General features: G+C 39.2%; 1 pseudogene; it reads left to right on the top strand.

Annotated features, from left to right (window-relative positions):
- The first annotated feature begins 2972 nt into the window (after positions 1 to 2972).
- LOC149212096 (uncharacterized) lies at positions 2973 to 61861 on the top strand (annotated as a pseudogene).
- The last annotated feature ends 60035 nt before the right edge of the window (positions 61862 to 121896 follow it).

Here is a 121896-nt window from a genome sequence, read left to right as displayed (position 1 = left end):
TGCACTTGAATATCAGCAAGAGTTGTTTTGCCGATGTTCACCATGTCGCCAGTTAATGATAAAATCAAATTGTTAAGAATTTGGTACAATTGAATGTGTGTCACCATGTTAGCTCGCTCACTTTGAATTCAAGCTCGCTTGTACTGTTGCTTATTGTTGATGCTTTAAACACTTGTTAGAGTTTTATAACTTGGTTGCTTGAACTTTTGATTTCATGCTTGTTTGATGACGATCACTTTCCTTGAATGCTTCACTCACACTTTGGGAATGCTTCAATCAACTTCACATTGACTCGTTTGTTGTAGATGTCGTGCTTTGAACTTTCACACTTGACTTTGACATGCTCACTTGCTTGGTTATTTGAATGACACGCTCGCTTGCTTTGTTGATTGAATTACACGCTCACTTGCTTTGTTGTTTGAATGACACACTCCCTTTATTTATTTCTTATTACACTTGCGTTAAACACTGGCTTGATTTGATGCTCACTTGAAGAATAGAATACTAGAATTCACAATCGTTTGATGATGATTGCTTGCTAGATGGCTTGCTTTAACTTGCTTGATTGATTACTGACGCTTTGTGCTTTCTTGAATGTACTCATTGAATGTGATGATTTTTAAAAAGGAAGGGTGTCGAACACTGTCGAAAATGCACCCAAGAGACAAATGACAAGTTCAATCTTGATGAATCAATTGAAGACTTACTTGACTTAATGTATTCACCTTAACAAATCAAATTAGGGTGTCGGTTACAACCGAGAATGCACCCATACAATTCAGTTAAAAAATGTTTATCCATAAGTGATACAAAAAGTGTTGATGATGTTGATGTCGCTTGACTTGAAATGCTTGATTTTGTAGCGTCCTTAACTTGATTGATTTGATTACATGATGTGAAATGTGCTTGCTTTGAAGATCATTTTATCAAGTTGATGATGTGACGCTTTGTGCTTGTCTAGTTAAGCTTGTTTACAAGAGCTTGATTAAGCGTTCTTATACTTAAGTTTGCTCATGTGCATGTAGTTGTTTAAGCATAATACAAAGAGAGCGTTTTGATAATCTGAATACAAGTCATGCACACGCATTCATTACAGATGATGTACCGAAGATCCCCTTATTCAATTTCAGGCAGTTCTAGGACACAAGCACCACAAAAAATTATGATTTTATTAATTACTGGAGTAATCATTCTTCAATGTCACGACTTTGTCATGGAAACTTTTCAATGAGAATGTCACACTTGCAAACTTTGGAAGCAAATTGCCTTCAAAAACTGTTTGCACTGACTCAATCGCTCTCAAAGTAAAATTTTACTTTGAATTACAATAATGACTTTCACTTATCACTCCAAATACAAAAATTCACTTATGACTTCAAATATGACGAAATGAAGTTCACCTTACCACTCCACATTTACAAAATACAACTTATCACTACAAAAATGTTGTACAAATTAGAAAGCATACCCTTATTATTCCATTAGCTTTATCATGATTACAAATATTTAAAATAATTCTTTCATAACCTTATCTCTCCAAAAACTCCATACTTTAACTAACTTATGCCCACTTAAAAACTCAAACATATTAAAATCTATAGGAGAAATTGGAATTCTGAAAATTACCTGTTTGAGTGCACAATTTTCCACTTGCAGAGTGCAGTGGGTGACCGATTTCTCTGTCCAAGATCTATGTACCAGAGAGATCTATGTATCAAAGAAGATTCCCAAGAAATCGAAATACAACCACAAAAGTCAAAGTATAAAACCAAGGCTTATGCCACCAAATGAAACATCATATGTTTCAATCTCTTGTGATGAGAAAAATAAACCCATGAATTTTTCTTGCATTACCGAGGAATCGATCAGTGGTCGACCCAATCATCCCACGCAAGATGACCAACTGCAATAACAATTCTGCGTAAATCTCATTCAGCTCACAACGTTATCGGAACCTTGGAATTCACTTGAAAAGCACTTGGAGAATCATCATGACTTTCAAAGTATGTCTATGGAAAGGAAACATCATTTTCTAGATTCTACATTTGAAGTAGGAGAAAAGTGTAATTGTTTTGAATGTGAAGTTTGTTCTGTCGTTTTCAAGAACGCATTTTCTCTGATAGTCCACAAAGCCCTTCGGCAATATCATATTCAACAAGCCCTTTTGTCAAATGATGGCATCTTATGTCATTGTTTCGATTATGGAATGCGAGGAAGTAGAGCCTCAGAGAAAACTAAATTGCCAAAAAATTGACTGTGCAAGTAGTGATTTAGAGGAGAATATGGGAACTTTTACACGCTTAGTTCCAAGAATACTATGCGAGACCAACATCTTAAAAGAATAACAAACAAGTAATTAACATAACCACCTTATAAACATAAGATATGTTTCAACTTCCGCTAGATTTGTTTTCAAATCCTTAAAGCAAACCCTTGTCGATTGAGCTTTCAGAAGACATCAGGGTGAAAGTGCCCTGGAATGGACCTACTCTCTTGAGCTTGTCATAGGTGTAGTGTTAGAGCGTAATTATTTACCTGCAATGTCCTTAGCTGTTCTTGATATTGTGATAAAAAATGCTTAAGATACCGGAAGATCAAAAACTGATGTTGTGAATGAATAGAGGATGCTTTCGTCGAGGACAACATATCCATCTGAGAATACATTAACTCTTGAATTTATCAAAACACAATATTGTCTTAGAAAAGGTATTTTAGAATTGAATTCACGGGTTGAGAATCCATTGCCTGATGCATTGCAAGTTGCTGAAGGTCAGGTGTCCATGAAACAAAGTGTTCCTTCTGCTACTCCAGTAGATGGAAATGAACAATTAGAAAATTTAACCAATGAAGTTGACATAAAATTATTACACAAGACTCACAATGATAAGGATAATCAAGCCTAATGTTTGGAGGCAAGAGGGCTTGGACATCAAAATGGAAAATGTCATAGTGAACGATTAAAATGTAGCTTAATGGATAGAAATCCAACTGCTCGGACATATGAGTGGGATGGAGATGATTCAATTCACAGTCAAGAGGAAATATCTCCATCAGCTTCAAGGAAAGGTCGTTTGCCTACTCCCACTACAAGGCGCCTTTCACCACTGAAGCGTCCACGGGTTGCAGCTGATATTGCTTGTAGGAGAAAGCATGGAGTGTCATTGAAGAAGAAAATTTGAGAAAGGAAGTCGGCAAGTATGGTAAAGGGCATTGAAAATTCATTCTTGAGAAAAGTCGTGATATTTTTTAAGAGATAACTGAGGTGGATCTGAAGGACAAGTGGCGAATGCGGTGTGGAAGAAGGCTAGGAGAATTCACTGCCACTGTTCCATCTGCATACGCTCTAGAAAATACCGCACATCTGTGGCCAAGAAGATCTCGAAATTTTCATCCTGTAGCAACTTGATGCGCCTTCTCTTGTGGGCGATAATGCTTTTTCTTGTATACTATGTTAAGCATATTACGCGCGAGGTTCAACCTTTTGATCCATTTGGACTGGATCCTGCAGCTTATGAAGCAGAGATCAAGAAGGCTTATCGAAGACTTTCCATCCAATACCATCCAGATAAAAATCTAGATCCAGAGGCCATTCACACACAAAACTATCTATTCTCACATGTTAACTATAAAGAATAGAACTTAATATTTTTTCCATGTCCTGGACTGTTTTTTTAGGGAGTCAAGCCCAACCTGGCTCTAATACCACAATGTAGGAAATTCACTCAACTAATAAACCACTCATAAAATAAATAGCATAAATATACCCAAACGAGACATGGTGGAAAAGGAATGAGAGACTTTCTTGTAGTCTCTCATTCTCATGATTTATTTATTTATTTTTTAAATAATGTTTATGATACGTATAAATACATGAGCAAGTTATCTCAAGATAATGCATCTATCTTAAACAAACTTGGTTGAGATACATTTTCAACAAAACACTAATCTAGGAGAACTAGTTGGAGAGAATCGCTCATCCTAACTAAACTCCCTAGTTTGGGGAACTAACTCCTAATTCTCAAGATTTGATTTATTTAATTATAATTTTGGATTTATAATTGTTTTATTATGAGAGTGAGGCTAACATTTATCTAATTTATTAATATTTATATAAAACTTATATTTTTTTACTTTATATGAACCAAAAAAAATGATTTTCCATATTTAATATGAGTTATGAGTTGTGGTGATTGTATTAATGTAGAATGTTTAGAAATGTGTCCCTCCATTTATTATTATTTATTATATTTGGAAATGATTATATTATGGTTTGAATTAAGATTTTAATTTAGTTTAAAAACATTTTATATTAGCTAATTTGACTTCTAAAGTAAAACGTTTAATAATATTGTGTTGCAAAATTCAACTTAGTTAAGAATTTTTTATTTTTATTTTTTTAATATATATTTTATATTAATTAGTTTTATTATTATTTTAATTTTTAAATTAAAATATTTGAAAATACCAAATTTCATAAAATACCATAAAGAAATCGAGAATAATCAAACACGTGTTTCCTTCCATTTTATATCAATTAAAAAACTTATTAAATTATAATTTTTTGAAACATCACACGCCATGGTCAAATATAATCCATCTTTTAACATCTGTTTTAGGATGTTTCCCATGATTTAAACTAAATAAAAATAAACTTTGTATTTTTAATTCGAATGTCTAAAAATATAAATTTTTGTTTATAGTGATTAAGATTACTCATAAAATACTTTGATAGGGTGTATCAATATTTGGCAAGTTTACCTCGGAGTACATCTCATGAGGCATGTGGTAAGCGTAACACGCTGAACTATAAAGTGATGGGACGAGTTGGCGGTCAATTGAACCCCCTGGATCTACCTCTGGTTGTTATATTCGGTGATCGTGATATCATAACTATTGTTGTTTTTAGGTGATGTACTTTCCCTGTAGGGTGGAAAATTAGAGAGTCAAAGGCCGAGCGAGCTTTCCAGGGCCATGGGGTCGCTAGACCTTTGTGGAGTGTTCGGACTCTGGCATTGTGGCTTCTTTGTTGATCTGGTTTGCATTCATATGGGACCTTGGTTCATTTGGATGTCTTACTCGTCCCTAATGTATTAAGGTTGGGTATGAAGCGTGGAACCCCGGGAGCCACCGCAAGAGGGTTGTCCTACTCTAGTGGGTTCTCGTTTAAGGTGGTTTGGAATTTGATGTTACCCATTTCCTTGTGGGAGGATTGGCTCTATTGGTAGACACATTTGTCTTATGAAGATAACTCTCTCATCGTCGATCAGGGTCTATGGTGGCACTTTTTTACGCTGAGGCTCTTGGGAAAATTCTGCAAAAGAGGGTACGTTTCTAGTCATAGAGCATCGTATAATTCCCTAGTTACTTGTCTCCTACTAGTGTGTACTGAAGAATTAAGTCAGCCATTGAGTGTGTGGTTGCATGGTTTTGGGTTGAGACTTGTGGTCAACCCTCCCGTGTTTTTCCTGTGGACTGATAGAGGCATAACATCATTCAGGAGATTCAATGGCTTGGTCAGTGCTATAAGGCCACAATGGGTCGTGTGTGGTATTTTTCGTGGGAGATAGGGTGTGTGTAGTTGGTTCTCTCCTCCTCAGAGTTTGTTCCCTCTCCGGTCATTCTAAGCGGCGGTTTTCAAGAGCAACCAATCATGCCTTAACAGTATGGGTGACCTTGTAGTGGAGGTGGGCATCAAGAACATGCTCAACGACAACAAAGTGGTTCGAGATTTTTCACAGAGGATAAGGTCAACTATGAATTGGAGGATGCAGTTCCTAAACCTTGTGAGCGTTTTCCAGGCAAAGTGGAGGCTCCAGCCTCATTGGAAACTATTGAAAATTAGTTAAGAGACATCCAAGACAACCTGGACATCATGATAGATCACTAGTATGAAGACAAGAATGAATTAGTGGCATATTTTAATGACATCCAATTTTGTCTCAATGAAACTCTAGAGATGCTTTAGAGAATCTATCACAATCAGAGGCACCTCAATGATCGCTTGCATGATCTGAACGCCCAAGTGGAGCACATTTATTTCCATATGCATGAGCGGGTCGACTTCTATGTAGGCTCTCTTATACTTATACCTCACCACCCTTCATAACATGTTATCTCAGGCTCTTGGTCATTTTTGTCATATTTTTGTAATGTGAGGCTAGTAAGCCTATCAGAAATAATGGTCATCTGGTTACATCCTCTGTTATCTCTAGCGCCTCTAGCTCTACCCTTTGTCTACAATGAAGCTAAGGGGGCCATGCAACCTCTTTTTTTTTACTTTGGATTCCACTGATGATAATATAATGATGCTCTTTTGAACAACAATAAAAAAGTACTCAAAAAATAAAATATTTGGAAATAATAATTAATATTCTAATTTTTAATATTATAATTTAAAAATATTACATAAAATTTTAAAAAGAGATTCTCTATCACAATGTTAAATATTTCAATGAGTACTTAATTAATTCACACAATTCTTTTCACTTATTCTTCACACTTCCAAAAAATAGTTGTTCAGTCTTGGATTATCTATGCAAGATTTTTCAGTTGACGTACTACAATAAAACCAATACTTCAATGTTTTATGTCTTCATGCATGTGACACCATGTCTCTTTTGCATGATGCACACATAAACCATAGAAGCACAATGTGAACATGTAGTTCCATTACTCTTAGATATGTCAAAAAGTAACAACCCAGTTATTAAATGAGGAAATGAGGAACTTTGTCAATAGATGAAAAAAGTCACTAATGTTATTCTCAGATTGCATATAAAAAGGTCTCTAACAACCATCTCAGATTGTTCATAATGCATGTTCCAAGAACATAACCAATAATCAACCATGTAGAATAATTTGTGCCCCTGTTAGGTTCCTATACTAATAGGTATCATAATTTTGAATTGACTATGTTAAAGTCTTATAATATTGTACATACCTTTGTTTTTCTGCAAATGTTTTCCATATTAAAAATTAAAAAATGTAAAGAGGGTATGTCCTAAAAGAAATATCAAAGGACAAAAAGAATAAAAAATGTGAAAACATATGAACCCGAAACAAAAACAGATCATGAAAGTATGCAAGTACAAGTGCCACTATGTTAACGGGAAAAGTGTCTATTCAGAACGACCCTATCCCACTGAGGTGTGACAGTGACCTCAGAAACAAACAGGGAAAACTACTCTTGTATTCTCCTTTATGAACTATAAACGAAGAGGAATAGGATGAACCAACCTGTGTCTTGCGCTGGTCCTTTGATCCAATCTCTCTCCTCTTTGACAGCTTCCAGCTACCTGCTTCCTTACTTGCCCAGCTTCACCAAGTTCCTGTAAGATCACAGAAGAAAGAAACTACATAAAGACATGGATTTATGTTCATAAATAGCTTAGGATCAAATTTAAGCTAAACATACAAATATAACAAACATCAATGATATACAAGCATGTAGGAGAAACTCAAATAGTTTTATTGATAAAACAAGAAGATCCAGGAGGAGTTACAACCGATGATTCCTGATCCAGCATCAACTTCCCAGCATAGAATCCCCTCTTCACCTCCAACAAAGCATAAATCACCCAATACTCTGATATCTATCCCAAAACCAACAACAATTCTCTGCAATGTACAAAATTCCAGCCTCTGGATCTCTTGGTGAGGGATCCATATATAGATGTATGCAAAGAGGATGAGTCAGCTCATGAATTGATTAGTGGCCTCTCTCTGTCAGTTCTTGCTTCCACTTGGAGACTGAGAGCCTCTTACTCATCACTGGTCGAATTCAATGAGGCAAGTGTCATTGGAGAAGATTCTGGAAGCTTCCATTGTCTCTCCACCTCGTGGAATGACTCTGCCACTTGTCATTTCCCACTCAACGCACCCTGGTAGTGCATTCAAGTGCGTTGCAACGCACCTAGCCAGTGTATTTGGGTGCTTTGCAACGCCACTAGCTAGTGCAGCAGCTGAAATGATCCCGATTTGACTAGTTATGAGCAGTTTCTGGTGGAGAACTTCTGGGAGAAGCTGTAATTTGTTGACCTTGTTTCTTTAGGAGCTGGAACAACACTTTTAGGGACTTAGGATCCCTTGGTTTATGGACATTTCATGCTTAGAGCTGTAAGGCACAAAAATGTCTATAACAGTTGCCCCCTAAAGTATGAGGCCGTTTATCGGGTGAAATGCTTTATTAGGAGGATCCGAAGTTCTTTCAATGCTGGGAGGAGACCTGTAATAAGATACAATACAATACATTATCTTCATACTGTTTTCATGATCTAGCTGAGGCGGGCATCCCCATGCTCAGCTTTATAAATTCATTTTCATGTACATAGGACAGACAATCGTCTGACGGTAGACTGATGATTCTGATGAAGTCATCATCCTTTTGGTAGGATGATTATCTGTGCTGCAATGCTGTACATTTCAATGTCTTTATTTTTCTTGAATATATATCGCAGCCCGGATGGATGAAACTAGATCCGGGGTCTTCAATCTCGTCCGATCTTCACTCGAAGTACAAGTCGATCCATGTGAGAAATGTTTTGAATTCGAACATGGAAAGACATCGCTTGATTACCAGTCAATGATGTAAACTGTTAACAAGCGCGAGAGGAATCACCGATAATGATAATGACCCTCAAGGTACTGCAGTACAATTCACGTGGTGTGAAAAAGGACTTCGCGTCGAACACCATGGAAAATCTTTCGGTCGAAGGTCATTGATGTATACCTGTCGCCGGAAGTAAGAAACTTGCCATTGAGGCATGTAAGCTTCAAAGTACTGAAGGGGTGTTCCTAGATCAACTTCTCGGATAATGAGCTGATGTCGACAAGAAGCGATCCGTCAAAGGAGGGCCTTAATGAATCCCACATCAATGACATGGAACAGAGCAAATGATTTTGATGGAGGTGAAAACGATCTGGTGATATATGGTTCAGGGTGGCGGTCATGAAAGAATGAAGTATAATGTATGGTAGTGGATGGGACACGGGTGACTTTTCTGGATGACTTCTCTTGAACATGTCGGCGAAACTTATGTGATGGATTGGTAGCATTTACCCCAAATGTGGATGGTATGGCGTGACCATGGTGATGTCACCGGTGAATGAAACAACCCAACCCGACTCAGGCACGGAGTGGAAGTGTCATGTTCAAGAGCGACTTGCTACCAATAAAGTTTCTTTGAGTTTTCTTCCCAATTTTTCCCCAGTCATTGCTGACCAGTACCTCTTTATTTTTGTCAAGCTTGAGGAGGATAACATATGCTTGTTCTATAATTTGCCCTTCGGGCAAACCCATCGCTATGTTTTAACGAGCCTAGCGATAGTGAAACTCGTTCTCGCCTAAAGACAAGTTTGTCGCTATTAATCTTTTTAACGAGTTTAACGACAAAGATAACTCAGTCCTTTTCATTTTTAGAGAGTCTGAAAAGGTACGTAAAGGTAACTCCGAAGTTCCTTTTTCGTCATCTAATCCCTTAAGTCCGAAAAAGTATAAAACAATACAGAAGGGATGAATTTTCGATAGTTTTAACGAGCCGAACAAAACAAGCGCTCGACCTTTTTGTGCAATAATCCCTCAGGTCCAAAAAGATTAAAATCTAGAGGAGGGATAGCACTTCCTGTCGCTTTAACGAGCTGGAAGGCCAAAACTCGGCAATCTTTTCATATTTTACGAGTCAGTTGAAAAGAGCTTAAAGAAGACTTGTCTTTTGAGGAACGAGTGATAAAATGGGTAGCAGCTGATTCCAGGTAAGGCTTGGAATTTTCCAATCACGGCAGTGTCACAAGGATGGCTAGTGAAATCACTCTTCGCAGCTGTTCCTCAAAATGGGTAAACAATCAAATGGAGGTGAATGATCGGCCAATGGAAAAGTGGAGGTGACGGTGCAAACACGACCAAGGCTTTAATGGCTGAAAATGCTTCATTCACGGTGGTTATTTACCGGGGGATAGTTCATTTTTTAACGAGCTTAAACGCGGGTGGAAACATTTGCTCGGTCTTATGTTTATTTTTTAACGAGCTTGAACTATGCGCTAAAACTGCTCGATTAATCCAGTCATATGATAAGAATGTCTCATATAAAAACGGCAACTTTTAGATTTTTTCCCCACATCCTTTCTTTATGCAAGTTTGGTGACGACTAGTCCTACGAGTTTAAAGGGTTAGAGGTCCTAAAAATTTAAAAAATAAATAGCTGCCCCTCGCTTGCATGCCAGAAGGTTTGCATGCCACCAGGTATAAAACAGAGTTTCAAAGTTACCCCTACTTTAGTCTGCCAAAACATTTGTTTTGCCGAGAGAGGCCTACCTCTTACAGGTCACCCAAAGATTGTTCTATTCACACAGCAAACATAACACTTCTTTGGCGATGTCTACCGAGATAAACAAAGGTGAGTAACTCAGTTCTGTCAACTCACATAACTTTGACAAGAGAATCTTATTCTAGAATAACCCCTCTTCCACCGACGGACGGGGTACAGACTAGTCATATTCTCCCGCGGAAACCTACCCTATACCTGGAGTTTTCCTGCCGAAGCAGACCAGGACGCATGCCCCCTGGGTTTCAGTCATATCCCTCCGAATTACTCGCGCTCATCGGGAGGACGGACTGGCGATTGAGACATTTCTTGTGTGAAGAGACCATTTATGGATGGTATATAACTATTTGCTATGCGTGATCCGGGAAATGAAAGCTGGTCCACGAGCTTGACCACTCTTCCTTCGTGCGGAAAACACATTACTCTAAAGAGTGAGGAGACGATGGCTCCCATGCAATAAATATAGTCTCGTCCAAGGAGTAGGTTATAATCCAAGGGTCCTTGAACGACCATGACGTTCATGCGAATTGTCTTCCCTCTCAATGTTATGGGCACATCGGGAAGGATCCCTAAAGGTCGACTGGTTCCTTTATCAAAGCCTGTCAGATTTCTCATTTCAGGCAACAGCGATGGCGAACCAAGCGCTTTCCAAGCAATAGAGGAAAGGATACTCACAGAAGCCCCCTCATCTATGATGGTACCAACCATGACCATTCTATATATTTGAACGATAATTCGAAATGGTATGCTTGCTGGCAAACGGGGTCTGCCTAGTTGATTCCAGTCGAAGGATACAACTAGGTTGCTTGGAGGTGGGACCGAGTAGACGGCCGGGTATGGCTCTGACGAACTTCCTTCCTGCGGTAAAGGAATGGGTGGATTGCCCCCATGTTCGTCGGAGTCTGTGTTGATGAAGAGAATTTGGACGGTGTCATCCTTGTTCTCTTCAGTGACTGTATCATCCGAAGATAAAACCTCTGAAGGCAAGACCGGTCAACTGCCGCCTTGACCTTTTGAGTTTCGTCTGGTATGGATTCAGTTGGTTTATCTTCAATGACAGGCGCTTCAGCCGACCACCTGAGTCGGCCAGCTGGGTTCTCAACTAGTGACGGACTCGGTAAGAGTTTTTTATATCCAGGAGGAAGGCGTAACGGTGAAACCAGACGATCATCCAAAACTCTTTTAGCCTCGTCTAAGAAGGGACAACGGTGGAGGGCATGGTCGCCTTCGCACAGTTTACAAGGAAATCTGGCTTTCCCTTTTTGTCCTGGGGCTTCACTTTCACTAGTCGACGGTGTGCTTTCAACATGATCTCCAGAGGTTGATGACACCGGATTGTGCAAACGAGGAGACCAGTCCCTTAGTATCCGGGGGATGCAAGGACAATCTCTGTGAAAGTGGTCTCCTCTGCAAATGACACATGGCGATTTAGGCCTGGTCGGTGTTGTGTGTGGATTTTCGTTAGACGACACTCGTTTTCCCCCATTCACCTTTGGCTCCTTCTTCTTTTTCTCTTTCTTCTTCTTTTCCTTCTTCTCCTTAGGAATTTGGCTTTTAGCTTTACCAGTCCCGTCAAGCGAAGAGGAAGGAGGAGAGGAAGAATTAGAGGAAGTAGAAGGCTGGTGGGTAACTCTGGACTCGTTTAAATGCTGATTCAATTGTTCAGGAATAGTGGTGTTCTGAACGACATTGGTTGAGAAGAGCCATACTGGCAAGCCAATTGTCAGTCCTGGAAGCGACAATGTGGTCATATGGGGCGCACCAACATCTCCCCAAGAGGAGAAAGGACTAGGATTTCCACCAAGGGGAATTCCTTGGTTGGTAGGCTCGATTTTCTCAACCCAAAGATCAACGTAGGAAAAGGGGATGAATATTCCGTTTAAAATAAATTTTAACACGCTTTGACACAACTTGTTTTTTCAGTTTTTAAGAGTCGAGAAAAAACAAAAGATGACTCTAGTCTCCTTCGATTTTTAATGAGCCTGAAGTGACAAGTGCTCAGATGGACCTTTTCCGTTAAGGAGTCTGAAAAGGAACGAAAGGGACTGCTTTGGAGGTCTAGGTAGAGGGAGTACCAAACCAATCGCAAAACTACAGAATACTTTTTACGGTACGACAGTCAATCTTCCCGAATGTTGTGTTCGGTGCATTGCGATCAGTAAGGCGGCCGACACGGCTTCCTATGGATAAAGGTTTTATGCCTATAGGGGTCTCCCAATATATACTCGACGGTACGTGGGAGCACAAGTCCATACTGGCACTTATCGTCTCAAAGTGGAGGAATCACCCAACCATCAGTGAGGACAACAGTTACCAGGCTTTACGACGTCGGAATACGTCTCTAGCCTAGACCTCTAAATGTTGTGCGTTAAGTTACAAAGCGTTGTTAAGTTCATTGAATTTATTTTAGGTTGATCTTTCTTATGAAGTTTGCCTTTTGGGTTCACCACGAGATGTAGATGTAATTCCTAAAATGCAATCTAAAGATGATAAGCAAGCTTTTATCTCTTTTCAACAATGAAAATCCTAGCTACAAGAGGAAAAGAAAGACACAATCTTTTCTCAAAGAGCAAAGAGCACACTGTAAATGCACTTTTCCTAAATCAAGCCAAACAGACTGTCAATATGCAAATGCACATCTGCATGTATTTGTTTTTCACTTTCTTAATATTGATGCCTAAAAAGAAAGTTGTTGTACAAATTTGAATTCGATTTCAAGTGAAAAACACAAACAAGCTTCTTTTTCGAAATCAAAAGGTAGAGACGATTACGACACTTTATGATTTTGAAATAAACACTTGTTTCAACACTAGAAATTCACAAATTCAAGCCAAAGGAAAAAGTAAAAGCATAATCAACTGTCAACAGCAAATAAACTTTCTCCTAAGATCAAAATCGACACTTACGACAGATCTAAATCAAAGGATGACAGTATGACTATTCTACTTTTGCAATGGGAAACTGTAAATGACGTAACAAACACACAAAAACATATACAGTTTATTTTATACAACTGAGGCGGAATTAAGGCAAAGAAAAGGGGCTTTTAAACAGACACTCACACTGATCATAGGCTGCAAAAATCAGAGGCAAAACTGGAAAAAATGAGCAAAGAACCTCAGCTGCACAGGGCTAAGCTGATCAATGCACCTGGTACACAGAGAAACTGGATTGCAACGCAGGTTGCCCTCTCGAGAACTGCGCTGAAATGCAGGAACTCTTCACAGCACCTGCGCTGGGGCAGAAAGGAGAATTCTATCCGGGTTCTGGGTCACGGTTTGCAGTTTAATCTATGGTTTTTGGCCGAGTAAAAGCAATCAGTGATGCACAATCAGAGGGTTGATTTAAAGGAGGTTTAAGAGCTATCACAAAGGGTAATCAGATCATTTGTGAATCAGCTCTTCAGATCATAAACAGATCCAGTGAATGGATTGAAGCAGCAGATGTCTACTTTGCATTTGTTAATGGCAAATGTAGTTTGATTCGCTACTTCTAAGTTTATGAAACAAACAACAAGAGAAACACAAACAAACTAACTAGACACGATCCCCAGCGGAGTCGCCATTTTGTTAACAGGAAAAGTATCTATTCAGAACGACCCTATCCCACTGAGGTGTGACAGTGACCTCAGAAACAAACAGGGAAAACTACTCTTGTATTCTCCTTTATGAACTATAAACGAAGAGGAATAGGATGAACCAACCTGTGTCTTGCGCTGGTCCTTTGATCCAATCTCTCTCCTCTTTGACAGCTTCCAGCTACCTGCTTCCTTACTTGCCCAGCTTCACCAAGTTCCTGTAAGATCACAGAAGAAAGAAACTACACAAAGACATGGATTTATGTTCATAAATAGCTTAGGATCAGATTTAAGCTAAACATACAAATATAACAAACATCAATGATATACAAGCATGTAGGATAAACTCAAATAGTTTTATTGATAAAACAAGAAGATCCAGGAGGAGTTACAACCGATGATTCCTCATCCAGCATCAACCTCCCAGAATAGAATCCCCTCTTCACCTCCAACAAAGCATAAATCACCCAATACTATGATATCTATCCCAAAACCAACAGCAATTCTCTGCAATGTACAAAATTCCAGCCTCTGGATCTCTTGGTGAGGGATCCATATATAGATGTATGCAAAGAGGATGAGTCAGCTCATGAATTGATTAGTGGCCTCTCTTTGTCAGTTCTTGCTTCCACTTGGAGACTGAGAGCCTCTTACTCATCATTGGTCGAATTCAGTGAGGCAAGTGTCATTGGAGAAGATTCTGGAAGCTTCCATTGTCTCTCCACCTCGTGGAATGACTCTGCCACTTGTCATTTCCCGCTCAACGCACCCTGGTAGTGCATTCAAGTGCGTTGCAATGCACCTAGCCAGTGTATTTGGGTGTTTTGCAACGCAGCTAGCTAGTGGAGCAGTTGAAATGATCCCGATTTGACTAGTTATGAGCAGTTTCTGGTGGAGAACTTCTGGGAGAAGCTGTAATTTGTTGACCTTGTTTCTTTAGGAGCTAGAACAACACTTTTAGGGACTTAGGATCCCTTTGTTTATGGACATTTCATGCTTAGAGCTGTAAGGCACAAAAATGTCTATAACACACTATTTTTACTTTACTATGCAAAGTAATGGTTGTGTGCAGCTTGTCATAAATGCCACAACCAATGATAGTCAGATTGTTTAATATTGATTAGTTCATGCTTTAAAATTCATGTTTATAGATAGAGAATAAAAGATCTAGCCAAACTGTTTAATCTTGGCACATCAGTAGTTAGGTAGAGAAATAAAATGTGCTCACAAGCTTAATCTAAACCATTGGAAGATATAAGGTTAGAATTAGATAGTTTGTTTGACAAAAGAAAAAGGAAAGAAAGGGCCTGCTAGTTTAAATGCACCCAAATAAGTGAAGAAAAAAGGTTAGGGTAAGTAAAGGGTAAGTAGAAGTAAGGTTGCAAAAGTACAAGCTAGCTGAAGCATAAGCACTTTATCATGCTTAACTATATGTTTAATTGTGCAGGAGCAGTTGTCGAAGTGAAAAGGTATTCACAAACTAATTTGGTTAACTTCTCATCATTTTTTCTCATCCCCCACTACATATTTGCTAATTTACCCATTACCCCATCATTCCCCTTCGAAAAATACCTTTTCCCCTCATTTAAACCTTTTTTCATTAATTTCAACCCTTTTCCCTAGACATTTCCCTTTAAAAATCATCCCCCCTTGTTAATTTTCCTTTTCCCTTGTAAACCCACTAAAACCCTCCATTGTCCTAAGTTTAAATCCCCCCCTACATTACTTTATTACCTCCGCTATATTCACTTTTTTCCCGATATAACTCTTTTTAACCCTCCCCTTGGTGCGGTTAAACAAACCCCCACCGCATGCAACCCCAGTCACATTTTATTAACCCATCGCATTATGTTTAACCCTGCCTTATTAAGTATTCTATTATAGTTAAGTGTAATTATCCCCCGGGCCCCGCTAATTTCCGCCCCTGTTCCCACCGTGCAATTTCACCACGTGACAGCCGTTAAGTCTGTCACCTCCAAATCTGACGACACACATCCATATCGCGTTCATTCACTTTCTGAAGTTTACCTGCCTGAGAGCACGCGATATGAGCGGTTTTTCTCGAGCCCCTTTTGGCTATGTGGTAGCACTAGGTGAATTCACGTGCTTTTGGGAAAATACCGCCCGACTGCCAAAAGTGGTGAGATGGTCCCCGAAACCGCCTCCCTGCCAAAAGTTGAAACCACTCACTATTCATTTATGAAACTCCGCACCAAATTCTAACTGTTGTCGGTTAAAAGGCCGAAGACGCTCATTTTCACCCTTTTTGCTCATTCGCTCTGTGAAAGCTTCCTAAGACTTCATACGCCACCTTGAGCCTCTACAACCATATTTAACTACAAATTACCATCTGGACGCCCAATTCAGCCATTCAGTGCATAGCTGAAGCTACAATACCTTCTACAACCCCCATTGAAAACAATTTGCAGCCTATACCACCATTTCCAGGTATTTTGACAAAAAACTAGAACGACCATCTCAATTTGAAAGCGTATAATCAATTCAAGCATTAATTAATTAAATTTAATTAATCTTTCCCCTAATCTGAGAGTATTTCCCCCTGAATACCCAAAAACCCTATCTTGCAAACTTCCATTGCCCTATCTTTGTCCCAGACCTATTCATATTTCACTTTTATAGTTTGTACAAGCCTAATTCACACCTTTCCCCATAAGATGGCTTCCCAGACCTCTTTGGATGTCAGATCTGTGTCAACCCCTCACCTGGACATTGACCATTTGGCCCTAGCAAACAGGGATTTCCAAATAAGAGACACTGCAACTCCATCACACCTTCTAAAACTCCACTATTGGAGTAAGGACGCGTTTCTAAACCATGCAGATGTCATTCACCTTTGGGAATCCAATTTACCGAAATACATATTCCCAAAAGTTCACCGATTCCTAGATATTGTACATTTTTCTCATGCCTGTTATCTCCCTAGCCAAAGGGCTATTGTTACCCCAAACCAGGAGTTGTTATTCACCATTACACTTGAGTCAATCAACCAAATGCTACAAATACAACCTAGCCCTACTCAGACTCCTCTATCCATTGGAGACTTGTTGGACTTATATGTCACATTAGACCAGGTGAAAATCAAGCAAAACTTCTAGAATTTCATCATTGAAGACTGCCATACTCCTATAGATACACCACCCTATGCTGCCACCATTTTCTCAGAGACTCGGAGGCACATAATCACCATGCTCTCATGCATCCTGGGATACACATCAGATGAGCATGTGGATGAGGTCATCCTGGAATTCCTGTCCATTTTTGCTCCAGGAAAGCCTCCTTCCATCATGTATGATTATTCTCAGTTCATTGCAGACAAAATACATGAACAATTCACCAGAATGCCCATTGAAAGAGTTTTCAAATACTCTTTAGTGTTGTTTTATATGTTTTTATATTACCAGACAGACAAGTTCCCAGTAAGCATTCAGAAGCTTGATACCAAGGGAAATGAGAGATCAGTGGTCTACTGGACACCCTTGGTCCAGAATTTTTCTAGAGCATTCACCTACTAAGACTTCATAGACTCCTTTGTATACCCAGTCATGAACATGTTGACTTCTAATACTCAGCCTAGAATCAGCCAAGACATCCAAAGGATGTTGCAATTAGCTAAGAACAACAAGGTGGGAGATTGGTACCTTTACTAGAACCACACTAAGATCAGAGTTTATGGCTGCCAGCTAGCCCCTATAAGTTGCCCAAATACCTCCCTATGAGGATATTTTCTCTTGAATACTTCAGACAAGTCATCAACTCTGATGAGGTCCACTTCCTATTTGGTAAGAAGAAAACCCAGTTCAAGATGAAAAACCAATTGGGCCCATTCATTTGCAACAATAGAGAGGCTGGACCAGAGGCCGACAGGTTACTACAACAGATGAAATTCAGCAACAGCTTCACCTGGCAGTATGACCCTCATGGGGTCATAAACAAGCTAAGACTCAGGGTCAATTTGGCACCATACATCCACCACCCAAGACCTGATTGAACAATTTGCTAACCAATCTGAGTGGGTGGAGAACACATTGATTGATATGGACAACACAATTGTGGATGTAGAGAACACACTAACATACTGATTGACGTTGAAAAACAATTTGACCATAGCTCTTTCTTGCAAGTTCAAGAGTTAGGAGAACCAATGAATTTTCATCCTGTGTTACAGACCCTGGCCAATGAAGAAAAGAATCCAAAGACGAGCAGGGAGGATGCATCCAGCCCTGCCATGGAGACTATAGATGAGTTGTTTAAGCTAAGGAAAAGGCCCAAGTTGAATCTTGTGTCTAAACAGTAGGAGAATATTGAACCAGTGGAAATAATTGACATTGAGACAATGGGGCAGAGAAGTAAAGAACCAACTACATCAGGTGAAACACAACAACCATCAACCTCCAACACACAAATGATAGAGAGACAACAGAGTGTGGAGGTTCCTTCCTTTGTCAGGCCAGCTAAACGGATATCAAAGACAGGTTCAAAGAGATAAAGACGAGGACTGAGAAGTTGAAGGCAGAGACATATGCCTAATACTTCATGAATACACCGCCAAACCAGAGCAGATTGATGTCAGCCTTTGACATCAAAGTAGGAAAGATGCAGGTGTCATTTTTGCAGCTCACTATACAACAAGCAAAGATCTCTGTTGGCTATAAGAAAAATAATTTGAGGTGTTGGCCAGGGATCTTCATCCCATTGATTAAATAAAGTTCCATAAGCAGGCTGGAGAAATGATTTACTCCACCCTCATAGGAAAGGCTATGGCTGTCCATGAGGTGTAGGATAAATTGGATAATGTGATAGCCTAATACAAATTGGAGAAGGCCTCCTCACAGGCCAAAGGCAACAGGATAAAGTCCTCTGAGGACTTGGTCATTGAACTAGGCCATAACCCAAGTGATATTAAGGCCACAGAGAAATTAATCAAGAAGAAGAATGAGGACATAACAATCCTCAAGAAACAGCTTAAGCTGCCTCATTTACAACACCCATAGACAAAGGAGGTCCTAGAAAGTCGGAACAATCATGAAGAGATGATGGACCTAGTGTTGCAACTGAATGGTCAGTTGAAGGATATGGAGAAAGAATTAGATAGCTTGATTCAGCTTAAACAAACTAGTCTTGATGATGCTCCTGCAACTGTCATTCCAACAGTTACCACAGTTGTACCTTCTACATTGGCAGCTTCCTTAGCCCCCACTGCTCCAATGGCCACAACATTACTTGCATATACACCAATTACATCAGCAAGAGGATATACAATAATAGGCTCAACAAGTGATGAAGCAAACAGGTTGGTCAAAGCAATGGAAGAAATGTCCATTTAGACCACTGAGATGAATAGACTTAAGGAGAAAGTCACCAGCCTGGAAATAGATTACAAATTGGCCCAAATCATGCACAAAGAAGAACAGAAGAAGGCCACAAGGATGACAGAAAGAATCAAAATCCTAGAGAAAGAACTGACACTGAGTGAACCTCTAGGTAAGGCTAAGGAGCAACTATGGGCCAATATCATTGACTCTGTCAATGATATTTGGCCATCCATCTAGGTTATTTTTGAACAAGTTGAGTTGATAAAGTAGGCCACAGAAACCATTCAGAGAGTCAAAGAAGAACTTGGAGACATGCCGGAGGAAGTTGCAAGAATCATCCACTTCCTCAACTCCAAGAATAAGTATGAACTGCAGGAGTTAGAGATACCTAACAAGACAAGAACAATTTTGGAAGTTAAAAGAGTCATCACCAAGACGACATTGATGTTGAACTTGGAAGATAAGTGTCAAACCATGCAACTAACCATTGATAGGTTCATGGTTAAGTTCGAAGTTTTGAGGCAAAATGGATTACCAAATCCCTTAGTTATAAATGATAAGCTAATAACACATGAGGATTACAATAAGAAGATCAGGGAAGTGGCAAAAGATCAGGTAAATACTTCATCCATGAACGACATACCAACAGGCAAAGTATTGTATCAAACTTTTAAAAATTTGTTTTACCTCTAGCATGAGGTAAAACACCTTTTTGTCAATAAGCCTACTTTTACCAAATATACGAAGGCTAATGAAATATATGGAAATATGCTCAATATCCAATTACCAGATGATGGGACATGGGATAAAGTGAATGATTTACTATAGGAAATACACAATAAAAATATAAATGTACAGTGAAAAGTAAAAGAGCACAGTAAAAGGATATTGACAGGTCAGCAAGGTTAAAGTGTATCAGATGAAAGGGCATATTAGAGGCCAAAAGATAAAAGATCAAGCGAGAAGAACCTAAGTAACAGGGAAAGACCAAACAACCAAGCATATTAGAGGCCAAAAGATAAAAGATCAAAGCGACTAGAACCTAAGTAACAGGGACAACAAGCAGCAATTCAAAAGCTGTCTCTTCTTCTTGCATGAAGATATTTCTTTTTCCTAGATTAGTTCTCAATACAGTTTGAGATATTTTGTAAATTCATTTTGGATAAATACTTCATAGTTCAAAGTATTGTGTGTGGATTACATTACACTTGTAGAGTTATTTTGATCTTGAACCTAAGGGTGATTGTACCAATTTCAAGTCAACAGAATAGAGCAAGTAATAAAAGCATTGAATTACAGGATTCATGAGATGAGTTATTTGCAGTGAAGTTTCTTCTTTGTGTGATTTTTTTACCTTCTTATGTTTTCATAAACTTAATTGTAATTCCAAATTCGAATGTATTAACTAGAAATATAACTCAGAACTTGTTTAAGTACACTTTGTTTTCCACAATTAGTCATTTTTATGTTTTCCTCTGATATCCAGATTTGAGAACCCTTAATTGCTCTCCCATATTGGTTGACCTCTTTCATTCCTTCCATAATCTGGCCTAAGGAACCCTTAATTGCTCCCTGGATCCGATTAGAAACCACTTCACCCTCCAACCTTTGAGATCTGTAATGACTCAACTATCTTTCCTTGTATACACTGTTTTTTAAAAGCTTGATCTAGTCTAGTTTATCTGATTTTGACTCCATATCCCAATGGTAAAAGAAAACATTTGTTCATATATGTAAGTGATCCCACCACCCAAATTCAAAGCAAAACCCAAGTGCAACCATAACTAGCCTAAAATTAATTAACTAAAACAAAGTTTAATCATAAAAAGAGAGCCCTCTCTGAGATTATGAAAGGTAGGTCATGATCTCCAAAAGTGTTTTGTGGTTAACTCGGTGACTTCTTTCTTTAACCTTTGGAAAATTACTGAGCCCTAACAGCCCCTATACTCACAATATGGCAAGATGGTCGATGAACACTAAGTACTCCCAGAACTTGACACAAGTTGGTGCAGCACTTCCAAACTTAAACAAACAAATTCTAGTAACTAAAATCACTCTCCAAAGCTTTAATTAAATCAAAACTCTCAAACTTGATTTCCCCAAAAGATTACATGACTATTTATTTAGAGGAGAAAAGTCTTGAATCTCTTCTATAGAAACTTCCTCCTAGATATTTGGAGGAAGTTGAGAGCTATCCTCTCAATTTTAGGCTTCTATCCTAATTTCCCTATCTCCTAATTAATTCTAAATTGACTCACTGATTCTAGAAAATCCTAGATTCTCTAATTAAATAATTACATAAAATTAAACATGAGATGTTCCTTCATCATACTACCCAAGTAGAAAAATTCCATGGCCTTCTGACCATGAGTCTTGTTGTTGTGTCTTCCTGGATCCCATATATAATTTTGTTCATGTTGTTGTCATTTTTACATCTGCTTCTCGAAATTTACAGTAACTCCACTTCTACTTTTCTCACTGCAAAAAAATTGTCTTCACTATGCTTCTCCTCACCATTTCAAGAGGAGTTTTCCTAACCACGAAAATCATCAAAAGAAGAGTATATGACCACACCAATATACCTTCACTCTTATCCCATGCTTGTAAACTTATTTCCTAAACTCTTTGCTCTTCTTGATTGAAATTTGTCTCGATGTTGCCAACAAATTCTTCAATCTTCAGATTTACAACAACTTTTAGAAGTTGTCCATCCTCACATTCTATCTTTGGTTCATCATCCCTGACAAGCATTCCATTCAAGTATTATTCTTCATCTCTGATAAGAAAAAAATTTGGATTTTGTTCTCTTTCTTCATCTTTCTCAATCTTCATGACAGTTTCAAAAGATTGTTCATCACCTGTATAAAAACCTTTGTGAGTTGCTTCCTCATACTCAGCTGCTCTGAGTTCTTCCTTCAACTTGTATCTCACCTTCTATCTCTATTTCTTTAAAGTTTGTATGATGACATAGAATTATTTATCATAAGAAGAGTATTTTTGCTTGGCTTGATTAAGTTTTTCACTGTAGTAGGCAAGTGGTTTTCCTTTTTGACTTAGAACATCTCCTATTGCAGTTCCACTGGCATCAATCTCAACCTCTGAAATTCTTTTTGGAGTTGGCCAATTGATTATGGCCTTCACTTTCTCCTGGTCCATCTTTAGTCCTTCCCTTGAAATTAAAGCCTAAGTATAATAGTTATGTCTTCATGAAACTACACTTCTTTAGATTGATTAACAATTTCTCTTGTTGTAGCTTCATTAAAACCTTCTTAAGATGTCTTAGGCGCTCTTCTTTTGATTGACTGTAGATTAAGATATCATCAAGGTAAACTATAACAATTTTTTCAATGAATTCTTTTAAAACTTCATTCATTAACTTCATAAAAGTATTGGGAGCATTGGTAAGTCTGAAGGGCATTACCAACCATTCATATAAACCATTATTAGTTTTAAATGTTGTTTTCCATTCATCACCTTCTCTGATTTTGATTTGATGATATCCACTTTTTAAATCTATTTTAGAAAAATATGCAACACCACTTAGACAATCTATAAGATCATCAATACGGGGTAATGGAAACCTGTACCTAATTGTAATTTTGTTGATTGCTCGAGAATCTGTGCACATTCTCCATCCACCATCCTTCTTTGGAGTTAATACTGTTGGAACAACACACGGACTTAAGATTTCTTGAACAAGACCTTTATCCAACAAGTCCTGCACTTGATTTTTAATCTCTTTGTTCTCTTTTGGAGTCATTCTATAAGCTGCTTTATTTGGAAGAATAGCACTTAGAATGAGATCAATATGATGGCTAATGCTTCTAATGGAAGTAAATTCATCAGGAAAGTCATCCACTACAATATCAATAAATTCATTCAAAATGTTTTTAATTTCTTCTGGAAGATCATTCAAATTTGTATTTGTGAGGATTAACTTTGACTTACCAATCAAGGAAAAAATTATCTCATCATGCTTGATTTCTTGAAGAAATTATTTCCCACTAAGTAACATTACCTTGGATTGGTCTTCTTCTCATGCTTTTTCATTTTTCAAAGGAAAAAGTACATGCTTTTCACCATCCTTTTCAAAAGTGTAGGTATTGCTCCTTCCATCGTGCATTTCTTTCTTGTCATATTGCCATGGCCTTCCAAGCAAGATATGACATACATCCATAGGCATAACATCACAAAGAACTTTATCCATATAACTTCCTATTTGAAACTCCACTTCACATTGTTCATTAACTAGTATATGATGTAATTTTTGCAACCATGAAATTTTGTAAGGAGTAGGATGTTTAGTTTTTCTTAAATTTAAATTTTCTACCATTTCAGTAGATACTAGTACTCCCACTATCAACAATGACTTTACATCATTTTCCTCTCGATTTACAAACAATTTTGAATAATGTTTTTCTTTGTGCGGGTTCCTTTACTTCAACATACTTTAATAAAGTTCTTTTCATCATCAAATATTCACAAGTCTCAGGTGCATTTTCAAGTGTACAAGATTGTACACTTTCTATATTAGTTTGTGTTATATGTGTGCTTCCTTGATTAGAAAATCTTTCTGGACATTCATTAGATTTATGACCAATTTTGTTATAGGTATAACATCTTACCACAAAAGATCGACCTTTGCCTCCTTCATATGGTCTTTCTCCTCTAAAGTCTCATCTTGATGATTTTGCCTGTTATGAACTGCTGCCTTCTTCTCTCTTAGATCCTCCACTAAAACTTACTTTGCTTGATTATCCTCAACTTGATGATCCTCTACTTCGTCCTCTTTCTCTTTGACTTTGCTTTCTTGCCAATTTTTCTTCAACCTTAAGAGCTATTTGGTAAGCTTCTTCAACCGTTTTTAGAGACAAAATTTTCAACTCATCTTGTATTTCGAATTTCAACCCATTAATGTATCTAGCTAATATTTCTTCATCATTTTCGAGATGACCAGATCTTATAATAAATCTATAAAACTCCTCTGCATATTCTTTTACAAACATAAATTTATGCTTAGTATTTTTCATCTGGCAAAAGAGATTTAACAGATAATCTCAAGGAAGAAATTTACCTTTGAGTTTAGCCACTATCCGATCCCAACTGGTGATATTTCCTTTGTTTCAATTTCTCCTTCCATCTTGCACGTTGCCCCATTATAATGCAACATGTCCCTTTAATTTGGTCACTGTGAACTTAACCTTCTTCTCGTCTACTACACCTTCATAATCAAAATATTTGTCCATGGCACTGATTCAATCGATCAATTCTTCAGGATTTAAATTGCCTTCATACATAGTCATGTCCAATCGTGGCTTGGAACTTATTCCCGCGATCATCTTGACCATTTTCTTTTCTGGAGTTTCTTCTTCAACTTCTTCTTTTGAGCTTTCTTCCAATTCACTAGTATCACCGATGTCAACATATCTTTAACGTGTTGTCCCCAATGCATCCAATATGGTTCTAATATGTCATATTTCATCAAGCAGAACTTGATTTGCAGTTGGTCTTCCTCGACCAATTCCATCTCTCGTCGCTCCTCTAGCTCTTTGGGCCATCTTAATTGAAATAAAATATAATAATCCAAAACAAAATAAAATTATTCTTTCATAAAATCCTTTATTTTAAAATGCCCCTTTCAAATATCAATGCCTTATGGTGCATATATTTTATTAATATGGAACATATGAATACATCCCTTCTATTATAGTATTTAATAACTTATTGATTTCAAAATAAAATCACTTCCTCCAACATGCATCATAATCCCTTAATATTACACCAACCACACCATATATATTCAACGCATGGCAAAATGATATTACCATCAACAGAATTATGGAAATGTAATTCTTATGTTATTCACAACCAGATCTATATTTGATGGTTAATCGAACGCTTCCTAGATTCCCTTATCCTACTCCTGTGTGAATACATAAGCTAGGACATCTTTCCTCATGGTTCCATAGACAAATTCATCAACGTAGCAACTCTTTCTACAACATTTGGTTCTGTAGTACATGCCCGGTAATGAGGTTGAAATTTCAGAGACATGTACCAATCAAGAGAATGAAGCAGATCCTCAATGCAAGTACGAACTTCTGCACTCAACTTGTCGACGTGTTCCAGGCTATTATGGATGAAAGAAAAACTCAACTGGCTTACGAGCTCAAATCTCACTCCAAAAATCCATTCAAAAGCTTCCAACACATCAATTAAAAAGAATAGTGACTCTGCTCTTTCTCTGCAACGTAGAGCAAAAATGTACTCGTTCTTTATGCATTGGGAGAAACAACAATTCTTCCTCTTTCACACAGATCTTGACAGCGTCAACGTAGGATTCATGATTTCATGCACTTGTTCTTCTTAAACCTTTCCAACGGCTCCATGCTATCAACAACTGATTTGGACTTCTAAGAAATCAATCTTTTCTCTGAAGCCCACCAACATTGTTCTAGTGATATCTTCTTCACAATTACAGTGATTTTCAACACATATTGAGAATAACACAAGACAAAACTACCTCTCCTTGCTTCCAAGCTTGCTCCTTTAAGCACGTCACAACACGACTCGCAACCGCAAAACATAAACACAATGATTCTAGTATGGCCTCACGTCCCAACATAAAGTGACTTCTCTCACGTCCAACTCGTTTGATGGCACATTCAATTCCTCATCATTTCACTAATCTCATAATCAATTTATTCTAATAATAGGCAAGAATTTTCCAGCTCTGATAACAAAAAGGTGCAGTGCTTCCAAACTTAAATAAAAAAAATCCTAGTAACTAAAATCACACTCCAAAGCATTACTTAGATAAAAAATCTCAAACTTGATTTTCCCAAAAGATTACATGACTATTTATTTAGAGGAGAGAAGTCTCTCGAATCTCTTCTAGAGAATCTTCCTCCTAGATATTTGGAGGAAGTTGAGGGCTATCCTCTCAATTTTAGGATTCTATCCTAACTTCCCTATCTCCTAATTAATTCTAGAATGAATGACTATTTCTAGAAAATCCTAGATTCTTTAATTAAATATTTACATAAAATTAAATACGAGATGCTCCTACATCACAAGTCTAAATAAATTAATCAGAGACATTGTACAAATTGGAGTACTTCTCTTTGATCCACTGTTATAGAAACATAGATAGCTACATTGTAAAGTAAATCTTCCATTGAACTACAATTGATGTTAAGCTCAATATCAACCCCTTGTTAACCCTAGCCCTTTGTTATCCATGCATATTGAGTTATTACATTTCCATTTATATATCATTTCGTAAACTATAACTTTTCATTATATTATTTCATTATAATTGTACCCTTTGTCTCCTATTTATAAACTAAGGAAACCTAATATTAGGATCATCAAATAAGATATTATACATTGTACTCAATGTAAAAAGATGTTTTCCACTCAAAGTGGACTATACTTATTGGTTTCTTATCACTTTTAAGGTGTGTGGTTCATAACATTTCATATCAAAGCATACAAACCTATGGTACAGATTCTTCAAACAAGAAATTTTAACATTTTAGCTATAAAAATTTTATAGGGCATTTCATATGGTGAAATTTTGAGTATATTCAGGGGAAATCTCAAGGAACATTTGGTTAAATTTTAAGATTTTGGTTCACCATATTTTTGGTGATATAAGCTATGGAAGTTAGGGTTTTTTATTGGTCTTGAAATCTGTTTCAAATGATTCATCTCATAATTTCCACTACACATTTATTTTTAGGTTGTTTCAATCATTGGAATTTTGAGTAATTTGACAAGACATCTAAAGGTACATCTAGTAAAAAATCGACTCTATACATTTAGGGATATACCCTATGGAACTTAGAGTTTGTGAATGACCCTAAAATTAGTTTTAAACAAGTAATATTGGAAATTTTACTATAATTTACTTTTTTGTGAAGATTTAGACTGCGAAATTTTGAGCATATTGAGAAAACTATTTCAATGTTCGTATAGTAAAATTTTCATATTTTGGACCACTATAATTTTAGAAATATAACATTTTGGAAGTGAACATTTGTGAATTGTCATAAAATAAATTTTAAAAGTGTTAACATGGCATTTTAGTCATAACCTTTTTATGGGACACTTTCACTAGTACAAAATGAGATATTAATGACCTCGCAACTAAAAAAGATAGTCACCATAATTATTTCAAGTGAATTACTACTATTTAAGCAATTTTAAGCTACCCAAATAAAAACAATTAACTCAAATGACTAATTTAGCCTGTGGATAAAATATGCGACTAGATAATAAGTGACCAAATTAAAAGAAACCAACTTAAATGTCAAAGTTACTCGAAGACTAAAATATATGACTAGATAATAAGTGACAAAATGAAAATTGATTATTGTAAACGACTACTATAGTCCAAGAATAAAAATATGACCAACTAACAGGTACAAAATGTATTTGAATTAGTCATTTTTAATTGTGTCACTTCGGAAATGGAAAATTGCAATTTTGATATTGAATTGTTACATTTCACTAAATTTGCACTAATAGATTTAGAGATCCTTTAAAAGATTCTATATATATATGTATATATATAACTAAAAAAGACATAAACCTAAACCATACCAAAGACATTATAAAATCAACCTAAAAAATAAAAATAAAAAATATATATTTAATATTTAATTTAAAATGAAAAGAAAATATAAAATTAATAAAAATAAAAGAAATAATAAAAAGAAACATATATACAAATAAATATAAGTAAGTATATAACTATATATATTCTTAGAATCTAAAAATAAACAACACAAAATTTTATAATGAATAAAAAAACTTGAAATTAAATCAATAACAAGAGGGAATATAATCAATAACCACTTTTATGTTAGATTAGGGTCTAAAATATTTTAAAATGTAAGTATTACTTTTTATTAAATAAAATGTATTAATTGAAAAAATATATAAATGAATATATATTAGATAACCTTATATATAATAAATAAAATATAATTATGTATATAAAAAGTCAATTAACTTACTACATGGTTTTATTATTTAAAAGATATAAAAAATGAGATGGAAAAACAAGGGCATGATAATAGATATTATAAAGAGAGGGCGAGAATCTAATTGTTGCTTATCTTCCACCAGTTGTCCCTATTTAGATTGTTAACATGTTTTTCAATTTCTATAGCCTCCCTTAACTTCTTAGGATGAAAGTGATCGATCTTTGCAATGAATTGGGGCTCCTAGATGAATATGTGGTGTTCAAAGTTTACACCGTGCTCAATTAAGGCAGAATAGCTAAGCGAGAAGTTTTGTTTAGGGACTAAGAATCTTGTTTTCCTTCCATATCCATCGTACAGGCCATAAAATCCATTCCTATTATGAAAAAAATACTAATTGTGTCCATATTCACATTATAGTATCTTGTTCATGAAAATTAACACATGAGAAGGACTTGTTTTAGGCCTAAGGCCCTTTTTCATTCCTTAGCAAAGATATATGCCCTAACTCCCATATATGATGTGAAAAACCTCATAATGGAACCCTTATCTTAGATGGAGACTTAAAATCCCTCAAAGAGGATTATATTGTTTTTTATGGTCTTTTCGATGCAGTGTAAGCCAAAGAAGTTTCATTTTAGGATTGGTCGTTGTTTTCATCCCTTTTCCATAGTGCAAGCCTAAGACCCATTCTTACTATGTAAAACATACTAATCAAACTAAAGATCCCCCATAGAGGCCTAAGATCCCCTGTATAGGTCATCTATGGTTCTTTTGAGAACTACTTCACAAAGTTTGAGAGCCTCTATTCCCCCACTTTCACACCTTCACACACATTCCCCTTCCGCACGCTTCTTTCGCACATTACACCATTCCGTAAAAACATTTTGGCGAAATGTCACATAAAATCAATCAATTACCCGTTTTGGGGAATCAACGTGTAATAAATACATCGTTCAAGTGCTTAATAACATTTATTTCGGAAGTACAAAAATGCAATACCAATAACTATCAAAATAGGGAGGGACTATGCTACTATCACTCTTGTTTTTTATACAATATACTTGATCATATTATATTTAATTATTCATTATATGTCTCCAAACTTCTAAATAAATATTTTTTCTAAACTTTTGTTTTGATTAGTTCTAAGAATAAAATGAGCATTGTGAATATAAGAACTAACGCTCATGCACTTGGAAGTGAAATCATACATTGATCTATATTCCCAAAATGCCTTGGGATGAAAGAATCTGTCACCTTTGTGATACTAATAGGGTTGAAGATTAAAACCACTTTTTCTTGGATTTCGTGACTCTTACTCACATTCGTTCTCATTTCCAAAGCATTTTCCACACTACCAAACTTCTTAACTTGTTTAGTAAAACTATAGTGATCTAGGAATGTTTCTTTCCCTTCTTCTTGATCATAGAAATAAAATATTAAAGATTGACAATTAATCTCTTATTTTAAAGTATGATAGACCACATTAATCTTAGTAGACTTAATCATTATCATCATCATTAAACTATATAACATAATAACTCTTATTAATATAAACAATTTATTAAATATCCTATTTTAATATTTTATAAAAAAGATATAAACGTAAATGATTATTTAAATTTCGCTATTTTATTTTAATTATAAAAAATTTATTAGCGTCTAATATTCTTAAAGAAACTAAATTTTCACAATTAAATTTAATTAATTAAATTTAAATATCTAATAATTCCAAAATTAAAGATAAAATTAACTCTAAGCTAATTAATAACATCTACAAGCATATTTGCAGTGTTGTCAAATCCTCATTATAAACTCCGGACACGATAAGCTAATGATGGCATCTCCTACCATGTGACCTTCCTCTCCATAGGGCCTTCAACCTGGAGTGAAGCCCTCTTAGTCTGCTTCCACATAAATGGAAATTGAACTAGTAGGTCACAGGCTGTAACATCTGTAGTGTAGACTAAGGTTCATTTACTGACTGATGATGGCCATATTTGATGCTTGTTATTGCCATTTTAAGCGGTTTCTTTTGTTATCAAATGACTTATTAAATACATTTCACTCATTTTTTCTTCATCTAGTCCTGGCATGTAACGTTTTAGCACCATTCCCCAATTTTTTCGAAAATGCATAGTTTGTTCTAGTTTTCTTAATCTGTGAGATGGAAATGAAATCAAATAGCTCCATTATGTTTAATTTAAAGGAGGTGTATTATTTTTGGCTTCAAACTATTATGGCTAATTAAATGGTTCCCCTGGCGCCCCACTTAAGGGTTTCAATCGATTACATCAATTCGATTATTAAAGGATGATGATTTAAATAGTTCTGAGATTCATTGGGATCAGGGTTATGCGAAAATTAGATTACTACGTTCAATGAATGAACTCCTTTTGCAGGACTCAATTTCTTTATATGTGTGATGTAGAGGATGTTTTGATCATTTCTATTTGCTTGTTTTTAAATTATTTTTTGTTCCCTTACATCCACAAAAATTCATGTAATGGAGTATGAAAATGCTTAATTCTCTCTTTTTTCTCTCTGCGAAGGGACCATTTTGTTCTAATGATTTTATTATTATTCAAATAAGATAGGAAATATGGCCATCTTGATTTTTTTAAGCGTGTGAATGGAGGTATGAAACATACAGTCTCTTGTTTAAATTATGTTAAGTTGTTCTGTTTGCTAACTTTATAACCCAAGTTCCATTCGTTGCCCATGTAACTAGAGGGAAATAGTTGAAATTAGGCCCACTATAGTCACAATTCAGTCAAAATGATCTTCCACATCCCCTTCTCTCTCTGCTATGATACAATCACAGTTGCATGGGGTACTTCTATCCTTTATGTTGTACTCGAACCTACATAGTCATAGTCTTCTTTCCAAGGGAATATTGTTGTAAGTCTGAAATATTTAGCTCATAATTTTGATAAGCATTTAGCTCAAATTTGGACATCATTGCACCTATAAACCTAGGCACTTGTACCCATATGTACCCAAACAAATGCAACATCGGCTAAAATGTGCCATCCAAGATAATACATGAATTTGTGCCAAAATAGTGAAAATAATATTATCATCATAAATTATTACATTATCTGTGAGAAATAGCTAATGTAATAACTAATTTAGAAGTTTCGTGTTTTTGAAAGGGGTTTTGCATTGATCACTTGCTATAGTAACTTCCTAGGCGCTTTTACTTCACCCTGCATGTATCGTGTTGTTTGACCATGTAAGACTTAAACTTATATGGGTTTATGTTCCTTTTTGTCAAGAATTCATGAAGGAAAATTAAGAAATCTTAATGTGCTCCTTTTTCTCTCTATTAGGGGAGTAATTTTATTTATTGATTTTTTTTTCAAAATAAGATAGGAAAGATGTTTGTCTTGAATTTTTTTAATGGTGTAAAGGGAGGCCTAAAAATACACTGTCTTCTATCTGAAGTATATAGCTTTACATCCCAAGTTCCAATCTTCCCCCCCATGCAGTTGGGGGAAGTAGTTGAAAATTTAAGCTTTTCCCACTATTGTCACTATTTGGTCTACTTGACCCTTCTCTTCCCATCCATCTTCGATTATCATAGTTGCATGAGGCAATTCATCCGCTAGGCTATATCAAAACCTACATTGTGATGGCCTTCTTTACAGAGGAAAATAATTGTATACTTGGGTAGCTCAAAAACATTTGTATATACACTCACACCAATACCCAGGTGTACCCATGGACCCATACCCTTATTGACCCATACCCAGATGTACCCATTGAACATTAGCTAAAATGTATCGTTCATGATGTAACTACATGAAGCTGTGCCAAGCAGTGAAAATAATATTATTGTTGGAAATTATTATGTTATATACTGAGAAACAAAGAATGCAATTGCTAATTTCAAAAGCATCCCTTTTTATAGGGGTTTTCTGTTAATCACTTGATGAAGTCATTGTTTAGTGGGTTTTTCCTTCACTGTGCAAGTAGCATGTTATTTGACCTTGTAAGATTTGAAATTTTTTCAACCTCAACAAAGTAGTTACCTGTAATCTTGGTGGTTAACATGCTTTTAAAGATTTACCTTTCATTAAATTTTGATTCCCTTTCCTAGAGGCCCTTCCTTGTTATGAAACCGGCTCAAGAAAAGATAGAAAAGATAGATCAACGCCTTAGAATTTAGCCTCTTAGAGGGGGCAACCTCCTTTACATTACATAAATGAACAATTCTTGGATGATACAAATGACAAAACCTCCTTTCTATATATAGGAGTCTAAGGAGTCACAATATAACCCAGCCGACCTAACAATAATAATATAAAGCCACAAAAATAAAAATAGAGGGATTCTATGGGGCACAGTAATAACAATATAGGGGCAATAGGGGCACAACAATATTAATAAGGGGTATAACTACAATAGTAATGGGGTAATCACTAGTATTATAGGGACCCAACATGCCCCTCTCCTTCAAAAAAGTGTTGTCCTCAACGCTTGAGTAGTTCTGGATACTTCTGTATAAAATTCTCATCCTCCCATGTGGAATCTTCAGCAGATAAGTTCTTCCACTTGATAAGATACTCCGAAATTGATCGATTTCGTAGCTGTCGAGTTCTTGTTTCTGTGACTGCTTCCGGTTCCAATATAATTTTTCCTTCCTCGTCAAGTTCTTAAAATATTGTTTGAACTGGGATCTTGTCGCCTATAACCTTCTTTAAACATGAAACATGGAAAACTGGGTGCAATCGAGAAGCTGCAGGAAGTTCCAATTTGTATGCCATAGTACCAATCTTTTGCAACACTTTGTACGAACCATAATACTTTGGTGATAATTTATTATCCTTCTTAGCTTGCTTGAGGGACATTTGCTTATATGGTTGGAGCCGTAGGAATACCCAATCACCTACATCAAAACTTCTTTCACTGCGATGTTGATCTGCCTGTTGTTTCATTCTATTCTATGTGCCAACACGAGGTTATCCTTTAAGAGTTGGAGGACTTGTTGTTGATGTTAGATGTGATGTTCCACTGCCTGAAACCTTAGAATTTTCTCTTAAATATGATGTGATGGATGGTGGTTGATACCCATAAAGTGCCATAAATGGGGTCATTTTTGTTGCTGTATGGAAGGAAGTGTTATACCACCATTCAGCCAGAGGCAACCATTTGACCCATTGTGTCTGTTTATCAGATACAAAGCAACGAAGATATCCTTCCAAACATTTGTTTACTATCTCAGTTTTCCCATCAGATTGAGGATGATAAGATGAGCTATGAGCTAACTAGGTACCAAGACAAGAAAATAATTTTGTCCAAAAATTTCCAGTGAAAATGGGATCTCTGTCACTTACAATAATCTTTGGGTTTCCATGTAGCTTTTGAATTGTTTCCATAAATGGAGTAGAAACTGTACTGGCCTTAAATGGATGTGATAATGCACAAAAGTGTGCATACTTGGTAAGTCTGTCAACTACCACCATGATGACACTCTTTCCCTCAGACTTGGGTAAACCTGTGATGAAATCCATTGAAACCTCCTCCCAACGTTGGCTTGGAATGGATAAAGGTTGTAATAGACTCGGTGTCTTAATTGTTTCAACTTTATTTTGTTGGCAAACCAAACATCCCGCCACAAACTTTTGAATATCTGATTTAAGGCCATCCCATAAAATTCCTTCTTAACCCTGTGGTAAGTTTTTAAAAATCCTAAGTGCCCTCCTAAGGGAGAAGTGTGCAATTCCATAAGAATCTTTTGTTTTAGCTGGGAATTCTTACATAGGTATAAGCGATCTTTGTACCATAACGAATCATTTTGCCAGCTAAATGTATCAGACGTACTGGAATCTTGTTGTAACTTTCGAATAAGTGCCCACACTTCTTCGTCATTCTTCCATTCCTCCCTTGCTTCGTTTATCCAAACTGGTTGGATAATAGAAATGGCGCACAACAATGCTTCCACATCCTCATCCTTTCTTGAGAGTGCATCTACCACCACATTTTGCTTCCCTTTTTCGTAGATGATTTCAAAGTCATAACCCAACACCTTTGTGAACCACTTTTGTTGCTCTTCAGAGGATAATCTTTGTTCTAAAAAGTATTTAAGGCTATCATGATCCGTTTTTACCTTGAAGTGTCTTCCCATTAGGTAGGGTTGCCATTTCTTAAGTGCATGGAGTATTGCCAACATTTCCTTCTCATAAATAGCTTTGCTTAAAAACTTTCCCTTGATTGGACGACTTTCAAAAGCAATGGGTCTTTCATCTTGCATTAGAACAACACCAATTCCATTTCCTGAAGCATCACATTCCACAATAAAGGTTTTTGTGAAGTCCGGTGTAGCTAAGATCGGTGCTTGGCACATTGCCTCTTTAAGATGTTCAAAGGCCTTTGTTGCTTCCGGAGTCCATGAAAATGCATCTTTCTTCAATAATGTTGTTAGAGGTGCTGCTATTCTCCCATAATTCTTAACAAACTTGCGATAATACCCTGTCAACCCGAGAAATCCTCGCAGATGCTTTATGGATGTGGGAATTTTCCATTCCTTAATGGCTTTAATTTTGCTAAGGTCTACCTTAACTCCTTCATGAGATACAATATGACCCAGATATTCCACCTCCTGGACTCCAAAGAAACATTTGGATCTTTTTGCATATAATTGTTTCTCCTCCAATAGTTGTAGCACCCTGTCAACATGTTCAACATGATCCTTCCACGACTTGCTGTAGATTAGTATATCATCAAAAAATACTAACACAAATTTTCTAAGGAATGGTTTGAAAATTGAATTCATCAAACCTTGAAATGTTGAAGGTGCATTGGTAAGGCCAAAAGGCATGACCAAAAATTCATAATGACCCTCATGATTTCTAAATGCTGTTTTTGGAATGTCTTCAGTCTTCATTCTGATTTGATGATATCCTGAATGAAGATCCAACTTGGTGAAGTAAATTGATCCATGCAATTCATCCAGTAATTCATCAATGATAGGAATGGGGAACTTATCTTTAATAGTGAGCTTGTTGAGCTCCCTATAATCCGGACACATGCGCCATGATCCATCCTTCTTGTGAACCAATACTACTAGGGCAGAGAAAGAACTTTGACTCAGTTGAATTATACCAGCCTCTAGCATTTCTGCAACCATACGTTCAATTTCACTCTTTTGGACATAGGGATATCTGTATGGCCTGATGTTTGGAGGAACACTTCCTGGAATCAGATGAATAGCATGATCATGATCACGCATAGGTGGGAGACCTTTGGGAGTCTCAAATACCTTGGAATGATTGTCCAGGACTTTTTGGAGATCTGGAGAAATAGATGATTCCAATGTGGAAACATCTAGCGAACATAATTGTGCAATTACACCTCTTTGTTCCTTTTTTAGAAGCTTTGTCATACCATTAGAGCTTATTATCTTTCTTGGTTTCCCTGCAATACCCCTTAATTCAACTTCCTTTCCTTCCATAGAAAATTTGATGAAAAGTTCTTGAAAATTAAAAGCTATTGTACCCAAGGATTGTAGCCATTGGATTCCTAGTACAACATCAACACCTCCCATTGGAATGGAAATCATTAGGCTAGTCAATACATATTCTCCCATGGATAGCTTGATATTATGGCACTTTCCAGAGAAATTTATTGTTCCTCCATTTGCAATCATCACTTGACACTCTGGTGCTGGATATAGGAAGCAATTCAATTCTTTTGCTACCTTACAATGAATAAAATTGTGGGTGCTTCCTGAATCAATCAACACTATTACCTTTTTCTTCTTGATTTGTCCTTCTATCTTGATGGTTTGAGGAGTGGTAATTCCCGCCAATGCATTACAATGTATGGTCGGATTTATTTGTTCTTCATCTAGGCTTTGTTCCTGGAGTATATCCTCTTCTTTTGACCTTTCTTGCTCCTTTTCTTCGTCCTCTTCACAATCTATGTAGAATAATTTCTTCTCAGCACACTTATGACCTTTAGTGTATTTGCTATCACAATTGTAAAAAAGCCCTTTTGCTCTTTTTTCTTCCAATTGTTGAGGTGTCAACCTTATAGGTTGTGGAAAACTAGGGGCAACAACACTTCCGTCTTTATAGTTGTGAGTGGTATGCTTCCTGGTTGCCATAATTTTGCTTTCCATTTTTCTTGCTAACCTGAATGCCTTCTCTAATGAATCAGGTTCCCAAAGGCGAACATCATGTTGGATATTATCCTTTAAAGACCCTATGAACACATCAATCCTATGCTCCTCTGGAATATCTTTTACCCTTATGTTCAATTTTTGGAACTACTCAATGTGCTCCATTATTGAACCCTTCTGTTTGAGACTTATCAATTGGCTAAAAAAAGTGTTGCTTTTTGTATCCTCATAATGTGCTATCAATTCTTCCGTAAAAATTGCCCAAGTGATAAATTTATTAAGAGAGAAAAGCCATTGATACCATACAAGCTGATTTGGTTCCAAATATAAAGTTGCCATACGTACCTTTTGTGTGTTTTTCACATTATTGAGATCGAAAAATTGCTCCATCTGTAATATCCATGTTGCGGGATCCTTGCCATCAAACTTCCTCATATCGATTTTTGGAATATGGTTGGTCTTCGATCCAAAATTAGAGTCTATGGACTCATGATTAACATTTTTTTTGTTTGCATCATGAGTTTCCTTTACAACCTTTTCACCATTAGTAAGTATTTCTTGTAGAAAATTTGTCAAATCTGTCTTCAAATCTGCCATGTCTGTCTTCAAATCTGTCTTCAAATATGCCATGTCTCTCTTCAAATCTGTCTTCGAATCATCCATCTTAGCTTCCGTGCCCTTTATCTTAGATTCCACGCCATGTATCTTAGATTCCACGCCATTTATCTTAGCTTCTGTTAGCTTTTGTGAGCGTGACATTTGTTGCACTTGCTCTTGTAATTTTGATATATCATGTAGCATTTCTTCCTCTTCTTCATGAGTCATGCTAGAGCTTTCACGTTCCTTACTAGGTGTTTGCATTTTCTTTCCTCGGGGCATCAGTTACCGATAATAATGCTTTACTATGCCCTTTGATTTCCTTCAAACCAAGCTTACGCAAAAATTTAAAAAAAACTACACACCTTTTTTCACTTCGTAGAAGCATGATATTGAATCTAATGTATCTCTGTAATTTTGGATCATCCAATTCTAAAATTGTGACCTGTAGTATCATTCTACGCCCTCTTTTCAATGCCACTAGTCTGATCCAAATTGGATTCTCCAAGGAAGAGTTATGCAAAATCTCCCACAGTGACCTGCTTATAGACTAGTTCAATAGAGCCAACTTGTACGACGTGCCACGAATCACTGTTTTAACCTTTGGCTCTAAAAAAATATATAAAAGAAACTACAGTCCGTCCTCTTTCTGTAACTTCTTACAAAATTTCAATCCGATGCTGAGAAAGAAAGTTATGACGATTTTCCCCAGGTCACATGTTTGGAATGTAATTCAGGAGTCTGTAAGAAGACCAACTTCCTCAGATCATATCTCAGCAAATATAGCGTGAAAAGTTCTGAAATTTGGACGCGAGATTCAGCACGACGTCTTCTCAAATGGGTTTTGTTTTTAGCTTCTGAAATGTCGTAGAAAAAAAGTTATAGTGAAAATTCCACGATGACCTCTTGGGAGCAGTGAAACCCTAGAATCCAAGGCTCCGATACTAAATGTTATGAAACCAGCTCAAGAAAAGATAGAAAAGATAGATCAACGCCTTAGAATTTAGCCTCTTCGAGGGGGAAACCTCCTTTACATTAAATAAATGAACAATTCTTGGATGATACAAATGAGAAAACCTCCTTTCTATATATAGGAGTCTAAGGAGTCACAATATAACCCAGCCAACCTAACAATAATAATATAAAGCCACAAAAATAACAATAGAGGGATTCTATGGGGCACAGTAATAACAATATGGGGGCAATAGGGGCACAACAATATTAATAAGAGGTATAGCTACAATAGTAATGGGGTAATTACTAGTATTATAGGGACCCAACATTCCCACTATGCAAATAACATGTCACTTGGCCCCCCAAAAGATTTACAATTTTGTGGACTTTGTGGAAGCACCCATTCTTAATTTTTTATTATCCAGACTCAGGTGGCTGACGTTAAGAAATTTTCCTCTCTGTCACTTATCAAACCGATGGTCCACTTTCCATTTCAACTTTTCAAGGGGCTTGTAGCCTGCCTCGTAAAACATGTAAACTTTTGTTGAATTTATGCAAGTAACCATAATTTTGATTTGGATTAGACATTGGGGACAATGTCAGTTTTGTATATTTGTATTTGAACATTTTTGGTAGGAACAAGGGAAATTACCTTGATCCTGTATTTACCATAGGGATTTTGATAACAGTTGTTTATAATAGGAAATGGAACTCCTTGATATGTGATGTTGCATGGAAATGAAGTGCATGCTTTCAGTAATGTACAATGGCCAATATTTTTGGATTTTATGTTTTTGAGTAGCATTTAAAAAAATGGATGGTGAACTCTAATTTCAGCAATGGGAAAGGTAGTCTCCTAATCTTTGAAATTTAAAGTAACCAAACTTCACATTTTGCAGTTGTCATTAAGCAAATTGATTTTGTTCGTCCCCTCCATTTTTTTCTTATTCATGGAAGTTTATTTGCAACAACAAAAAATTCAGTTAAGATATCTTACATTCACATATTCTTGTTTAATATAGAAATTGCATTCTAAAAGGACAATTTTTTCTTATCATTTGTTAATGTTGCTTGTTCGAAGCTTTTGGTTGATGCAAAAAAACTAGCTTTCTGATCTTTTACTTGTCTGCACTGTTGTAATGGACTGGAGCAGGAAGTGGCAAAATAATTTCCAACAAGGTTTGAAATCCATTTAGCTCTCCCCGAGTTGAGACTCTAGTTCCATTATACCTAAGAAAATATTAAACATAAATATATAGTTCTCGCCTTTGTGGAAACCTATGGTGGTAAATCATTCATATTCGAGTTAGCACAGGACATAGAATGGCATGCTCAAATGATCAGAGAAGAGGCTTGGGATTCAAGAACAATTATGTGATTACAAGTTCTATGTTCAACGTGTTAGAGTAACGATGTGAATGGGTGTTTTTTTTAAATCAAATGTGATTACAAGGTTATAAGTTAAATGTTTTGAGGCGACATTATTCACCTATAATAACAGATGTCAAAATTAGATCAACGTGATTCACCTATAATAGTAGCTGTCAAAATAAATCCCCGAAGAAGGAGAAAAAAGAGTTGATTCAAAATCTGAGTCCATCAAGGGTGATTGAAAGTTGGTAAATTAAAAAGTTTGTGATCCTAATTGATCTAACGTCTTTGTCTTGAGGTTTGATTAATGTGGGACAAAAATTTCCTTGACCCACAGTTTAAAGTGACGTGATTACTTTTCTCAGATGGTGAAATACTAGGATGAAAAATGGTCGATTATGACTCCTACACCCATATGTAATCAGGTTCAATTAAGAATTCTAGTTCAAACATATAATGCAAAATTAGATTTCCTTTTCAACCTCGATGCACATTTCCCACCACCCATTTAGCTAAATAACCCAAGTCTCACTAGCATTTTTCAGTTATTGGCCATACACGTGGACATCGAACTGTTCATCCTAGTTTGGCATGGAAAGCCTCTAATCCCATTAAAATAACTCATACAACCTCAACAATGTTCATTTCAAGAACCACGTTAGGAAACCCTATGTAATTCTTGTTGCAATATGTTGCTCCTCCGCGCCTCTTAGGTTGAAGGAACAACTGTTATCTACAATTGTAACCTCTAATGGAATCATATGTGAGGACTCCATGGTTCTCATATCCTCTCTGGGGAACTCAAAAAAAATCCCAATATCAGGCTTGCTCTTCATCTCTACAATGGTTGCTTCCAATTAATCAATGGGTCATTCAAAGCACTGGCAAGCATGGAGAAGCTCACAAAATAGTTGAGAATACAATTACTATGGGCACGGTTGCTTTTAGTTCCTTCACGCCAATCAACATTGAAATTAAGTTGAAAGATACATATAACCATGTGGGTATAGAGGCCAAAGATGCTTACTATGTCCCAATCTGTTACACAAAAATATCGTCACTATGATTATTTACAGTCAGTATGGGTCTATCATCACTTGTACTGTCCTCCTAAGCAAGTCTAAGACCTCAGCTCTTCAAATCAAGCTTTGGAAGTGGGAGAAAGACATTAAAAATCAATGTAACTCTGGTTCCGCACTTTCTCTCATGGTCACCTGCGGTCCCGCACCTTCTGTGTACAAAAGCTGCGTACCTACCCGCTCTGTCCCTAACGGTGTAGGTGCGGACCCCTGTGAAAGTCAAAAGGCGCAAGTTTTATCTTAAAAAACTCACTTTGGGTTAATTCTAGAGTTTTCTAGAAGGAATTTTGACGTGGATTGTTCGCTCTGAGGTGGTTCATGCATCCCAAAAGAGAAGGAGCTAATCCCTTGACTAAAGGAGCTATCCCTTTAAATGAGGGCTTTATCCCTTTGAAGGAGGACCTAGTAACTTCCCTCCATTGCACTATAAATACAGGCATTGGGGTGAGGACTAGAGAGGTTAGAAGCTGAACATTTTGAGGGTAAATGCTGGTGAAATTAAGACTCTTTGGTTGAGCTTGAGAGGAGAGATCACATACCTCTTGGTTCCATTGGAGAGTGAGTGAAACTTGTCAAAGTAGAGGAGACATATTGTTGGACCCTGGGAGGAGCTTGTACAACGTCAAGGCAAAGGTTGTAAAGTTCTTCTTCTTTCAAATTAATACAATCAAACTCATTTTTCTCAACAAGTATCTTATGTTATTTGTTTCATGGACTCCTTGACTTTCATGTTAAATATGTTTTATGCAATTGGTTTTTTAGGTGCTATTTAATTTGTTTGCCTTGTTTGTGTTTGCAAATTCGCGATAAGGAGCTCATTTGGATCAAAGGAGCGAGGGCATCCACAAGCTTGCGTTGGACCAAAGGTAGGCCCTAAAAACACTTGTTTTCTATTGTTTATCAAAGCATATTTAGAGAAAGATAGTGTCTGGTTGGTTTGCTTGTCATTAGGTCTTCTTTAGATTCTAGGAAGGTCTATCTTGTCCGCAAGATCGACTCATTCCGTGCGACAAAATGGCGACTCCGCTGGGGACTTGATTGTTTTCCTTGTCTATACTTTGACCTGAGAAATTGTATTTTCTGTTTCTGTTTTTGACTTGATGATTGTGGGATTGGGTGAATTTAGTTAATTTTGAGTTAGTTTTTATTTTTCATAGTTTTGGGAGAGGTACGCACCCTCTGAGTTAAGCACAGTGCGTACCTGTACGCACTTTTCCTTTGTACACAAAGCGTGGACGCACCTGTGTAAACAGGTTGCTTGCGTACCCTGTCAAAAATTTGAAAAATTTTAAATTTTTCTCTTTTTTATCAGTTTAGAATTTGTTTATAGGTTTTAGCCATTGCCCAGACCTGCTTGTTCCCTGTCAAAAACTTTCCTTGGTTTAATTTCATTAGTGTTAGGGTTTTAGGTGGAATTCCTAGGAATTTTGCTTGTTGGGTTTGTTTTTCATTTTTGGTTGTGTAGTGGCTCTAAGCTTAGAAGCCGTAGGGACCTCAGATTACCTTGGTGTCTACCAGTCTTCTTATGAGTCTGACCATTTATGAAATCTCCCCTTGTTGAGGAATCCACTTTGTGTTTTCTCATTTCAAAATTTCGAAAAACTTGTATTTGAAAGTTGGAATTTTCATTTTTAAAAAAGAAAAACGAAAGATTGGTTGTTTTTTGACTAATTGTGATTCTGCATAAATTAGTCCTTAGCTCACATTTAGCTAAGTAAAACATCCTCAAAAAGACTTTTAGTAGGCTTTGACTTCAAGTAGCTTTTTATAGTTTGTAGCTCTCAAAGTTAGTCATTTTCATTAGTTTTGAGTGTTTTATTTACAAAATATATAAAAAAATCTCTTTTGGAAAAAGTTTGTTTTTGTAGTGATTGGGTGCTTTGAAAAGAAAAGGGAAATTTTTGTGAAATAACTAGATGTCTCGTTTTGAGTGCTTTGGAAAGGAAAAAGCTCTTCTTTAAATTTGTTTAATTGAGAAAGATTTGTCTTTACAAAGTATTTGCATTCTCAAACTCTTTCTTAGTGTAGAAGTTCATCGAAGAGAAAAGATTGTTTAAATCATCTTAAGTGCATCTTTTTAGTGATTTCGAGTCGAGTCTTTACACCACGAGTTCATCTCCGCAACCTCTTGACTTAAACAACAACCACTAAAATTAACGCTTAAAGTAAAATTCACCTAGTAACATTTTATTTCTAGGGCTCTGATACACCAACTTAGCTTAGGCTAGTGTCTTGGAGTAGGAGAGTAATTAACTCTCCAAGACAGTAAAAACAAACAAGTAGCTGTATCTTGTGGTAGGAAGAAATCCAATTATTGCATTTATGCTCTGGGAAAGCTCCTCTTAAAGGAGAAGCACGAGATCGTGTCCGAACCAGTGTGGGAATGAATCCTTCCTCATTGGGAACGACGCCAGATATTCACGTATTAAAAACGGTAAACCTCGGATTAACCATTGTCGAGGAGCCTGGGGTCACTTGTTGGTAAACCTTGGATTATGTCAAGGAGCCTTCAAGGGGATTGAGCTTGCTACTCTGCCCTTGCGTCCGTATCGGATCGTAGACTGTTCCCCCAGGTGTATTTGTCTCAGTTGGTAACCTTAGTGGCCATATTCTTTAGGATTCTTCCTAAGGTGACAGTGGTGGGAAGATCCCGCTGTACCTGGAGCAGATGTTGGGTAGACTCACTTGGATTTTCTGGGGGGTTCACTTCACTCGAGACGGTTAAGTGGAGGAACTTGGTCCAGTCTATTCATTAAGCAGGTTGCCGGGGTAACTGTTCCAACCGCCATTTCTGTACTGAATTCTGCGACGTTGGATTTCATCACCAACTAGTGTTTTCGGTCCGGAAAGTTACTGTTTGTATGTGTTTGATCTCTAGATTCTTTAGGCGTGTGATTCAAATTTGTTTAGTTCTTTAGAGGCTTTAGGTGTTTTTCATTGAGATTTTACTTTGTTTGCGTGTGAAGTAGTTAAAAGTTTTTAACTGTGGCTGAATTACCAAGACAGTCCTGTAGACTTCGGGGCCAGTCTCCTAAGTTTGTAACCGTGGCTGATTTATTGAGGAAGTCCCGTAGACTTCGGGGCCAACCTCCTGAAGAAGTCCCGAGCCAGCTTGAAGGCTTGAAAATCCTCGTAACTCCTAGTGGTAGTAAGGTTGGGTCACCTGAAGAAGGAGAGTCTTCATTGGTTGTACATCCTGATTACCAAACTCTAGTAACAGGTTACGATCCGCAATCAATTTCAGTTTCCGAACTTGCTGGTAGCTTTTCATCTACTAGTGATATAGGTGAAGAACCTGAGATATCTGAACCTGTTACTCCAACATCAGGGTTTGTCTCTCCAACTTCTAGTGGTCCTGATTCACCTAGGGTAGAAAGAGTAATTACCGAAGATCTTCCTTCTGGACTTATTGCTATTGAAGAACTTGCTCCGGAAGAGGAAGTAGGCATCCCTATCCCTGAAAATCAACCTGTTCTCGATCTAAGGGAGCGTGAATCAATTTTTTACAGTCCGCCTAGGAGTACTACTTGGTATCTTTCTTTGACTAATTATTTGGAAAACCCAGGGTTAAGTTTTTCACCACCTCATGCTCCTTATCATCCTAGAGGTTTTTATACTCCCGTAAATATGTCAGGTCAGTCGTCCATGTTTACTCAATCGCCTGAATCTTTTTTGTACGGCGGTCCTTCTGTTCCCTCTAGGTATCAGTCACTTTCTTGTACTTTTTCGGGAGCATCTCCTCAACCCATTGAGCAAGGGTTATTAACTGGAAACAATAGTACAAAGCCGTTGGGCGTAGAAGACATTCATATGATGTCAGGTTCTATTCCCAATTCTCAACCTCAAGGTGGCCAGTTATCGCCTGGGGGGCAGCCTCAATTAACGCCTTGGGGGCAACCTCAAGGACAGTACGTACCTATGATACAGTACGTTCCTCAAGGTCAACCCCAGACTCGATATGTACCCCAAGGTCAACCCCAATATCAATTTATACCTCAAGGTCAACCCCAGTATCAGTACGAGCCTCAAGGGTATCTACCCCAAGGTCAGTACTCGAACCAAGGTTTCCAACCACCCCAAGGTCAATCTTATGTTCAAGGAACGGGAAACGTACCTTTCAATTATCAATCCTACCCTCAACCCGGTTATGGTCCTCAATATTCTCAACCTGTTACGGGTCAGTACCCCGGAATGAACATAGTGTGGGACCCATCGCAAACCCAACAAGTGTTGCATCCAAGTGTACAGTTGTCATCTCAAACTGGACAACCCTTAGTTTCTGGTACACCCCAGCAACTAGTCCAGTCTAATTTTCAAACTTCTGTACCTTCGGTAGTTTCTCAGTCTCGGCCTACTGCGACTCGTACTCCATCTCAAACGACTGCTGCAACTGCCGCAACATCTGTTCAATCTACCCCACCTACTTTTGGAGTATCGACAGCTCCAGTTTCTACTGTTCCTATATCTACTCCTTAGACATCTTTACCACCGTCTGGATCCACGATTCAAACTACGGTTCAGATGCCTGTAGGACAACCTGGTTTAAGTACAATTGTCACAAGTCAACCACAATTCACCTATCAACCGTACCAGGGACAGTACCAATTCGGTCCTGCTGTCCAGCAGCCAGTTTATCAGTATCAACCGTATCCTGGGTACACTTATCAACAACCTCAACAACCCCAGTATGGTCTGGTTAATCCCGGTTTTCCGGGAGGATACAATATCCCGAACGCGATTCATATTCCTAGTTATCCCGGATATCCTCCTCTTGGGGCTGGTCTCATGACCCAGAGTTTTAGGGATCCTAATCGGCAATTATCGTTTATCGCAACTTTGGACTTACCAGACTTGTCGCGCCTAACGAACGATCCGATTAATTATCTTCCATTTTGGCCACCAATGCCGAATAAGTTTCCCAGTGACATTCCCAAGTTCGAAGGTAAATCAGGAGAGGACCCGTCGAACCATGTGATGACTTACCACCTCTGGTGTGCGTCTAACTCCATCACAGATGATTCGATCCGTCTTAGGCTTTTCTAGCGCACTCTAATTGGTCTCGCGGCCAAGTGGTACATTGAGTTACCGCGAGGCACTTTTTATAATTTTAGTCAGTTAGCTACCTCGTTTTTAACTCATTTCCAGTTGCCAATCTGATATGACAATGGCACGGAATTGTTAACTTCGCTAAAGCAGTCAACATCCACGTACATTTCAGATCATATTCATGAGTGGAGACGTCGACGTTGTTTAGTGAAGGTATTTATTCCAGATCAAATCTTGGCCGAGTGGTTTGTAAAATCTTTGTTGCCAAAGATCACTGAAGATGTTGCTAAAGCCAGAGTGGTTACTGAGGAGCAAGTCATTTCTCAAGCACAGTACCTTGACTTGGTCTATACTCAGTCAGGTACGTTACACGAAAAGATCCCCGATCTTCCCAAGTCAAATCAAATCGCTGCAGCTCCTTCGGGATCTCATGCCGCTGACGGTATGATTGGCACGATTAACACTAAAGGTAAGAAGAAATTCTCCAAGAATTCTTCTCTTATTATAACCTTGCCTGATTCCCCAACAGGAGATTCTTCTGCAGAGATTTTCGCCGATATTCACATTGTAGAGTCATCTACAGCTAAATCAAAATCCGGTGGGAAGAAGAAAGGAAAGAAGAAGAATAAAACGGACAAAAGTTCAAAGGAGAAACCTGAAAAGGCAGAATCCAATGATGAAAAGCGCAAACCTCGTTATCCATGTCTCATTTGTGATGAAGAACATTTTACAAGAGACTGCCCTCATTGAGCAGAGGTTGCGAAGATCGTCAAAGGTTCCCAAACTCCTGTTGCTTTGAAGGATCCATTTCCAAGTCAAGACAGCAAGATGATAGGTTCTTCCTCGAGTGCCAATGAAGAACCCATATTGATGATGTCCCATGTAAAGATTGCGACTCGATCGCAAGATTATGGCAGTAAAAGTCCTGTTGATGGTAAAGAAGCAGAATCTTCTCATTCTAATCCATCAACCTCAACTCCCGGTTTTGATCCACTACAGATCGAGAAACCTAATCTAGACTTGGCAATCAAACCACCCGCTAAGGGTATACTTCGAAAGTCAGCTTTCAATCCACATGCGAGAGCGGCTTAGAACTATAACATTGTTGAGGATTTGGCTGTTTCACCCTCAGCAATGTTGGCTTTGGAAGTGCTGCAATCATGTCCAGCACAACGTAAATTACTTTTGTTGGCTATAGGAGCTGTTGACGTTTAGGACCTGAACCTTATAATTTTCGATCTAGAAAATAGTACACCATGTCTCCCTCATCAAATGGCTTTCCAGATCCCAGTGATAGTAAAAAACAGGCCTATTCATCGGACTGTAATTGATGAGGGAGCCTCAACGTGCATTATGTCGATACAATGTTGGAGATCGCTTGGTTCTCCTTCACTAAATCAATCCCCGACAATTATTAAGGCCTTTGATGGCCGTGGGTTTCATCCTTTTGGCATTCTATAGGATTTGCCTATAGGGGTTGAAGGAAAAACCGTTAGTCTAGATGTGGAGGTGGTTGATGCCCCTCTAGACTACAACCTTCTCTTGGGTAGAAGTTGGTCTTACGCTATGATAGCGGTCGTTTCATCGGTCTTTCGAGTAATAAAGTTTCCACATAATGGAAGGATCGTAACAATAGACCGGCTGGCTTACTTTTCATCCGACCCAGCCTCTTCGGAGAGTATTTAGCATGTTGGTAAAACAACTATCCCATATAAGGATGTTGGAGTAGGATTAGTTAAAGATGTCGGTTTACTGGGAAATTTTCCTTTTCCTCCAATCAACGCATCATCTTCATTTGCAACTATTCATATGATTACATCAGACACCATTATTTATGATAATCCTTGGATCATCCCTTCTGAATCTGAGATAGACTCATTTGGTAATTCCATGCCTTTGAGTCCATATGAAATTACCTATGAAGTCGTGCAGTCTTTTGCCGACCTGTTTTCAACCGAAATTGACTTAATGAATGTGGTCCGTGAGGAATCGCTTTTCACATCAACCTCGGATTTAACTACGTTTTCTGAACTTGTTCACTCTGATGAGCAAATTCGTAAAATCCTATGTGTAGATGATTTACCATGGGAAGATCTCCATCACAGATCTTCGTTTTTACCCGAGAATGATCGTTTTGAAAATGATTTCTCATCAATTTTTACAACTGAATATGTCAAGGAACCTCAGAATCCAATGAAACATCCCGATTCAGAGTTAAATTTGGGAAACATTTCTCGAACTATTCCTATTGACATTTCGGTTAAGCCCGGAATTGCTGAAAACATTCATATAGGCGCCTCGTGTACAGATGACGAAATTCAATTATATAAGGCCCTATTTCAAGAATTCCGCGACGTGTTTGCCTGGTCCTATGAGGAAATGCCAGGAATTGATCCCGCGATTGTTGTTCATGAGATCAAGACTTACCCGGACGCTAAACCCGTCCGGCAACGTTTGCGTCAGATTCACCCACGAAAAGCTGCTGCAATTAAAGCGAAAGTTGAAAAACTATTGAAAGCAGGTTTCATTTATCTGATCCCGTTAACGGATTGGGTATCGAATATTGTTCCGGTTAACAAAAAACAGGGAACAATAAGAATATGCATCGATTATAGGGACATTAATCGAGCCTATTCAAAGGACAATTACCCAACTCCCTATATCGATCAAATCATTGATGATTGTGCCGGCAGCGGAATATTTTCCTTTATGGACGGTTTTTCCGGATACAATCAAATCAACATTCTACTTGCCGATCAACCAAAAACGGCTTTCATTTGTCCATGGGGGACATTTGCATATTGCAAATTGCCTTTTGGGCTTAAGAATGCTGGAGCAACTTTTCAACGGGCGATGTCTTATGCGTTTCATGACATCAAAAACATTGTGCAACCGTATCTCGATGATTTGCTTGCTCATTCATTACATCGAGCTGATCACCTCGTCCATTTACGAGCAATCTTTATGAGGTGTAGGCATTATCGTATTCGATTTAACCCACACAAATGTGTCTTCTGTATAGAAACGGGTCGATTGCTGGGATTTGCAGTTTCGAAAACCGACATTCGCATTGATCCCTCAAAGGTCGAAGCTATCATTAAATTGCCTCCTCCTTCGAGTCTTCGCCAACTCCAAAGTTTGCAGGGGAAAGCAAACTTTTTACGATGATTCATTCCTAACTACGCCGAGGTTATAAAGGGTTTTACCTGGTTGTTGAAACAAAACACTCAATTCTCTTGGGATGAGATAGCTCAAAAATCTTTTGATGCACTCAAACACGCGTTGACCCATGCACCGTTGTTGCATCCTCCCAACTACAACTAAGATTACTTCTTGTATCTCGCCGCCTTCCATTCCACCATTGGAATGGTCTTTGTTCAGGAAGATGAATTCGGAACGGAACATGTGATATATTACCTTAGTCGGACGTTAAATCCAACTGAGCTAAAATACTCACATGTGGTGAAGTTGGCATTGGCAGCCGTTCAAGCTGTCCAACGTTTTCGTCACTACATTTTACTACGTAAAACTACGGTAATTTCATATTGCAACCCTATGATCTACATTTTGACCAAACAATTGCTAGGGGGCAAGCACTCTAAATGGATCATTATCCTGCAGGAGTTCGACTTGGAGTTTGAGAAATCTAAGTCTAAGAAATCTTTAGTTTTTGCAGAGTTAATGTGTGACTTCCCGCGTGCTGACACGGAAACTGTGGCAGAGGAGCCCATTGCGGATGAATCTTTGTTTCTAATCAGCATTTTAGATCCGTGGTATGGGGATATCATCGTCTATCTCCAGACCCAATCCTTTTGGCCAAAAATTTCAAGGTCGGAACGTCGGAAAATTCGATTCCAGTCCCAACAATTCAAAATTATTGGAGATACTCTTTATCACCGTGGGGCGGACTCTATTTTTCGACGTTTCTTAACTCACGAAGAGGCTGAAAGGGTTCTAAATGACTGTCACTTTGGAGCATGTGGCGGTCATATGTCTGGGTATGCCACAGCCCAAAAGATATTGCGCGCTGGCTATTTCTGGCCGTCCTTGTTTAAAGATTGTATTACGGCGGTCCGAAAATGCCACAACTGCCAGATTTTTGATCGTAAGATGCGCGCTCCACTTGCTCCTCTCCACCCTATAATTGTCGTTGGTCCTTTTGCCAAATGGGGTATCGATTTTATTACATGTAACCCTCACTCGGCCGGGGGGCATGCATATATCATATTTGTGGTAGATTATTTTACTAAGTGGGCTGAGGCGATGCCTACATTCGAGGCAGACGGCAAAACAACTGCAATTTTTGTGTTCAATCATATAATTGCTAGGTTTGGTGTCCCACAAGCGATAATCACTGATCATGGGCGTCATTTTCGAAACGTTATGATGACCGAACTTACAGGCCAGCTTGGTTTACGTCACGATAGTTCAACCCCTTATTATCCACAAGCGAATGGTCTGGTTGAATCCATCAACAAAGTTTTAGTTATCATGATCCGACGAATCATTGGGATTCATCGGTCGAATTGGCACAACATGCTATTTTCAGCGCTTTGGGCGTACCGAACCTCAGTAAAAACATCAACAGGGTTCACTCCTTTCCAACTAGTTTATGGTTTGGAAGCCGTGTTACCCATTGAATGCGAAATCCCGTCACTGCAAATGGCCATCGAGTTACTTCCAGCCACTTCCGAAGAGGAAAAGCGTTTGTTATACTTGGATCAATTAGATGAGAATCGACGTGATGCTGCATTGGCAATCGAGACTCATGCAAAACGAATGAAAGCTCAGTATGATCGAAATGTGACCCCTCGAAATTTTTCGGAAAGGGATCTAGTCTTAGTTTGTGATCAAGCTAATGATAAATTAGGCACTGGAAAATTCGTTCCTATGTGGCATGGTCCCTATGTTGTCAAGCGAAAGCTAGCCAAAGGGGCTTATGAATTGGTAGACTTTGATGGGGACTCTTTGGGTAAACCTAGAAATGGCCTTTACTTGAAGAGGTATTATGCTCAAAAGAATGGGGTATGGATATTTTTAGTTAGGATAGTTTTTCTTTCTAGCTTGTGTGTTTTAGTTTAAAAAGTGTGCTTAGATTAGAGAGTGTTTTTCCCTTCATTATTCCTTCTTATCTTGGTTTTACTCTTGATATTGCAGATTTCGATGCCTCTCCAAACATACATTGGATTTGCTGATGGTGCTTGTCGTAATACACGGAACATCTCTTCCGCAGCTTGGGTTATCTATTCGCCCTCTGACGAGTTAGTTTCTATGCATGGGGTAAGCCTCGATCAAACAACAAACAACATTGCAGAGTATAGTGTAGTGATTAAGTTATTGTCTGAATCTATTTCATTTGGGATTCGGAGTTTGATAGTGAGGTTAGATTCTGAACTCGTTGTATTACAGCTTAATAGAGTGTATGCCATTAGAAATCCAATGTTATTAAGATTATTTTTGAGAGTGCGTCTCTTGGAAAGTGAGTTTGATTACATTTAATATCAGCATATTCCAAGGTCTTTAAATACATTAGTAGATGCAATTGCTTCTCGAATGTTAAATAGACATTTGCAATAATCATACATGTAAATTTAAAACCATTCCATAACATGATTTACAAGATAAGCCGGTAATAGTGATATATATAGGAGTGTGTCAAAAAATACATCGTCTTCGATCATAGGTTGAAAAACACCTTATGATCGGCAAAAATGATAAGTACAAAAAACAAAAAGTTCACATGTGCCCACAATAGGCGATCATCCTATCACTGGTGATGATCTCTATAAGAAACCACTACCCAGGCCACCTTGCAAAGGAACCTCCTAAAAGGTCCCGGGACTCCAATCACATAGCACTGAATTCGACGAGGAATGTCGTCTATAGTGGTCTCAGGAATATCTCTTGTCAAGCGCTCGAGATGACCCTCCAACTCGGCCAAAACCTTTGCCGATTCGTCCTGTGGGGCTGGCGTGGGTGCAACTGGTTGCCTCCTTTCAAAAAGCCGGAGAGCGGCTGGTCGCTGTGGACCCACATCTGCATTTGAAATTTTTACTATCAGTTTTGAGACGATGGAAAAATAAAAAAAAATTAAAATAGGAAAAAGTTGGAAAGGATTTTACCTGACTCGTCCCACTGCTCTCCTAGTGGAAGAGCAATGTCTGGGTCACCACGAAATCTATCCCAGCGTAAGGGAAGTCCTGAATGGAAAAGACCTGGTTTTCCAACCATTGGAAATACTCAGGTTTGAACCGAGCAACCTCTGTCCTCTCGTCCGGGTGACGGGCCATGACTGCGACCCATCGCATCAGTTTGGGCTCTCGAGGAAGCCCAGCTCCAACAGTAAGGTGCTGTGGGATCAGCATAGGAACCCTCTCCAGGCCAAAACTCACGAACAAAGCCCCATAACCAAAGGTCTTTAGTCGTCCGCTCTTGATCCAGGTGGATATTGGTGGCCACCTGCCAAGTCCACCTGGACCCCCACCATTGTTTTTCTTAGCATTTTCAGTTTCCTTAATTGTAGCACAACTTACTATTTTTAGCAGTTTTTCGGGTCCTGAACTTCCGGAGCCGTTTTGAGGCCCTAAACGACGTTTTTTTGGGAATCCGGGGGCAACATGGGTCCATGGAATGGACCGATATGTTGCCCGTTCCAACAATGGTAGTGCTCGGATAGATCTTTCTAACGAGCTATTGTATGTGTCAAACGGAGATCATATGCCAAAGTTACGACCCCGGGAAGTTGATGTACCAATTTACCCCAAACGGGGCCCACAGTTTGGCGTTTCATCTCCTAGGGTTAGGTTTTGGAATGTGAAGGGTTTTCCATTGTTTCTCAACAATAAATAGGCCTTCGAGCCTCATTGTAAGACAGTTCAGAGGCATGTAGCCATCACATCTCTTCTCAGAGATAAACTACCATCGCCCTAGCTGGTTTATTTCCATTTCTGGTTGTAAGCATATTTCAGTATTTTCCATTAATGAAATGAAGTATTATTTCCGCTGCATCTTTGTGTATATGGTTATCTCTGTAATTTGTTGCGTTCCTGTTTAAATCAGGATCAGTGGTATCAGAGCGGTCTGCTTTTTCTCTGTTTTTCTTTGCATGTCCCCAACAAGGTCAGGATATAAGGAGTTAGGGCTTGAACTGGTTGAACCTTTGCAAGACCAGCCTCGCAAATCCCGACGGCCTCCCATGGCGGATGAGAAGAAAGACGAGGGGGCAGGAGATCCCATCAAAATCTTGCTCGAAGAAGCCCTCGAGCGACAACAGAACGCGATGATGGACAACTTTGCCCAGATCCTTCAGCGGCTACCCAGAAGCAACGCATCGGCTTCCAGCAGCTACTCTGGAAACGCCACACCCTTTAAGGTACAAGTTAATTTTGAAATCCCCATATTCGAGGGTCAGATAGACGCAAATGCCGTAGATAAATGGTTAAATCTACTAGAGGGTTATTTTTCTGTTCATGAATTTTCGAGTCGGGAAAAGATTGTTTTCGCTCTTCTCAAAGCAGCCCCCCACGTCAAGGACTGGTGGGAAACCTACTGCGAGCAGAAGGATGAAAGTACTGGCTCACTATTTTCAGCCGCACCCACCTGGGATTCATTCCGGGATGCCATTAAGGAGCAGTACTACCTTGTTGGAAGCTATGAGGATGAATACATAAAGTGGACCACGCTGCGGCAGGGAAGGGACCAAGACGTGCCGGAGTTCACCAATCTTTTCCATACCCTTCGCACAAAGTTGGGTATCAAGGATTCGGAGCAACATTTGATACTCAAATACCGTGGCTGCCTGCACAAGTACATCCAGGAAGAAATACAATTCCTAAACATCTCCTCGCTTGGCGCAGCATACCGATATGCCGACAAGGTCGAGCAGAAGTTTAAACAAAAGAAGCGAGACTTTGGATCTGCGAATCCAAAGCAGGGGAAAGGTGCCCCTAAACCACAGAACAAAGGACAAAGCCAAGGCGGGACAGCCCAAGACAACCAGCTGAAGCTGCAAGCAAAGAACAGCACCGCGAAGCCGAGAAAGGACACTGGAAAATGGTGCGAGTTCCATAAGAGCTCCACTCACAACACAAGTGAGTGTCGGGCCAAGCAGTCACTGGTGGCTGAGCTAAAGGCTTCAGAATCAGATGCATGTTCCGACTCTGAGTCAGAACCCGATAAGGGGAATGAAAAAGGGAAGCAGATCATTGATGCGGATCCCAACGCCACTGTTGCTACCGCAAAGATCCAGAAAAATGAACCCGAAGATCCAGAGGAGGAGGAGCGTCTCTTCCTCTCCTAGATGTGGGTAAAGGGCTCCCCGATATAGTTCATTGTTGATAGCGGGAGTCAAAAGAACCTCATTTCGGCAGAGGTCGTGAAGCGGTTGGGCTTACCGACCACAGCACATCCACAACCATACACCATTGGATGGCTTCACCAAGGATGAGATCTTCACGTGAGCCAGCAGTGTCGCCTTCCATACAACATCAAGCCCTTCACGGATGAGGTATTGTGTGACATTGCTCCCCTTGAAGTTTGTGATGTATTACTAGGACAACCATACTTGTGGAAGCGACATGCTGTGTATGAATCAAGGCCCCGTGCTGTGATTATTACATTGGGAAATAAGTTGTACAGGATACCAGAGGTAGCACCACCTACCGCCATCTCTTTGATTACTGCAAAACAATGCAGTAAGATCATTTCCAAAACCAGGAAATTTGTTTTCCTGATGATACGCCCTCAAGGAAAGAAGAAGACAGTGGCCGTGGCCTCTAGACGGGGTCCCTCTGCACGACAACTACAGATGGACAAGGTTGTGGAGGAGTATGAGGATATCTTCATCTCCCCGGCAGGGGTTCCTCTGCACTGTCAAGTCAAGCACTCCATCGATTTTACCCCAGGTGCACCGCTACCCAATGGACCAATTTATCGGCGCTCCGTTCTGGAGAACAATGAAATCAAGAGGCAGATTCAGGAGCTCCTGCAGAAAGGTCACATCCGTCCGAGTTCATCGCCTTATGGGAGCCCGATCGTGTTGGTACAGAAGAATGATGGGACGTGGAGACTCTGTATTGACTATCGGGCGCTGAACAAGATCACTGTCCGTAATAGGTACCCGATCCCGCGGATTGATGACCTCCTAGACCAACTAAAGGGGGCGAAATATTTCAGCAAGATCGATCTGAAGTCACGATATCACCAGGTACCAATCGAACCCTCTGATGTGTGGAAGATTGCCTTCAAATCCAAGGAGGGCCTCTTCGAATGGATGGTTATGCCTTTCGGATTGACGAATGCTCCTGCAACCTTCATGAGGCTAATGGATGACATCTTGCGGCCATTCACCAACTCCTTTGTAGTAGTATACTTGGATGACATTCTGATCTTCAGCCAGAGTTGGGAAGAGCACCTCCACCACATCTGACAGGTTCTCCAAACACTGCGGCAACACAAGCTATGTGCCAATTTGGAGAAATGCACTTTTGGCATGACCCAGGTTCAGTATCTGGGATACATCATTAATGAAGAAGGGGTGCATGTCGATCCAGCCAAGATCCAAGTCATTCGGGATTGGCCCTCTCCAACCACCCTAATAGAGCTCCGCAGCTTTCTAAGTCTTGCCAACTTCTACCGCAGGTTTGTGTTGGGGTTTTCTCATATTTCTTGGCCCTTGAGTCAAGTCACCAAGGGAGGGGCGAAAGCAAAATTCTTTTGGTCTGAATCTCAACAGAAGGCATTCATGGAGTTGAAGGATCGCCTCTACACGGCACCAGTGCTCGCGTTACTAGATTTACAACAACCATTTGAGGTCGAGACAGATGCCTCTGACTATGCTATTGGGGCAGTCCTTACTCAACATGGACATCCAGTGGCATATCACAGTGAAACACTTTCAGACACAGTCCGGAAGTACCCCACTTATGATAAAGAGATGTATTCCATTGTACAGGCCTGCCGACAATGGAAGCATTACATTTTGGGGAAGGAAACGGTTATCCACACAGACCACCGACCCCTGCAGTTCATACAGACCCAAGGGAAATTGCAGAATGATCGCCATCAGAAGTGGTCTACATACCTGCAACAGTTCCACTTGAATATCAAGTATAAGAAGGGCAACACCAATAATGTTGCAGATTGCCTCAGTCGACCACCGATCATGGCGTTAACCACCGTGCTCAACTCTTGTGGGCACGAGACTTCTGATTGGCCACTTCTCTACAAAAGTGACCCAGAATTCGGCCACACATACCGACACTCTTGGAGGGTCGGCATGTTCCAGATTTTCACCTCCAGGATGCCCTATTATGCCACCTCGGTCACCTTTGTGTTCCTTCAAGTGAGCGTGCCAAGATGATTTGGGAAGCACACTACAGTCGGGCTGCTGGGCATTTCGGGGTTGAGAAAACAGTGGCAGTACTGCAAAATTATTTCTATTGGCCGAATCTTCGACAGGATGTTGGGAAGTACATAAGATCATGTACTGCCTGTGCCATTGCCAAACCGACCATTAAGAAGCACGGACTCTATACCCCGTTGCCTACCCCTAGTCGACCTTGGGAATCCATCTCCATGGATTAGATGTCAGGCCTTCCTTCCACTAAGCATGGAAATGACTGTGTTTTTGTGGTCGTCGACAAGTTCTCGAAGATGGCCATTATGGTGGCCTGCAAGAAGAATATCACAACAGAAGCCACTGCTAAACTCTTCTTTGAATGAGTGTGGGTGCACTTTGGGATCCCACAGTCTATCATCTCAGATCGGGACAGTCGGTTTCTTAGCACATTTTGGTCCAGTCTCTGGTCAATGCTGGACAACAAACTCACGAAGTCCACAGCCTTCCATCCTCAAACTGATGGCCAGACAGAGGTTGTCAATAGGATGATTGTGCACCTTCTGCGCATGTATAACTCAAAGCATCTACGCACATGGGACGAGAGCCTCCCCTATGTTCAGCACAGCTACAACCGAGCTCTTCACAGCTCCATTGGCCATAGCCCTTTTCAGGTGGGTTTGGGATTCCAGCCACTATGCCCCATTGATGTGGCCATGCCACTTGCAGCTACTCACATAAATTCAGCTCATGTCCAGTCCGAAACAGATAAGGCCACCAGCTTCATTGAGCGCATCCAACATATTCGCCAGCAGGTCCATGACATTCTTGAGAAATCAAATGCCAAGTACAAGCAGCGACATGATCAACATCCGGTGCCACACAAGTTTCAGGTGGGCGACAAAGTCTGGTTTCATTTGCAAAAGGAACGCCTTACTGGAGCCTATCGGAAATTGAGACCACTCCGATATGGTCCTTGCACCATTACTAAGGCTATGGGAGACAATGCATTTGAGCTCAGCATTCCCCCATTCCTTGGCCTGCACCCAGTGTTCAATGTGGACCGCCTTCGGCCATACTTTCCACCATTGCTAGACACATCTGACATTGCAGAACATCTCAAACCCACAGAATTAAATCCAGATTGCATGGAACAAGCTGCAACTGATCGGATCATGGACACACAAATCAAGAACACTCGCCAACAGAATAACCAACTGTATCGAATTATCAAAGCAGGCCAACTCCTTCAGCAGGGCAAGTGGCTCACCAGGGAACAAGTTCATCAAAAGTTTCCTCATCTCATGGAGGAGCTCAACGCAATGGGGACCATTGCTTCCTAAGGGGGGAGGAATGATCCAGGTGGATATTGGTGGCCACCTGCCAAGTCCACCTGGACCCCCACCATTGTTTTTCTCAGCATTTTTAGTTTCCTTAATTGTAGCACAACTTACTATTTTTAGTAGTTTTTCGGGTCCTGAACTTCCGGAGCCGTTTTGAGGCCCTAAACGACGTTTTTTGGGGAATCCGGGGGCAACATGCGTCCATGGAATGTAGTGCTCGGATAGATCTTTCTAACGAGCTATTGTATGCGTCAAACGGAGATCATATGCCAAAGTTACGACCCCGGGAAGTTGATGTACCAATTTACCCCAAACGGGGCCCACAGTTTGGCGTTTCATCTCCTAGGGTTAGGTTTTGGAATGTGAAGGGTTTTCCATTGTTTCTCAACAATAAATAGGCCTTCGAGCCTCATTGTAAGACAGTTCAGAGGCATGTAGCCATCACATCTCTTCTCAGAGATAAGCTACCATCGCCCTAGCTGGTTTATTTCCATTTCTGGTTGTAAGCATATTTCAGTATTTTCCATTAATGAAATGAAGTATTATTTCCGCTGCATCTTTGTGTATATGGTTATCTCTGTAATTTGTTGCGTTCCTGTTTAAATCTGGATCAGCTCTTGGCCCTGGTCAGTTGGCCTTTCACATTGGCCAGCACAGCATTGCACCAGTTGAAGATGGTGCCTCGAAAGCAATCAACTGCCATACGCATCCGGGATCCGGTGGCAATATGTAATGCGGCAGCTCCGCAAAGTCTGGTGACAGTAAACGCAATCACCATGAGCTCAGGACGGGATATGGTCTTTATGTCTATCCCTTTGTCTCTAACCTAGCTGTTGCAGTACTCTAGCCGAAGGCTATCGACAGACTGGCCACCTGGCCTAGTCCCGTGCAGAGTCAAGTCTTCGCCTCTCTTAGGCAAACCAGTCAAGAAATAAATGTCCGCCGGCTCGATTTCGAGCTGGTGGCCGCCAATGAGAAAGCACTGGTCCTGTATGCTCCATCTGTCAAACAGCCACTGTAAGAAATCCACCTGAGCCCTCATGCCAGGAATGGTCCAGAATTTGTACAGTCCGCACGCTCTCAAAGCATCAAGTGAAGGCTAATGATTCCATGCGGTAGTATCCACATCCTCATGCTCTCGTTCACGCCAATCTAGCATGATATACTCTCTGCATCAAGTATAAAGATTAATTAAATTGCTAGAAAACATTTTGATTGGTCCATTTTTGAGAATTTTTGGGTTCAAAACCCTTGCGGTGGGGTACGCACCCTCCAAGTTAGACACAGTGCATGGCTCCGCACTTTGTCCACACAGAAGGTGCGGACCCCGAGCTTTTTCCCAATGGAGAAAAATTCGGGGTCCGTGGGTCCGCAATGGTAAACCTGCGGACCCCCGCGCGCGGGTTTTGCGCCTAAAAACCCTCCCAAAAAATGAAATGAAAGACTAAATCAAAAAACTAAACAGTTGAAAATGAAGAGTAGGATGATGTGGATTGCCTGGAGAAGACGGCGCTCGATTCCGACGGTTGGAGTTTCCACAATCTTCACGGGAAGTTTTCTAAGCAAAAGCACTATTTTCTCACCCAAACTCAAATGATAAAAATGAATCGACAAAGGCCCTTTTTATAAGTTTTTTAAGAAAATAAATCGCAAATTTGTTTATGTTTCACTTTGAAAAGTTATTTTGCAATGCTTTTATCCATTTCAAACAGGTATGAGTAATGTTTGTGTTTTTGTGCAGAATAAAGGATTATTCAGGCGAAATCTATCATTTTTGACAAAAAAAAAACATGTCGAGTCATCTTTAAGCTCTTTTCTGACTCCTAAAACATGAAAAGATTGCCGAGTGTTTCTTTTAAACTAGTTAAAACGGAATTAAAAGACGGTCCACTTACAACTCTTTTCCGACCGTAAAAACATGAAAAGATTGCCGGATTTTTGTCGTTTCGAATTCGATATTGGTTATAAAACGACGTGTCATTGATCACTTTTTTACTTTTTCGGGTCAAGGGCACTAATAACGAAAAGTACTCCTTGGTCGTAAAAGATCAAGTGGTTCTCTCAAGTATTACTTTATACTTTTTCGGGCTTGGGAGACACAAATTACGAAAAAGGTCAACCCTGGAGTCTTCTTAAGTTTTTTCAGACTCTCTAAAATTGAAAAACGCCGAGTTTCTCCTATACTGGACTCGTTAAATTTTCACAGTAAAGGACCTGTTCAAATACAAACAGGAATGAACCACTCCTTCTTAGGGTTCGAATTTAAACTAAGTTGGAGTCATCCGAAGGATGAGCTTATAATCAAGCAAATGTTATCCTCTTCAAGCTTGTCAAAAATAAATAGGTACTTGCCAGAAATGGTGGGGGAAAAGAGAGAAAAATGAGTCTGTTTGTCATACTTTGTAACCACTCTTGAACGCGACACTTTTATTCACCTGGGTTGGGAAATCCTTTGCCCAACAGTTGATCAAACCACATTGAAAGTCTTCAGCCGGTTTCTGGGTATTAACTTTGGGTCAATTGTCACCAAGCCATCTGTCGTGTCGTTATGTGTTCAAGAGGTCACTGCCAATAAGCCATTCATATGTGAAATATCTGTCATCCATCTTGACCATCCCTGAGTCAGTCCTTGCAACTAAATTTCTTCAACTTGATCTATGATTTCGTGTTGTGGGCTTGCCTACGACGGATCGCTTTCTATCGACATCAGCTCATTATCTAGAAAGATGATCTAGGAATCGTCAGTACCTTGAGATCTGCATGCCTCAATGGCAGGTTTCTCGCCTTTGACGACAGTTTACATCATTGACTTTTGATCGAAGCATTCCGTGATATGTTCGACATCAACACATTTATTCACATCTCATGGATTGTACTGGGTACTTTGAGAGCCATTGACATCACTGGTGGTTTCTCTCACACTTGTTAACAGTTTACATCATTGACTGGTAATCAAGTGGTTTCTACCATTTTCGACATCAACACATTTATTCGCATGGATAGAATCATACTATTTCGGGAAGTAGAAATGAAGACCCTGGATCTAGTTTCCACCATCCAGCCTGCAAGGAATTTTGTATTCATTATATTGTGGACTATTCATAAACAGATGGCTGCGTCCATACTGTGTTCACATGAGTCTATACTTGTGATGTTTTACAAGATCATTCCTATATCAGAGCAGTAGATAGTTTTCTAGTTAGTTTTGATCTGAGTATGGGAATGCCTACCTCAGCGATGATATGATCTCATATATATATCTTGCATTGAATGTTTTTACAGGTTCCGACCGGGCTCTCCACAAGATGATCCTCGAAATGATAAAGTACTTCACTCTTCCTATATGATAAATAAAATCCTCATCTACTACAGACTTCGCACTTTAGGGGGCAATCTGTTACACAAAAATATCGTCACTATGATTATTTACAGTCAGTATGGGTCTATCATCACTTGTACTGTCCTCCTAAGCAAGTCTAAGACCTCAGCTCTTCAAATCAAGCTTTGGAAGTGGGAGAAAGACATTAAAAATCAATGTAACTCTGGTTCCGCACTTTCTCTCATGGTCACCTGCGGTCCCGCACCTTCTGTGTACAAAAGCTGTGTACCTACCCGCTCTGTCCCTAATGGTGTAGGTGCAGCCCCTTGTGAAAGTCAAAAGGTGCAAGTTTTATCTTAAAAAACTCACTTTGGGTTAATTCTAGAGTTTTCTAGAAGGAATTTTGACGTGGATTGTTCGCTCTGAGGTGGTTCATGCATCCCAAAAGAGAAGGAACTAATCCCTTGACTAAAGGAGCTATCCCTTTGAAGGAGGGCTTTATCCCTTTGAAGGAGGACCTAGTAACTTCCCTCCATTGCACTATAAATACAGGCATTGGGGTGAGGACTAGAGAGGTTAGAAGCTAAACATTTTGAGGGTAAATGCTGGTGAAATTAAGACTCTTTGGTTGAGCTTGAGAGGAGAGATCACATACCTCTTGGTTCCATTGGAGAGTGAGTGAAACTTGTCAAAGTAGAGGAGACATCTTATTGGACCCTGGGAGGAGCTTGTACAACGTCAAGGCAAAGGTTGTAAAGTTCTTCTTCTTTTGAATTAATACAATCAAACTCATTTTTCTCAAGAAGTATCTTATGTTATTTGTTTCATGGACTCCTTGAATTTTATGTTAAATATGTTTTATGCAATTGGTTTTTTAGGTGCTATTTAATTTGTTTGCCTTGTTTGTGTTTGCAGATTCGCGATAAGGAACTCATTTGGATCAAAGGAGCGAGGGCATCCACAAGCTTGCATTGGACCAAAGGTAGGCCCTAAAAACACTTGTTTTCTATTGTTTATCAAAGCATATTTAGAGAAAGATAGTGTCTGGTTGGTTTGCTTGTCATTAGGTCTTCTTTAGATTCTAGGAAGGTCTATCTTGTCCGCAAGATCGACTCATTCCGTGCGACACAATCCAATTCTTAGTTAGTTCAGATGGTATCTCACCCATTGAAGGCATGTTAATAAACAAGGGTGTGTTTAGCATACCTGCTTCAACCATGATGGATATCAAATTTGAATCCTTTGCTAAGAATCCTCTTAACCCTATGAGGGATTTGGATGTATGGTTTGAGATATTCACACACGTCGCATTCGATTATGGATAAAGAAGGAACTGCCATGGTGGCTTTTCCCCTACCAAAGGCATTCTTGACTACAATTATTTTGATGATGATCTGAGAATTACAAAGGGACATATACGAGAAGTTGTTGTCATTAAGATATTACAACACAAATTCATCGATCTATGAGATGGTATTTTAGTTTTGTAAGTATTGATGGGTTCAAAACTTCTCATATAGTAAATTAACAATGGTGAAGTTGGCATAAATTGTGAATTGAGCATAATTCTTAACTCTTAAGTGTGTTACACTTTGGAATCGATAACATTAGCATTGGATGAGTAGTTTTTGGATAATAGGTTCTTTTACTCTTCAATCAATTTGTTTAGTCCATTGATCCGAGTTGACTCAACTCCTATATTTAACCAAGATCTTTTACTTCCATTAGGTTGGTAGATTTTCATTTAAAAGAGAAAAAAGAAAAATATATGCATGTTGTAAAGAAGAGGGAACATGACAAGAATCAATAACATAATACAGAAGACGTTCATAATGGAGTTCATCTAGTGTGGACTACGTCTCCAGGCCCGGTGTCAAGATGGTGTAGGCTGCTGCATTAAGTGTTGGAAAGAGTGATGATGTACGTGCATGTGTTTTCTCTATCATGCAAGGAATATGCTCTCACATAGGAGTGGCTCCACAAGATGTTCCGCTGCAGGAACTCCCATTCACAAAAGGACTCCTGTCAGCATGACATAGTTTCACGTATGATAATAATTAGCATCCCGCCAAAATGGCATCAAAGGGATCTCAATTCAAACATACATGACGACACATGAATATCCCATCAACATGGAGACAAAGGGTTCTCAATCAAAACATGACAATAAGTACATTTCACATCAAGAACAAAACAAGATCCCACATCACACATCAAACATCAAACAGGGATCTATACAACACAATGCATCTCAAGCAAAGAAAATAAGAAGTACATGATCACACTGCATATACCTCACATCAAGGAGTTATCTGAAGAAGAGAATGATAAACTTCTATATCTAGTTTTAGCATAAATCTCGTGGCTTCAAATATCATGGAAATGATTGCTTGCACATTGAATGCTGACACCTACACTCCACTTTGAAAAGTGGCTGAAAAATGGAATGATCAAATGGAAAATCTGATTACACCATTAGATGCGTGGTGTTGAATAGTGTAACATCGACTGTCAAATTCCTGAATTCTGACAAAGTGAACATCTGGGGCTACATGAATCTTTTAGATTCCCCCTAGATTCCTCAAAGATTCCCTCCTCTGGGTCATATGAAGATCTGCTGCTTAGATCAAAATTATGTCTACGCCATCAGGTTCGTGTCACTGAGAGGTGTAGGATCGACATAAAGTTTTTCCAATTTGGACGGTAGAAAAATTTCGCCCTCCTGAAAGTTGGGCTCAATCGTGGTTCTGCCTACCTCTACTCCACTCTCATGGTTCCACCTGCAATTATTTAAAAAATCTCCGCGAAATTTGTTCTCTGCCTTCACCTCTAGGCACACTGTGTAAGAGGGTTTAAGTACAAAATGGGCGAGTGGATTAACTAGCAGGAACAATTGGTGTCTTGGTTGGGGCAGAGTGTTGGAGGCGAAGAGGTCGGGGGATCAAATCCCGCCTCTGCCAAAAATACACATCGTTTGTTTTTTGGTGGCAGTTGAATTATATATGGAATGGATGTTAAATGGTGTGGCACATTAAATGGCAAATAGTTTAAACATCACATTGTTTTTTTGGATGGCGGTTTGTCATTGTTACATTTGTGTTAAATGGGGTCACTGCATGGTGGTGGGCTGACCCACTTGGCAGGTGCAGGTTCGATACCCGCCGACCTCTGGATGCTCATTGTCAAGTGGTGAGGGCGTAGGCCGAGTCCACCGGAGGTGGCCCGCCCACTGCTTATTTGTAATGTTTTTATATATAGACCTTTTGGTGGGTGGTTGGAGGGTTTGGTGGGGTCATGGTCGCCGACCCTTTTTTTAACTATTAAATTTGTTTAATATGGTTTGGGTCCCGATGGAGGTGTGGGGTTCATGGCCCACCACCTAATTTAATATATTATTATTATTGTTATTTTATTCAATAATAGCCATATTTTTTATTTTGTCTAATGTAAGGGATATTAGACAAATTAAGTATCCAACAAATTCACTCGCTCCTCAAGAGCCAGATTCCATGTCTGAGACTCAGTCAATTTGTAGGACCATTAAACCTGGCCTACATGGCAACTTTGACCAAAAATTTGACTATCTTTTTCTCCCTCATACAAGCTTGAATTTGAGTGTCGTTCACACCTTTGGAATCAGGGTGATGAGCACTTCGACTTGGTGCTGGTTTGGGAGCAATCTGACCACCCTGTATTTTGACCCTTTCTAAGTCCTTTGGGACTTCTGCTTGTGTCTAGAGCCACCTGGATCAATCCTCCCCACTAAGGAGCTTTTGGTCTTCCAAAAGCATGAAAAATAATCTACCACTTCTTTGTACCCCGTCTGCACTTGGAAGTGTCTCATAAGTCACCCTTCCTTCTCCTTCACCTTTGTCCTTCGGAGCCATAAATGATGAGCCGACACCTGCAACCTTTGCAAACATGTAGTACAATTTTGCAAATTACATGCTTGATTTACAAGACCAACTAATGGCCCAAGCATCCCATACTTTCCACGAGTTTATAACACATACTCGGTGGTGAAGTTTACATAAACATGGAAACAATACTCCATCTATCAAAACAGGGCCAAAATATCATTGTTGGTTCAACAAGTGATGGAAAACACATCAACATTGCAACACATGATTGACAAAAATAAGAACAAACCTATTGTTGCTTTAACAAGTGATGGAAACACAACATCACTTTCACAGTTTAACATGCAACACAATATAAGACTAGACATCATTGTTGCTTAACAGGTGATGTAAAACACATCATCACTTTTACATTTTAAAATGCAACAAATGATTTGCAATATCACGACCATGACAAGCTAACATACCTAGAAACCATTTTTCACTTATCGATGTGAATGGGTCATTCCCCTATGGTGGTTTTGCTTGTCGACGACTTTTTCAACTGGTTCATGCACCGATGTTTTGTCTTTAAGGCGATGCTCTAGATGGAGCCTCCAACATGTTTCTCTTTGATGACCACTTCTGTTGCAATGATTGTAATAGGTATTCTTCCTCCAGCTCTACTTTACCTTCTTCTTGCCCTGCTATTGAGAGGGTGTTTCACGCCTCTTCCTTTAGTGTGCTGCTATTCTTTTCCAGCACTCCACAAATGTATGGTTATGTAATCCATAAAAAGTACATGTTTTTCGATGCCATGTTTTATGTCCATCATTAACAACATGATTTTAATTGAAATGAAAATTCGAGTATTGAGACTTGTTATACCTTTCCATGTCGTCTCTGGTGTAAGTCTGGCGACGAGAGCTTGCCTTAGCTCTTTCCCTGCAATGGGCATTCCCATGGGATGATGGTGATGTGTTCCCATAATTCTCTTCCCTTGATGATTTCATCGATGTCTCGAAAGCATCTGACACCCTTGAGAATTCTCCTCCGGTGTATCCTAAGCCTGCAAATTGAGGTCTCTGCACAACCTCCAATGGTTTAGTTAAGCCTTGGTTATTAACACCAAGTTATTTTTCCTCCTTGTACTTCATCCTGGTAATGAGCCTCATGTTTTTCCCTATAATTTGTATCTCCAAATCTCCAACAGAAATCATACTATGTGAAGATGAAATTGAAAGGAAATAAACATATTTTACCTCCACTGTCGAGTTGGAAAGAACGAATGAGAGCTTCTCATCATCTATTATTGGTGGTTCACTGGCTGTCTTGGTGCATTCCACAACTTCCTTCCTGACATACCCAAGTCCTGCCTGACGGGGTAATTCCTCTACTTTGATGGGGTTGACAATGCATTGGCCATTAATTCCCACACCTTTTCCTTCATACCCCATTTTCCTCAAAATTTTGGAGCCAATTCTGTGTTATGATTTTCAAAAATATCGAAATGATCATATGGAAACATACATGAATTCGAAGAACTACTTTTTACCTCACATGGGTCATGCTGCAGCTTTTCTAAGGCCTCATCCTTAGCTTGCAGTTGTTGTACCAAACTATGTTTCTCCTCTTTCTCTTCTTGTATAAGCATCTTCAATTCAACGTTCTCTTCTTGAAGACTCTGCCTGCTGTGCTTAAGTTCTTCTAGGGCCACTTTCATGGCTCGCAACTGAAGCTAAAATCGCTCCTTTTCGTCTGTCTCTTTTTGTAGAGCTTCATACATTATTTCCACCTTTTGGGAAATTCTGAGCATGGTATTATACATCGCTTTGTCATCCTCCATCATTTCACCTTCCATTGTTCACGCTCACAATTCACATCCACGCAAATATCGGTCTGATACCAAACTTGATCTGAGTTGACTCAACTCCCAGATTTAACCAAGATCTTTTACTTCCATGATGTTGTTAGAATTGCATTTAAAAAAGAAAAAAGGAACATATATGCATGCTGTAAAGAAGAGGGAACATGAAAAGAATCAACAACATAATACACAAGACGTTGATAATGGAGTTCATCTAGTGTGGACTACATCTTCGAGCCCGGTGTCAAGATCATGTAGGCCGCTGCATTAGGTGCTGGAAAGAGTTTTGATGTACATGCATGTGTTTTCTCTATCATGCAAGGAATATGCCCTCACGCAGGAGTGGATCCACAAGATGTTTCACTGCAAGAACTCTCATTCGCAAAAGGATTGCTATCAACATGACATCATTTCACGTATGATAATAATGAGCATCCCGCCAACATGGCATCAAAGGGATCTCAATTCAAACATACATGACGACGGATGAGTATCCCGTCAACATGGCAACAAAGGGATCTCAATCAAAACATGACAATAAGTACATCTCACATCAAGAACAAAACAAGACCCCACATCAAACATCAAACAGGGATCTATACAGCATAATGCATCTCAGGCAATGAGACAAAGAAGTGCATGATCACACTACATATGATGAGACAAAGAAATACATGATCACATTGCATACAATGAGATAAAGAAGTACATGATCACACTGCATATACCTCACATCAAGAAGTTATCTGAAGAAGAGAATGATAAAGTTTTGGATCTGGTTGTACCATCAATCTCGTGGCGTCGAATTTCATGGAAATGATTGCTCGCACATTGAATGCTAACACCTGCACTCCACTTTGAAAAGTTGTCAAAAAATAGAATGATCAAATGGGAAATATGATTACACCATCAGATTTGTGACGTCGAATAGTATGAAATCGACTCTCAAATTTCTGAATTCTAACAAAGTGAAAATCTGGGGCTACAGGAATCTTTTAGATTCCCCCTATATTCCTTAAAGATTACCTCCTGTGTGTCATATGAATATCTGTTGCTCAGGTCAAAATTTTGTCTACGCCATCAGGTTCGTGTCACTGAGAGGTATAGTATCAACATAAAGTTTGTCCAATTTGGACATTGGAAAAATTTCTCCCTCCTAAAAGTTGGGCTCAATCATGGTTATGCCTCCCTCTGCTCCACGCTCATGGTTCCACCTGCTATTAATTAAAAAATCACCTCGAACTTTGTGCTTTTCCTTCGCCTTTAGGTGCATTGTGTAAGAGGGTTTAAGTACAAAATGGGTGGGCGGATTAACCAACAGGGATAGTTGGCATGTTGGTTAGGGAGGAGTGTTGGAGGTGAAGATGTCAGGGGATCAAATCCTGCCTCCACCAAAAATACACGTCATTTGTTTTTTGGTGGCAGTTGACTTATATATGGAATGCAAGTTAAATGATGTAGCACATTAAATGGAAAATAGTTTAAACATCACATTATTCTTTTGTATGGCAGTTTGGCATTGTTACATTTGTGTTAAATGGGGCCACTGCATGGTGGCGGCCGACCCATGTTGCCGACTTGGGTTCGATACCTGCCGACCTATGTATGGTTGTTTTTAAGTGGTGGGGGCGTGGGCCGGGTCCACTGGAGGTGCCCCATCCATCACATATTTGTAATGTTTTTATATATAGACCTTTCAATGGGTGGTTGGAGGGTCCGACGGGGTCATCGCCGCCGACCCTTTTTTTAACTATTAAATTTTTTTAATATCATTTGGGTCCCGATGGAGGTGGCGGGTGTTATGACCCACCACCTACTATATATATATATATATATATATATATATATATATATATATATATATATATATATATATATATATATATATATATATATATATTATTTTATTTTATTTTGTAATAGCCACATTTTTTATTTTGTCTAATGTAAGGCATAGTAGACAAATTAAGTATCCAACAAATTCGTCCGTTCCTCGGGAGCTAGATTCCATGTCCGGGACTCAGTCAATTTGTAGGACCATTAAACCTGGCCCACATGGAAACTTTGACCAAAAATTTGATTGGATTTTTCTCTCTCATACGATCTCAAATTTGAGTGTCATTCACACCGTTGGAATGAGGGCGATGAGCACTTCGATCTAGAGCTGGTTTGGGAGCAATCTGACCACTATGAATTTTGACCATTTCTGAGTCCTCTCGGACTTCTACCTATGTCTAGATCCACATATATCATCTATTCTTAGAAAATTTAACTTAGTTTTAAGTTCAACTACCTATAAACTACATTGGAATTGGCTCAAACTCATAAATAACAATTCATGACATAAGTCACTAATTAACTTTGGGCTCGTTTACATTAGAGATAAATGCCAAAAGAAGAAATTTTAATCCCCCATAACAATATTTACCATAACATTGACAGACTAAAAAACAAATACATTAAAAAACTAAAATTAATATATCAATTATTATTTGGTTAATTATGAAAACCAAAGTACAAATTTTTAAATTTAAAAATTCTATTGATGTCTCTTTTCATCTTTTGGGGAAATTGCTAGTAATAATTATTTTTATTTATTTACACTAATATAATTAACGATCACCTAATATTATGTCAATTAAAAGCTTGAAAGAAATAAACAAAATATTAAAAAAAGAGAAAACTCAAAACCCCTTTGTGTTATGCAATGCATCCAAAAACCTAACACACCACAAAACAAAGGCAAGGGTAGAACCAATTGTGGTTGAATCAATTTATCCAGCAACAACAGATGAAATTGTAGTTCCATTTATAGTTTAGGAGCCTATATATCCAAAGCCATAACCATGCTACTAAGTTCCAGGTTGATAGCTCAATGCACTAGTTTAAGCATCAACAACATAGTCAAAGGAAACATCCCAACCAATTTATATTTTATACCTAGCAGATCCAATCGATCAAGTAGCATAAGAAGCATAGGTAATGGAGGAATAAGAAAGGGTGGAGAATAATTTATCAGGCCAGTGAATACGCTAACTGATCAAGTTAATCCATTACAAGTAGACCCAGTTTCATTCACTAGAGGTTGAGGTTCAACAATAGTTAGTGGAGGAATAAGAAAGGATGAAAAAAAGAGAAGTTATTGGGCCAGTGAATATGCTAGCTGACGAGGTTTATTCATTATGAGTATACTCAGTTTAATTCATTGGAGATTGAGGTCTAGTAGTGTCATACCCAATTTTATGGGAAAAAGAAATAATCCCTAGCTACTAGAAAAACAACATCAGGCCAAGCCCTATATAAGCTTTATGAAATCTTTGGGTAATTGAAACACTACATAGCCATGTCCAACTATGCAAAATCAAAGAAGGATTTCAAGTGTGTTCCTGCTCTACAACCATTTTATAGAGGGGGTCCATTCGTGTTGTCTTCAGACGACTCATTTTTAGCGTGTGCAGGCAATGATGAAGGAAACGTGGTAGACTTAGCCACTGGTTTTGTTAAAAATACATTGGAGGGAGATACAAAGCTCATTGTTGCTCTCACACTCACTCTTGATGACAATTATTTGTTCTCAGCAAGCTGCAGTACTCGAATCAAATTCTGGGATTTATCCTCTGCCACTCGCAAACGAACCTAGAAGGTATTTATCTCCCACCTCTTCATTTTTACATTTTTTTTTGCTAAATTTTTATATGATAAATTTTTTTATATTGCATATGAGGAGTATATATGTTTGAGCCCTTCGTTATCATTTATTAACGTCTCCCTATGCCCTTCTCCACTCTGGGAGTATGTTATTGCTCTTCCTCACTCTCAGAGCATGACAATGAAATGTAGCAGGATTCTGACACTTAGAAAGTATCCCTTTGCCTGAGATTTTGTAGGTGGGGGTATTTATTCTGCCACATTCAAGACTTAGCATCTAACCCCAACCACCTCAAACAACCCACTTCCATTGGTGACATGACCCTCATTGGCCAAAACGTATATATGGGGATTTGAACTTTTGTGGGGTATGAAACAACCTCGCCTTATCATCGAAACAAGACCCTTTACAATTAAGATAAAATTGATTTGCATGCTACCTTGCCCTGAGTTTTTCGATGATTTTCTTCAAAAAAATAATTCAACTTGACGAAAGTCTCCACTTATTACCACCTTTGAAGCGGAAAATAATATTCTTCAAACATTTTACAGGCTATTGCCCGAAGTCAGGGTTGCTTTACATTATTGGTCTTAGAGATGATCGATTATTGCAAGTTATTTGACAAGAATACATTTCTTTAAACCATGTCCAGTTAGCTAGAATTACAGTTAACAAGTACTTTTAAAATAACTTTCGCCATTGACCTGAAAACTAATTTGAATCTTCTTGTGCCCTAAGTGGAATTTAACCAGTCAATAAGAATTTTATGCAATTCACTTTGATATATATGTTTATGCATGGAATACCTAAGCTAAATAGCCCTTCGGTATAGACAACTCGAGGAGTAGGGATAATTTTATGTACTCACTGTTAAGGTTCTAAGCATAGATGCGTTTTGAATCTTCTAGCCTTATGAGAGATTTTTTTACCGACTGTTTAGTCCATTCTGGAACGTATTCAACCCCATCCTGTAATTAATCTTACTTTACTTAATCTATCTGGCTTCTTGTGTTTGGAGTTACGTGTCTAAGTAGTGCCACATGATCTATCGACAAATTTTCCCCATATAATGTTTTTTTTATAATATTTGCTAATTTTAATTAGATTACAACTATGCATGTTATGTCTTAATGCAACAATCACTTGAACCTAAGAGGAAAATTGATATTACATTGCCTCTGGGGCCTAAACCAATAAGACCTTTGCATTTTATGTCTTTCATATTATTTTTCAGAAAGTGTTGACAGTGTTGGACCCACAGAGATGTCATGGGATCTCCCCAGTAAGAAGTCCCAACTAGACCTCAGACCGTTTGGTGTAGGGGTCCCACCAGTGGGTTGTCCGGTATCGCCTTGAACGTGGTTGCGCGCAGAGGCAAGTAAGATGTCCCTGTTGGTAGCAAGGGTGTGACATGCTTAGTAATCCAAGGAAGGTGAATGAGCGGTTCTAACACACAGAAAGTGAGGTGAGTGCGTCCCTTAGAAACCTGTGCAAGCACGTGGCTAAGAAGGGAACACACGAGCGAAGATGCATCACAAACTGGAAAGAAAGTAAGCTAACAATCCAAAGTGATGGTTGAACCAACAACATTTTTTAGTAAGATTCATACATACATTTACAGAAAGAGTCTATACACACATGCGTAAGAAAATAGCTACATATATGATTAAAGTAAACAAGATAGCGGAAATATAATAACAACATTTGAATGAAATGTGATGGCTTTGTTATATTAAGAATTGAAAGTTCGAATCATACAATACAACGATGACCAACCACTAGTCTCGATAACGGAACGTTACAGGCACTGCTGCCTTCTCCTCCAAACAGATGTGCTAGCTCTTCGTTGTGGAGAAGACAAGGCTCGTTATAATACTCTTTAAGCTTTCTCTATGATACTCCTATCTGAAGCTTCGCTGACCAAGAGCCTCAACAATGAGTTATGGGGGACTATATATAGCAAAGGGTGGGGTGACCCTTGACATTCCCCTTTGTTACTGTTCACCAACCTTCATGACTCTTCAACTATGCTATGACTATTACATTCAACTATTGACACTTGAACTTCCACTTGACAAGACATTACATACAATCTGCACATGTACCCATGTGAGACAAAGTAGGCTTGAGAAAGCCATGCAAGACATCACTAGGACTTGGACAATGGTGGGAAGACCAACTCTTCAACATCCTCACGATGGTCAATGGTAGAGAACTAATGCCAATCTCGGTAGTCCGTGTATTTTGTTGTAACATCTTTCTGGAAACAAAATGTTGCCTCTGTTGCATCTAGGTACACTACTCTGGATCCTCTGTCCAACTCGTCTAATAACATGTGCATCATTGTCTTGAGTGTGACCGGACCAACGACATAGTGATTCATGGTATCTGTACTGATCGTCATGTCTGTGTTGGTGGCTATGCGCATCAACTCGTCAAAGTATGAGCCAAGCTCCAATCAGAGTTGTGCCTTTTCATTTGCCTCGATGAGTGTCCCAATAGATGGGATTGCATGTGCGTGCATAACAACATCCATGATTTTGAATACCCGTGCATGGGAAGCCCGCAAACTAGTGATGACCTGCGGGAGTTCTTCATAGTTCTGGATTTGACTCTGGATATGTGCCTTCAGCTCGATTGCTCTGGGCTTCATCATCTTCGGCAAGTGTAACGGGGCTCCCTTGTATCTCATTGTTCATGTTTGCATGTGGGAAACAATAGTATGCACATTTGACAAGATACGTGCTCTCCTAGCACATCGTTGCTGCCAACCGTTGAGATGGACAATTGCCTTATGTACGTGTTGTGGCCAGCAACAACCCCCCTTTTTATTTAGTTTTAGTAATGAAGCTAAATAAATGGGGACCTTCCTAAAAAATAAAAAACTAGCACTCATGCTTCCCTTTGAATAAAACATGTTATCATAAACTTAGGAAGCACCCGCAAAACCTAGAAAGAACTAAGTTTAATGATAACTTCCGAATAGAATCATTCTCTTAACAATAAAACATCGCATCGTAAAGGATAATGGGGAACATCATATAAACAAGCTTTCAAAATTGCGAAAACGCCATGCGGGATTACATGCCTTAAAGACTCATTGAACATCGCGGATTTCATAGGCCGCAAGTATCACCTAAGGTAAGATATTCCGATCCGGCGATATGCGATAAGGCATCTCACAAATCGCATCTCATAGGCACATAAGGTGATGAATGATTAATGACAAAACGGATTAGCAATATTGTGATTTGCCATATTGCGAAGCAAATCGCAAAATCTCTTTATCACAGATCTGCAGAGGTCATGGTTCTACAAAGTTTTTCTCGTAATCCGATACCAAGTTATGGGTATTAATGTCAATTTAATGGTTAGTTGTTGGTCATTTATGAGATAAGATTTGAATATGATCAAAAGGTTATTTCACGTAGGGTGGTATATTGGATATGATTTCAAAATTAAAGAGCTTTCCCGTCACTTTATATCTTATCATTATTCTTTCCTTACTTGTAAATTTGCAGGAGCGGCAAGCAGAGTAATATATGCAGCAATGTGCAGAACGTAATGGGAAAGAAGGGAAAAGCTCCGGTTGCAGAAGACAAAGAGATGACGCCCTTATACACAGACACCACCTGTAACAAAGATGCCGACATAACTACTTGGGAAGGCATGTACAGTCTGCTCGAAGAAGAAAAGCCGAGAGTTATGGAGGTTAAAGCAACAACAGACTCATGCAGGTCATTTGAGGCATCAATCACTGAACTTGCATGTTCGTTCTTGCACCGAATAGCGGCAAGACCGAAGATTCTTCCATACACAAACATGGTCAAGTGGGTACTGGACAATGCTGATATAACAGATAGACAATTCAAGACTCGAGGCCAAGACCTCATTGGGTCATTCACTGCACAAGATTTAAGGCTTATGTATCATCTACCAGAGCCACATGCAACCTAGAACAAGCAGTTCATGGATACGTTTATCAAAGAAAATGAAGATTACGCGGAATGCACCAAGAACTAGTCGGTAAGGAAAGAGCTATTGAAAAAGAGCAAAGCGCGCTGACCAAAGCCCATCAAGACACGCAGGAGGCGAAAATAGGGCAAAATCCCTCAAGAAGGAAAGCCCCCCAGTGTTCGGTCACATGTAAAGCCAGAAAACCACGGAGAGAAGCGCTAAAGGCTAAAAGCAGGACCCACGCTCCAAAACCGACGATATTTATCGAATAAACCTTTGGGAGGTAAGCGGAATTGGCTGAAACTTAGCGATTCCATTCAACGCTCGATGCATGGCAGCAGAAGAAGTAGCTACAACAGCAAACAAATTCATTGACTGTGTCAATGAAAACCTGCACAGAGCAAACCTCATTTTAGAGACCGCACCCGGATTTATCCCAAAGGCACAACAACTACAGACAAGCTACAGACAAAAGGCTGAGGAAAGGGCAGATTCCATCAAGAAGTTAACCAAGTTGAATTGGGAAACATGCTGGCAATACTTGGTTAAACCGCATAGTCAATGCATGACTCTCAAATGCCTTACAAACTCTGCAGAGAAGATAGCGCTAGCACTTGTCGATTCTATTTTCACAGGGCAACTAAAATCAGAGGTCGGCCAACCGATGCTCCTCAAGCCGATATTGAATGCTTGCGACCACAGAGAACATATAAATAGATAGTTATTTCCAGATTCAGTTTTAGTTTTAGTTTTGATTTATTTTTTCCTTAGATGAGGACGGTCATTTAAACCTCTTCCTATATTTTTGTAATAAACTATTTTTAGTATTTAAGAAGTAGTATTTGGGTCCCGAAATTTGTCAAAAAATTTCCTCAGAACATGCACTTTTGCACCCTCAGAGGAGGTTTTGATGAATGAATGGAACGAGATTTGTTGATATCTTTGTTTAATATCTGCTACTGAAATGCACTTTTGTACTCCTAGTAGATGTTGAATTAGGAAGAGATAAATCTATATTGCTGAAGCTCATGAGTAGAACTTGTTATCAATGGTACTTTTATCTCCTAATGATTTCTGCTTATGTGTCAAAGTAATATTTTATGCTCAGTGATTTATATATGAAAGCTTTAATGTTTGAGTTATTATTTGGCACTTTTGTATGGTAATGACTATTTTGTTTATGCTCAATATATGAATGACTTATTATGCGATATGCTTCTCACAATTGTTTCGACTAACTTTTTATACGAAACAATTCATTTTTATCGAATTCTTTTCTTGTAGCAATTGAATGATCTTTATTACCAATTGTTGTTCGAAATTATTTTAGATCGCATAAGTGAAAAGTTGAATCCTGGGTTAGTTTTAGACTTAAATATTTTTGTTCATTAGAATACAATTGCATTTTTAAATTAGATTTAGATTAAAAGCATTTTACTTAGAAATCTTTAGAAAATAGAAATATCAATTCTTATCAACACACACACAAATTGGGAAACTGGTCCCATTATCCCCAGTCGGACCCACCATCCCAAATGGAAAAGGAGCTGCTTTCAAGGTCCAGACCGGGTGGGTATCCCCCTTGTTGTAGACCTGATTTTCGGGGCTTCAACATATTTGGCGCTAGAAGGAGGGCCCCAAACTATGAATGGCTAGTAAATCCAAATCTAAATACCATTCTGAGAGTAAATCGCCCTCAACATCTCCCCCGACTTCTCCATCACATTCTAAATCTTTAAATCCTAAGCGAGAAGTTGAGAAAACAACAACCACTGCCACAAACCCAAACATTTCAGAGAAATCTACTATTGAACCTCCTGAAGTTGAATCTTTGATTCATAAACTTCAAGGATTTTCCATATCACTGCAAAAGTCTGAAATATCTCAAGGTAGTGTGACTTCACAATACAATCCTTCTCATCCTTTAACCAGATTGCAGAGTGAAAAGTTTGGTATCGAACCAACCGAATTACCTCTACCTAAAAGGAAAAGAGAAAGGAAATCACCTCAAGGGTCTGATAGTGAGACTCTTTCATCATCAACATCCATTCCAACTTCTCCATTGCAAAGTCAACCATCCACCCCTCCACTTCAAATTGTCATCCATCAGAGTACTGGAACTTTAACATCCTCATCCCTTCCACAAGCGACTTCATCTGCACTTTCCTCTGTTAGTAGTTCAACGATGGCCCAAACCCCATGGAATAACCCAGGGGCAGTCTTAATGCCTAACCCCTTGAGTCAATTACCGGCCCATCCTGAAAAATGGCTGCCTAAGTTTAATCCTGAAGTAGGCATGCTAGCAGAAGAACACATAAACAACTTTATGTTATTGATAAATTTAAATGGTGTTACTAATGAAGATGCTATTGTCCGACTCTTTCCTTACACATTACAAGGAGTAGCCGGATCCTGGTATTTTTCATTACCATCAGGATCCATCACTAGTTGGGACATTTTCCAAGAGCAATTCTTGACTAAGTTTGGCGATGATAGATCTACAGCAACACTGATCAACGATCTATCGAATCTAAAGGTTGAATCAAGAGAGCCTATCAAAGATTTTAACTCGCATTTCAACAAGCTTTTGAATAAAATTCCGACCGCTTCCAAGCCTAGCGAAGAAGTTCGAAGTGAATGGTACATATCTGCTTTACCATCTAACATAGCTATCTTTGTTGACAGGGCTGCCAAGGCAACATTAGCTGAAAACATGAAGGAAGCGATAGCGGTAGAGAAACGTATCTTAGCTTTAGAAAAGAAAAACGTTGTTGATGAAAGAAAATCTAAGAAGGTTACTTTTAGAGATGATCCTAAGAAAAAGCAATCAAAAGACCCATTTGATTTAGAAGGATTGCAGAAAGTCTTAAAAACCATGTCTAATGAAATGGTTGACATTAAGAAACAAGTAGCAGAGACTTCTTCGAAAAATCCCTATAAACCTTATAGAAAAAATCCTTCAAATGATTCAAAGCCACCCAATGTTATAACAAATGCAGAATCAGAAGAAGAAGAGGAAGTTTCTAACGAAGAACCTACTGATGAAGATGAAGTTGTAGAAGTACAGGGAATGTGGGACATCATTCTTCTAGACGAAGAGGATCAAGAGATATTACCAGTTAGTACAAGATGTAGAAATCAACTTGATCCTCCAAAATCTAGTCCTAAAGAGAAGAGCGCAAGCTTGACATCTAAAGATAAAGTTGCAGGTAAGAAATCATCACCAAAAGCTACTCAAACAAGCCCAGTCCAATCCGATCCCTCAACTCCATCTAAAACACTGATTGTTTCTAATGAATTGGAGTATAATATCGTTGAAGACATGAAGAAGGCTAGGGCTAACATTACTTTTCATGATTTGAGCAAGTTGAAACATCAACAAAAGTTGTTTATAAGAGAGTTACATGTAGTACCCATTGCATCTCTTCCTGCCGCTGTAATCTCGCAAGCTTCTCATGAGATGGGAAAACCTCCAACTAATATGGCAAGTCAAGTTGATCCCAATGATATCGCTTTAATTGGAGGTAGGTTAAAATCCCATACTCCTCCATTCCTTCTTACTTATGAAATTTTCAATAAAAATTTGCATAATTGTTTAGTAGATTCAAGAGCTTCATCTGATATCTTACCTAAAAAAATCTGTGCAAAGTTAAACGTCCAACCTCAAAAATATGCAGTATGCATAGTTCAGCTCAACCGATCGCAAGTTGAAGTAATCGGTGAACTAAATCAAGTTACCATAAGGCTGTCATATAATCCAAAGGTATGTCAAGTTATTGATATTTTAGTTACAGACATTACCAAATTTTATGATTTAATTCTTAGTAGGGATTACTCTGAAAAGCTTCATGGATACTTTGCGACTCACTGGTCACATATGTAGCTCCCTTATAATGGTAAACCGAATCAGATAAAGGTTGAGCGAGAAAGACACCAAAAATACATAGTGACGGAATTGGAAGGAGAAAATAAACCTGTAGCATACAACAATAATATAATTGGAAACTATTTTGTTGACTCTTTCTTAGGAAATTTTAATGCTCATACTTCACCTTACCTAGAACATTCTGTTCTGTCTCAAGTGGAAATTTTTTCTCAAACAGATAGTTCTAAATGTGTTAATTTTATAGATAGTCTTGTAAATAAATCTTTATTTTGGAAATTATTTTTTGATGGCTCTAAGTCTAATGATGGAACAGGAGCAGGATGTGTCTTAGTTAGTCCAGAGGGAAACAAAACTATGTCGGCATGTAGACTCGAATTTGATTGTACAAACAATACTGCATAAGACAAAGCTTTATTCCAAGGACTGTACAATGCAATCGGATTAGATATGAAGTATCTACAAGTCTTCGGAGACTCTGAGATTGTTATTAAATAGGTACGAAATACTATACATTGTGTGTCAGGTCATTTGAAGCATTATCAATCTTTAGTGCAAGATCTGACTAAACATTTTATAGCATTTAGTATTTCACCTATTCCTAGACTCAAAAATGCTAGTGCTGACCTCCTGTCTAACATAGCTTCCAAGCTCATTCCATCAGAAGACTATAGCCCAGATAGATTCTCAATCGAATTGATCTTTAGGCCTTCCATCCTTGATAATGTTACGAACTGAAGAATTTTCAACAATGATCATGATATTGTGAGTTTCCTGACACCGAAAGGATCTTACACTAATCAGATAATTGATGAGGACCAACATGACCAGCAGTTACAACAAGAAAGAACTAATAATGCTATACCAAAGTCTGTTGTCAAGTTGGAAGACTAGTTTAAGAGATCTACCAATTCAAAGATTTAGAGTTCAACTCCAAACTATGAATTAGTAAATCTAGGAACAGATACCAAGCCATAGAATATCAACCTAGGTCTTGGCCTAGCCACAAAAGAAAAATTAGCCTATGTTCGGCTCTTGAAACAATACAAAAGTGTTTTTGCCTAGAACTACGATGAACTTAAGACTTACGACACTTCGATCATTCAACATATTGTCCCAATGATAGCTGATGAAAATCCTGTCCAGAAAAAGCTGAGAAAAATCCATCCTAATCTGGAAAGTCAGATTAAGTCTGAGCTTAATAAATTATTGAAAGCCAAAATTATTTTTCCCGTTTGACATTCTAGGTGGGTTTCCAATATGGTCCCAGTTAGAAAGAAAAACGAAGATATTAGGATTTGTATTGACTTTCGAAATCTTAACAAAGCTTCTCAAAAGGATAATTTTCCCTTGCCTGCTATGGAACAAAAATTGCAAGCAGTTGCAGGATCAGAATTAATGTCCTTTTTATATGGTTTCTTCGACTACAACCAAGTTCTAGTCCATCTTGACGATCAGTTAAAAACCAAGTTTAGAACCAAATGGGGTACCACATTTCAAAGGGCTATGGACATCGCATTTAAGGGATTAGTAAACAAATCACTGGTGATTTACTTGGATGACATAACAATATTTTCTAAAAAATGCGGTAATCACCTTACAGACTTAAAGCAAATCTTCCAACGTTGCCAAAGGTATGGGATTTCACTTAACCTAAGAAAGTCCTTTTTTGCATTAAGTGAAGGAAAAATTCTGGGATTTATAGTGTCAAAATATGGAATCCATATTGATCCTGATAGAATTAAGGAGATTTCCGAAATATCCTTACCACATAATAAGAAATCTATGCAATCATTCCTTGGCCAGATTAATTTTGCCAAAAGATTTATTCCAAACTTCTCAAGGATTGTGGCACCATTACAAGCAATGATAAAGAATAATTCACTCTTCAAATGGGGCCAAGAGGAATATGAAGCGTTCAATCTGATCAAGCAAGCGATTATTAATGCCCCATCCTTAGCGACTCCAAATTTTTCGGATCCTTTTATTTTGTATACATTTGCCTCTAATAAATCATATGCTGCGATACTCACTCAAGCCAATCAAGACAAGGCAGAAGCCCTAATTTCCTTTTTTAGTTCAAATCTGCAAGGGATGAATTAAATTATTCTGACGTTGAGAAACAAGCTTATGCTGTTTTCAAAGCGATCAAATATTTTAGACCCTTTTTTCTTAAAACCCATACAAAGATCATAGTGCCATTTCCAGCGGTAAGGAATCTCTTAGTATAGAAAGATGTGGGTGAAAAGAGACCAAATTGGGTCACTTCCTTAGAAGAATACGATGCTGAGATCATGCCAACAAATATTGTAAAAGGACAAGGCTTTTGCAAGATGTTGGCTGGAGCATCACTGATTTCTGAAATATCATCTCTAAATCAATAAGTACAAATGTATGAGGTAAGCCTAAACGATATTGAATCAAGATATGCTGATATCATATTTTTATCTAAAGAATGGATATGCTCCTTCAAATCTGGATTATACAAAGAAAGAGCTCTAAGATTGAAGTCTAAGCAGTATCAACTCATAAATGATATACCTTTTAGGATGAATTATGATTCTGTTCTCCTTCGATGTCTTTAGAAATCTGAAGCTAAAATGGTGTTGCAGGAACTACATGATGGACTAGCAGGTGGACATTATGCGGGAGATTCTACAACACATAAAATTTTGCGCGTAGGATACTATTGGCCTACATTATTTAAAGATGCACATAGCTATGTAAGGAAATGTCAAATTTGTCAAACTACTACCAAGAGACAAAAGAAACCATCATTGTCGTTGCAACCAGTCAATATCGATCAACCTTTTGATCAATGGGGATTGGATATAATAGGATAGATCGTTCCTCACTCTTCTAAACAGCATAGGTATATCCTTACAGCTACAAATTATTTTACTAAATGGGTAGAAGCAATTCCACTCAAGACAACCAATGCTGAACATATCATTGATTTCATAGATCAGTTCATAATCACCAGGTTTGGTTTACCCTCTGTTTTAATGTTTGATAATGCATCATATTTTTTTGGCAATGATATGATTGAATTTGCACTTAAAAGAGGTTTTAAGCTTAAATATTCTGCCACTTATTACCCACAAGGGAACAGGTTAGCCGAATCAATGAATAAAAACTTAATCAGAATCATTAAGTGAACCATTGATCAAAATCATAAAATTGGCACAAATCTTTGATGTATGCTTTGTGGGCAGATCCAATAACCCAAAAGGCTTCCATTGGAACTTCTCCCTTTAATTTAGTTTAAGGGAAAGAAGTAGTTCTCCCAACTCATCTAGCAATTCCTTCTTTGGCCTTAGTTCAATTCATTGACAAAACACCAACTTCATCTTTGCAACTAAGACAACTGCAGATCCTTAAGCTAGAAGAGCAATGAGAACAGGCTAAAATGACACATGCTCATCATCAAGCATTAGTGAAGGCTTCCTTTGATTCAAGCATGGTATCTAGGAAAGATTTTCAAATTGGAGATTTAGTTTTGAAATGGGATAAGGCTCATGAGGAAAAAGGCAAACATTCCAAATTCCAACGAATGTGGCTTGGCCCATTCCAAATTGTTGAAATCATAGGTCCATCCACTTTCATGTTGCAAGATTTAGCAGGGAAAAGAGAATCTTTACCTGTTAATGGGCAAATCCTCAAAAAATACTTTCCATAGAAGATGACCTCTTCTATTTTTGTAAATTAGTATTTATAGCTTTATTTTGATAATAAAACAGGTTGTAAATGGTTAAACTTTGGGAATTCACGAAAAAGATTAGTATTTATTTTTTAGATTTTGTTTTTCGCTTGTATAAATAGAATTGATTTGGAAAATCGATCATTATTATTGAAACATTCAGTCAAATGCTATAAGCCTGAAAATGTTACTACTTTCAGCCTTGCGAATTTTGATGAAAAAACAACCTTTAGCGAGAATTTGTTTTATATCAGTCAATGAAAAGTATCAATAACAAAACAAAGGTTCTTTGTAGAAAAGATGTTTCTAAAAACTCCATAATTGTTGTCCAGAGCTATTCTTAAGGAACCAATGACTTCCTCCCCACCTAGGGAATTATGAGTTTCAAGGAATAATCCATTGACACACTATAAGCTTAAAGAATAAGAGGTCTCATCACGAGCCGAGATCATAGATAATATGATTTGCTGACATTGCCAAAAATGCATACCACAACAGGGCAATGGCTCAAGATTGTTGCAATCAAAAGACAAGGGGTCTCATCACGAGCTAGCTTGTTCAACAAAGTTATAAATCAAGTGAATGGCACTGTCATAATTTGGCTACCAACCCAAGACATTGTTCTTTAAGAATTAAAAGAAAAAAAAAAAACAACAAGTGTGGACATGGATTTATCATTGAAAGTTGTATATTTCTCCAAGTAGGATACAGGATCATTGCTGGGTAACAGGTAACCTTGTCGAGGCTATGAATGCCTACTGGCAGCAGAGGCTCTACCTACGACAAATGAGCATACTTAAAACTGATCTACAGAGAAGTCTTTGTTTTTATCTTTATAAACTAAGTAGTGGCTGATGTAAATACAATGACTAGCTTTGGGAAGTAAATAATCAGAGTTAACACAGGAGAAACAAACTACCATTGACAACTGAAAGCATGATGCACTTTATATTTCTATAATAAAGTTTGATTTTCCAGAAAACATTTCTGTTTTGGAAGTTTAGAAAATTCAAAAGATAATCAAAGATAACTGGTTCTTCCTAGTGAATCACCAATTGTTGTGGCCAACAACAACCCCCCTTTTTATTTAGTTTTAGTAATGAAGCTAAATAAATGGGGACCCTTCTAAAAAATAAAAAACTAGCACTCATGTTTCCCCTTGAATAAAACATGCTATCATAAACTTAGGAAACACCCGCAAAACCTAAAAAAACTAAGTTTTATGATAAGTTCCGAATAGAATCGTTCTCTTAACAATAAAAAATCGCATCGCAAAGGATAATGGGGAACATCATATAATAAGCTTTCGAAATTGTGAAAACGCGATGCGAGATCGCACGCCTTAAAGACTCATTGCACATCACGAATTTCATACGCCACAAGTATCACCTAAGGTAAGATATCCCAATCCGGCGATATGCGATAAGGCATCTCGCAAATCGCATCTTGCAGCACATAAGGTGATGAATGATTGTTGACAAAATGGGTTAGCGATATTGGGATCTGCGATATTGCAAAGCAAATCGCAAAATCTCTTTATCGCAGATCTACAGAGCTCATCGTTTAATAAAGTTTTTATCATAATCCAATATCGAGTTATGGGCATTAATGTCAATTTAATGGTTAGTTTGTGGTCATTTATGAGATAAGATTTGAATCTGATCAAAATGTTATTTCATGTAGGGTGGTATATTGGATATGATTTCAAAATTAAAGAGTTTTCCCGTCACTTTATCTCTTATCATTATTCTTTCCTTACTTGAAAATTTGTAGGAGTGGAAAGCAGAGTAATATACGCAGCAGTGTGTAGAATGTAATGGGAAAGAAGGGAAAAGCTCCGATTGCAGAAGACAAAGATATGACGCCCTTATGCACAAAAACCACCTCTAACAAAGTTGCCAGCATAACTACTTGGGAAGGCATGTGCAGTTTGCTCAAAGAAGAAAAGCCGAGAGTTATGGAGGTTAAAGCAACAACAGACTCACGCAGGTCGTTTGAGGCATCAATCACTAAACTTGCATTTTCGTTCTTGCACCGAATAGCGACAAGACCAAAGATTCTTCCATACACTGACATGGTTAAGTGGGTACTGGACAGTGTTGATAACAGACAGACAATTCAAGACTCGAGGCCAAGATCTCATTGGTTCATTCACTGAACAAGATTTAAGGGTTATGTGTCATCTACCAGAGCCACATGCAACCTAGAACAAGCAGTTCGTGGAGAAGAGTAGCAAAGAAAATGAAGATTAGGCAGAATGCACCAAGAACTGGTCGGTAAGGGATGAACTATTGAAAAAGGGCAAAGCGTGTTGACTAAATCCCATCAAGACTGGACAAGAGATGAAAATAGCACTTGGGAAGCTCGAATCAGAAAAAAGAAGGAGTTTCCGATGCACGATTAGCGCTTAGCACTAATCGCACATCACTAGGAAAAACCCCTCGAGAAGGAAAGCCCTCGAGCGTTCGGTTGCATGTAAAGCCGAAAAACCACGAAGAGAAGCGTTAAAGGGTAAAGGCAGGATCCACGCTCCAAAACCGACGGTATTTATCGAATACACCCTTGGGCGGTAAGCGGATTTGGCTGAAACTTTGTGACTCCATTCAACGCTTGATGTGTGGCAGCAGAAGAAGCAACTACAGTGGAAAACAACATCATTGACTGTGTCAATGAAAACCTACACAGAGAAAACCTCATTTCAGAGACCGCACCTGGATTTCTCCCAAATGCACAGAAACTGCAGACAAGCTAGAGACAAAAGGCTGAGGAAAGGGCAAATTCCACAAGAAGTTAACCAAGTTGAATAGGGAAACTTGCTGGCAATACTTGGTTAAACCGCATAGTCAATGCACGACTCTCAAGCCTTACGAACTCTACCGAGAAGATAGCGCCAACACTTGCCGATTATGTTTTCGCAGGGCAACTGTTATGAAACCAGCTTAAGAAAAAGATAGAGAAGGTAGATCAACGCCTTAGAATTCAGCCTCTTCGAGGGGGCAACCTCCTTTACATTACATAAATGAATAATTCTTGGATGATTCAAATGACAAAACCTATTTCTATATATAGGAGTCTAAGGAGTAATAATATAACCCAGTCAACCTAACAATAATAATATAAAGCCACAAAAATAACAATAGAGGGATTCTATGGGGCACAGTAATAACAATATGGGGACAATAGGGGCACAACAATATTAATAAGGGATACAACTACAATAGTAATGGGGTAATCACTAGTATTATAGGGACCCAACATGCGCCTCTCCTTCAAAAAAGTGTTGTCCTCAATGCTTGAGTAGTTCTGGATGCTTCTGTATAAAATTCTCATCCTCCCATGTGGAATCTCAGTGGATAAGTTCTTCCACTTCATAAGATACTCTGAAATTGATCGATTTCGTAGCTGTCGAGTTCTTGTTTCTGTGTCTGCTTCCGGTTGCAGTATAATATTTCCTTCCTTGTCAACTTTTGGCAATATTGTTTGAATTGGGAGCTTATATCCTATAACCTTCTTTAAACATGAAACATGGAAAACTGGGTGCAATCGAGAAGCTGTAGGAAGCTCCAATTTGTATGACATAGTACCGATCTTTTGCAACACCTTGTAAGGACCATAATACTTTGGTGATAATTCATTATCCTTCTTAGCTTGCTTGAGGGACATTTGCTTATATGGTTGTAGCCGTAGGAATACCCAATCACCTACATCAAAACTTCTTTCACTGCGATGTTGATCTGCCTGTTGTTTCATTCTATTCTGTGCCAACACGAGGTTATCCTTTAAGAGTTGGAGGACTTGTTGTTGATGTTCGATGTGATGTTCCATTGATTGAACCTTAGAACTTTCTCTTAAATATGATGTGATGGATGGTGGATGATATCCATAAAGTGCCATAAATGGGGTCATTTTTGTTGCTGTATGGAAGGAAGTGTTATACCACCATTCAGCAAGAGGCAACCATTTGATCCATTGTATTTGTTTATCAGATACAAATCAACGGAGATATCCTTCCAAACATTTGTTTACTATCTCAGTTTGCCCATCAGATTGAGGATGATAAGGTGAGCTATGAGCTAACTGAGTACCAAGACAAGAAAATAATTCCGTCCAAAAATTTCCAGTGAAAATGGGATCTCTGTCACTTACAATAATCTTTGGGTTTCCATGTAGCTTTTGAATTGTTTCCATAAATGCAGTATAAACTGCACTGGCTTTAAATGGATGTGATAATGCACAAAAGTGTCCATACTTGGTAAGTCTGTCAACTACCACCATGATGACACTCTTTCCCTCAGACTTAGGTAAACCTGTGATAAAATCCATTGAAACCTCCTCCCAAGGTTGGCTTGGAACGGATAAAGCTTGTAATAGACCCGGTTTCTTAATTGTTTCAATTTTATTTTGTTGGCAAACCAAACATTCCACCACAAACTTTTGAATATCTGATTTAAGGCCATCCCAAAAAAATTCCTTCTTAACCCTGTGGTAAGTTTTTAAAAATCCTGAGTACCCTCCTAAGTGAGAAGTGTGCAATTCCATAAGAATCTTTTGTTTTAGCTGGGAATTCTTACAGAGGTATAAGCGATCTTTGTACCATAATAAGTCATTTTGCCAGCTAAATGTATCAGACGTACTGGAATCTTGTTGTAACTTTCGAATAAGTGCCCACACTTCTTCGTCATTCTTCCATTCCTCCCTTGCTTCGTTTATCCAATCTGGTTGGATAATAGAAATGGCTCACAACAATGCTTCCACATCCTCATCCTTTCTTGAGAGTGCATTTGCCACCACATTTTGCTTCCCTTTTTTGTAGATGATTTCAAAGTCATAACCCAACATCTTTGTGACCCACTTTTGTTGCTGTTCAGAGGTTAATCTTTGTTCTAAAAAGTATTTAAGGCTATCATGATCCGTTTTTACCTTGAAGTGTCTTCCCATTAGGTAGGGTCGCCATTTCTTAAGTGCATGGAGTATTGCCAACATTTCCTTCTCATAAATAGCTTTGTGTAAAAACTTTTCCTTGATTGGACAAATTTCAAAAGCAATGGGTCTTTCATCTTGCATTAAAACAACACCAATTCCATTTCCTGAAGCATCACATTCCACAATAAAGGTTTTTGTGAAGTCCGGTGTAGCAAAGACCAGTGCTTGGCACATTTCCTCTTTAAGACGTTCGAAGGCCTTTGTTGCTTCTGGAGTCCATGAAAATGCATCTTTCTTCAATAATGTTGTTAGAGGTGCTGCTATTCTCCAATAATTCTTAACAAACTTGCAATAATACTCTATCAACTCAAGAAATCCTCGCAGATGCTTTATGGATGTGGAGATTTTCCATAACTTAATGGCTTTAATTTTTCTAGGGTCTACCTTAACTCCTTCATGAGATACAATATGACCCAGATATTCCACCTCTTGTACTCCAAAGAACCATTTGGATCTTTTTGCATATAAATGTTTCTCCTCCAATAGTTGTAGCACCCTATCAACATGTTCAACATGATCCTTCCAAGACTTGCTGTAGATTAGTATATAATAAAAAAATACTAACACAAATTTTCTAAGGAATGGTTTGAAAATGGAATTCATCAAACCTTGAAATGTTGAAGGTGCATTCGTAAGGCCAAAAGGCATGACCAAAAATTCATAAAGACCCTCATGAGTTCTAAATGCTGTTTTCAGAATTTCTTCAGTATTCATTCTGATTTGATGATATCCTGAATGAAGATCCAACTTGGTGAAGTAAATTAATCCATGCAATTCATCCAGTAATTCATCAATGACAAGAATGGGAAACTTATCTTTAATAGTGAGCTTGTTGAGCTCACTATAATCCGGACACATGCGCCATGATCCATCCTTCTTGTGCACCAATACTACTGGAGCGGAGAAAGAACTTTGACTCGGTTGAATTATACCAGCCTCTAGCATGTCTACAACCATACGTTCAATTTCACTCTTTTGGGCATAGGAATATCCGTACGGCCTAATGTTTGGAAGAACACTTCCTGGAATCAGATGAATAACATGATCATGATCACGAATAGGTGGGAGACCTTTGGGAGTCTCAAATACCTTGGAATGATTGTCCAAGACCTTTTGGAGATCTGGAGATATAGATGATTCCAATATGGAAACATCTAGCGAACATAATTGTGCAATTACACCTCTTTGTTCATTTTTTAGAAGCTTTGTCATATCGTTAGAGCTGATTATCTTTCCCGGTTTCCCTGCAATACGCCTTAATTCAACTTCCTTTCCTTCCACAAAAATTTCATGAAAAGTTATTGAAAATTAAAAGCTATTGTACCCAAGTATTGTAGCCATTGGACTCCTAGTACAACATTAGCACCTCCCATTGGAATGGAAAGCATTGGGCTAGTCAATACATATTCTCCCATGGCTAACTTGATATTATGGCACTTTCCAGAGCAATTTATTGTTCCTCCATTTGCAACCATCACTTGACACTCTGGTGCTGGATAGAAGAAGCAATTCAATTCTTTTGCTACCTTACAATGAATAAAATTGTGGGTACTTCCTGAATCAATCAACAATATTACCTTTTTCTTCTTGATTTGTCCTTCTATCTTAATTGTTTGAGGAGTGGTAATTCCTGCCAATGCATTACAAGATATGGTCGGATTCATTTCTTCTTTATCTAGGCTTTGTTCCTGGAGTATATCCTCTTCTTTTGACCTTTCTTTCTCCTTTTCGTCTTCCTCTTCACAATCTATGTAGAATAATTTCTTCTCAGCACACTTATGACCTTTGGTGTATTTGCTATCACAACTGTAACAAAGCCCTTTTACTCTTCTTTCTTCCAATTGTTTTGGTGTCAACCTTATAGGTTGTGGAAGACTAGGGGCAACAACGCTTCCATCTTTATATTTGTGAGTGGTATGCTTCCTGGTAGCCATAATTTTGCTTTCCATTTTTCTTGCTAACCTGAATGCCTTCTCTAATGAATCAGGTTCCCAAAGGCGAACATCATGTTGGATATTATCCTTTAAAGTCCCTATGAACACATCAATCCTATGCTCCTCTAGAATATTTTTTACCCTTATGTTCAATTTTTGGAACTCCTCAATGTGCTCCATTATTGAACCCTTTTGTTTGAGACTTATCAATTGGCTAAAAAAAGTGTTGCTTTTTGTATCCTCATAATGTGCTGTCAATTCTTTCGTAAAAATTTCCCAAGTGAAAATTTATTTACGAGAGCAAAGACATTGATACCATACAAACTGATTTGGTTCCAAATATAAAGTTGCAATATGTACCTTTTGTGTGTTTTGCACATTATTGACATCAAAAAATTGCTCCATCTGTAATATCCATGTCGCGATATCCTTGCCATCAAACTTCCTCATATCGATTTTTGGAATATGGTGGGTCTTCGATCCCACATTAGGGTCTATGAAATCATGATTAAAATTTCTTTTGTTCGCATCATGAGTTTCTTTTACTACCTTTTCACCATTAGTAAGTATTTCTTGTAGAAAATTTGTCAAATCTATCTTCAAATCTGCCATGTCTGTCTTCAAATTTGCCATGTCTGTCTTCAAATTTGTCTTCAAATCTATCTTCAAATCATCCATCTTAGCTTCTACGCCCTTTATCTTAGATTCCACGCCATCTATCTTAGATTCTGTTAGCTTTTGTGTAAGTGACACTTGTTGCACTTGGTCTTGTAATTTTGATATATCATGTAGCATTTCTTTCTCTTCTTCATGAGTCATGCTAGAGATTTTAGGTTGCTTACTAGGTGTTTGCATTTTCTTTCCTCGGGGCATCAATTACCGATAATAATGCTCTATTATGCCCTTTGAATTCCTTCAAAATAAATTTTCAAACCAAGCTTAAGCAAAAATTTAAAAAAATCTACACACCTTTTTTTCACTTTGTAGGAGCTTGATATTGCCTTTGATGTATCTCTGTACTTTCAGATCATCTAGTTCTAAAATTCCAACCTGTAGTAGCCCTCTATGTCCTCTTTCCAATGCCACCATTCTGATCCAAATTGGATTCTCCAAGGAAGAGTTATGCAAAGTCTCCCACAGTGACCTGATTATAGACTAGTTCAGTAGAGCGAAATTGTACGATGTGCCACGAGTCACTGTTTAGACCTTTGGCTCTGAAAAATATATACAAGAAACTACAGTCTGTCCTCTTTCTGTACCTTCTTATGAAATTTCAATCTGATTCATAGAGAGAAAGTTATGATGATTTCCCCAGGTCACCTGTTTGGAATGTAATTCTGGAGTCTGCAAAAAGACCAACTTCCTCAGATCATATCTCTGCAAATATAGCACGAAAGCCTCTGAAATTCGGACCCGAGGTTCAATACGATTTCTTCTCAAATGGTTTTTTGTTTTACCTTCTGAAACGTCGCAAAAAAAAATTTATAGCGAAAATTCCACGATGACCTATTTGGAGCAGCGAAACCCTAGAATCCAAAGCTTTGATACCAAATGTTATGAAACTAGCTCAAGAAAAAGATAGAAAAGATAGATCAATGCCTTAGAATTCAGCCTCTTCAAGGGGGCAACCTCCTTTAAATTACATAAATGAACAATTCTTGGATTATTCAAATGACAAAACCTCCTTTCTATATATAGGAGTCTAGGGAGTGACAATATAACCCAGCCGACCTAATAATAATAATATAAAGCCACAAAAATAACAATAGAGGGATTCTATGGGGCACAGTAATAACAATATGGGGACAATAAGGGAACAACAATATTAATAAGGGATACAACTATAATAGTAATGGGGTAATCACTAGTATTATAGGGACCCAACAGCAACTAAAATCGGAGATCGACCAACTGATGCTCCTCAGGCCGATGTTGAATGCTTGCAACCACAGAGAATAGATACATAGATAGTTATTTCCAGATTCAGTTTTAGTTTTAGTTTTGATTTTTTTTTGCCTTAGATGAGGACGGTCATTTAAACCTCCTCCTATATTTTTGTAATAAACTATTTTTAGTATTTTAGGTAGTATTTTAACCCCTCTCATGCATTTAGAGAAGGCTCTTGAAATTTGTCAAAAACGTTTCCTCAGAACATGCACTTTTGCACCCTCAGAGGAGGTTTTGATGAATGAATGGAACTAGATTTATTGACATCTTGGTTTAATATATACTACTGAAATGCATTTTTCTACTCTTAGTAGATGCTGAATTAGGAAGAGATAAATTTATATTGTTGAAACTCATGAGTAGAACTTGTTATCAATGGTACTTTTATCTCCTAATGATTTTTGCTTATGTGTCCAAGTAATATTTTATGCTAAGTTATTTATATATGAAAGCTTGAATGTTTGAGTTATTATTTGGCACTTTTGTACGATAATGACTATTCTATTTATGCTTAATATATGAATGACTTATTATGCGATATGTGTCTCCCAATTGTTTCGACTATCTTTTTATACGAAACAATTCATTTTTATCGAATTCTTTTCTTGTAGCAATTGAATGATCTTTATTACCAATTGATGTTCGAAATTATTTTGGATAACATAAGTGAAAAGTTGAATCCCGGGCTAGTTTTACACTTAAATATTTTTGTTCATTAGAATACAACTGCATTTTTAAATTAGATTTAGATTAAAAGCATTTTACTTAGAAATCTTTAGAAAACAAAAATATCAATTATTATCAACACACACACAAATTGGGAAACTGGTCCCATTATCCCCAGTCGGACCCACCATCCCAAACGGAAAAGGAGCTGCTTTGAAGGTTTGGATCGGTTGGGTATCCCCCTTGTTGTGGACTCGATTTTCGGGGCTTCACCAGTACGGTACCAAATTTGGAATACAACGTTCGTATGACTGTCTCAAGGGACAATACTTCATCCCGTATCGCCTTCTTCAACTCTGCTCGAGTGGATGTTGTAACCAGTTCTCTTCCCTTCTTGGATGTACGTAACTCAGCCATTCACTCGTTATCCACTATTAAGAAGAGAACACTCGAGCTAGTGGCTTCGGAATATGCTCTGGTAGCATCGCCCAATGCCGTTGGATGTTTGCGCACGTGAGATACAATCACTTGTTCCTTAAACTGCAAAGGTTATGCGTTGGCATCCGGAGTAGACACTCTGCATGATTTCACAACTCTATGTTGCAACTAGTTGAATGATACGTTGTGCATCTCTTCTTCGAGATTGTCTCCAAGGATATCAATATCTCCTTGGTCACTCAGGACCTGCTCTGCTTCCAGATTTGGTGAAGCTCGTGGATCAACCTCTTAGTGGTAAGGCATGAGGTTGATGTCTTGCTTTAAATTTGGCTACTCCATCTCCGTATCCATCTGTTGAAGTGATCTTTCAATCTCTTGAGCGAATTCCCGCTCCTGTGACTACTCACCTTATCTGCTTTGTGCTAGCTGCTCAGATGAGTCTACTACCTGTATGGACGCAGCTTCATTAATTTGTGTATGTTGCGTCCCTACTGTATCTGTCCTTGATGCGTTTCCTTCTCCTGTCTACACAACTCCTATTCCTTCTAAGGTTTCTCCTTCAACTCATGCAACTCCTTCACTATTTCCTCCATCCTCTGCTTTTCTCTCTGCCTTTGAGCAGTCCTCCTGTCAAATTGTTGCCTCTTCGCCTCTATTGCCAAAGTTGCTTTCTTCACAAGGGGGTCTGCTATGAACTTGCAAATTTTTTCTACCTCTGTGCTATCGACAGTCTTTCTCTTGGCTTTGTAGTGTGCCAGTATGTTTACATAGGCTGCTGTTGGTGCTCTCCTGAATGCTGCTTCACGCTGCTTTGCTAACGCTTCCACAACAATGTCGACCGATTCATTGGGCTTGGAGAATCTGTGACAATATATTCATGGATTTTCCTCAGCCCAATGACAAACCCCGTGGATCCACAAAAACTGTACTCTCATGCAGTGATCCTTCACAAAAAATTCGGGTCATACAAATTATATCTTCTAGACTGAAAAGATATTTCTTGAACTCTTCTGTTTCAACATCCGTGTGCTTGAGATTATGTATCTCGCACAACCTGATCTGCAAAGGAAGAGTGGGTCAAGATGCCCTCTTCTTTCGGTGTAGCCTAGCTGACATTCCTGCCAAGATGTGGTATGATACTTCTTGCATGACAAGCTTGTCCATGGAAAACTCCGGCAAAACATGCGGAGGCTTATTCACACTGTATATTCATATGAAGGTGCCAAGAGGTGATGCATACCAATCTGCTATGTCGATCAGTGCCTCCATTTCTGCCTTCGAAATGAAAGGTGGATCCTACTCAAATATCATTTTTTACATTGGGGTGACAAAATGATCTGACAACTTTGTGATGACTCCGCAAAAGTTGCATTCTAAAAATAGTTTACCTATTCCTTCAGCTTGTGAGCCAACATGTCGGACCAGTTTCATTCTATTCCTTCACTTCCCTATTGGTCCAAGGCGATCACCCAACTCTGTGAGAACATCTCTGTGCTCTCTTGGCCATATAAGCGACATGAAAAAATGACCAAGAACTGATACGCCTTACGCAATGTCTTCATCTTGTAAATCTAGTTGGGTGTCATCTTGAATTTGGCTGGCTCCTTCACCCAGTTCTTCAAGATATTCATAGAGTTTGAATTACTGCTGGGTATGCTGAAGGGTGTCTCCATGGTGATCACTGGCTTCGAAAAGTGGTACATCTGTTGATAATCCTGTGCCCTGAAGGTAGAAATCTCTGTCCTGCTAACACTACTCAATGTCATCATCTCGGGATTAGTGTTCGAGACGATCCAATGTATCATGCCACGTGCATGGGAACTTGGGCTACCTGCATGCAATCCGGTACAAACCAGACTTGTGAATGTTCACATAGACTTGGTGGTCTTGAAGATCTTCTCCAAATGTGACCAATAATGTATCATTTAAATCTTGCCATTTCAGCTTGAAATTTTTGTCTACGATCAGCTTGGTGTCTTCGTATATCAAAAAACTCATAGACACTCAATCAACTGTTGCTCCATTTGTGCTTCCATCGGTCTCCTTTGACTCTGCTCTCTTGGAGGCCATTGATCCTGAACTACTGAGAGATGGATGAACACCTTCTATATCTAGAGACATGGAAACATGCATGGCAAGAAATCTGTCAGTTAAAACCAAAGAAAACTTGAGGGCTGACATGCAACATACCCGGGGAACTGCTGGCAAGGATTGCACAATTTTCACTGGGAGGCCAGGAGAGTGACTACCGGAATTGCGCAAAAGGTATTCTGGACTATCAGGAGGCTAGTTGGCTAATGGAATTACGTAGTGCACAATCCAGACTGGCCTGCTGGGTGCTGATATTATGCAATGCACAATTTCAGCTGGCAAGTGATGTAGTCACAGCGACTGCATTCCGCAATTTTCTGGGCCAGTAGTCACTGCCTCTCAGAATTGAATAAATAAGTACTAGAGGGAACTAACTAGCCAGATTTTCACATTTTCTAGGAGGAAGGTAGAGCCTTCCCTCTCAGAATTGCGCAATGTTGTCTGGGTAAGGCAGAGTCTGGGCCAAGGTTTCCCTAACCCAGCAACGGGCAACTGAAAGCATGTGAATTTATGAATACATGGTGATTTTGAGTGTATGTAAGAGTGAATGGTCATGCATTAAAACAACGAATGTAAGATTAAAAAAATGGAACAACATGCATGTGTGTGAAACGAGTCCCCAAATCGGTGACCATTCGTGCAAAACAGTGTCATGCATGCGATAACAGTGAGATGCTAACAAAAACTAAAATGGTGCCTATACAAGCTAACATGCATGCAAACAACAACAAGCGTTCACACAAATCAAGAAGACAACACTCACATAAGCCAAAACAAAAAAATTGAAAGAAATGATTTAAAGACAAGTAAAGCGGACTTACCCTAGGATAAATGAGCTTGATGTTTCAAAGACTCTTGGATGTGTTGTGGGATGTCAGAGCTCCAAGATCGATGTGAAGAATGTGATATTAAGCATCAAATAAATAAGTTTGAATCTCATGACGTGCATGCCACAAATCTAGGAAAATACGACACTTGGAGCAAAGCTTCTAAAACGATCTTTGCATGTAACCTCTCGCTGCTAAAATTATATCCATAAAATCTAGGGATATTTTTTTCACGTAGTTTTTTGTGATTTCGGGAAAAAGTAACCCATGCATGCAATTCAAGTTTTCTCGGTCCCGGGTGGAACTGGTCAGCCTTAAGGCACATGCAACAACCTGCTCGACTAAGAGGGATTTTTGTGCAATTTGTGGGAGGAAGCTGGGTTGGCTGTCCAGAGGGATTGCGCAATTTCTGGGAGAAGTAGCTGACTACTACCTAGAATTGTGCAATTTTTGGGCTAAGCTATTGTGCTGGGCCAAATTGCACAATTTTCTTAAGGAAGGTTGTTTGACAAAATTTTTCAATTTCAGGGCCCACTAGGATGCTAGTAAACTTTGCGTAATTTGTGTAGGGAAGGCTTGTTCCCCTCTAGAATTGTACAATTTTATGAGGAAGTTCCTCAGCGAGTAGCTGGCCCAAGTATGGAGTGGTAGCCTGTGAGGGGAGAAACAAAAATCGTGCATAGGCTAGCAAGTTGCTGAAAAACCAATGAAGCATAGGTACTTGACAGTGCAATACATGCTACTAGGGATGGTTGGTAGGGAGGCTTGAAAACAAAGATAAGGCAAAATTTTGGATGGTGGTTGTAGCTACTACAACACTTGGTGACATATTGGTAGAACTCCAGCTCTTTGAATGGACCTTGTTTGTGAAAAGAAAGCCTAGCACCTCCAAAAGTATTGTTCAGTTCTTTGTTCGTCTTGGTTTCCACACTTCATTTATTGTAAGATGTAGAATCTACCAAGCTCTTGGTCAGTCGACGCACATTCCAAGCCAAGCAAACACATTTGTTTCAATTGGGTTGAGGGGTATATTGGTGCACAAGCTTTATGGTTGTCAGAGTTTTAGTTTCACTTCTGGTGTTGCTCTGTTGCCAGCAGGCCTGGACAGCACCCTAGCAGAGTCACATGGGAACACAAGCATCGCTCCACTACCAGCGAGCCTCGTCAGTACCCCAGCAGAGTTACTCACATCACCTCTTTGCACAGGAAGCCTTTCTCTTCTTTCGCCTTATTCATTTTTCATTTGTTGCGAAAATTTTCACTTTTTCATTTTTCATAACTGTGCATAACACTTATTCATTTGAAAGGCGGAAGAGGGATCCTGACTTATTCAGAGCAGAAGAGGTTTTTCCTTCAGAGAATTATTTTATATATACCTTTGATGTGATTGTTATGGTTTTCCCCCCACCCTACTCTACTTGACTGAGATGACAAGGATTAACCCAAAAACAACCGACTAGAGTAGGTGACACTAGTTAGTGCGCAAGCATTGTGTTTCCACCAAGGTTCACTTTGAATAGTACATATTTTCCATTGACATATCATGGAATGAAGGTAACAAGTTCTTGATACAGAGGCAATACAATAGATAACCAAGTATTGGTAACTGCACAAGTCCTCTCGTACTTTACTAAACTTGTTTTAAGAGTCGCACACGGTTTCATGCTAAACTATCCTACGAATGTAAACAAGCAAACAAATAACAACAAAAAAGAAAAATAATAAGTAAAACGTAAGCAAACCGAGTAAGAAAACAAGCAAGCAAACAAACAAACATGCCAAGTCAGAAGAAAACATGCATGCAAGAAAAAAAATCAAATGCAAACCCTACACCTACTCCTAAGCTAACAGTGCATGGGTCTGCTCACATGAAGTGATACTTTCAATTCAACCACCAGTGCATTGGTCGATCCATGTTGGTGAAGGAATGGTTCGCGAACAAGACAATTGTTTGAACCAACAAACATGAAAGGTATAATAATGAAGAGAAACACACTGCGAGTTTAAACGCGTCCGCAGAACATAAGTGAGTGCAAGTGCATGACATGCAATTGGTGGATTTATCATGGTGTTGTGTGACACTGGGTGCGGCTATTAAGCATACACATACTCTTGACTGTGACATGCAAGAAAACGAAAGAAACAAAGACAACTTGCGTCGTGCACATATGCTTGCTTTGTAAGATGCCTCCAATGCATGAGTGATAGGATCATGTAGTTTGAGTGGAGGAAGCATAATTTATGTGTGATATTGATCTTCAATGCATATATATGAGTGATGAGGAGACTTGGGTGTTTCAACAATTTCCTGATCGCAAGTGAAACCAAACTTAGGACAACAAGGGCTTGACATCACCATCAGCGAGGGTTGAAGTGCCTCGACAGACTGTGGGGTTTCGCCTTCGATAACTGATAAATCATCATAAACATGTGGTTTGGAAAAATCAACCACGATAAAATCATCATTGTGGTCAAATACGGGGGTAAATAGATCGTGATAGTTACGATCAACAAAATCAATGATTTCATCGGCATCCTCATGATCTGATGAATCAAATAAAGGGGTAGATGAGAAGTGGAAAAATTCACCCTCTGTGTTTTCGAAAAAGTCGATGAAAAATCAAGTGGATTTTCAACGAATAATTTTTCCTCTCCATTGTCGGATGATGGATTGATATCTGGTGTCTTCTGCGAATGATCAACAATGGGTGCATCCATAGACGGAGATACACAAGTGAAATCACGGATGGCAGAATCACCAAAGATGTCAGGAAAACACGAAGGAGGCTCAGACATAATGGAGTCATCCTTCACCAAGGGTTGATTCTCAAGCTCTTAGTCATATTCTTCATCAATGACAACGCAAGTTTGTTGTGCAACACCAAATCCATCAATGGCTTGATCCTCGTTCACAACAAGTGTAGAGTTCAGAATGGAAGAACACAAGACAGTGTCATCCGAAGGATCATCTGAGTATGAAGATGGAGGTTGAGGTACGAAATAGAAGTGACAACCCATGGGATTCACAACCAAGTCTATGTGAAAATGGAGAGAAGCATTGTTGGGAGGATGTGACAGTTGAATGGATGTGTGTGCCTGTTCTCCCACATTATTCTGCAGTGGTGGAGCTATTTGATGAGGGGACGACAGACAGTCACTTGTGATAGCGACCGTGTCTGTTTGTGATTGTGCAGCTCCATCACTGAAGTATGCTGACTAGGGCTTGGGCTTAAAATTTCTTTTCGGATTAACATATTTGGTAAGACAGTACTAAAATCGGTCCATGAGACACTAGAATTTCATCTAAATTTTTAGGGCTTCAAACTGCAACACATGGAGGCAGTCCCAAAATTCTATAGGTGATTCATGTGGGGCCTTCCATTGTTGTAACGTTTTTTTCTCAAGAGGTTCTAGATCAAAATGATGGAAAGTAGAATCAATGAGATCACAGAACTGGTCAAATGAGTGCACGCTATCGGGAGCCAGACTCCAGCATCACCGTTGTGGGTATTCATGAAGTGTGTACGCAAGTAATAGGTTGACCTCTTCCACCTAGAACTCATCTACATCCCCAAGGAATGCATAGAAGTCTTCTAATTACTCAGGGCAAGATACTTCACCTTCACCATCATACGTGAATTCAGGAAAGAGATCAAAACACTCCCTTGTGATGTTGAGAGGTTCATCACGTGAATGACATTGTGGAGGGATGAGTGTGATAGAATCCATGATAGATGTGCAAAGGTTCAAAACAAGATGAGAGGACACAACTTGTGATCTGGCCCTCCTTCTAGCGCGAGAAATGTTGACGGTGCCGGACCTGCCAACATGTCAGGGGATCTCGCTCATAAGAAGTCCCAACTATACCTCAGACCGTTTGGTGTAGGAGTCCCAGTAGTGAGTCATACGGTATCACCTTGACCGTAATTACCCACAGAGGCAAGTAAGATGTCCTTGTTGGTAGCAAGCGTGTGACATTCGAAACAAGCCAAGGAAGGCGCATGAACGGTTCTAACACGTGAAAAGTGAGGTAAGTACGTCCCTTGGAAACCTGTGAAAGCACGCGACTAAGAACGGAACACACGAGCGAAGATGCATCACAAACTGGAAAGGAAGTAAGCTAACAATCCAAAGTGATGGTTAAACCAACAACACATTTCAGTAAAATTCATTCATACATATAAAGAAAGAGTCTATACACACATGCGTAAGAAAACAGATACATATATCATTAGAGTATATAAGATAGCTGAAATACAATAACAACATATGCATGAAAAGTGTTGGCTCTGTTATATTAAGAAGTGAAATTTTCAATCATACAGTACAACCATGACCGACCACTAGTCCTGATAGCAAAACGTTACAGTCATTGGCGCCTACTCCTCCAAAGAGATGTACTAGTTCTGCACTGTGGAGAAGCCAAGGCTTGTTACAATAATCTCCAAGATTTCTCTAAGATACTCATATTGGAAGCTTAGCTAACCAAAAGCCTCTACAATGAGTTACGAGGGACTATATATAGCATAGGGTGGGGTGACCCTTAACATTCCCCTTTGTGACTATTCACCTACCCTCAAGACTCTTAAACTACTCTATCACTGTTACATTCAGCTATTGAAACTTGAAATTCCACTTGACAAGACGTTACATAGAATCTACACATATACCCATGTGAGAAAAAATAGGCTTGAGCAAGCCATGCAAGACATGACTATGACTCGAACAACTATTGGAAGACCAACTCTTCGACATCCTCATGATGGTCGACGGTAGTGAATTGATGCCAAGCTTAGTAGCTCAAGATGGTGTCCGTGTATTCTCTGGTGACATCTTTTTGGAAACAAACTCTTGCCTCTGTTGCATCTGGGTACACTTCTTTGGCTCCTCTATCCAACTTGTCTAATAACATGCACATCATTATCTTGATTACGACTTCACCAACGACATGGTATCTGCACTAATCACTAAGTTTGCACTGGTGGCTATGTATCAAGTCGTCAAACTATGAGTCAAGCTCCAGTCAAACTTGTGACTTTGTCTTTGCCTCGGTGAATGTCCCAATAGATGGGATCACATGTGCACGCACAACAACATCCATGCTTTTGAATAACCATGCATAGGAAGCCGACAAACTAGTGATGAGCTACGGGAGTTCTTCATAGTTCTAGATCTGACTCCGGATACGTGCCTTCATCTCGACCACTCTGGGCTTAATCATCTTTGGAAAGTGTAATGGGGCTCCTTTGTATCTGATTGTCCATGTTTACATGTGGTCAACAACAATATTCACATTTGACAAGATACGTTCTCTCCAAGCACATCGTTGATTCCAACAGTTGAGATGGGAAAATACCTTATGCACTGTACCAAATCTGGAATACTTCATCCAGTATCACCTTCACAGGACAATACTTCATCCATTATCACCTTCTTCAAATATTCTTGGGCAGATGTTGTAACCAGTTCTCCTCCCTCCTTGGCCATCTGTAACTCCTTAGCCATTCACTTGTTCTCTACTACCAAGAAGTGAACACTTGAGCTAGTGGCTTCGACATATGCTCTGGTATCATCGACCAATGCTACTCGATGCTTATGCATGTCAGATACGAACACTCGTTCCTCGAACTACACAAGAGATGTGTGGTCATCCAAAGTAGATACTCTCCGTGATTGCATAACTCTACGATGTGACTCTCTCAGTATCTCCTTAGTCACTCAAGAGTTACTCTGCTTCTGGATTTGGTGAAGCTAGTGGGTCGACCTCTTGGTGGTAAGGCATGGGGTCGATGTCTCTAAATCTAGCTGCTCCATCTCCATCTCCATCTGTTCAAGTGCTCATTCTCTTGAGCGAAGTCCTGCTCCTGCGACTGCTCACCCTATCTACTTTGCGCAAGCTACTCGGATGAGTCTACTACCTGTAGGGGCGCAATTTCATCAATCAGTGTATGTTGTGCCCCCTGTGGTATTTGTCCTTATTGGACTTCCTTCTGCTATATCTGTAGCTCATGTTCCTATCGGAGTTTCTCCTTCAACTCATGCAACTCCTTCATTGTTTCCTCCATTCTCTATTTTTCTCTCTACCTTTGCGCAGTCTTCCTGTTGCGTTGTTGCCTCTTCACCTCTATTTCCAAAGCTACTTTTTGCACAAGTGGGTCTTCTATGAACTTGCAACTTTTCTCTTCCTTTGCGCTGTCAACAATCTTTCTCTTTCCTTTGTCACCAGCTGGTATGTTACCTCTTCTACTGTTGCTGCTGGCGCTCTCCTGGATGTTACTTCGATAACCATTCCACAATGATGTCTATGGGTTCATTAGGCCTGGAGAGCTATGGAATATCTCCATGGGTCTTCCTCATACCAATGACATTCCCTGTGGATCCACAGAAATTATACTCTCACATAGTGATCCTTCACAAAACAATGTGGGTCATACGGATATTTCTTGAACTCTTATGTTTCAAAATCTCTGTGCTTGAGATTTTGTATCTCGTACAACCCAATCCGTAATGGAAGAGTGGGCCAAGGTACCTTTTTCTTCCGGTGCAACCTAGATGACAATCATTTTGAGATGTGGTATGATACTTCTTGAATGAAAAGCATGTCCATGGAAAACTTCGACAAAACATGCGAAGGCTTCTCCACATTGTACATTCGTATGAAGGTGCCAAGAGGTCAGGCATACCAATCTTCTATGTCGATTAGTGCCTCCATTTATTCCTCCGACATGCAAGGTGGATCCTGCTCAAATATCATCTTGTACACCAGGGTGAAAAAATGATCTAACAACTTTGTGATGATTCCTTGGAAGCTACATTATGAAAACAACTTACAATAAGTGTTCACAAAGGTTTCTGTTGATGTCCATGCCCACTTCAAGCCCGGGAACTCCTAATGGGCACATATTGCATCCAAGATTTAAGCGGACATGTAAATTTATGCTTGCTAGCCTTTGGGTGGCTGCCAAGCTCCTGTTACCTATTCCTTCAGCCTGTGAGCCAACATGTTGGATTAGTTGCATGCTTTTCCTTCACTAGCCATTTGGTCCAACGTGATCACCCAACTCTGTGGGAAGGTCTCCGTGATCTCTTGGCCATACAAGTGACATGCAAAGATGACCAAGTACTGACACGCCTTCCATAATATCTTCGTCTTGTAAATCTGGTTGGGTGTCATCCTAAATTTGGCTTGACCCTTCACTCAATTCTTCAAGATATCTTTAGAGTTGGTATTGCTGCTGGGTATGTTGAAGCGTGTCTCCATAATGATCACTCTATTCGACAAGTGGTACATCTACTGATAATCCTATGACATGAAGGTAGAAATCTATGTCCTGTTGGCACTGCTCAATGTCATCGTTTCGGGATCAGTGTACGAGACAATCCAATGTATCATGTCCGCGCATGGGAACGTTGGATACCTGCACGCAATCCAGTACAAGCCGGACTTGTGAGTGTTCACATAGACTTGGTGGTCTTGAAGATCTTCCCCAAATGTTCCCATGAATGCATCATTGACCTCTTTCCATTTCAGCTTGATGTCTTTGTCTACAATCAACTTGGTGCCTTCGTATATCGACAAACTCATAGACACTTGCTGAACTGCTGCTCCAGTTGTGCTTCCGTCGGTGTCCTTTGACCCTGCTCTCTTGGAGGCCATTAATCTTGAACTGATGAGAGACAAATGAACACCTACTATATATGGAGACATGGCGACATGCATGGCAAGAAATCTCTGAGTTAAAACCAAAGAAAATTGGAGGGCTGACATGCAACATACCCGGGGAACTGCTGGCAAGGATTGTGTAATTTTCACTATGGGGCTGGGTGACTGACTGTCGGAACTATGTAAAATCTAGTCCGGACCATTGGGAGGCTGGTTGACTATTGGAATTGCACAATGCACAATCCAGTCTTGCCTGCTGCGTTCTGACATTATGCGATTTCAGTTGGCATGTGATGCAGGCTGAGGGACTGCATTGAGCAATTTTCTAGGCCAATAGTCACTACCTCTCAGAATTGCAAAAAACAAGACTGGAGGGCACTGAATGGCCACATTTGCACATTTTCTAGGAGGAAGGCAAAGCCTTCCCTCTCATATTTGCACAATGTTATCCGGGTAAGGCAGAGTTTGGGCCAAGGTTGCCCAGACAAATTGACGGGCAAATGAAAGCATGTGAAGATATGAATGCATGGCGATACTGAGTGTAAGTAGGAGTGAATGATCATGCATGCAAACAATGAATGTAAGATTTAGAAAACGGAACAACATGCATGTGTGTGAAATGAGTTGTCGAATCGGTGACCGTTCGTGCAAAACAATGTCATGCATGCGACAACACTAAGATGCTAATAGAAACTGAAATAGTTCTTGTATAGGCTAACATGCATGCAAATGACAGAAAGCGTTCACATAAATCAAGTAGATGACACTCACACAAGCCAAAATGCAAAAAGTGACAGAGATGCTGCAAAAGTCAAGTAAAGCGAACTTACCCGGAAATAGTGGAGCTGGATGTGCCAAAGAATCCTGGATGTGTTGTGGGATGTCAGAGCTCCAAGATTGATGTGAGGAATGAGCTCTGAAGCATCGAATAAATAAGTTCGAGGCTCATGACATGCATGCCACAAATCTAGGAAAAAACGACACTTGGAGGAAAGCTTCTAAAATGATCATTGCATGTAACCTCCAGCTGTTGAAAATAGATCCCTAAAATCTAGGGATGCTTTTTGCTATTTCGGGAAAAATAGCCCATGCATCCAAGTCAAGTTTTCTCGATCTTGGGTGGAACCGGTCAACTTCAAGATACATGCAACAACCTACTTGACTGAGAGGGATTTTTGCGCAATTTTTGGGAGGAAGCTGGGCTAGCTGTCTGGAGAGATTGCACAATTTCTGGGATGAGTAGCTGACTGCTTCCCAAAATTTCAGAATTTCTAGGCTGAGCTGTTGTGCTGGGATAGATTGTGCAATTTTCTTGAGGAAGGTTGTTTGACAGGATTACGCAATTTTTGGGTCCAGCAAGCTGGCAGTCAGCTTTGCACAATTTCTGAAGGGAAGGTTCGTTCCACTCAAGAATTCCATAATTTTCTGAGGGCGTTGCTAAGCCAGTAGCTTACCCAAGTCTGGAGTGGAAGTGTGAGGGGAGTGAAACAAACAATCATGCACAGGCTGGAAAGTTACTCAAAAACTAATGAAGCTTATGTACTTGACAGTCCAAGACATCCTGCTAGGGATGGTTGTTAGGGAGGTGCCAAAATGAAGCTAAGGCAAAATTTTGGAGGGTGGTTTTAGCCGCTACAACAAAAATATAGAACAATTTTTCATTTTTAACAATTGTTAACACCTTAAAATCATACACATGTTTACAATATCTAGAAGGGGATTAAAGTTGTCAAGTAGAATGCACAAGTGAGAATTTTCTAGTTGAAGACATTATGAAGTTCAAAAGATTTAATTTCTCCTAAGGTCTAAAGTTTATGGAGTTTAAAAATTGAAGTATGCATGGTTGTTTCTTAGATAGTCGTGCACCACATGTTATTTCTTTCGAAAGCCATGCGTTCGGGAAAATGGCTGACTTAGCAAGTTCGAGACCACTTCACACAGTTCGAGGCAATTCCCTCATAGGATATCAGTCCAAGGCAACCAAATTCGAGTCGCCCTAAATATATGCAACCTTTAATGGAATCATCTTCTCTTAGTCATAAGTCATTATCATTGATGAACCAAGATAGGGAAGATGGAATAAAAAAATATATATAAACAAGCCATGGGAGAACCGAAATATGAGGCAATGCTATGCGAACCAAATTGCTATTAGAGCAACCCAACATCTCATTGTTGAAGAAAAGATAGTAAGAGTACTAGAATGTTGGCCATATTGCTTCAAATCAATCCATCATCTTAGCGAGAGGAGAAGAGTCCACCATTGAGTGAGTCTTCATACTTCTTTGTGAGAGAGGAGAAGATTGCAAAGAGATTGAGGAAAGGAGCCTCTTTGCTGAGGATCTTTTAGCACCATAGCTCAAAGAACTCTCTTCAAGTGTTTAGTATTCATCTATTGTATTTGACTGCTACCTCGAACACTCAATAACGAGAGTTTTTTCCATTATTTTGTTGATATTTTTACTCCATTTAGAATTATTTCTGTATTTATCTCTTTGTTTTAGTTCATTTTTGTATATGCATTGTTTTCACTATTTGCAATGCTTTGTTTATCTAAGTTTGTTCACTAAAAACACCAACTATGTTTATATTCCTTTGCAGGGAACAACCAACTGCTAATGAGGTGTCTTTTAATACGCCATTGCTAGAAAATTACTGCTACAAAAATGGTGACCATACTCTTTTCTTTTCTTTAATTGGATGGTTGTGTTTGCAGGACCATCTCTTTGCATAATCGACTTACAAGGTGTTCTGTTTCTCTTTTTAATTTTGCAGGACTGTGTGAACTTTTTGTTGGTTGAGAAACTTGTTAATTTAGAAATTCTTGTCGACTGTGAAACCTCTTCTCATACAAACACACACTTTGCGGGTTTTCCTCTAACAGATGAGCCACCGCGTCTATGCATTGTGGAACCCGTGCGAGTTTCCAGAAGGAAAAATATATCTTGTAATTTGTCATTTTTCAGGTGATTGACAACCTCTAGTGAATTGACTTCACCTCTATAAATTTTTTCCAGTCAGTTTAGATTACTTTATTTCTCTACTATTCATAATTAGCTAGGTAATTACATTATCTTTACTTTTATTTTGAATTTTCACATAGCTTAATTAGTAAGGGAGTAAGTGGTCCATCATCCATAAATCTTGTTACTAACCAAAGCATTCACTTTTTTTTTCATTTAATGGGACTAGGGGCAAGTTTTATTATATAAAGTAAGCAATATTTTCTTCTCTTGCATCTCTTAGATGAACTTGGGTTTTCATATGAAAAATTTCTTAAAACATTTGAATTTCCATTTCCCTGTTTTGATTCACATAGTGTAATAGGAAGAAAAGTAAGTGTCTTGTCATCCGCATATCATTTATTTTTCATGCAAAGGAACAATTGAAATCTAGTGTAATTCGGAAAATATTGGAATGGATCACCGAATATCCTCATATTCTCACACTTTACATGCTCACTTGCACAAAATTACACATCATACACTAAGATTCTATAAAATTTCTATTATAAGGGATCCAGTTTCTATAGCTTTTGATACTTAGTTTATTTTAGCTTACATATCACACCCTAAAGAAAAGTAAGACCCTTAAAAGTAACCATAAATTGAACCAACTAGGGGTAGGCATCCCATAAGCCACCATGGTCATTATACATCTTTGTGACATAGTTGTTGACTTTTAGGGAACTTAAAATCCTTCAATCATCCCACGGAACAGAATTCCCAAGCATGGAAGAGACTCAATTCAGAGGGGGTTCGACTTAGGTCCTGTGTGTGTATACTCTTTTGGGATCCCCGACTCATCTAGTACTCAGTATTGGTAAGTAACTACCAAGAAGATAAAGACTTGAATGGTCACGTTGGACGAAGGTACTTTAGTGGACAAAATGAAGGGCATCCTTTCCCTAAAGTTGAAGGTGCGAGCAACACTTGAGCCTAATTTTCATTAACTTGGTTGATTCTTCGGTTGTTGGAACGCATCGCCAATTCTTCCGATACGTTACCCTAGGAGCCATAAAAAGGTATCTTCGCAAGGCCCAATTACATTGAGAGTGGTAAGGATTATTAGGTCTTCATAGGATCTTTTATCATACGCAAAACCAAAACTAAAAACCATTTTTTTTGTTTGATTGATCACATAGACTAAAGTTAAAGGGAAAGTTGTCTTTTCATTTTTCTCTTTGTTTCATGTATGTGATTTATTTTCTTTAAAGAATCATCCCCTTCCCTCACCATACACAAAGTATAACACACTCTAATTGACACCATAGGGGACCCCACGACTCCTTATTGATATAGATGTTTCTTAACCCCCCCCCCCCCGCCACTACATGAATGTATGCTAGGCCTCCCACCATTTAAGCGTCGAGGACATCATGCAACCACCATTATAGGATCTTCCTTCATCGATGTAAATTTTCTCAGGACCCCTCGCCATCAAAACACACCTTTCACGACCCCACAAGGGTCCCCACACACTACCCCTTTGGGAAGCCCACACATGACTCCTCTGGAAAGTCCACGAGACACCCCACAAGGTTCTCCCAACACTTCCCCATAGAGGACCCCTTTACATATAAATGTCCAAAATCATTTCATGATTGCGAACAACTAACAGATCCCGTTCTTAGCTTCTTTAAACCTGCCATATTTGAGTAAGCTAACCAATGACCAGATCACACATAACGTGAATTGGACAACCATGCCCATCAAGCTCCCTTCAGACATTCCAAAATTAGAAGGTAAATAGGGAGAAGACCCAGCAAATCATGTCATGAATTTTCACCTGTGGTGTTCATCTAATAGTATCACAGATGATACTATCTGATTATGACTATTTCAATGCACCCTTATTGGGCTAGTAGCGAAATGGTACATTGACCAACCTTCTCCGTCACATGGAAACTTTATCTCCCTAGCTACTACATTCCTCACATTCTTCCAGCTCTCAGTTCGTCATGACTTAGGCCCAGAACTCCTCACCCACCTAATGTTGCTAAGAAAAAAGCAAAGGGAGAGCCATAACAGGGGGCTAGCAATCAACAACAACTCCCATAGGCACTGACAAGGGGAAACCCTAATTGGAATCAAAACTAGGGGCTAACTAATAACAACCCATAAAGGAAAAAAAAGAACAAAAGTCTATAGAATAATCATTCACGTGTCATCTCCAGGGAATATGGTCATTATACTCATCATTTTCCTCAACTCCCTAAGTTTAAAAGGATACAAGATAATATGGATAAGTGAGGGCAAAAAACTCTAGTAATTCATAACCATTTCACCCATCAGGGAGTGGTTAACACTCAGAAACAACCATCCCATCCACATCCTTCTTGAGGGAAACCCCATAATAATTCGAATCATAGCATTTTCATGACAGGGGAAGACATTCTCCTGAAAATGCGAAACATAAGTTATGAAGCTCCCCCCAGAACCTAACCTATCCACCTTGACCATGAGAAAATATACACTGTCCTTGACCATTCCTGGACTTCCTATAGAACCCATGCCGAAGATGGTCCAAGAACCTTTACAATGAGTATGAAATAACTCAAAATCTTCTCATAGCTACAACATAGTCGATGACTTAGCATAATCTCCCTAAGCTATGTTAGCATCAGATATCCTACAAATATGATCAACACAATGGAAAGACATACCTTCCACTCTAGGTGCAATCGACCTGGCCAATTCTTTCCTAATGGTCTTTGACTTTGATAAAGCTACCCCATGACTACCATTATTCATTTCTTTCCAAATCCTAGTCTCAGTTCAAGACATCACCACCCATCATTGCATTGTCGATGAAGGGGCATCCACATGTATAATGTCCAAATTTGTTTGGCGGAAACAGGGATCCCCTAAACACAAACCTTATGACGTCACGCTTAGAGTATATGAGGGGTGCCTTTCATCTCCTATAGGCCTATACCAAGGCGTTCTAGTAAAGCTGACCGACAAAACCATGCTAATAAATATCAAAGTATTGGGTGCTCAGTTGGATTAGAATATCCAGCTAGGCCGAAGTTACATGTACGAGATGTTAGTGGTTGCCTCGTCAGTATTCAGGGTAATGATGTTCCCTCGCGACAAAAAAATCATTACAATAGACCAACTCAAATATTATGAGAAGAAGACATTACCTGCAACAGATGGTGTTCTACCCTTCATATCATCCTCTCCTAAATGGATTACCACTTACACTAAACTCAGCCCAGGCCAATTTAAGCCATCAACACTCCTAGGGATATTCCCAGGAGACCCTCCTATCATTGAGGAGATTTATCCAACCACAAGAGCACTGCTTTTCATGATGAGTTCATCAAACACCCCCCAATCTCAAGGACCAGTTTCAGATACCAAAAATAATGTTGTTACAGATCCTACTTTCTTACCATATGCGATCATGAAAACACCCTTCTTATGCCCCCCACCTAATTTGTCTCACACCAAGTCATCACAAAAATCTCATTGCCCCATATGGCTCTAGCGATACCTCTATGGTATATGGCTCCATAAGCCACATCAGCAAGCTCAGGTATCACTACAACAGGCATCAGTCCTATTTCTCCTTAGGATAGCACACCAGAACAAGCAATGCCTGCACTGACACTAGCTGGTGCCAGAAAAATGGATAAGCAAAAAGGCAAGAAGGTGGCAGCTTCAAACATTCCCCTCTCTAGGATACCCCAACTTTATGCTTTGTGTGAAAGAATTGGGCACCTCACCAATATATACCTTGAGTTAGACGAGCTCAAAGCTCTTCTGCATGCCCCAAAAGTGTAAGTGAACCCTCCTCCCTTTGATGGAGAAAAGAGAACACCCGTGCATTATAAGGAATTGGACACCAACCATGCATGCGCCATATCTGAGGAATACATGCATTACACTCATCATTTCCTCAAAATCAACCTCCTATTAAGGAAGATTTTGTCTCCCCTCGTACATCAAAAATACTACAAGAACTTCCTCCCACTCATTATCAACCCACTAGAACTAAAATTATACCACCACCTTATGTTGACGACACACAACACCATTTACGATTCATTTCCTCATCCATAGGAACTGGTGAGCTCCAGTATTGTAGCAATAATGCTGCAACTCCTGGTGCTTACTTCTTTACTTTTATCAACCCGGTAGTTCGTAACAAACTTGGAAGCGATGGTGCTGTATGCACAAGTACTAGCTCTTACTGCAGGCTATCACTTGATCAGCTGGCACAAGTTTGCTAGGGGCTTAAGTCAAATTCTATGAGTTCTCAAAAGAAGCTTTTACTGTGATGGCAGAAGACTAATTCTATGGGGGCTATTATACTTGCAAAAAGAGAATGAAAACTGAAATGGAAGTCAAACCCTAGCAAACCATAGCAAACCATAATTGTGCAAGAAAAGAGATGGAAACTACTGAAATGGGTGCCATTGATTACTGAAAAGGTAAATTGCATTTATTCAAGCTACTTCTGAAGAGAAATGGAAAGAAATCATCTTTTTGCAATTTTGAGTATTTTTATGGGGATTTATTATGCTTGTGATTTGATTGATTGTGACTGTGTAGTGGTTCAGTGGCAAAGGAAAATGGAGTTGGCTTTTGCAGATGGAGAGGAAGATGTGGGGAGGTCCTAAGAAGTCCCTAGCACCCTTTTGGAGACTTCCATTGCGATCATACTTTGAAAAATCACACGCATGAACTTCTACAAGAAGTTGCAGGGGATCTACAGGAGGTTCTACAGGAAGATCTACAGGAGAAGGCCGAAAGTGGTTTTTGGAGGTTTGAAGGTGGAAAATTGATGGGAAAAGGGGAATGAAGGTTGGATGAAGGTTGGAGGGTCTAGGAATTTGTTGATGAAGATCAGGAATGAAAGAGATGGTTGGATTTGTTCAAAGGGTAAGAAAGTGACCTTGTGAAAAATGCAGATATTAGGGCAGTTTGGCAAAATGTGGCGAATGAGTGGGGGAGATCTTGAAAGATGAGCTGGTACAGGTTATGATATGGAGGGATGACAAGCTAGAATGTTATTCAAGTGAGCTGCACACCTACTTCTTAAAACCGACCCAAGCAAGAACCAAAAAATAGAGTTTGTCTACTTTGACCTAAAATCTAGCCTAAAAACAGAGTACTGCTGAACAGAACTTTATGAATAGAGAGCTGTGCAAGAAAGCCATGGTAAATGAACATGAAATGGTCTAAGCATGTGAATCTAAGCAAATATCAACTTCTCCAACTCAAAACATCGCACTAGCAATTGCATGAAAGGCAAAAATTGTGTTTTTGGTGGCAACAGTAGTGCCTTGTCCTCAATTCATGGTCCCAAGGAGGGAGAAAGGGGATCAAGACCTTCTGGTAGCCTTTTTGGATCGTTCTTTGTTACTACAACAAACTATTTAAGCAACTTGAAGCAAGAATGACTAATTTAACCATCAAAAGCAACCTATTTTACCAAAGCAAGATTTAACCTAAACAATGGAAATCAACTTATGAATGCAAGAAGGAAACATATAAATACACAAGGGATGTGCTAGGCACTTGGGCTGGGCCCTAACCCAAGAGTTGCAGCCCTCTAGAGAAGATCAGTGCTGGTTCAAAGCTCGATTCATCTTCATTGATAAAAAAATAATAGTTACATCACACAACTATCTGCAAAAAGAGCTCGAAAATGAGCTAAGTACACGACTGCACAAAAGTGCTAAAATAGAATATGAAATGGCTAACCTACTGAGGCTTGAAGCCTTCTTATTTATACAAGTGAGGACTCCCAACAGTCCTCCTAAACTTAAGGAACTCAACTACCTAAACTGAAGATAAGAACAACTTCTACTAGACTTGCTCGGCTGTCCCTTTGGATCATCATTGTGGGCCTTTGAACTCCGAGTTGCTGGTGGAGAACTCAAGGAAGGGGTCATTAATGTATAAGACACCCCTCCTATAAGTCCTCAGCCCTGTTTCCTCAAGTTTGGCTATTGATCTGCTCATAAATGCCTGGTTCTTGTCCAAAAATGTCCAAAAATCTGCAATAAACACTCATTAGACTATGTGGCAAAGTGACTATCCCCATTCACTCTTTTGACATAAATATATTCAAAAACATGCAAAAAACTATTGAGAATGGTGAATTAAATGAAAATAATAGGTAGAATGAGCCCATATAGTTACCCATTTCTGGGGCTCATCATCACCCCCCTGTTGAATGGGTTGCTCATCCTCTGAGCAACTAATCCAGTTCTTCATCCTTGATAGCTTTAACAGCTTCCTTGACATCCCAAGCCTCTGAGGTGATGTCCTCTTCTCTGTCATGAAAACCTGCCTTTCTGTCCACTTCCTCCCATTGCTTCTATTCTTCTTCTTCCTTAACCCCTTCCAATAGTCCTAAGAGTAGTGGAGGATTGAACTTAAGGCCAATCCAGTTGGCTTTCAAGTTTTGCATTGATTGTTTGTATAGGGGCACTCTCACCATAGCCTCCCTCATTCTAGTTGGGGAGTGATACTCCCTGATCTTTAAGATATATGACAATGTATTCCACCTTCTCATGCAAGCATGAAGGCAGTCATCACCAAATAATCTCTCCATATCTTCAAAATGAGCGATAGCTTGTGCTTGCCTTTCAACATAATCAGGGAGAACTTGAGGATTGCTTGCAAGGTGTTGATGAGCATATATGAGAGCTGAGGGGTCTTCTGGTTTGGCCCTTATCATCAGGGGCTCACTTGGCTCTTTTGCCATGATCTTTTGAATTTCCACTGCTCTCTTTTCCTCATGGCTCATCCGAGAAGCCATAGCCATGAGCTGTAGATCTCCCAATGCAGCATTTGGATCCCAAAAATTCATATTAGGGAGTGCTATATTGTGTAAGTAAAATTATGCTAATTTGGTTTTATCCTCGGTTGAACTACTATCACATAGATGCATAAACTGACCATAATTTTGGAATGGGATTGTGCCCCTTTGGGACAATGTTTTAATCTGGAACTGGAGCCATTGGTCTTTGAGATATAGTGCATAGGATCTAGATAGTTGTCTACACTGCAAGGCCTCCATTGCCCAAATAGCCATGCATGCCATCTGGGCTTCCTTTTCCTACAACTGTTGTTTCAACATCAGCACTTCAGCTACTGCCTGAGATTCTCTTTCTTGCTTCTGCTTTATCATCATTTCAACATCAGTCTGTGGCTCTTCCTCTTGCTGCTGTTTCTCTGCTGCTTCATCATCTGCTAGGGAACCTTCTTACTGTTGCTGCCCTTCCAAGATTGGAAACTTGTTTCCCCCTTGAGTTTCTTGTTGCTGTAACTGCTTTTTCAACAGTTCATTTTCTTCTTGTAGTTGGGCTCTTTTTCTGCTCTCTATGTGCCTTACCATGCCCAACTCCCTTCTTAATTCTTTCAACTGTTCTTGCATGTGTCCTATATCTTCAACTCCTTTAGATTTAACAATTTTCATCCAGGTGTGGGTTCTGACCCTTTCTTGTTCTAATTCAAAGAAAAGAGGTACAACGAATTTTTGTGGGATGATCTTCCCACCTTCTAGAAGAATGAAATAGAAGCCTAAATTAGGTTGAGGGATTGGTTCAGGTATCTCTTTGGCCCTGCCTTCCTCTTGTGATTGTTCTGCTGACTTCTCTTCTAATTTTTCAGTCTTTTTTAGCTTGGCCAATGTTTCCTGTAGAGAGGTTTGAGCTTCTTGTAGAACTGCTTTGGAGTCCGTGAGTTTGATTCTTTCCTTCTAGGTGGAAGTTTTGGGACTCCCTCATAGGTGATAGAGATTTTGGAGTGGGATTCCTCCTTTTTCTTAGTAGTTGCATCCTCAATTATTATAGGTTCTTTTGATGGTGGCTGGGGCTTGCCCACCTTAATCCTGGTGCTCCTCCTAGCTTTGAAATACAGGGATGTTTGTCTTTTTCTTTTTCCCTTTGGTTTTGCTGGAGTGCTCAATGCAGCAAGCACAACTGCTGCTTCCTTTGCAAATGTTTCAGGGGATGTTTCTTTCTGCTGTTTTTTCTTGTGTCTCTGCTATCTTTGGTGGTGTCTTCTCTTTTTCTTGTTGGGTCCCTGCCTCTCTTGTGGCAGTCTTTTTCTGGGCTTTCTTGGGCTTTTTCTTCTCAACTTGTGTTCTTTTCCTCTTCTCTATTTTTGAAGCTGTTTTCTTTTCTACCTTAGGCACAACAGTGGATTTTTCAAGTTTCTCCTCTCCTTTCTGCTTCTTCTCTATATCCTGTTCCTCCTCTGTTTGAATATTTTGTGTCTCCTCATGCATTTCTTTCTCAATTTCCTCCTTCTCTTCCTCCTCCTCACTGCTAGATGAGCTTATGTCCTTAGTCAAAGTCTTGATGTCATCTTCTCTGGACATATTCCTGAAAATTTCCCAAGCTATGGGGATGGTGTATGTGTGTAGGGAATCTTCCACTAGTAATTTAATGAGACCATGGTGGGCTAGCTATTCTGGGATACCTGCATTCATCTTGGTGCCACATTCTATCAAAGACTGGAGGAGGACATATGGGAGACTGAGTTTTCTAACTGCAGGTAGGTCCATCCCATATCTCAATTCATGCAATAACCTGAAGTGATAACCATAAAGTATGCTGAACCTTCCTTCACAAGTGATATATTTCATTATTTGGTAGTTGAATTCACTCCAAGGAGGAGGTAAGCTTGTCCTTCTAACCCTGTTTTTATCCTCTACGAGATGCTCCTTAGGTTGAAAAAATGTCTTCTTGGCAACCTGTCCCAATGTTTTTTTCTCCTTGCTCCAAGGGAGCCCAAGTGGAAGACCTGTGATTCTACTGATAAAATCAGGTGTAAGCTCTAGGGTCAGACCCCTTAAACTGATTGTAGCATGTGTTTTCGAATGGGGTCTTAAGGACATCAAAAATTCTTTAGTCACCTCATCATCATACCCATGAATTCTTTCAAACAAAGACATCCAATTTTCCCTGGTGAAGAGGGCCACCACCTCAGGGTGCTCATGCAATTTGTTGGAGTTCAAAGCCTCCTTTCTCATAAAACCTCCTGACATGGTGTTTAGTGATTTTTGAAGTGCTCAAGTGAGGGAAAAAACAACACTTTCCAAAATCAGAAACAGAGGGACAACTAAGTTTTGTTTTTTCTGAAACTGTAGGAGGAATTTCCCATGTGCTCCTTCTTCACAACACCAATTTTCAATTTTCCATTCCTTCAAAGTATTCTCAACCTAAATTTGCTTCTTGGCTCTTGGAAGAAATCAATACTTTGACATAACAAGGACTATATAAAACAATGGTTTTCCATAGAGTAAACAAACTTGCAATTTTTGTTTCCTCCCCAGGTTTAATTTCTATGATTGCATCCACTTTTTTTTACAGCAGAATGTGAAGAAGAAAAAGGAAAATTTGAACGTAGAGAAGGAAACAGAGAGATTGTGTAGAACTCAGAAAAGACACAACAGACTTTTGAATTGCTCTTTCCTTGTTTTTCTTCAACCACTACTCTATTTTTAATCCACTACCTTATCTAAACATATCGTATGTAGAGTAGCTTTTCTAGCCTACCTCATTCCTAGCTCGAATTTAACAAAAATTTCGACTTTTTTTGTTGCAGAGCTGCTCTATGTTTTTCCTGTAGAAATCCTCCTGTAGAAGGTTTTCCTGCTCCTATAGAATGAAGTAGTGCTCCTGTAGAACCCGATAGGTGGGATGGTTTTGAAAAACTGGAAGAAAACTACTGGTTCACTGTTCTGAAGGTGGTAGAGGAGTAATGCAGTTGAGAACCTCATAAATGGAAAATGAAACAAAAGGGTGGTGGAGGCTTAGACCGCACTATACTTAACTGATGGCGTAATTTGCGGTGAGGATATGAGGTGGTCGGATGGGTACGTTATCCCCATCCAGACCATTGGTCCTACGCCAATGTAATTATGGTTCTTCATGTCGCTTGACTGCCATCACCTCCCTTACTCCCGTTATACGCCGCCACCACTACCGGTTTTGAATGTTTTCCCCTCGAGTTGACATGCCACACGTGCTGATTGCGTATCTGATCGGCAATTTGAATTGGACTTGGTTCAATTGAATTCCACAAGGGTGTGTGAACTAAACGAGGTTGGCCAATTAGCCAGCCATCGATTCTTCTTAATCGTGACCATTCCCATAGTTCATGCAGTTTTGAAATAATATTCATGCAATCGAGGAATAGGTTTAGCCACTTACTTGCTTAGTCGCTATTGTGCTATGCATACTTTGGACTTTGGCACTTCATTTCCTCATTGTTGTTGCTATTGGTGCTCTACATGCTTGGCCTTCAGCTTATGCTGATGATTTCTCGATCAAGATCTGCTCCTTACATGCTTCATACATCCTGTTGCTTTGACCCTGTCTCTGGAGTTTCTTTTTCAAAGTGATCGGTTGCTACAAGAATCCTATAGGATTTCCTGTAGCTGCTTCTCCTTCTGAAATTCAGTTTGATGCTTGAGTAGGCTTAAAAAGACAGCTAACAAAAGTTTTTAATGAAAGATATAGCAACTGGAAGGTATCAGGTAAGAATAAGCAAGAAGAACGATGCTACTTTATTTGTCATCTTTTTTGTGTTTTTAGAATGAGAAAAAAATGAACTTTTGTATTTTGTCTATGCAGGGAAAGGCAAAAATGAGTGGAAATGTGGGTATGCAGGGATGAAATGGAGAGTTATGTGGATGGATTGTGGTAGGGAATTTCACAGGCCTTCTAGATGAATTTCCAACCTGCGAGTTCTTTTCTAAACTTTATTTTGGCCTTTCTATAGCTTCTACAGGATCCTCCTGTAGAATACACAGAGTTTCCTGTAGGATGCAAAATTTTCAGAACAAATGAGACTGAGGCCTGGAAAAGGATAACAATAATGGAGGGATGGACTATGAAGGGTGCATGCAGCCTAGCCATGTCCTTTTCTCTTGTTTGACCCTCCTGCAACCTGCAATTCATCCAAAAGAAATTAGGTTTTTTCTTTTTTTCTTTGTTTTTTTTGTTTTTTGAGACAGCTGGGGCGCCTCCAGGAGGTTTTCACCCTCACTTCCTGCCCTAGGTGCCTCTAAGAGGTTTTCACCCAGGTATCTTTTATTCCTCTTTTTTTTTTCTTTTTTTTTTTTGCTAAGGGTGTGGGTGGAGTGGAGAAAATAACTTGCTCCACTACCAACACTGTTTTTCCCAAATTCTCAATAAACTCTTGCTTGGAAAGGGGCTTCTTGTAGATCTTCAATCTATGCCCATTAACGAGCATAGAGATGGCTTCTTCATCTATGGTTCGGATAAGGACTGAACCATTGTCATTGCATTTTTCTACTATATATGGTCCCAGCCATCCTGTCCTCAGTTTTCCCTTGAAATCTTTATATCTTGAATCATACAGCAACGCCCAATCTCCTTGCTGGAATTGTTTTTCTTTGAGGTATCTGTCATGCCATATTTTTTCTGAAGCTGGACTACCTCTGAGTGGAGTAGGGCCTGCATTCTCTGTTCATGCAATCCATTTAGCTGTAGCAATATTTCCTTTTGTGCATGGCTGAGATCTAGGTCCAGCTGAGCTGCCATCCTTAATGTTTTATATTCAAATTCTAGTGACAGCAGAGCCTTCTTCCCGTAGATCAGCTCATAGGGTGTAAATCCTGTGGTGGTTTTCCAGTTGGTGTTGTAGGCCCAGGTGGCCTCAACCAATCGATCTGCCCAATCTTTTCTGCTACTGCTCACTACCTTAGTCAAAATCCCTTCCAAAGATTTGTTGGTGACTTCCACCTGTCCATTTGCTTGTGGATGATAAGGGGTGGAAGTTTCGTGCTTAATCTTGTGGTGTGTGAGTACATCTTCAACCAAATTGGAGGTAAACTGACTTCCTTGATCTGTGAATAATTCTCTTGGATAGCCAAACTTGTAGAAGACATTTTCCCTCCAAAACTCAGCTACTCTTACTTCTGTTGCTGCTTTGATCCCCCTTTTTCTGCCCATTTTGTCAAATAATCAGTACACACAATGATGTAAGGTTTCTATTTTGAAGGAGGGTTGATAGGACCCACAAAGTCCATGCTCCACTTCTCAAATGGCTCGAAAGTCACTTGAGGTTGCAGGGGCATCTCATCCCTGGGAGTTGGCTTCCCCATCCTTTGACATCGGTCACATTGGCTGATGTATCTCCTAACATCTTGATGAAGAGTGGGCCAATAGTAACCTGCCTGCAAAATTTTGAAGGCAGTGCTCTTTACTGCAAGTGGCCCCCACAAGGCCCATCATGACAGGTTAGGAGGATGTCAAATACTTCCTCCTCCCTGACACATCGCCTCAAAATCTAATCTGGGCCAAGTTTAAAAAGATTGCCCCCAATCCAAGTGAATGGGACACTTTTCCTCACGGTCTTGCTCTTCTCTTTTGAGGACAGGTGTGGCGGAAACTGTGCTGAAACCAAGTAATTTGCTATATCAGCAAACCATAGAGAGAGTATTGAAATAGAAAATAGGTGTTCATCTGGAATTTGATCATTCACCATTCCTTCTTCACCTACAGGTAGATCTAGTCTAGACAGAAAATTAGCAACAACATTTTCCTTACCTGGATTATCAACAATAGTCGAATCAAATTGCTGTAGTAAAAGTAACCATCTAATGATACGAGCATTTACATCTGGTTTATTCATCAAATACCTAATTGAAACATGATCAGTGTGTACGAATGTTTGGTAGCCAGTGATGTAGTGTCTGAACTTGTTTAGGGAATGGACTGCAGCTAGGAGCTCCTTTTCAGTTACAGTGTAGTTTAATTATGCCTTGGACAGGTTTTTACTGACATAATAAATGTCATAGGGCAACTTCTCTTCAATTTTTCCTTAAGGCTACTCCGATCGCTTTGTTTGAGGCATCTATGTGAATGTGGAAAGGTAGGGCCCAATTTGGACCTCTCAAGATTAGGGCAGTTACCGGCTTACCTTTTAAGGCATCCAGAGCCTCTTGACAGTTGTCAGTCCTTATAAACTCAGCATCTTTTCCCAAAAGACCAAATAATGGAGAGGCTAGCTTACTAAAATCCTTAATCAATCTTCTATAATACCCTGCTAAGCCTAGAAAACTCTGAACATCTCTTACCTTTTGAGGAGGTGAGACCCTTTGGATGATAGAAATCTTGTTGGGATCCACCAGTAATCCTTGCTAAGAAATTGTATGACCTAGCATAGTCCCTTCAGTCATCAGGAATTCACATTTTTCAGGACTGAGGGACAGGTTCATTTCAATACACTTTGCTAAAACTTTTCCCAGGTTAGTCAAAGCTTCCTGGAAGTTAGAACCATAAGGGGTAAAGTCATCCATATATATCTCCACTGAGTCATGAACCAGTTCAGCAAATATGCTCAGTACTTCCCTCTGGAAAGTGGCGAGAGCATTACATAACCCAAAAGGAAGGACCCGGTATGAAAAATTACCCCATGGACAAGTGAAAGTGATCTTATCTTGGTCTTTTGGGCTAATTTGGATCTGGTTGTACCCGCTAAACCCATCTAGGAAGGAGAAGAACTTCTTCCTTGCCAAAGCATCTAACACTTGATCTATGAAAGGAAAAGAGAAATGGTCTTTCTTGGTGGCCTTGTTTAGTTCCCAATAATCTACACAGATTCTCCACTTCCCGTTTCTCTTTGGCACTAGCACCAAAGGAGAAACCTATTCGCTATTAGAGATGGGGTAGATGAATCCTGCATGCAGAAATTTTTGCAGTTCTTCTTTGGCAACGTCCTTAAGGGCTGGATTCATCCTCCTTTGAGGTTGCCTAACTGGTTTAAAATCTTCCTTAATGTAAATGTGATGAGTACAGATGGAAGGGTGGACTCCTTTCATCTCCTTATAACTCTAAGCAAAAGCATTCAAGTGATTCTTCAATAAGATACACAGTTCTTTCTCCTGAGAGGCGAGCAGGGACGAGTTGATCTTCAAAGTTTTTTCTGGGCCAAATTCCACGTTCTTAACTTAGAGGGAGGTTAGATCAGCCACATAGAGATCAACCAAAGAATTAGCTTGGGTTTCTTCCACTAGCTCTTCTAAGGGCAACACACTAGGGGGTTGATTCTGAATCAGGTTCTCAATAAGGTCATCCTCGGTTTGTGGGCCCCCCATGGTAGCTTCTACTGTACACAATGGTGTGGAATAGACTTCATCCTCATCTTCCTCCTCCAAACAGAGAGGTAAATCATGTTCGATCAGAGGTTGGGTAGGAGGATAGAGGACTAGTTGTTTGGACATATGCCCATTCTTGATTGTCATGTTCCCAGCTTGACAACTGATGTAGGCATCTGCGGTAGCCAACCAAGGTCTTCCTAGGATGAGAGGATACCCAATGAGCTTTGCCTTTGGTTGGAGAACTAGGAAATCAGCAGGGTACCCCTAGGAATCAATAGAGACCATGACATTTTCCACAATCCCCTCAGGGGTAACGGTGGAGCGGTCTGCTAACTACAGTACTGTTGAGGTCTTTCTTAGGGAACCCTGAAGGTTGAGTTTGAGCATAGTGTCCCTGGTCATCACATTAATGGCAGCCCCTAGATCAATCAAGGTATGGGGGATTATGCTGCCATTGATGTGGACATCGACTACAAGACTCCCAGGGTCTAAATATTTCAGACAAATTACTTGTCGTAACATCAGGTCGGACAGTTGTCCTATGACATTGATATTTGGGGCATCTCTCTTTCGCCTGCATGGGTGTTTGAAGCACTTCTCCTTGATCATCTTTTTGTATATAGGCACATCCTTTATGGATTGGAGAAGTGGTATTTTTACACATAACTGTTTCAGTTCTCCTAGAAGTTCAGTTTCTTCTGGGGTCGGTTTTGTGGTTCTAGTTGGTCTCTTAGGAAAGGGTGGAATGACTTTGGGTTCACTTTCCTATTTTTCTTCCTCATCCTCCTTAGGAGGAGGTTGGCTATCTGGGAGAACCTTCCCAGATCGTAGTTTAATCTCCTGAATCTCCACAACATAGGTTGGGCATGATGTTTCCCCACTATATACCTGCTGGGCCTATCAGTTTTTGGGGTTCGGGTTCAGTTGAGCAGGTATTTGGGGTTGTCCTGGAGGAGTAGGAGGTAATGGTTGTGGTTGAGTATGTGGTGGAGGCAAAAGAGTGGGAGGAGATTTGTACTGGGGCCTCCACCCCTGATGAGGTGCATTCCACTGAGGTTGTGGCTGAGCATAGGAGTGAAATGAGTGAGCAACTGGAAGAGCCTGGTATTGAGGAGGATATGACCAAGGAGGGGGTGTGGACCAGGAAGGATGAGCAGGGGGACCCCAAGAAGGCATGGAAGTGGCTTGATTGGGGTTGTAATTGCTCTGAGAGGTCCCTTTCATTCCCTGCTGGTAAGGTCTGGGTCCATGTGGCCTCCTTTGGTTCATGAAATAGAGTGGTTCAGTGGCCCCTTCAACCCCTTGATATGCAGCTTTGATTCTGGGCAAGGAAGGGCACTGATTCATAGGATGGTCTTGTTCATAGACTACACACACTTCTATAGAGTGCAGTGGACATTCATTCCTAGGATGCTTTCTCGTGCACTTGGGACAAAATATGGCCAAAGCTCTCTCGACTTCCTCTTGTTTTCTTTTGATATGCAAGGTATCCATTTACATGGAAAGAGTCTACCTCACCTCGCTCTTGAAATCTTCCAGCCGATTCTCAAGTTTGTTTCTAAGGGATGAACTGGATGTCGAGGTACTGGCTAATGGTTGACTTCCCCTACCTCTCTTCCTAATTGACCTGGAATGGTTTCTAAACACAGTCTTTATGTCATCATAAGGTAGTTGGTAGATGTCTCCCCCAGCCAAAAAATGGAGGGTATCTAGAAGGTCTTCAGGGACTCCTCTAAGCAGAACCAACTTCAGAGATTTAGGGTCAAGTGTGCACCTGGCCCTTTTATAACTGAGTTGAAACTTTTCTTCATAGTCTTATAAAGATTCATCACTAACCATGGTCATTCGAAACATTTCTTCCTCGGTTTCCTTTGACCTGCAATAGTCCCGGTATTTCTTATTAAATTCTTGCTGCATCTGAGCCCAAGTTGTGATATTGTTTCCAGGTAACCCCATGAACCAGAGCAAGGCTGCATCCTTGAGGGTAGAAGGAAATAGTTTCAACTTTTGCTCGTCTTCTGCATAGTCATAAGTTCGATAGAGAACAACAAATTCAAAAAAGAAAGTATCAGGATCTTCGGTAGTCAGTCCATGGAAGTGAGGTAAGGCTAAAGGACTTATGTTTTTCATTTTCGTGTCCCCATTGGTCTCTTGGATAGGAAAGGCACCTTCTATTCTTTCCCCATTCCCTCTAATGTTTCTGTTTTCAGCCATGGTCTCAGGAGGAATGGTTTCTTGCTCTTCTTCTGTTATAGGATCTTCGTATATCTCTGGAGGTTCACCTATAGAATCTTCTAGATCACTGCCACCAAAGAAGAGAGAAGCGTGACTCAGTGATGTGTTAGGGGTGTTGGGATGGAATTTTCCGGAGTTGTCTCTATTCCTACGAGGAATGAAAGGAAATCTCTTTTTTTGGGTGATTTTTGTGTTTCATTTTCTGCTTGTACCTGCAAAACTGAAATGGATTGAATAGAAAATTGCAACTAACTAAAATGAACCTTGCTGAAATGAAAATGGCAAAATTGAAATGAAAGCAAGAGATGACTAATCTACTTTGCTGAAATGAAATTGCAGAGTTGAAATGAAAGCAGGAAATGTCTAATCTACACTTGCTGAAATTAAAATTGTAGAATTGAAAAGAAAGAAAGAAATGTCTAATCTACTGTTGCTAAAATTGAAAATGTAGAATTTAAATGAAAGAAGAAAATGTATAATCTAATCTTGCTGAAATTTAAATTGCAGAATTGAAATGAAAGCAGGAAATGTCTAATCGACTCTTGCTGAAATAAACTACTTAGCAGAATGTTGCAGTAGAAAATAGAAGAAAAATAGTAATCACAAAATACTCTGACGCTTCCCCAGCAACGGCGCCAAAAAGAGTGGTGAGCCCCAGTATTGCAACAATAATGCTGCAACTCCTGGGGCTTACTTCTTTACTTTTATCAACCTGGTAGTTCATA

This window comes from Pinus tabuliformis, chromosome 1_1 (genome assembly GCF_031772625.1).
Source record: "Pinus tabuliformis cultivar Carrire ecotype Pingquan chromosome 1_1, CPIR1, whole genome shotgun sequence".
NCBI lineage: Eukaryota > Viridiplantae > Streptophyta > Pinopsida > Pinales > Pinaceae > Pinus > Pinus tabuliformis.
This window is presented reverse-complemented; position numbering and strand designations above follow the sequence as displayed.